Source organism: Myodes glareolus, chromosome 2 (assembly GCF_982192425.1).
Source record: "Myodes glareolus chromosome 2, mMyoGla1.1, whole genome shotgun sequence".
Taxonomy (NCBI): Eukaryota; Metazoa; Chordata; class Mammalia; order Rodentia; family Cricetidae; genus Myodes; species Myodes glareolus.
Genome location: NC_142027.1, coordinates 78,495,333 through 78,639,511, shown reverse-complemented (window position 1 = coordinate 78,639,511; position 144,179 = coordinate 78,495,333). Strand labels below are relative to the sequence as shown.

General features: G+C 45.9%; 2 protein-coding genes across 9 annotated transcripts in view; both read right to left on the bottom strand.

Moving 5' to 3' along the window:
• Positions 1 to 42,428: 42,428 nt before the first annotated feature.
• On the bottom strand, positions 42,429 to 107,236 carry Etv5 (ETS variant transcription factor 5). 3 transcript variants are annotated; one of them, XM_085685351.2, is made up of 14 exons: positions 107,114 to 107,236; positions 104,209 to 104,340; positions 103,990 to 104,077; positions 103,807 to 103,854; positions 103,665 to 103,715; positions 89,002 to 89,055; positions 77,701 to 77,830; positions 76,521 to 76,808; positions 64,535 to 64,794; positions 62,364 to 62,423; positions 55,269 to 55,337; positions 54,990 to 55,159; positions 48,754 to 48,855; positions 42,429 to 44,845 (listed from the first exon to the last, which is right to left on the bottom strand). In XM_085685351.2, exons 2-14 carry the CDS (start codon positions 104,251 to 104,253, stop codon positions 44,624 to 44,626), a joined length of 1,587 nt encoding a protein of 528 aa, XP_085541477.2. In that variant the 5' UTR covers positions 104,254 to 104,340; positions 107,114 to 107,236; the 3' UTR covers positions 42,429 to 44,623. The 3 variants fall into 3 exon arrangements, with proteins under 3 accessions (XP_085541477.2, XP_048309799.3, XP_085541479.2); XM_048453842.3 differs by lacking the exon at positions 107,114 to 107,236 and adding an exon at positions 106,958 to 107,083; XM_085685353.2 differs by lacking the exon at positions 89,002 to 89,055.
• A 29,811-nt stretch (positions 107,237 to 137,047) lies between these two features.
• Positions 137,048 to 144,179, bottom strand: part of Dgkg (diacylglycerol kinase gamma) — a 199,304-nt gene continuing 192,172 nt past the window's right edge. For all 6 annotated transcript variants that reach the window (XM_087902007.1, XM_087902013.1, XM_087902010.1 and 3 more), the window contains one exon: positions 137,048 to 139,931. In XM_087902007.1, the coding sequence (XP_087758133.1) occupies positions 139,833 to 139,931 (99 nt within the window). In that variant the 3' untranslated portion in view covers positions 137,048 to 139,832. The remainder of the gene's footprint in view (positions 139,932 to 144,179) is intronic.

Below are 144,179 nucleotides of genomic sequence, written 5' to 3'. Positions count from 1 at the left end.
CGGGATTCCTGGATGGGGGCGTTTCTAGGAACACCGGTCTGTGGTACACTTACCTTGTTTCATTGGTTGGTTTACTTAAGTGAGTCAGGGGGGCTTGATCACCATTCAAGTCTCACCTTGGCAGTCAGGATATCAGTGAAGTCAGTTACACAGGGAGATCGGGAGAGGTCTTGGGAATTTAACCTTTATTTGAGCTTTATTCAATATGGAAGTTCTATCCAAAATGGCTTCAATTTGTTTCCTTCTTACAATATTAAACCTAGATCTCCACTCAATGGGCCCATATCGATAAACTCAGACTGATCCAGTTTTATGTCCCTTCTGCCATTATCCTACATCCTTAAAATACATTCCCACACATGTTCCCCAGACTTCAGTTAGAATGAATTAGCAAGTTCATTAAGCTCTTTAGCAGGGTAGCGCACCTCCTCATGGACTACACTTTGTATAGGCCTCTAGGAGCCTGCTTAGTCTTATAGTCTACATGCAACTGTTCTTGGGCCCTGAGGGACATCAGTAATGTCTTGTCTAGCATCTCCTTCAGGGAAAGTCATTGTCTGCTGGTTTAGCAGACAATGAAGGATTGATTTCTTCTGTTAAAGGTGGAAAGGCAGTATTTCAGGGGGGTAGAACTATATCTTCTGCTGAGGATAAAGAGACTACTTTTTCAATGAGATAAACTCTTGAGGATCTGAGGGGTCAACATTCTCGGCTTCAGCAGGGTGCTCCCACACAACTCCATTCCAAGTTATAGGATCCCATTCTTTATCAATTAATGCTCTTACTTTAGTCATTGATACCCTCTGAGGCTGGGACTAGAATTTTAGCAGTAATCCAGGCAACCTTATAATGAGGGCTTCTGTTTGATTTTACACAACTTGATCTTTGTGGCTGCTAGAGAGAAGATTCTCTTCCAAGGTGCACCTAGAAACCTGTAGAGTCTGAAGTTTAGACTGTTTATGGGCATCTGGAGATAGTCAAGTTTATCACTGAGTTCCCTGTTGTCCTTCACTGTATTCTGAGATGCTAGAAGTTGATTAATGCTATAACAGAACTTAGTCTTTTCCTAGCAACCAGAGATGCTAGGACCAACTAACCAGCATCATTATTTTCCTTGTTGTTCCCCAATTTGTCAAAAGTTATATATACAGAGTCAACAAATTCCTTTCCTCTCACAACTGGTGAATCAGGGTAATCGAATTCATTTGTCTTAATAAATTTGTGAAATAGTTTATACCACGGGCTTTCAGGACTCTCCAAGTTTATAGGAGAGGCTTTAGTAACTGTAGATGTCAGCAGGCTGGAAAGCCTATTCCAGAAACTTGGACTCATCCTTAGACTTCTGTTGTTCTAGCCCCACTCCCAGTACCAAAATCTGTGCTAGTCAGAGTTTTCTAGAGGAACAGAACTGATAAATAGATGGACAGATGGATAGATATAGATAGACACATAGATAGATACATGATAGGTAGAAGTAAATAAACTATCTAGATATATCAAGAGGATTTATGAGAGTGGCTTACAGTGGCTGTCTACCAATGGAAGATCCAAACATCCAGTATTTGTTCAGTCCACAAGGCTGGATGTCTTAGCTGGTCTTCAACTGGAATCCTAAGGAAGTATTCTCTAATGCCAGTAAAGGAATGGGCTTAGCAGTGAGAGCGAGCAGGCAAAAGCATATGCTCCCTTCTTCCATGTCTTTATATAGGCCGCCATCAGAAAGTGTGGCCCTGATCAAAGGTGGATCTTCCCACCTCAAAAGACTCAGACTGGAGCTGGAGAGATGGTTCAGAGGTTAAGAGCACTGGCTGCTTTCTCAGAGGTCCTGAATTCAATTCCCAGCAACCACATGGTGGCTCACAACCATCTATAATGAGATCTGGTTCCTTCTTCTGGCATGCAGACAGAACACTGTATAAATAATAAATAAATATTTTTTTTAAAAAATATCCAGATTAAAGATGGGTCTTTCCATTTCAAATTATTTAATTAAGAAAATAATCCCCCACAGTTGAACCCAGCCCTTGGGTTTTAGTTAATTCCAGATGTAGTCAAGTTGACAACCAAGTATAACCATCACAGGCTTGAATCCTGGGGAGCCAGGGACTCAACTATTCTGAGTTTGTCAGTATTTCCCCCCCAAATGCACATTCTTTCTGGGACCTCGGAATGTGATCTTACTGGGAGGGGGGAGGTAAAGTTGGTTAAGGCATGTACGAGGTATGGCAGGCCCTTAGTCCAGTGTAACTGGTCTTGTAAGAAAAGGAGAAACAAAAACACAGCGGGTGCCAGTGAACTGAGCATGGATCAAAGTGCTGTATCTGTGAACTGAGGGATACCAAGAAATTGCTGACAATCCCCAAAGCCAAGACAGCAGCACCCAGGTTCCCTGGTCCACAAGCACCTTGGCTGTAAGCTTCCGACCTCTGCTGTGAGACAGTACATTTTTGTTGTTTTACGCCGTGTAGACTACATGGCTGCTCTAAGAACATTCATAAGTGCTACTGGATTGAAATATTATATACATTAAGATGCACACATACAAGAAAAAAGACATTGAAATACATAGATAAAAGGCCAACATTAAAAAATCTTTAAAAGTATTTAAGTTTTACTTTTTACTCTTGTGTGTGTGTAAGTGTGCTCAGGTACATGGGGGAGCTTGAGGAGGCAGGGAGAGAGCATCAGATCCCTTGAAGCTGGAATTACAGGGAATTGTGAGCTGTCTGATGTCTTTGCAAGAGCAGTATATACTCTTAACTGCTAAGCCATCTCTCCAGTCCCTAAATAAATTAGTCTTATCTTGCTTACTTCTAATATACACAAAGTCTTGAGAAGTATAATGCTGTGAGACTTGTTTGTTTTTGAGTCAGGGTTTGGCTCTGTGGTTCAGGCTGGCCTGGTATTCACTATGTGGTCCACACTAGTCTGGAATTCAGGGTGATCCTCCTGCTTCAGCCTCTTAAGTACCAGGATCGTGTGTGTGTGTGTGTGTGTGTGTGTGTGTGTGTGTGTGTGCCAGCATTATGTGCCGTTCTAAAATAAACTTCTCATTCTGGAATAAGGTCACATTTATAGAAAAGCTGCAAAGATAGCACAGCGAGTTCCCCCTGTTGTGTGGGGCAGATGGTGCCTCCTGGGCCCACAGGCAGCTGGGATCCTGAGGAGAGAGCCCTGGCTCATTCTCCACACAGACCCCAGAACATCTGACTGGTGATCGGCTACCGCCATCTTTCCACCTCCGTTTCTCATTTGGGAGCGGGAACACAATCACTGGGAAGGTGGAGTAAGTCCTTGCCCTATGCCAGGCCAGCTAAGAGGCCCCGAGAGGACACTCAGCTCTTTGAGCACAGGCTCCTCCTACTCAGTGAAGAGAAGAGAGCAAAGCCTTCCCTCCAGGTGGGAGTGGAAGGGGAGCTGTTCAGCGGTCGGCTGGCTTCTGCGTTCCTCTGCTTCTCCTTTCTTTACCCCTAAGCCGTGCCTTCCAAGCTTTTCCTTATTTGTGGGGTGAAAATGGTCGGTCAGACATCTGCATGATACATGCTGACACTCCAATTGATCCTGTTCTGAATGCTTACAGCTCCCGAGAGAGAGAGAGAGAGAGAGAGAGAGAGAGAGAGAGAGAGAGAGAGAGAGAGTTGGGGGGAGTAGGTGAGAGAGTAGAGGAAGAGAGAAAAAGAGAAGAAAAGAGAGGGAGGCAGGAGCAGAGAAAGAGGTTATTTTGGTGACCCTTAAGGACCTTACAACCTTGAGGTTCTTCACATCAAGAGAAGCAGAATGTAGGCTGAATACTTCTCTGCTAGTAGTGCCTAGCTCTGTCTGGAAATTTCCAGGAGGCGGCTTCTTCAGTACATATGTCTGAGAAGAGCTGATTTGTTCTAAAACGAGCAAGTGCGTGGGTTGCTGCGCACCGCTGTTCCTCCTCATCACCCTCCCCTCGCCCCCACTTCTCCCAGCACCAGCTCGGCTTCAGTTTAGGAACTCTGCCGCCACCACTCCCTTTTCTGGGCTTCCTGGGCCCTTTTCTTCTGTTCCATGATGGCAGAGACCATGGGTCACCCATTTTAGTGTGGGGTGTCTCAGCCTTATCTATATTTTACTTTCAAACCTCTTGGGGGGAGATTCTGAAACCCATGGAGATTCTGATAGTTTTGAGACAGGCTATGGCTGTGTACCCCAGGCTGTCCTTGCACTCACCCCAATCCTGCTTCTTCAGCCTTCGTGTGCTGGGATTACAGGCACACACTACCATGCCCAGCGGGCAGTTCTGATTTAACTGGACAGGAAGAGGCTGAAGGTTTTTGTTTGTTGTTTGCTTGTGTGTTTGTTTTTTCAAAAGCACCTTCCTGGTGATTCAAAAGTTCAACCAAGATTGAGAACTACTGCTTTCAGCCACAGGCTCCAAGATCTCCTCAGCCAGAAGGCAGAGACATAGCAAGTCTCTCCCGAGCGTGTTTGTTGGACGGGTGAGCAGACTTGCTCAGCAGAGCCCTAGAGAGGTCTTTGGAAACCATGGAAGGATGGAGATGGTATCATTTTTGGACTCTAGACCCCATCTTTAGTTCTGCTGGAGCAGCTCCTGTTTCCCTGCTATTATATTTTTTAACTGCTTCCCAGTAAGTTATGTGCTGTACTCTGGATCAAACGCCTCCCATCGATCCATGTGTTAAACACATGGTCCCAGGTGCTGTAACTGGGAAGTGCTGGTGCCTTAGAGAGGTAGGGCCTGATGGTGGTGGGGTCTTTCTTTCTTTAGCCACTGGGGTCGAGTACGATTGAAGCGGGTTGTGTGGCCCTGTCATTTCCTCTTTGTCTTTGGCCTTACCTGGAGGCAAGGTAAGGTTGTCATGCCACGACCTCCTATCATTGTGGCTTGGCACCCTTCCAGAGGCCTGAATGCAGGGGCTGCTTGACTGTGGATTAGAACCTCCAAAACTAGGGATCAAAACAACACTTTTAGTTATGCTGCCTGTTCTAGCGGTGGGACGCTGCCCAGCGCCGTGTAGAAGCTGCTGACTGAGACACAACTCAGAGTTCCATGTAAGGGGGCAAGGAAGGGTTCTCTTGATACGCTAAAATAGACCACAGAAGTGGGCTGGAGATGGTTCTAGGAGAGAAATCCAACATATACTAATTAACAAGTTAATCTGGGATTTGTTGTTGTTGTTGTTGTTGCTGTTGTTTGAGAAACAGGTTTGATGTGTAGCCCCAGGTGGCCTGGAACTCAGTTTGTAGATCAGGTTGGCCTTGAACTCACAGGCTGACCTTTGCCTCCTGGGTGCTGGGGTTAAAGGTGTTTGCCACTATGCCTGGTCCACAAGTTGAGTTTTGTAATTCAAGAATAATTTAGGGAGTTGGAGAGATGGTTCTGGTTAAGAGCATTTACTCTTCTTCCCAGAGGACCCGGGTTTGATTCCCAGAACCCACAGGGCTGTTCCCTGACATCTGAGGAACCCAGCACTCTTTTCTGTCCTGTAAGCGCACGGTGCACACATGCAAGTAAAACACTCATAGGTATAAAATACACCCTAAAAGAAAAATACTGACAAGTAGTGGTGGTGCACACCTTTAATCCCAGCACACTGGAGGCAGAGGCAGGTGAATCTCTGAGTTCCAGGCCAGCCTGGTGATCTACAGAGCCAGTTCCAGGGCAGCCAGGGCTACACAGAGAATCCCTGTCTCTAAACTTGGGGAGTTAAGGCCAAAGGACTGCTGTGAGTCCAAGGCCAACCTGGGCTACATAGTGAGTGCCAGCTAGCCCAGGCTTCAGAGTGAGATCCTGTCTCAAAAGCACCAACTAAAAGAGAAGATATATATATATCTATATATATCATATATATAGATATATATATATATATCATAATATATATATTATGAACTCAGGGTAACCTGACAGCCATTTCTTCTAGCAGACTTTAGTTTTGGAAGTCTTAGTGTACACACAAATTGCCTCTGATGTTCTCCAACCAGACAGACCATGTTGGTAACAACCACATGTCAGAACAAATGAGCTAATACAGACTCACTAAAGGTTCTACTCTTAGCGTGTTTCAAGTCCTTTTCTAGAACTGTGTTTAGTTATCATGTATCCATAGGCTCTTCTTGATTGTGAAAGGGTTTCCCCCTCTTTTTCTCTTTCCCTTCCCACCTTCTCCCTTCCCCTCCCCATCTCTGTGACCAAGTTTGGCTCTGTTAGTCTAGGTTGGCCTTGAATTTGAGATCTTCTTTCCTCAACCTCCCCAGTGCTGGAACTGCCACCCTGTGGAGCTATGCCTGGCTGCCCTTCCCCTCCTCCCCTGCTCCTTTTCACCCCCCTCACCTCTCTTGAGTCACAGGTTTATTTATGTGTGGTCCTCGGATGGTTTTCCTTAATTTTGTTGTCTTTGTTGTTTTCGGCATTGGCCACTGGGCAAGCTGGTGGAGCTCCCGGTCTGTGAACGATTGCCACCCCCACTTCCTTGCTTTCTGGCACTGGGAGCTGCCACAGATTCATCTCATGTATTTTCTGCTACAGATAAAACCGTTTAGAAAGACATTTGAATTTCTTATATACTTCTTGAGTTTAGATTAATGTATTTTTTTTTCTCAGAATAATTGAAGATTTAAAAAGATATGACTGGAGAGGTGTGTGAGGCTGCTGGGGCCTACAGTAACGGGTGAGCTTAAAAGCTCGGAAGTTTTTGTCATTCTCTTTCTTGGTTGAAATAAATACTATTTTATAGTCAACCTGGTATTCACGACTTTATTTTCTTTAACAGAGTCTGTCCACCTGTAAAAGTGTTAGACCTTAGCTTTTCCCCTGGTGAGTCCCCAGGGTCTTCCGGCTGCCTACGTGAGCTGGAACATGAAGTCTAGGTCTTGACTCGTCGTGAAGTGGGACAAAGACAAAGGTACAGAAAAACAGAACTCAGGCCATCAAGATGACCCAATGGATAAAGGCCCCTGCTGTCAAGTATAATGACCCGAGTTAGACTCGCAAGCCCCGAAGACTGGAAGGACTCCTAATCCCAGAGAGTACTTCTCTACACCCTCCCCCTGCCCCACATGGTCACACGCAGACATGCATGCACACACACACCAAAGAAGGAAAGGAAGGAAGGAGCAATCATAAATAATATTTATAACTGAGGTAGGTAAACATCTACCTCAGTTTGTGATCTAGGACTTCCCAACTTTCCCTTCATATAACAGCTGAATATGACACTTTGTACACAGGCCTTCTTTGCCAACAGTGTAGCATTGGTTGTTTCATTCATTTTTAAAGATTAAAACATGCATGTAGCCAGCCAGCGGTGGTGTACACCTTTCATCCACTCTCCGGAGGTAGAGGCGGGTGGATCTATTGGGGAATACTATTGTCAGGTGTGTTGCTTTTATTTCCGCTGCATTTGACTAACTGTGAAGCTGGGTTACCATGCCTGTCTAAAACGCCTAATGGTCCTAATAAAGAGATGAATGGTCAACAGCGAGGCAGGAGCAAGGATCGGTGGGGCTGGCAGGCTGAAAGTATAAATGGAAGGAGAACCGAGAACAAAAAAAGAGGAACAGCAAGAGGAGGAGAGGCAGATATCAGGGGCCAGTCACCCAGCCAGTCGTCGAATAAGAAGTAAAGAAAGGTGTGCAGAAATAGAGAAAGCTAAAAGCCCAGAGGCAAAAGGTAGTCAGGTTAGTTTAGGTTAAGGAAATCAGGCAAGAAACAAGCCAAGCTAGGCTGGGCAATCATAACTAAGAATAAGCCTTTGTGTGTGATTTATTTGGGAGCTTGGGAGCGGACCTCTCAAAAAGCCAAAAGAATAAAACATCACACAACGTGAATCCCTGAGTTTAAGTCCTGTCTGGAACAGAGAGTTCCAGGACAGTCAAGGCTACACAGAGAAACCCTGTCTCAAAAAACAAAAACAAAACAAAAATTACATGTATGAGTGTTTGCCTGCATATATGCCTATGTACCATGGGAGTGCCTTGTGTCTTCGGAATACAACAGAGGGCATCAGATCCCCTGGAACTGAAGGTACAGTAGTCAGTTGTAAGACACCATGTGGATGCTGGGAACCAAAGCCAGTCCTTGGCAAGAGCAGCCAGTGCTCCTAATGGTTGAGCCGTCTCTCCGGCCTCTCTAGTTTTCTTATTTGGTATTTCACTAAGCACAGTTGTTGGCAGTTCAGCTAGGGCATGCTCAGTAAGAGCAGTCTACGTTATATTCATCTTCTTGAGTATAACTGGAAATAAAGCAAAACAATGTCGCTAACTCCAAGAAGCCAATAGTGGGGAGGGCCTAAGGTAGGGCGGCATGTGGGTAATTACAGACGAACCATGACGGGATGCTGGGTCACACTCCAGGAGTAGCTGACAGGGCATCAGGAAGCCACCGCAGAGCAGAGGCTCTTTGCACTAGATTCTGACAGACGAGTCAATGTTTATAATGTAGAGAAAGAGTCACCCTGTTGTAGACTTCCTCACTGGGACAGCCAGTCTACAAATCATGACATGGAGGCTTACTATTAATTATAAAAGCTCAGCCTTAGCTTAGGCTTGTCCCCAACTTAAATCAACTCGTATTTTTAAATCTGTGTTTGTTGTGGGCTATTTTGCTTGCACTCAGATGACTACTAACCAACCTACATTTCTTAATTATCTTAAACAGTTCGCAATAACAGCCTTTACTCATGTTCTTCCACATGGCTCATTACCTCATCCCAGAACTGCCCATCCTGCTTCTTCCGAGTCTGGCTGGTGACTCCGTCTTTCTTCTTCCCAGAGTTCTCTCTCTGCCTGGAAGTCCCACCTATTCTCTCCTGCCTAGCTATTGGCCATTTAGTTTTTTATTAAACCAATCAGAAGGTGCCCTAGGTAGAGACACATCGTGACTGTGTAAATAAATACTCCACAGCATTTTGGGCTGCAGAATGGAACGGAGCTGGATGAGGAAGGCTTAGGGTTGTAAAATACGTCTTGCCAGGCGTATGCTGAACCCTAGGGTTTGACTGAGCTCAAAACAAAACCAGGTTTGTTTCAATGTCCTTTCCTAGATTAAGGTTTCCTGTGTCAGATTCCCGTCTGCACCCCTAACCTCTGTTCAGTTCATAGCAAGTGGTAGGTGAAGGAGACCCCCACATAGCAGGGGTTCTCTCCCAGATCCAGGATTAGGCACAAACCACACCCAAACACCTATTTTCACAGAGATATCCTTTATTAAGTGGGGAAGAAAAGTTAAAGTGGCTGCTTTCTGACTCAGTAAGAAAAACAGCAGCAAATACCTTGCAGGTGTCATTTTTAAGAAGAAAGGGGAGGCCTGTGTTAGAAGGGGCTAGGATGCGGTAGCATGTTAATTAGGTGAACCAGAAGGGGCTTTTGATTGCTGGACTTTAATACTTTGATGGCTAGACCTTGGTAGTCAGTCTCAGGAGGTGAAAGTGGCCAAATAAGGAATAGACTTTGGTGACTAGGTTGTGATCTAATGGTTTTTAGTAAGGCAGAGGGAGTAGAGAGAAGGGCAAGGCCTACCGGAGCCACATAGCCATGTGGCCATGTGGCCATGCTCGCCACTCCCGCCATGCTCCATGCTGGTCACGCCCACTGAGCTCGAGCCGGCCGGAATCCCTTCGGTAGGCGCTTAAGAGCATTTGTTGAGTGGATGAAAGAAGACAAACAATCCTGTTCTAAACTGACTTCTTTAAGTTATAGGAATTTTTAAAGATGCAATTTTATTTATGTGTTTGTGAGTGTGTCTCTGTGTGTGGATGCCATCTGTGTGCACACTGTGTGCAGGTGCCATTGAATGCCAGAAGAGGGTGTCAGGTCCCTGGAGCTAGACAGAAGTAGAGGCAGTCGCAAGCTCCCTGACGTGGATGCTGAGATCTGAGCTGAGGTTCTTTGGAAGCACTCCTGTCCACGAAGCCCTCTCCCAAGCTCTGAGCCCTACGAATATTTGGACATGGAAATGACCTCATTAAATTGAATATGACACCAAAATTCTCCAGAGAAATTAAGTATCCAGCAGAGGTAGAATGGCTAGAAAAAGCACTGTATGTTACTACTAAAGCCAGATCCTATGTACTATTAATAATGATAAAGATTATTGTTATGAATTTAGAAAGGTTGCTTATATTGTGGTATGATAGGAGGAAATTACAAGAATAATTATGTAAAATATGAACCATTTATAAATTGCACATATACACACATGTACATATGAAATATCTGGAGGGAGTTTTGCAAATAGGTTATGGATTAATCCAATTTCATCCATTATGATTATTTACTTTTCCTAAATTCCCCATCTATGTGAAATGTACAATAGAAATGTTCTCAGAAAACAAAAGTTTTGTGTAAAAGTGTTTACTGAAAAACGAAGTATAGAGTTCCCTATCAGAACACAAGCACCGTGTGTGTGTGTGTGTGTGTGTGTGTGTGTGTGTACGTACAGCCATGAGCATATGATATAATCATATGGATATTTTAGTACTTCACTGTCTGACATCAATTGATTGTTCCCTAATCATCTCATTGAATTTCCATGATAGCCCTGGAACATAGAGTGAGTGAGAAGCACCTAAGTACTGGGGTTTGTGGCTCAACACCCAAGTTCGCATGGCCGGTACCTGGCTGACCCTGAAGCCATCCAAGGCCTCTGCACTTCAAGGATCACAGTCTTTTTCTTTCCTATCCCAGTGATTATCCTGAGGGAGGCCTAGAGCCATAGTAATATTTCAGGGCTTTTTTCCTGTCATCACAGCCTTTGCAAATGATAGCATAAATGTCCACACAAATCCTTAAGGTAAAAAAATATATATATACATTACAGAAGTCTCATCTGATGTCAGTAAAAATTCACTGCATAAACACATGAAAAATGCATCCATTGGGATGCAGTGCCAAGTGCATAGAGCCATTCTCTGCTGTAAAGTGTAAAATAGGATTTGTGTTTGTTAGAGTACACAGCGAAGCGGAGACAACAGGAGGGTGCTACCTCGAAACAACACAGAAGCAGGGTGTTGAATTCCGAGAGTGGTCCCCTAACCACTGTGGCATGAGCGTGTTTGCACACACACGCGCGCATGCAAACACACACACACACAAAATAGGTTTTTATTTTTTAAAAGAGAATAAATCTGGGGCTGGGGATGGCTCAGTGTTGAAGGGAACTTGCTGCCCTTGCAGAGAACTTTGGCTCTGCTCTCAGCACCGGTGCTGGGTGGCTCACAATCATCTGTAACTCTCGCACTCCAGGAGATCGGACGCCAGAGCCCCTTCTGACACCTGCATTCTCGTGCACATATCCATGTGTAGGGACGGAAAGATACATGTAATTTAAACTAATAAAATCTGAATGTGGTTGTGCATGCCTTTAATCTCAGCAGGCAAGAGGCAGAGGCAGGTGAATCTGTGTGTTCAAGACCACCCTTGTCAACAGCTAGGACTATACAGTGAGACCATGTCTCAAAACAAACAACAAAAATAATAAAAATAAATCGATTATTATTATTATTATTATTATTATTATTATTATTATTATTATTATATTTGAGACAGGGCCTCAATGTAGCCCTGGCTGTCCTGGAACTCACTCTGCAGAACAGGTTGGCTTCGAACTCATAGAGATCTGCCTGCCTCTGCCTTCTAAGTTCTGGAAGTAAAGGCATATGCCACCAGGCCTGGCTAAAAAAAAAAAAAATTATAAAAAGATTTTGTGTTTATGCTTTTATTTGTATAAGGAAATATTAGGGAGGTAGAAATAAAAAAATTCACTTTTCAAAAAGCATTCTTTTTATCTTGAACCATTCAAAAAACTCAAATTAAGCCAGGCACCCCTGCAATCTGATTGCTTAAGAGGCTGAGGCGGAGAGCTGAGTTGAAAGCTAGCCAGGTGTTCTGGAATGAAACTGTGTCAAACAAACAAATATCTGATTGGTTTTAACCCTAAAATTAAAACACTTTAAAATGCAATAAATACAACAAAATGCTCCTTTGTTCGTAGTAGAGAATCAGGAATACTTATTCCCTTCTCGGCACATCTGTATTTTCTCAGGGCTTCACACGTGTGAGAAAGGAGTTATTTTGAAACAACTTTCAAACTTATTAAAGTCTTTCTACTTATATTTGGAGACAGGCGTTAAGATTTCTGAAGGGTTCCATGACATCTTGCAGGCTCCTGTAAAAGGAAGCCCGATTTTCACCTGAGATTGTTTGCTGCTGCTGCTGCTGCTGCTGCTTGTCGGCTGCAAAGAAGCATTCTGGATCTGGCATTCCCTCTGGAATTACAGTCCCAACACCGCTCCACTCAAAGGTCTTCCATTTCAAAGGGCCATTCCTCCTCTGCCCCAGACAGATCCAGATAATGCTTAAAAAACAACCCAGAACGCCCACCTTAAAGGAAATCGAAGGATTTCCAAGCTAAAGTCCAGAGATATTTTCTGGGCCTTTCGCTCTTGAGTGACTGTGAATTTAAAGTATTTTTAACTCCATTCAAGCGCTTTTCCCTCGGGAGATGCATCCCCGGTTTCTCGGCCGAGTTGCCTTGCGTTGTATCCGTGAAATTTGGCTGGGTGTTTGTTGACACATTTTTCTGGGCAAGGCTATTTGAGAAACGCTGACATTTGCCTAACTTCCTCTCCAGGCACAAGCTGGTTTGTCTCCCGGGCCCTGCTGGGGCTCCAGTCTCTGTCTTGGAAGCGAAGAATCTGCTTTCGTCTTTACAAGCACGTTCCGATTCCTAGTCTCCTTCCTTTATTTTCCTCTCCTGATTTGACCCAGCCTGGACGCTTCCATCCACGCTGTCTTCTGCTCTCCCATGTGAAAAGGACCAGCAGGGATCTTTTCAGTTTCGAATCAGGAATCACCTTTGCCACGTGATCACCCAACAGCTTCTTCTCCAATTTTTCCCTGAATGTAAGTTTTCCATTCATTAAAGAAAAAAATCCATTTTGCATACTAAATGAGCGGCCAGGCATTTGATATTGCAGGACACACAACAACTTCCACATTTTCAAAGCTGACTGATATTTTGATTTCATGATGAACAACACCACCCAACACTGGAGTCTACACCTTGTCTAGTCTTTGTGTGGGGCCCACTTCGAGGCCCTATTGTTTACCGTTTAGTTAGTTTCATCTAAGGAAGAAGAATTAAGGAGGATAAGGAAGCGAGTAGGCTAGGTGGACAGAGTAGCACTAACACAGGCATTTGCCCCAGGGGCAGTAGACAGTCTTTAGAAGGTGAAGATTTGCCCTAGCTCTCTGCATCACTTACCAGCCAGGTGGTCTGGGCCCGCCTGTTTGTAAAGGTGGAGCTGCTGTAACTGCTCCCTGGGCAAATGGGAAGACAGAAGGAAGTGGTGGAGGGGAAACCTCTCTGTAACCAGGTTTCCTCAAAAGAACCTAATTATTATCCGGATCAAGGTTCAGAGCACCCATGAGGCTGCCAAGCCCCGGGAACTACAAAGTGGCCAGCTTAGAAGTCCCTGTCCCTGTGTCAATGTGTTTGTGGTCACTGCTAACCTCAGAGGTACCAACAGCTGGGAGAGGACAGGAAGCTGTGGTCTGGTGTAGAACAATGGTTTTGGAACTCGGCTGTCACTCAACCAAGGATGGACTAGACTTTGATCCTAGCTCCTGTTTCTACAGGGTTGCTGTTTGTATTTTGTACAGTGCTATCTTCTATGGGTAGGGCAGCCTGCATTCCCATCAGGCAAATTTAGCATCTTTGGTCTCATTCACGAAATAACAGCACCCCCCTTGTCTCAAACCTACTAAAAAGACTCCCGAATCTCCCATTGCGTCTAGGGTAGCACCTCCCTGTGAATCACTGAAAATGCCAGCTGAAGCCCTGTTAAGTGGAAAGAGCCCCAGATTTATAGCCAGAAAATAGTTCTCTTTAACTAGTTCCATTGTGGTGTGGGAAGTCTTTCTGTATATGTGCTGCTTTTATTGGTTAATGAATAAAGCTGGTTTTGGTCAATGGCTTAGCAGATTAAAGCCAGGCAGGAAATCCAAAAAGAGATGGAGAGAGAGAGAGAGAGAGAGAGAGAGAGAGAGAGAGAGAGAGAGAGAGAGAGAGAGAGAGGTGTTCAGGGAGAAACCATGTAGCTGCTGCAGGAGACAGATGCCTACGCTGGAATCCGCTGAAATTTTGCCGATAGGCTACGACCTTGAGGTGATGCACAGATTAATGGAGATGGGTTAGTTTAGGATATAAGAGCTAGCTAGAAATACGCTTAAGCTATTGGCCAAACAGTATTGCAAATAATATAGTTTCTGTATGATTATTTTGGGTCTGAGCAGCCAGGAAACGAACCAACAGCCTCCATCAACGCCATTGTACATAGAAAATCATTTCATGTGTCTGAGACTCAGTGTCCCCTTTTATGAAATGAGAAGCCCATCCTGAAGATGTCTTCCCTGTCTGCAGTCCTATCTTGGGCCTGCCCATCCCAAATGCCTCTCCTCAGTGAGTCTCTCATTCCATTCTGACTGGCTGTGTATTTTGCATTCTTTTATAGGAAGTTCTGCATATTCTGCATTGAACATATCCCAACCTCCAATAATCACAGCTTCCCCCTTTTCTATCTATCTATCTATCTATCTATCTATCTATCTGTCTGTCTGTCTGTCTGTCTATCTATCTATCTATCTATCTATCTATCTATCTATCTATCTATCTATCTATCATCTATGGAGATGGGATCTTAAAACAAAACAAAACCCAAAGAAACCTAAAACTCCCTGAACAGACAAGGATGACCTTGGATGCTGAGATTACAGGCATAGGCCACCACACCAAGTATATCTGCTGCTACAGATTGAAACCAAAGTCTCAAACATGCTACTGAAACATTCTGCCAAGGGCAGTACTATATCCCTGGCCAGCTGGCCTAGTTTCTCTATTCTGTCAGTCTTAGTCTGCTGACTTAAATTCTTTCCTCAGCCTCTTCTCCATGTGCATTTACCCATACTGGCATTTCTCCCATTAAAAAAAAACAAAAAAAAACCACGAAAAACAAAAAACAAAAACAACAACAATAACAAAAACTAAAACCTGACCAAAACCTTCTCTTAGCTTTTTTTGTTTGGTTGTTTTTTTGGTTTTTTGGTTAGCAATGGGTTTCACATAACTGGAAGTTTCTCTCCTGCTTGCCAGTTCCTGAATATCCACTGTGAGGCTTAATATTAATTGTAAACTGTATGGCCTATTGGCTCAGGCTTATTATTGACTAGCTCCTACAACTTAAATTTACTCATCTCTATTATTCTATATTTTACAATGAGGCTTGTGGTTTGTTATCTCACATCTTGCTTCTCCAGCAGCTGCTAGCACCTCCCTGACTCTGCCTTCTTTTTTTCTGTCTCTCTGCTTGGATTTCCCACCTGGCTATATTCTGCCCTGCCATAGACCAAAGCAGTTTCTTTATTAACCAATAGTAATTGTTGTAGCCAACAAGTGACTCAGTTTCCATCTGGAGTCCATTCTGGCTTAAAAGTCATTTGAGTTCAAGTTTGCCTGCTCTGCTTGCTCCAAATATCCTTGAGGGTTGTGAGGTTCTGATTAAGCCCATGGGAAAGAGCCTTTTTGCCCATGAGAAAAGACACATTATCTACTAAGACACAGGCTGTTGAATGCCAGTCGAGAGCATATCCAGACAGAAGAAGAAACTGCTTGCTCAAGGACAGGAATAGTCTTGTGGTTAGATACTGACTGACTGTCTATGGTGTGCCTTCTTCTGCTTTTGTGTATAAGCAGACTCTGAAATAAACTTACGGATGTGCAGAGTAAGATGGCAGTCCTCTAATCTATCCTGTGCTTTCTGTCTCAATTTCTTTCAATCTAACATTTCTTTAGCCTCAGTGCACCCTTCCAGGTAGAACAGACTCCAACAAGTCATAAAACATATTCATAGCATACAAAAGGTATCCCACATCAGTCTCATTGTGATATTGTGATTTTATTTCCTATATCTATCACCCAGTTTTCTTCTTACTTGCCCCATACTGCACTTGCCCCAATACTTGCTGACCCCCTCTCCCTCACATAGCCCCCCCATCTGCTTTCATGACACATATATTCCATTACCCTCTCCTGTGTCCCCCAAACAAAAATCCTTTGATCAACTTATTTCTCACTTCTTTATTACAATAAAAGTGTTCTGTGGAACAATTTTTTTGTACAATATTAATATATATGCTACCCTCATTGGTTAATAAAAAGCTGATGTGCTGATAGCTAGGGAGGATTTGGGAGGCAGAGGAATGCTGGGAAGAAGAAGAGAGGAGTCAGAGGAGTTGCCAGAGAGACATGGAGAGGAAACAGGAGGTGCAGGGTGAGAGAGGGGTGATGCCATGTGGCAGAATGTAGGTTAAGAAAAACTAAGTTAATTTAAGTTGTAAGAGCTAGTTAGCAATAAGCCTGAGCTATTGGCCAGTGTTTATAAATAATATTAAGTCTCTGGTTGGTTATTTGGGAACTGGTGTGCAGGAAAGAAAAGTCTGCCTACAAAAATGATTTTTAAATTGCATACCAATTTTTTTGTGTCTTTAACTTTTTCATAATTTCACACTTACAGACATTTGTAAGAATAGTAGAGTGTCAGGGTCCAATGCTAGCCTGAACTCTCAATTATTTCTCTACCAGATCCCAACACAAACTATCTCTCTCTGAATCAGGGTGGAAGAGATGGGAATAAAGACACGACTCACATGGTTTCATCAGGAGGGAGATTCTCAGCGATCCCTCAGATATCCTGAGTTCACATCCTGAAGAATTTCCTCCGTTTATTCTCCAAAACAGCTTTTATACCAAAACTTAACTCAGGAGGGAAATACATTAGCATTCTGTCTCCTAGGTAACCAGGTGAATGGCTTTTTGTTACCTCCACATTTACCTGTCTGCTCTGTGTGCTAGCTGTCACGTAGGCTTGAATCAGCATTTCTAACAGGCATCCTCCAAATTACAAAGAAAGGAGCAACAACATCCTGACCCTTTGTTAGGGCGAGCCTGCCTGGCAGGATACGTGACCCATCTCAGGTGTGGCCTGTGGCTTGTTGACTTGGCTGCCATGCCATATAGAAATATGGGCCTACAGTAGAGTTCTTGATTATTTTTAACTCAGATTTACCAAATATTTACATTTTACTTCAAATTGCCCCCTTTCTAAATAGAAACGTGTGTGTGCGTTTATTTCTGACCTGTTATACATAGTATTCTTCTTTAACCTTAAATACTTCAGGGTATTTCTCTAAGATTTTAAAAATTACCCATGTATGTGTTTGTGGGTGCATATGTGTACAACGTGAGTTCAAAGAAGGTGTAATTCTCCCATGGAGGCAGAATTACAGATGGATGTGAATCGCTGCCCTTTGTGGGTGCTGGGAACAGAGCTGGGGTTCTCTGCAAGAGCAACAGGTACTCTTAACCACTGAGCTATCTCTTCAGCCCCACCCCAATCAGAACCAGGAAGTTCATGTCAATGCCATATTATCTGCACACAGAGGACTATTAATGGTTAATGCATTTCCCAATAACACCTTTTACAAAGGAACATTCTGGATCGTGTTTGTGTTTGGCTATCATGTTTTGGCTTTTCATCTGAAACAGTCCCTGACTTTACTTTGTATTTCTTAACACTGACTTTGTTAAGGAATAGAAACCATGTTGGCTTTGAACTCAGGATTCTTCTGCATCAGCTTCTATGAGGTCCAGGATTTCCTTTCCTTTCCTTTCCTTTCCTTTCCTTTCCTTTCCTTTCCTTTCCTTTCCTTTCCTTTCCTTTCCTTTCCTTTCCTTTCCTTTCCTTTCCTTTCCTTTCCTTTCCTTTCCTTTTCTCTCCCTCTGTCCCTCCCTCCATCCTTCCCTCAGTTTGAACATGGCGTCTTTTCAGGAGAATCAGGGAACTACACTGCTTTCCTCAGTGTTTTGTGTCAGGAAGCATGAGTCATTCATTTGTCCTGTTTACTGTTAGGGTTAAGGATTGAATATTGTTCCCCCCCCCCTTTCATGTTGACATCTTAACCATCTGTCGTAGTTTGAATGTTATTGGCCCACATAAGCACTATTGGGAGGTCTGGTCTTGTTGGAATAGGTATGACCTTGTTGGAGGAAGTATGCCACTGGGGATGGGCATTGAAGTTTCAAAGTTCAAGCCACACCCAGTGTCTTTCTCTCTTCCTACGACTTGACTATCCAGATGTAGAATTCTCAGCCACTCCTCAACGCCCTATCTACCTATACGCGATCATGCTTCCTACCATGGTGACAATGGACTAAACCTCTGAGCTGTCAGCCCTGGTTAAATATTTTCCTTTAAAGAGTTGTCATGGTCATGGTGTTTCTTCATAGCAATAAAAACCCAAAGTAAGACAGGACTTGGTACCAGGAGTGGGGAATTACTGTGATAGGCCACACTTTTGTTTGAAGGCATGTGGACTTTGAGATTAGAAAAGCAGTTGAATATGTTAAAAGGGGCTTACTGGGCCTTATTTTGTGGGAACATGGAAGAGAGGGGTGCTGAGAGTGATGTGAACTCTGGGGGCCTGGCTCAGGAGTTTTCAGAGAAGAATATTAGTATGTAGCCTGAAGATTATTCTTATGATATGTTGGTAAAGAATGTGGCTGATTTTGCCCGTCTGAAAAGTCTGCCTTAGGCGAAATTGAAGAGTTTTTGATAAACTGTGTATTCAGAAGAGATTTCAAAACAGCTTAGTGTTGACTATGTCATGTGGTTATTAGGGGCCAGTCTTAGGCAGATTTATAATTAAAAGGGGGCAAACTGAATAAGGAAAAACACAAAATGGAGAAAAGGGGTACCAGGAAGTACAAACAGGTTAAAGAAAATCCCGTTGCTGAGTGGGATAAAGGGAATGGTGACCTCGGAGCAAGACCCAACCAGGTGAGCGTCCACCTTGTGACAAGAAATTAAAGGAAAAGTGTAGAACCAGGCTTGTTGGGAACATTTGTAACCAGGCGTGGTGCGAACATATAAAAGGCAGAGGTCGGGGGGGGGGGGGGGGGATCTCTAAGCTCAAGGTCAGCTTGGTGTACAGAGCAAGTTCCGGGACAGTGAAGCTTAAGCAATGAAGGAAACCATAGACAACAGGAAGCTGGTCAAAATGTTTTGAACAAAGGGACCCTGAACTAGCCCTGGCAAGCAGCAAAAGTTAGCAGCTTCAGCTATGCAGTTCTGACTTTAGAGTAAAAGCTACAAGAAGGGGTTGTGGGGTCTCCCACTGTAACTAAGGAGAGCTGCTGAGGCTGGGCATGTGTGTGGGGTGTCCCTGTACAGAGGCCCAAAGAAGCCATTGTGTGAAGCTGTGAAGGTGAAGCCTGGATCGCCTTGCAGACCCCAAGATGTTGGAGATGCCAGAACCGTGGGATCCCTTCTAAGGAGAGCTACTAACAGGGAGTGGAACCAGCCCAAGAGAGAGGTGTATGTTGGATCAACAAAGCTGAAAGGAGTTGGAGATCTGAAGAACATTTTGACATCAGACCTAGAGATGCCACGTTTGGAGTTTGCCCAGCTGGTTTTAGGTCTTGCTTTGATCCAGTATTTCTTCACTATGCTTCCTTTCCTCATTATTCGAATGGTAATATATATTCCATGACATTGTATGGTGGAAATATGTGAACTGCTTTTTCATTTTGATTTTACAGGCAGTAAAAGTTAAGAGATTGCCGTGAGTCTCAGGAGAGACTTTGAACTTTTAGTGTTGAGACTGTGATAGATTATGGGGACTTTTGAAGTTAGACTGAATGCATTTTGCATTATGATGTGGCTACAAGCCTGTGGGGGTCAGGGAGGGGAATGTCGTGATTTGAATAAGAATGGCCCCGTAAGCTCACAGGGCGTGGCACTATTAGGTAGCACCGGCCTTGTTGGAGTAGGTATGACCTTGTTGGAGGAAGGGTGTCACTAGGAGTGGGCTTTGAAGTTTTAACTGCTCCAGCCAGGCCAGCTGTCTCCCTCTCTTCCTGTTCCCTGTCCATGTAGATGCAGAGCTCTCAGCACCACGTCTGTCTGCTCACGGCCTTGCTTCCTGCCATGACAACCATGGACTAAACCTCCGAACTGTCAGCCCCAATTAAATGTTCTCCTTCATAAGAGTTGCCATGGTAGCTGGGTGGTGGCGGTGCATGCCTTTAATCCTAGCAGGAGGATATCCCAGCCGGGTCTACAAAAGCTAGTTTCCAGGACAGGCTGCAAAGCTACAGGGAAACTCTGTCTCAAACAAAACAAAACAAAACAACAAACAAACAAACAAATAAACAAACAAAAAAGGTGCCATGGTCACGGTGTCTCTTCCCAGCACTTGAAACCTTAACTAAGCCACCCTCTGTGGTGTTACAAGGTAGGGTTTTGGGAGACGATTAGGTCATAAAGATGGATCCCTTCTGATGAGGACTAATGTCCTGGGACAGGAGACTTCAAAGTTCAAAGTTTTTTTTACCCTTTGTCTGCTTCAGGACAGCACAGGGAGAGGTCAGCAGAACCCCACTATGCTGTACCCTGATCTCATTCTTTCAGATTCTAGAATTAAACAAATGTCTGCTGTCCATCAGCTACCCAGGCTGTAGTATGTTGCTGAAGCGGCAGCCTGAGCTAAAGCAACCAGCGATCTTCTATTGAGTACTTGTGACTGATTTTCCCACTGTATGGACACCACTGCGTCCATCAGAGTCGATGATTATGTTTGGGGACTTATTCTGAGACTTTAAAATTGCCTTGTCGGCCCTGTAACTTTTCACTCAGGGCTACTGATGACTCTTAGTTTGGGTTAATCCTATTGTAATAGTGACTTCAAATCCTTCCCTGGTCTATGTTTATTGGTGATTTATTTATTTATTGGTTTTTCAAGAGTGGGTTTCTCCGTATATCCTTGGCTGTCCTGGAATTCACTCTGTAAACTTGGCTGGCTTCAGAGTTGGAGATCCAGCTGCCTCTGCCTCCTCAGTGCTGGGATTTGGGATTAAAGGTGTGTGTCACCACTGCCTCGGTTACTAGTGATTTATTTACAACGTTTCGGAATCTTTATTTTATTGGTATAAGTGTTTTGCCTATATGTATATTTGTACGTATGTATGTATGTATGTATGCTTGCCTAGTGCCTGGAGAGGTCAGAAGAAGATGTCTGTCTTCTAAAACTGTAGTACAAACAATCGCAAGTCACCATGAGGGTGCTGGGAGCAGAACCTGGGTCTTTGGGAGGAGCAGCTATTTCTCTTAACTGCTGAGCATCGGTGACTTGAATGTTTGTTCCCTAAATTTTATTAAATGATTTCTTAGCGTCTATAAAGAGGACGATATGATGTTCCCATTGATGTATTTAGTCACTGTAGGTTTGCATACACAGTAGGTTCCATCTCGGCATCTCACGCACTCAGGCCTTTCGTTATTCTTCATTCCCATGTCTTCTCCTCCCACCCCATCCTCTTCCTGTTCCAGTGACTCCCTTTCTTGTTCCTGTTTAGTCCTCCCTCTCTGTTTTCCTAGTATATGTACTTTATTGCCCTCTCCCACCCCTCTTAAGATCTCTTCCTTTCCTCTCAGGATCACCTTTCTAGTTTAGTGACCTACAAACACCTATGTATACATATAATTTGAAATTTAGGTATTCCATATGAGAAAAAAATGGTATTTGTCTTTCTGAGACTGGCTTACTTCACTGAACACAATGATTTTGAGCTCTGCCCATTTTCCTGCCACTGTCATGGTTTTGACTTTCTTTAAGACTACATAACTTGTTTTTTTTCTTTCTATTTTCAATATGTAAATTAAGATATTGAAGACTGTATGGATGTCTGGCTTCACTTCCTATTCCACAATCTTAATCTTGTAAATGGTTTAAAAGATGTTTAAGCATCTTAATGAAATAATGCATTGTTGTAGACATCTGTTGGTTTTTGTTTCTTGCCCCCTCCCGCTCCATTCTCCATTTTAGTTCAAGCTGTCGTTGCCTAGATCTTCCAGAATCAGCCTCTTAAACGCTGAGATTATAGGCGTATACTGCAATTGTTTTGTTGGTTTTTTGTTCATTTGTTTGTTTTTACTCTTTGGGAGCTCATCACCCAGCTCCTAAATAAATACACAGAGACTTACTCTTACTTATGAATGACCAGTCCTGCCTTGGCTTGTTTCTAGCCAGATTTTCTAACTTCAGTTATCCCATTTCTTTTTATTTATTACTATGTTTTGTTTCTGGGCTTTTTACCTTTCTTTATTGTACATATTTTCTCTTTTTTTTTCCTCTGTGGCTGTCTGTGTGACTGTGGCATCCTCCTCTCCTCCTTTGCTTGCCCCTCACTCTCTTTCTTAGATCTCTTCCTGTTTGTTCTCCGCCCACCAGCCTGGCCTATTTCATTCTCCTGCCTAGCTATTGGCTATTCAGCTCTTTATTAGACCAATCAGCTGTTTTAGGTAGGCAAAGGAACACAGCTTTACAGAGTTTAACAAATGCATCATAAAAGAATGAAAAACATCTTTGCATCACTAAACATACATTCTACAACATAAATGAATGTAACACATCTTAAACTAATATTCCATGACAGTGTACCCCCACACCCAGCTTGTCTCTTTCATTAGGGGACCACTTCTTTTCCCTTGGGGATCACTACTCGGCCACAGAGTTCCTTTGGAACCCATCCTACTTTTCTTTCAAATCAGGCATAGAAATCAACTCTCACCTCATTTCCCTAACCACAGGGACAGGTTTAGGGGTGGGCTCTAAGTCAAGTTAAGCCAATCCGAGTCAAGGAGACTGAGCTCTAACTCCTTCGTTGTCTTCTTTCAGAAGTCTTTTTTTCTGTAGGATTTGGAGCTGTGAAAGTGTGATCCCAGGCTTTCTGGACCCATCCTATGGACAGCTCAGGCAGAAAGCAGGGCAGAGAGAAGCAGAGATACAAAATCCTGGTTCTGCTTGCATGTATGTCTGCAGGCCAGAAGAGGGCACCAGATCTCATTACAGATGGTTGTGAGCCACCATGTGGTTGCTGGGAATTGAACTCAGGACCTCTGGAACAGCAGCCAGTGCTTTTAACCTCTGAGCCATCTCTCCAGCCCGTGACATCTGACTCTCTATCTTGGGTTATTTCAGGTAATGCTGTGTTGGGAAAAACTAAGACAGAATTGAAAATTTAATGTTTTAAATGGCTGCCGCTGGCAAGATGACTTAAAGGGTGAAGACGATGGCTACCAAGCTTGATGACCAGGGTTTGATGCCTCGGACCCACGTGATGGAGATGACCAACTCTCACAAGTTGTTCCCTGACCGCCACACACACATGGCCCCCACATACACTCTTACAGACACACACAAGAAATAAATAAAACGTTCTTGAAAACTTGGCTAGATACTATTCCATTGTGCATCTTACCACATTTTTAAAAACCTGCTGATCTATAGCTGGACACATTAAAAAACAAAACCTGTTGATCTATAGATGGACACCTCAGCTGAATTCACAGGATCAGGCACTTATGGAACCCGAACAAAGTCGTCAATACCAGCTGCCAGAGTAATGTGATGGGAAGCACGCAGTGACACTCCAGGTGCATCCCTGGCAGAAACCCTGGACCAGAATCCCAGCATGAGAGGGTATGAGACACACTCAGCTTACAAGACAGTCCCCTCAACAGTGTGTCTGGGGAAATGGCCTGGCATCCAGGAGCTGAAATTCATTAAAGAAGCGAGCAGATGGGCACTCACAAGAATTAAAGTCAAGTGCTGATTAGTGCTCACGATGCTGTTTCTTTCTGCTTTTCATGGGTTTGAAGTTGCTATAAGTCCGAACTGATGAAACGAAAAACATGCTCACAAAGTACATGCCGTACGGCATCTCAGATGATCGCGTACATACATACCGTGCCTTCAGTCACAGTCCTTTCTATCAGCTCCTACTAGGAAATGTTTGTTATAATTATAGTTGATACTCATTTCAGATGATAATAAGATTCTGCACCTTCTATTAACAAAAAATAAGATTATCTGCTAGCTGCTTGGCTAGTTAGTTTCAGCTGTATATACCTTTCTTTTTCATTAAATACATGGGAAATTTAATCACAATGTCTGATGAAATTAAAGAGGCTATTTTGGCTTTTTAAATGAATAACTTAATTGCATTATTCCCAAAAGCTCATCACCAGAATTCACAACCCGCGGGAACACCCATTTGTCAAAGGGGTACCTTCCTTTTGGCATCACTGGTCACATTAATAATAACCCATAGCATAAAGAACTGGAGAGATGGCTCAGTGGTTAAGTGCTCTGGCTGCTCTTCCGGGAGACAAGGGTTCGATTCCTAGTACTCACATATGGCTCACCACTGTATGTAACTCCAGTTCCATGGGATCTAACATCTTTTCCTGACCACTGTAGGCAAAACACCCATACACTTTCATAATATGAATGAAAAGTAAATAAAAAATAACAGCCCCCAGCTTGGGTCAGTTCTACAGTCTGGGATTGTAATGAAGTCCCTATTGTCACCCTGTGTTGGTAATTTGAGAGATGAATTATATTCCTTCTGAATCAGGTTTATCCGCTTTAGTAGTCTTTTTTATTTATAAGGTCTCATTGTCTGAACTCATTCGTGATCCTCCTGCCTCATCAGCCTCCGAATGCTGGTGTTCCATGCGTGCACAATGGTGCCCTGCTCCTCCATAGTATTTCATATGACAGGAGGTACAAACGACACCGGTCCACATGACGACTCTTCTTGGCATCTCCTCATCCTGTTCTTTCTTCTGCCCGGCGGGATTCTCTCTAATCTGTCTTCCTGCTAGCCTGGAAACTCTTTCTCACACACTTTTTCAGGAACTTCAGGAGTTTAGGAAACTACTGAAACAATGTTACTTTCAGTGCCTCAGAGAACATTCTTCCAGTTCGTGAGGTGGCCAGTGGCGTCCTGCACACCATCTGGGTAAGCATCCCCTTCACCATGTCTGACCCACTCTAAAACATAAACGTTGTGGGCCCAGTCTGCCACCAGTGGATTTAACGCCCGGTCCCCTATCCAGCTTGAACCTCTGGACACTCTCTTCTCTTGGATCCCAGAAAAGTAGCCTTTTGCTGTCTAACAGCGATCCCAGGGTTGTTACATTGCTTCATCTCTATGCACTGCCTCTCCTTTTGCTTAAACTGAAACCACACACTGTCCAAGGCCATTACCAGGAACTCTGGGGGATCACAGAGTTTTAACACTGGAACTCTCAAATAGACTGGACATTAAGAATGTAATTCTTACCTGATGATTGCTCTTATTCTATGTAGTTTTACTGGGTTAGAGTTAAAACATTTCCTTCTCCTTTAGACTAAAAGGAGGAAATAATGTGGAATAATCTTTTCGTACACTGTGAAGATGTTAATAAAAAGCTGAATGGCCAATAGCTGGGCAGGATTTCCAGACTCAGAGGATGCCGGGAAGAAGAGAGGTGGAGTCATCAGCCAGATGTGGAGGAAGAAGCATGTAGATCAGAAGACATGGCTTAATTAAGTAATAAAAGGCAGTTGGAAACAAGCTTAAACTATTGGCCCAGCTTTTATAATTAATAATAAATCTCCATGTCATTTTTTTCATGAGCTGGTAGCCCAAAGAGACTACATGCTCAGACTCTTCATATTGCACGCATGCACACACACACACACACACACACACACACTTTGTAAAAAATCCAAGTGGCAATAAAGCCTGCTGAAGACCACCAGCAGACAGAAATATAATAGTTTAAAAATGTGAGCCTGCCATCCCATGCTGTCATAAATGTAATTTAAGTTCAGTGTTTTCCAAAAGATGATAAATTTGCTGTGCCCTTCTTATTATCTGTCTCATTAAGGAGGGGATAGAGTTTAAAAGGGCAGGAAGAAGGGAAGGGAGATGGAAAACGGGCAAAGATGCATCTTCAGTAAGAAAGATTGGAAGGAAAAAGGCAGTATGTTTTGGATAAGAAAGGATTTTGTGGGTGGGTTTGGTAGTGCATGCCTTCAGTCCTGGTGCTCATGAGGCAGAGGCAGTGGGCAGGCAAGGCTATAGTGAGATCCTGTGAAGAAAAAATGAGAGAGAGAGAGAGAGAGAGAGAGAGAGAGAGAGAGAGAGAGAGAGAGAGGAAAGGAAGGAAGGAAGGAAGGAGGGAAGGAAACCCATGTCGTAAAATAGATTTGGGTCCTAAGGCGAAACTGACTGGATTTTTTCCAGTGGGAAAGTAAAGTTGACACACTGGAAGTCCTAGTGCATCACAGAGGGTCCTAGTAAGTCACAGTTCTGTGAAGAGTAAAACTTAGGCCTTAGTGAAGGTGAATAAAATTCAGTACAAGGTTATAAACCTAAAATCTAATTCTCTGGTTAAGCTATAAGGTTTTCTCATAGCTTGTTCTTGGTAACATGTATAAGAGCTGGCTTTAAAATATTGTTTGTGCCAGGCAGTGGTGGCACACACCTTTAATCCCAGCACTTAGAAAGCAGAGGCAGGCAGATCTCTGTGAGTTTAAGGCCAGCCCGGTTTACAAGAGCTAGTTCCAGGATAGCTAGGACTGTTACACAGAGACCCTGTCTCGAAAAGAAAAAATGTTTGTATTTATCGAGATAATTGTTTATATTTCTAATAACCTTGTCAGGCTTAACTAATGGGGACATTGAGTCTTAGTGAAATTAGTATTTAATTAAAATTTTCTTTGTTTTTGTCTCAGCTTTACCTAACTGTTAACACAAAAGTTAAATCTAAAATCCATTTTCTTCTCAATGCTAGTAAAACTATCCTGGCTATCGAACAATCTAAGCTTGAGGGTCTATGTCAAAAACAGTCAAGATTTTGGCCTTTGACCTCCAAAGTCAGCCAGGACCCTGGGATGATGAATCTCTAACAGGGCTCTGCAGCTCCAGGAAGTCACTGTTGCCTTTTGACTTAGAGAGCCATGGAGACTCCCGAGGTGGGACTCTAACCAGTGTGCACCCATCCAGAGAGGAGAGTCCCCTGTGCCTCTATGGAAGTCACATCTTCAGCAAGACTGGCCCATCCCAAGGGATGTCACAACTCACACAGAAAACTAAGGAGCCTAAGAATTCCTCACAAGTCCCTAAGAGTAACCCTGAGGGGTCTTGGCTGACTTTAATAGTTAAGGGAAATGGTTACGTTCTGGTCATTTACACGGTATTAAACATGCAGTAGGAACATATGATGAAAGAATAAAATAATTGGTATTATTAATAACAGAATTCCAGGGGCTGGAGAGACAGTTCAGCTGTTAAAAGCACTTGCTGCTCTTGCAGAGGACCCAAGTTTCAGGACCTGACACTCTTGCTAAGGGGCTCACAATTCTAACTCCAGACCCAAGGACTCTGATGCCTGATTGCATTTACATGCACATATGCATGTGTGGACACACACCTACACATGATTCAAAACAAAAAATAAACACACATTTCTCTTTAATTACATGCGTATTATGTTTCCCCACATGTATGTATGTTCACCAGGTGCACACAGTACCCTCAGACATCAGAAGATGGAATCAGATCTTCTGTAACTAGGGTTACAGGCTGCTTCCTACTGGAGTTATAGATCCCCTGTAACTAAGGTTACAGACTGTTGTGAGCCTCTGTCCCTCCAGGGCTGGGATTAAAAGCCTGTACCACCACTCCCAGCTTGTGGGGGACATTTCACAGTCAAATCTCAGCTCCCATAAAAATCTTTTAAAGATATTCTATTCTTCTGCCATAATTAATTGTCTGGATCGGAGTAAAGAAAAAGCCAGTTCTCTGTTTAATGTCTCCTCTCTGACTGAGGAGAAAATCTCTATCGTACCAGGGCTTGTCATTCATCCCCGGGCTAGGCACGCCGGCCTGTGCAGCCCCAGACTTCAAGACAGATCCTTAACTCCACCTGTGAATCTCAGACTTCAGAGGACCCCTGAAACATCACTGGACAATTGGCACATACTAACTGGACATTTTAAAGCCCGTCTTCTATTTTGCTTCTGCCTCACAGGGACTTTAAATATAGACATTGACACAGAGAAGCGCACACACACACACACACACACACACACACACACACACGTTGGGGAATATTATTTTAAGGTGTGTGACTTTATGCTTCATTTAACTCTGTGAAGCTGTCATTCTTTGCCTGTCCAAAACACCTGATGGTCTAATAAAGAGCTGAATGGCCAATAGCGAGGCAGGAGCAAGGATAGGTGGAGCTGTCAGGCAGAGTATAAATAGAAGGTGAACTCTGGAAGAGAAGGAACGAACAAGAGAGAACCAGGAGAGGAGGATGTCAGGAGTCAGCCAGGCAGCCACCCAGCCAGCCATGGAATAAGAGGAAAAGTAAGATACACAGAAGTAAGAAAAGGGAAAAGCTCAGAGACAAAAGGCAAATGGGATAATTTAAATTAAGAAAATCTGGCTACAATCAATCCAAGCTAAGGCCAGGCATTCATAACTAAGAATAAGCCTCCATGTGTGATTTATTTGGGAACTGGGAACTCTAAAGCCAAAAGAGTAAAATATCTGTCCTTTCTGACACCGTGACTGTAACCTTTGGAGACTGCAGAGTGGAGGGCTTGGCCAAACTGTGTGGAAATCCACAGAAATGAGAAGAAAATAATATATGATTATATATAATATATGAATAATATGTGATTTTAAGTTTTGGCTGGTTTCTCTCTCTCTGTCTCTCTCTCTCTCTCTCTGTCTCTCTGTCTCTCTCTGTCTCTCTCTCTCTCTTTCTCTCTCTGTGTGTGTGTGTGTGTGTAAGCCAGAAGTTGACATGGGTATCTTCCTCAATTGTTTGCTACCTCAGTTTTTGAGACAAGGTCTCTTCTCTACCCTGGAGCTCTGCCTCTCCATTGCTGGGATTATAGGCTGCTGCTCTAGTGCTTGACATTTTATGTAGGTGTTGGTATTTGAACTCAGGTCCTCAGACTTGCACAGCAAACCCTTCATGTTTCCTTTGAAGCACTCTCCTAGCCCTTGAGCTGGTATTTTTTTTTACATTTTTCTTTATTGATTTTATTGAGCTCCACATTTTTCTCTACTCCCCTCCTTTCCTCTCCCTTCTCCTTCAACCTCTATGATCCCCATGCTACCAATTTGCTCAGGAGATCTTGTCTTTTTCTACTTCCCATGTAGGATTAGATCCATGTATATCTCTCGTGGGGTCCTCATTGTTGTCTATGTTCTCTGGGACTGTGAATTGTAGGCTGATTTTCTTTGCTTTACGTATAAAAGTCACTTACGAGTGAGTACATGTGATATTTGTCTTGGGTCTGGATTACCTCACTCAATATGATGTTTTCTAGATCCATTCATTTGCCTGCAAATTTCAAGATGCCACTATTTTTTTTCCTGCTGTTCAGTACTCCATTGTGTAAATGTACTACATTGTCCTTATCCATTCTTCGGTCAAGGGGCATTTAGGTTATTTTCAGGTTCTGGCTATGACAAACAAAGCTGCTATGAACATAGCTGAGCACATGTCCTTGTGGCACAATTGAGCATCCTTTGGATATATACCCAAAAGTGGTGTTGCTGGGTCTTGAGGAAGGTTGTTTCCTAATTTTCTGAGAAATCACCACACTGATATCCAAAGGGGCTGTACCAGTTTGCACTCCCACCAGCAATGCAGAAGTGTTCCCATTTCCCCACAACCTCTCCAACATAAGTTGTCGTCATTTTTGATCTTGGCCATTATTACAAGCCTAAGATGGAATCTCAGAATTGTTTTGATTTGCATTTCTCTGATGGCTAAGGATGTTTTAGATTCTTCTGTTGGGAGTTCTCTGTTTAAGTCTGTACTCCATTTTTTAAATTGGATTATTTGTTCTTTTGATGACCAATTTCTTGTGTTTTTTGTATATTTTGGAGATCAGTCCTCTGTCTGATGTGGGGTTGGTGAAGATCTTTTCCCATTCTGCATGCTACCATTTTGCCTTGTTGACTGTGTCCTTTGCTTTACAGAAGCTTCTCAGTTTCAGGAGGTCCCATTTATTAATTGTTTCTCTCAGTATCTGTGCTATACTAGGGTTATATTTAGGAAGCGGTATCCTGTGCCAATGCGTTCAAGTGTACTTCCCACTTTCTCTTCTATGAGGTTCAGTGTGGTTGACTTTTTGTTGAGGTCTTTGATCCATTTGGACTTGAGTTTTGTGCATGGCAATAGATATGGGTCTATTTTCATTCTTCTACATGTTGATATCCAGTTATGCCAGCAGCATTTGTTGAATAGGTTTCTTTTTTCCATTTTATATTTTTTGCTTCTTTGTCAAAAATCAGGTGTTCATAGGTGTGTGGGTTAATATTTGGGTCTTCGATTTGGTTCCATTGGTCCTCCTGTCTGTTTTTATGCCAATACCAGGGTGTTTTCAGTACTGTAGCTCTGTAGTAGAGTTTGAAATCAGGGATTGTGATGCCTCCAGAAGTTCTTTTATTGCACAGGATTGTTTTGGCTATCCTGGGTTTTTTGCTTTTCCAAATGAAGTTGAATTCCGTTCTTTCGAGATCTGTGAAAAATTTTGCTGGGATTTTGATGGGCATTGCATTGAATCTGTGGATTGCTTCTGGTAAGATTGCCATTTTTACTATGTTAATTCTACCAAGAGCATGGGAGATATTTCCATTTTCTGGTGTCTTCTTCAATCTCTTTCTTCAAAGATTTAAAGTTCTTATCATACAAGTCTTCTACTTGTTTGGTTAGAGTTACTCCAAGATATTTTATGCTATTTGTGGCTATTGTGAAAGGTGATGTTTCTCTGATATCTTCCTTAGCTCATTTATCATCTGTGTAAAGAAGGGGCTACTGATTTTTTTTTTAGTTAATCTTGCATCGTGCTACATTACTGAAAGTGTTTATGAGTTGTAGAAGTTCCTTGGTAGGATTTTTGGGGTCGCTTATGTAAATTATCATCTTATCAGCAGAAAGTGAGAATTTAGCTTCTTTTTTTCCAATTTGTATCCCCTTGATCTCCTTTTGTGTCTTATTGCTTTAGCTAGGACCTCAAGAACTACATTGAATAAATATGGAGAGAGTGGACAACCTTGTCTTGTTCCTGATTTCAGTGGAATCACTGTGAGTTTCTCTCCATTTAGTTTGATGCTGGCTGTTGGATTGCCTTTATTATGTTTAGATATGTTCTTTGTATCCCTGCTCTCTCCAAGACCTTTATCATGAAGGGATGTTGTATTTTGTCAAAGGCTTTTCCAGCATCTAATGAGATAATCATGTGGTTTTTATTTTTCAGTTTGCTTATATAGAGGATTACATTGACAAATTTTCATATGTTGAACCATCCCTGCATCTGTAGGATAAAGCCGACTTGATCATGGTAGATGATGTTTCTGATGTGTTCTTGGATTTGATTTACCAATATTTTATTGAGTATTTTTGCATCAATGTTCATAAGTGAGATTGGTCTGTAATTCTCTTTTTATGGATGTAATTCTCTTTTCTTTATGTGGTTTGAGTATCAAGGTAATTATAGCTTCATAAAAAGAGTTTGGTAATGTTCCTTTGTTTCTATTGTGTGGAATAAATTGAGGAGTATTGGTATTCTTCTTTGAAAGTCTTGTAAAATTCTGAGCTGAAACCATCTGGCCCTGGGCTTTTCTTGGTTGGGAGACTTTTGATGACTATTTCTATTTCTTTAGCAGTTATAGGTCTATTTAATTTGCTTATCTGGTCTTGCTTTAATTTTGGTAAGTGATATTTATCCAGAAAGTTGTCCATTTTCTTTAAATTTTCCAATTTTGTGGAATACAGGTTTTCAAAATATGTACTAATGATTCTCTGGATTTTCTCTGTGTCTGTTGTTATGTCCCCCTTTTCATTTCTGATTTTGTTAATTTGGATACTTTTTCTCTGCTTTTTGGTTTGGATAAAGGTTTGTCTATTTTGTTGATTTTCTTGAAGAACCAACTCTTTGTTTCATTGATTCTTTGTATTGTTTTCTTTATTTCTATTTTGTTGTTTTTAGCTCTCAATTCGATTATTTCCTGCGGTATAGTTCTCCTGGGTGAGTTTTCTTCTTTTTGTTCCAGAGTTTTCAAATGTTCTGCTAATTCACTATTGTGGGATTTTACCAGGTTCATTATGTAGGCATTTAGCGTTGAGCTGGTATTTTTATACACCAATAGATTACTACAAACAGCAAAGCTTTTTCGAAATGAGCATCTCGATACTAAAATGATTTTGAAGCTAGCAGATTAAATGGTGTTCTGGCGATGTAATGACAAGCACGACGTGTAGTCATTGTCCTCAGGCTTGAACACACATTCGAATCACCGGCTAAAACGCAGATGGTTGGGCCTCAGTGGGTTTGGGTTTATTATTATTATTTACTTTATATTCATACAAAGGTATTTCTATGTTGCTCAGGCTAGCCTCAAACCTGTAACCGTCAGGCCTCAGCCTCCTAAGTAGTTTGGCCAAGTCCTGCATCTTCCTAGAGTTTCTGATCCCTCATGTCTGGAATTGGAGGGTCTGTCTTCGAACAAGCTGTTTTGGATGTTACTGGGACCTCCCCGGACTCTTCCCTTTGACAATCAAACATGTAGAGTCACTTGGTAGCTAAGTTCTGGTGATGACTCTTTGGTATACTCCCCAGAAGTCCAATTTCTTATTTTAACAAAATTGAGGAAGGACTATGAGAAGAGCTATGAACTGGTAAATCATTAAAAGCAGTTGCTGCGTGACAGGACACTTGTCCAGCACATGGAAAAATCTCTAGTTCCATCCCCAAGACAAAAAAAAAGTTTGTGTTAAAAATTTTGCATTTGAATTTTGGCATACGACTTGAGAAGTCATCCAATCCTGGGTGGCGTTATTGTTAAACATGCACACACATGCTCTTCCAGAAGACCTGGGTACAGTTCCCAGCACCCACATGGTGGTTCACAAACACCTGTAACTCTAGTTCCAGGGGATCTGGCACTCTCTAATGACCTCCGCAGGCACCAGGTGAACAGACACACGTGAAGGCAACACATTTACTGTCTTAGGGTTTCTATTGCTGTGAAGAGACACCATGACCACGGCAACTCTTATAAAGAAAACATTTAACTGGGGAAGCTCACTTGTAGTTTCAGAGGTTCAGTCCATTGTCATCAGGATGGGTAGCATGGCAGTGTGCTTGTAGACACGGTGCTGGAGTTGCTGAGAGTCCTACATCTTGCATGCGACATGAAGTTCCTTAACTCGCTCTTGATGAGCATGTGGTGAGCAAGGAACCCAGGCTTCTCCCATCTCAGGGCTCCACCATGCATGAGGTCCCACCATCTACATCCAAATGCAAAGACACTTTCATCTTAATAGCCCTATACCATAGATAACACATCTTGTTTTATCTTTAATTAGAGAGAAGTGACTAACGTGACCATTGAGTCCAAACTGAAGAAACCACGAAGTAATTTGCATAGGAGACGTTCCAGAGGAGGTCTCGCTGAGCTCCCAGGGAGTTGAGAAGCAGGAGTAGCTGTCCCCGAGCCTAGAGAAAGCAGGGCTCAGAAGAGGAGAGGATGTGGGAAGAGCCCCTACATTGCTTTTCAAGATTCAGACTTCACGGGAGAGGTGTATCTGAGGGTCGGAGGTTACCACTAGGCTTAGCCATCTGTGAGAAGAACTCAAAGAGCCCAGAAGAACAGCAACAGGCTGGGTTGGGACCTGTTGCAGTGAAAAGATACAGACTGAAGTCAGCCTAGGGGACAGCACATAGCAGTGTCTGGGAGACGCAGTACAAGTTTTCACTTGTCCTGTGGAGTCAAACAGCATTTAACTCTTTCAGCAACGATGTGTGGGGATGTTAACAAAGTGCTGCCCATCACAGAAGTCTAATGAGACTTGATCTGTTGGGGTTAATCATGTAGACATGACTGGCTGCCCACACAGCTGGCCTTTGGTTATTTGGTCCCTAGCTCCTCCAGAGACCAATTCACCAGGAATCAGACTGTTAGTAAAGATTCTTTGGTACAGCTCCAAGGTCCAAGTAAGTAAAGCCTGTCTTATCACACAGGATATCCCAGGGCTTAAAGACTATTTTCTGGGAGCCAGGTAGGGGCAAACCTTTGTGGAATGTGCAATGTTTAGACAATGCAGAATAAGTTAATCCTTTACTGACCAGAGGGCATGAGTCCAGTTTACTCAAGACCCAAAGTGCCTTGCTGGTGGAATCTGCTAGAAACCCACCATGTTGGGTATTGGTGGACGCTGATGAGGAACTCTGTTATAAACCTGCCAGGGAAGGAAGTGCTGGGTGCTTCTGAACACTGTGCCTGGCAGGAGCCAGGCACTGAAGGGTCAGTGAGCTCCACAGGAGTCAGGAGCACTCTGCTCCACGGCCACTCAAAACCAGTTACCTTCTGGGCACTTATAGCAGCCAGGTCTTGGGGAAGCTGGACTACCCGTTGCAGGATCGTGCACATGGGAAGAAAATCCTTTTTGTTTAATATTGCTCTGGCATCTTCTCCTGACATAGCCAGTCACTAACGGAAAATGTTTGAAGGTCTAAAGGACTCAAGCAATTTCAGAGATGCAAAAAAAAGGAAAAAAAAATGATGAATTTGAGTTGAGAAGCCGTATCTTAATAATAGGCACAGCTGCATTGCAAAGGATGCTGGGAAGCATAAGGTAGCTGTGCATCTGGCTACAGTCTTACTACTAACGAAGCGGAAGAAAAAAAATCTTCCTTTGGATATTTTCACTACTCCACTCAAAATTGCTAAGTCAGAATAGAACCGACAGGAAGTCCAGTATCATTCTTGCAACAGACTAATGGGGAAACAGTAACTCTCCCATTCGGCTCACTGAAATATTCATTTATAAAATTTTTGTTTAATAATTGTGTGTCAGATTTGGTTATATCTTTGTTTTTGATAAATATGAACTTACAATCACAGACACTCAATCCAACATGATTTTAAAAATATAAGACCTTATTGTCAAATAAATATAATTTAAAAAAATATATAATTAGAAATTTTATTCGTTTGTGTGTGTGTGTAAACCACATGTGTGCAAGTGGCTGATGAACCAGAAGAGGCAGAACCTTGCACACAAAACCCTAACATCTGAGGGAACAATGATGCTCATGTTCCATGTCCACTGAGTTAGCTATTTTGAAAATACATTTTCAAACATTTTATTTATTTATCGTGTGTATGGGTATTTTGCCTGAATTTTCTGTGTGCCACATGTGTACGGGTCAGAAGACCCCCTGGACCTGGTGTCATCGGCAGTTATGAGTTGCCGTGTGGATGCTAGAAGTTGAACCCAAGTCCTCTGGAAGAGCAGTCAGGGTTCTTAACTGCTGAGCCATCTCTCCAACCCCTTAGTTAAGAATTTCTGTTTTAGAGATAACACAGTTAGCCAGACAGATATGTTCTGCTTTCATGGAGGTTATACTCTGCTGGGAAAAACAGTCAGCTAATCTTGCAAATGGGTGAATAATTAAGCAGTGAGAAGCTCTACTTTAAGAAGCGCTAAGCACTGAAAGCAGCAAACAACAAGGGATTAATCAGTGTTTTGCAAGACGGGAGGAGTATCTTCTCCTTGGGTGAGGTGTGGTATTGTGGACTTTATGGTGGTCAGAGGTCAGGGATGGAGGTGTTGTAACATTGTGGGTCCGGGGACTTCGGAATGTCCAGGCTGGAGCAGGAAGGAGACAGCTATAGTTACATTGTTACAGTGCGTGTGTAACAATGTAACAATGATCTAAATCAGACTATGGCCCTGTTTAGCTTTCTGATTTCTATTACTATACTTTAGTTTTGTCTATTTCAGACTTCACGTAAATAGAACAACACACTATTGTTTGCCATTTATATGTTTTTAAGTTACTCTTTTTTTTTAAAGATGACTGAGGTGCACGCTGCGTAGCTCACACTTTGTAGACAGAGGATCATTTGGCCGTGTAGCCACATCTTCTTTGTCCATGAGAATGCCTCGAGCTTTAAATAGAAATCACTCGGTACATATGGAAAAGAGGTTGGGGTGGAGCAAGAATGGAGGAGAGACCTGCTAAGTGCGGCCCACAGCATCCAGGTGGACTGAGTTCTGAGACTGAGGGCGGAGGCAGGTCTAAGAGTTATTCAGGAGGTAAAATCGACAGCAGTTGGTTCCAGGGGTTTCAGCTTGGTTGGTATTGACACTTGGCTTCATTTTGTGATACCTTTATTCCCAGCAAATGGGGCTCTTAGACATGTTCTATGGAATAGCATGCAGTCATTAAAAACGGTGGTGTACAGTAAAAAGTTTTGAAATCTTTACGTGTATGTATATCATATGCATTATGTGTGTGCATGGGGGTACAAGTGTGTCACAGCATATATGTGGAGAACAAAGCATTAACTTGGGTGTTAGTCCAAACCTCTATCTTGCTTGAGACTAAAGTCGCCCACCCCATGCCCTGGTGTTTTGTCAGGCAAACCAGCTGATGGACTTCCAGAGATCTCTTCCTGTCTCTGCCGGGAGTTCTGGGATTACAGATGAATGTGATTCCACATTCGACTTCTCATGACTTCTGGGGACTTGAACTTAAGTCTCAAGATTGTCTGAGAGTTTTACCCACTGAGCTTTATGACAAGAAAGATCGTAAATAGTTTATTTAAGAAGTAAGTTACATGATGGTGTACAATGTAGTAATGGCCAATTTTGTATTTTAAAAAGTTAATTAACGAACTGGGCAGTGGTGGCACACGCCTTTAATCCCAGCAATTGGGAGACAGAGGCAGACAGATCTCGGTGAGTTTGAGGCCAGCCTGGTCTACAGAGTGAGTTCCAGAACAGTCAAAGCTATACAGAGAGAATACAAAAAAACAAAGAAAAAGAACAAAAAACAAAATCAAACCAAGGTAAATGATGAGTTAATTATCAGTGTACATGTCTGTAGGTAAGTATATGCCCACAAGGAGGGGACGGTGGACACTGGGGAGCTGATTCGCTCCTACCAGGTGGGTTCTGGGAATTAAACTCAGGTCATCAGGTTTGGCAGTAAATGCCTTTCCTCCCGAGCCATCTTGCCAGCCCAACCATATATATTTTAAAAACAGTGCCGAGAAAGCAGCGCGCTGGTGTTAAACATGACCTCCAGTTTGAATTTTCAAAACGGTTTTAAATTTTGGCTATAGATTCTTCAAATTTTCCACAAAGAACATACGCTAATTATAAGATATGAAGAAGGTAATTACAAACATTTAGTGTCCCAAAAGTAGGAATGCGCTCTACGAACATAAAACAAGAATAAACAGAACCCCAAGGGGCGGGAAGGTGCTAGCAACAGCAGCCTGCTCCTCCCTCCTCCTTCCTGAAAGGCTTTCTACTCTGTGAACTGATGGGCAGGGATCCTACCACTCATTCAGAAGGTGTGCCTGGAGGCAGCAGGACGTGCAAGAGGCTGAGCTGAGTTCAAGCCAAGAAATCCATGGGGCTTCCCCTGGCCTTCATTCCAACTCTGAATTCCAGCAGTCCTGAGCTATCCTGTCTGCCATCCCAAGGAACGTCCTGTACAAGTCAACCCGGGCTATCCTTGCTGTTCCGGCCCCAGTCCTCTTCCGTCACGTTAGAAGCATGCGGAGAGCAGAGCCTGTCTTTCTCTGGAAGATGCTTCCTGGCTACCCTCCCTTCCCTGCCCCTCATTTCCCAGTCTCCTTTGCTGACTCTTGTTTCTCCCATGTGGTGGTTGTGGCATATCAGAACGTCCAGCTCCTCGATCTATGCTTATTCCTGTAAGGATTCCATCCAGTCTTGGCTCTTCACACTCCCATATGCACTTCTAATTCCTAGCTCCCGCCTGGAGTTCCTCCCTCATCTCCAGACCCAGCAGTCCAGTTGATACCTGCCGCTCCCCGGACCTTTTCCCCACCAATTTATTATTTTATGTGTATGACTGTTTCGCCTATGTGACTGTATGTATGGGCACTGTGTGCATGCCTTGTGCTCTTGAAGACGGTGCCAGAGCCCTGAAACTGGAGTTACAGACTGTTGCTAGGCACCACCACTGGGGATTGAACTCAGGTATTCTGCGAGAGCAGCCAATGCTCTTCACCACTGAGTTCCCCATCTGATTTCTAACAGGTGCATTAGTTAAGTATGTTCTGGGTGGAGGCCTGCCCTTCCTCAACTCCAAATCATTTCTCCTCAAGTTTATGTCTAGGTTTCAGTCCACAGCGACTTCAACCTGCCATGGCCCCAGACCTTGGAGCTGTAATTAAATATCCTTTGTCCCAACAACCGTCTGAAACTTATTGGCTCCAACTTAAACCTGCCTCTGGGTCTGCCTCCTCCTGCCCTGCCATCTGCGTCCGGCTGAAGGTTTGGTTTTCTTGCTTTCTCCCTTGCCTTCTGCAGTCCCTTTCAATTTTAGAAGTCAAAAGATCACTTCTTGAAGTAAACATCCGAAGAGGTCGCTCCTGAGCTCAGGTAATTCCTATTTTCTTTAATTGATTTTTATTGAGCTCTACATTTTTCTCTGCTCCCCTCCCTGCCTCTCTCCTCCCCCCTTCAATCCTCCCCCAAGGTCCCCATGCTCCCAATTTACTCAGGAGAGCTTGCCTTTTTCTACTTCTACTTCCCATGTAGATTAGATTTATGTAAGTCTCTCTTAGTGTCCACAATGTTGTCTAAATTCTCTGGGATTGTGGTTTGTAGGCTGGCTTTCTTTGCTCTATGTTTAAAAACCACCTATGAGTGAGTACATGTGCTAATTGTCTTTCTGTGTTTGGATTACCTCACTCAAAATAATGTTTTCTAGCTCCATCCATTTTCCTGCAAAATTCAAGCTGTCATTTTTTTCTGCTGTGTAGTTCTCCATTGTGTAAATGTACCACATTTTCCTTATCCATTCTTCGATTGAGGGGCATTTAGGTTGTTTCCAGGTTCTGGCTATGACAAACAAAGCTGCTATGAACATAGTTGAGCACATGTCCTTGTGGCACGATGCTCAGGTAATTCCTAACAGCTAAGAACAACGCAAACCCTAGCATCCTGAATGAGCTGCCCACGGAGGTAGAGGCGTTGCTCTTCAGCTCTCCCCATGGACCGCCCATCTCTCATCTGGCAATGCAGTCCTTGCCCAACACCCCCAGCCAGCTCTGCTCCACTTTCAGCATTCTACCCGGTACTGGTTTTTTCAAGTCTTTGCTCAGCCATGCAGCCTTCCTTGACCCCAAGATTTAAAGCTGCAGCCCTGCACCCCACTTTCACCATCTCCCCCAAACCCTTCCCACAGTGGTTCACGTCTTCGGGCAAATGCTAGCATTTGTTTATTCCCTTTGCCCTTTCTGGCTCCTTTGCCACATAAGGTCCCGAGCACCAGATTTGTATTTGCTTTCCCTCAGCTACACACCCTAGAGTGGCCCCTGCCAAGGGATGCTACTGTTTACTGGATGCTGCCAGTCAGTGTGTCATGGGTTCGAGTTTCATCTGGGGAAATGTTCTATCAGTGGTCTGAGAGCTGCGAAAGGCCTGGGTGGGCTCCACTGTGATTCTCCCAGACCCAAGTGTCATTCCCATAATTGGCAACCTGCACATCAATGAGTGATGGAAAGCAGACATTCCCCGTCACTATGGAGACAGGACCATCCAGGACAGGCCTACTCAGTGTTTAAAGGGCAACACGGAAGACGCCCCGGATGCTCTGCGACCTGAGTGAGCTAGCTACACGCGCCAACAGTTCCCAGCACATCAATCCCTGCACTACCTCCCCCCTTGTTCCTGGTAGACAGCACACAAGGTGTTGCTATTCCGGGGTTAACATAAACTAAGCAGGGGTAAAGGTTAGTGGGTAACTGTGCAGCATCGAGTCAAGATGGTCAGAAGAAGATGTTGGAACAGTGTTTGAGTACGAGCTGGGAAGTGGAACATTAACCATTTGAAGGGTCATCTTAAGCATTACCATGCATGCCACAAAGCAACCTTGAATCTGAAACTGCTATTTCTTTTTTTTTTTTTTTGAACTTTTTTTAACTTTATTTCATGTGCATTGGTATAATGATGTCGGATTCTCTTGAACTGGAGCTACAGACAGTTGCAAACTGCCATGTGGGTGCTGGGAATTGAACCCAGGTCCTCTGGAGGAGCAGTCAGTGCTCTTAACCACTGAGCCATCTCACCAGCCCCTGAAACTGCTATTTCTATAGCAGTTAGTAAGTGACTGCATCCAGTAGGTGCTTAAACAATGAATGGCACATGCTTGAATGGAGAACGGCACTATATAAAGGTGGAGTGGTGATATTTTGAACTGTTCCGTTTACCCTTAGCCCCAAGTACATATACACCTTAAATTCCCTGGGAAAGGCCTCCTCCTCCCTTCCTCCTAAGAGTTCTGGGAAGGAACGCCTCACCAGTGCCTTCACTGACCTGGGATGCCCTCCAAGATCTGAGTTGGGGCCAGAACCTAGGCACCCAGCCTCCCAGAGTCTAGTCTGGCGTCTACGGTAGCCACTGTGAACATTCTGAAGAGAATAATTTTGGAGGCTGGGAGCCATATTTTCAGATTCGATTTCAACCAAGTGTTTCCATTTAAGAAGCCCTGCCAAAAAGATAATGGAGACTTTAAAAAAAAAAAAAAAAGAGTGCTCTGTAAACTGTAAAGTGCTACCAAATGGTTAGTTATCTGAGGATCACTGCCAAGGTCAACAAATTGAAGCCTGGGTGTAGAGCCAGCTCTTCAACTGGAAAGGCTACGGAAAGGCTGGACATAGGGCCTGTGTTTGCAGAAACCAGGGCACACCTTCCTGTGTCCCCACCACGGATCTCTTCATCTATATGAAGCACAATGCATTTTCGCCCAAGCGAACCAGTGTTGATTTTACATCTGAACTAGAATCCATTTTCAGAACTCCTACTCCTGCCCGCTTTGCTTACCTTTTGGAAATGTTCCATCTACCTGACGGCGGGGCAAATGGCTCTTCCCAAAGTTCCCAAGTGTCTGAGTGCTCTCCTTCCATACTTCCCCCGCCCCGCATTAGCCCCCCCCCGCTGCGTTACAATTGAGACGAGCTCTGGCTTTCAAACCACATCCTTTCGCCCTCAGACACCTCTTTGTCATCTAACGGCTGAATGGGCCTTGTTCCTCTAACTTGGCTGGTGAGAAGGGACCCCACGAAGAATAAACTTCACATTTTCTGGCTTCCTTATCCCAGCATCCAACACTGGCAGGGCAGCAGTGTTGGGTGACCTCTGGCATTAGGTTAATGATCTGGGTCGGAGCCTGGGCTAGATAATGAGGCTGCACACAATGGGGAGATGCCTGTCAAAGCTTCATCACCAGGAATCTGAGCGGTGACGGAGAGCCCCTTTGTCCTGCACACCCTGCCCCCGGTCCCCGGAGCATCTTTCCTTCATCCGTGGAAGCTAATGGGTTTTATGTGGCATTCATTCACTCTCGACGAGTTCCCATGAAAGCGGCTCCGTCCCACAATCAGTGTCGGCTGTTTCTACACTTAAGGGCTTGGAAAACAGCGAAAGAAAAGATAGTAGATAACTTACAGGAAGCCTTCTGTTCGGGGCCTGAAAAGGCTCTACTTTGCTTCTCCTCTGCGCTAGGAGTCTGGAAGGCCCCAAGTTAAAAGTGCATTAACAAGGATGCAACAGGGATCCTGCGCACAAGCTGCTGCCGAACTCTGCCAGCGACTTCCCTCCACGTTTCTCAAGTGTTCCATGTGTGGCATTACGGGTACCAATCATTCCCCCCTCAATAGTAAGAGGTGGACATGGACACAAGATACCTATTGTTACACAACTGGAAAAAAAAATACAAACTAGTTCTTTTGAGGGACTACCATCAATAAAATACTTTACTCGTCCAAAAGAAAATGAGGCAATGATCTTCGTGCTTACAAGTTTTCAAACTATCAACCAGAGGGGCTGAGCTAGAAAAAAAAATGCTGCGACTCAAAAAGTAAAAAGCCCGGGCAAGCTAATCTTTTCACACAATCCAAGGTTCAAATGAATCATCCTTTAAGGAGAGAAAATTACTGAGTGGTCCTGGGGGCAAATTTTGCTCACCTTTGTGTTGCGGTGGAATTTCTGCCTCCAACCCCTTGGATCAGATTTGTTGTTTTGTTTTTTGCTTTGAGACAGGGTTTCTCTGTATAGTTCTGGCTATCTTGAAATTCACTCTGTAGACCAAGTAGGTCCCATAGATCAGATTGTTTTGTTTTTCCCCTAAGACAGGGTTTCTCTGTGTAACAGCAGTAGCCGTCCTGGAACTACTTCTTGTAGATCTTAGCCTCGATCTCACAGATCCACCTGTCTCTGCCTCCCGAGTGCTGGGATTAAAGGTGTGCGCTACCACCGACCGCCTGGCTGTGGATCAGATTTTAAACCCTTCACTTCTTTCTACTCCATCACCCATTAAGGCTAAATGTTGAAGACAGGGGTAGGCGTAGGCAATTGAGGGGCTCTTGCTTGCTTGAAAATGAGAACACCGAGCAAGGGAAAGAAAGAGGCAGGGGCACGTAAAGGAAAGCGAACTTCTTTATTGTACACAGTACAGAATATAACGCAGCTCAGCAGGATGTACACAGCCCTGCGCAAGGGGGGTATTTCAAATCAACTGGCGGGTTAAAGCCTTTCTGCACTGTAGACTTTCCACACTCTGGAAAAGAAGCGAACGAATGGAACAGCCCCCACACCCTGAAGGAAACATCTATCTGGGGGGGGCACATGAGTCCAGTGGGAATGCAAATGACGCTGCTGTCCTGTGTCCCGTGACAGCACAGGCTGTGCAGTCACAGCAGGGGAGGGGCAGCTCAGGTTACAGAAGGTTCTTTTCATACCCAATAAAACAGCATAAACATGGGGGAAAAAAAACCAACAGAAAAACCCCAAACCAGTAGAAGGGAGGAAAAGAAAACAAACAAACAAACAAAGCAATCTATACAGCATTTACAACAAATAAATCTCGAGCTGGCTGGGTAAAACTCGCATCTATGTATAGGCTATGTGTAGATTAGAAAGCTATAAATATCCTCTAGGAAGAGGCCTTTCATTAGCGCACAATGCTAATTAAGGCCCAAGCTTCAGGCTTGACACCTCCGAGGGTTGACTAGCTTTCAAGAGGAAAACCTTGGTTTCCCATAGCTATAAAAACGCACCCCTCGTCCCTGTGGCTCTTCACAAGGATGAGAGGGCTAGGAGTGCCTCACTGTAGGAGAGCAAAGCCTGTCCCCCACACAGTCAGTTCTGTGTCCTGCACAAGAGGAACACCCTTAATGCATGTGGAGTGTCAAGAACAAGAGGCCCTTGTCAACCGGGCGGCGAGCCACAAGATACTGGCGCTCCCCGGTGACTCTCCCTCCACGCCGGACCCAACTTTCACACATCTTCAGTTTGGTTGTTTAAAACATTCCCGATATAATACAGCAATCAGAATAAAAATGTAAAAACGAGAGTAGCAGGAAGCCAGAATGCGAGCTAGCACGGTCTTACCTGCCCGTGACAGGTAAGTTTCAGATCCAAGGGAACCATTATGCAGGGGTGAAGGACCAAAATGGAAAAAGAAAGCCGAGATGATGCCTATACAGTTCCCACCAGGTGACCAGTTGTTAAATGGACATGACGTGTAGTATATACATCTGCTTCCCAGAGAGGGCAAGTTAGTGAGCAAGGAGAACTATACACAGAGAGTCGAAGCTGTGTTCAGGCTGCCCTGCACACTTCGAGAATGTACAAACCAGGTGTAATGTTTCAAGAGGTTGTCTGGTGCACAGCGCACCAAGCAGGCTTCTACATGGCGAAGGGAAGCCCCAGCAAAGCCCCTCTTAAGCTGCAATGTCTTCGTAAGTGGGCACGGCCCTGCCTAAGGGACATAGTGCAGTTACCAAAAAGTTTTTGTTTTTTGTTTTTTTTGCTTTAAATACCAAAACTACAAAAATCAGTTTATAGAAACTGTTTTCTTTTTTTTTTTTCCAAAACAACCACCAAAACAAAATGATCCCCCTAAATCAAAGCGAAACAAAATACTGTCAAGTGTTAGTCTTTCTTCTAAAATGAAAGCCATCCACACTCAGCCATGTGACTGGGAGGAGAGGGGCTTGATCTACTTGGTGACCACTCTGGCTGAAGGCTCAAGGGGAGCGGCGGTCAGAGAACCATGGAGTGGCTAATAGCCGCCCCGGCCCCCCCCAGTTCTGGGCTAAGGGGAAACATTTCAGACCGAGCTCCAGGAGTTTTGTGAATTTCAAGCCTTAACGATCCAAGCCTCCCCAACCGAGCCTTCGACTTTCCTATGGGTGTGCGATTTCTTCCATAGAATTGTGCAAGTCAAAGCCCTTCTATGTAAAGGCATTAGTAGTCCATGGTCATGGCGGATTGTCATACACTCGGTCCCCTTTCGTGGGCGCTAACCTGAACAAGGGACTGCTCTGCACATGTTGTCCACAATGGCAAGGAGGCTCCACTCTCACCTCTTCTCACGAAATCTCATCAGAATCACCAGTCACGTGGTGGTTTTTCTGTCTCTCCCTGTCCCCACTCCCTAGCCAAGGTTATTTGTCTTTAAGGGTGTCAATCCAGAGACGGCGTGGGTTCTCCAGATAATACTCAGAGGGCAAGCTTTAGGAACAGCCAAGGACACAAACAAAACCACTGCCCTCATTTGCCTGAATGGGGGCTGCTAGCTCTAGGGTCTGGCCACTCAGCCATTTGGAAACTTAGTAAGCGAAGCCTTCAGCATAGGGGAGGCTGCTGCAGCGATCCATGTCCAGGAGGTAAGCAGGGTTGTCTTCGAAGTGAGTCAGTGGCAGGGTGTCCTCGTCGTTGAGGGGACATTCTGACTCTGCCTTCAGGAAGGGACGCTGATTGTCTGGGAACGCCATGGAGAAAAGCGCATCCGGGTCGCAGACAAATTTGTAGACGTACCGTTCCCCGGCCACCTGCACGAGAGCACACAACGCAAGACTCAGCCGGGACAAGGTGGGGGGGGGGCTCGAGCAAAGACATCTTTAAGAGGCCAATTTCTCAGGGAGTCAAGAACGGAGGGGCTAATTAGTAGCTGATTATTCCAATGGCGTCTCAGGGACCTATTACCTGCCAAGGGCTTTGTTGACACCATAGTGCAGTATTATAGAAGAATTTCAAATGCAAGCCTGCTAAGTTCTTTCAGCAGCAAGCCTCACTCTGAATTACAGTGACAGCGTGGGCAGCATGGTTGGGACTAAAAGACACAATGCAGATGACAGACCCACATTTCCAATGACCCCCAAAGCTTACAGTTTTCGCAGGATGGATGTGCTGTTTTGAAGGGTTCGGAGCCCCTTGCTACTTTTCCCTTTTATGTGTGTGTGTGTGCACATCTGTATGTGCAGAGGCCCACGGTTGAGACCAGCAGCCTTCTTGATCACTCTTCCACCTTATTCTTCGAGGCGGGACTCTTCAATCAAACCCACAGCTTGCTGAAATAGCTTTAGAGCAGCGGAATTCTGAGGCTGGAATCACAGGGGAGTCCTAGACCCATGTACTATTTATCTGGGGATCTGAACTCCAGCCCTCTTGCATGGAAAAAAAAAAAGTTAACCACTGAGCACTCTCCCAAGCCTGGGTTAAGAATTTGATTAAGACAGCTTCTGTGGACCTAAGTCTGTTCCAGGCTCCAAACTCTGCTTCTGACACTTGCGCCCATGCACGGGTCTACTGAACTGGAAACTCACTATGCAGCTCAGGTTGGCCTTGGGCTTAAAATTCCCCTGCCTTAGTTTCCACACACATCTGCACTTGATGACAGCACAATCCAAAGGTCTTGGTTACTCCAGGACCTTGTCATGCCGCTAGCCCAGGCTCTTTTGGTTTGACAGTAACAGCGAGAGAAGGAACAGGCTGAACTGTCAGGCACTGCAGGACCACAGCTACGATTCCTGATTACGTAAGCACACCAATACTAAAACACCCCAATGGCTGGGTTAGCCCAGATCTGTCATTCTGCTGAGCTCTCACACCGCAATGTAACAGAAGTTCGGACCCTGCTCCCCAGCCTTGGGCTGAACTCGGCTGCAGCTGCAGGTGCAGCCACAGAGGCAGAAGGGCAACCAGACATCCCAGAGCCCTGACAGCTGATCCTCGGCGGCACTTCTTCCAGTCACCAGCGCACATCTGTGTCAGCATTCCCTGGCACTCTGATACATCAGGGGGCCATGCTTATCAGCACCGAGAATACAAGCACCAAAGCAAGCCCAGGGGCAGCAGATGGATACAATTAATCATCCTGATTATTCGTTTGTTCATTCATTCATTTATGTAGGTATTTTAGTTTTTATTTTTTTATTTTTAAGGTGGAGTCTTCACGACGTAGCCAAAGCTAAACTGAAACTCACTATGTGCTCAGGTTAGCCTTGAATTTAAAATCCTCCTGCCTGAGCACTGGGACAGCAAGTCTGTACTACCAAGGCTCTCTCTATATCCTGCTCTTGGGTGAAAGGCACCACAACAATCCAAGAGCAGCATGGCTTCCATCGCCGGTGTCATCGCTGTCTCAATTCGATTCCACGTAGGAACGGAGGGCACGAACCCCCTTTGTCACCTACAGACCGCCTTGCCTTTAAACCACCTCATTTAGCCACGGCTATAATAAAGCAATGGGAACACATTCTTATCACATAGAGACTTTCAGGTCTATTATCCTGAGGTCGGACCAGAGCCCTGCATTTTCACTCTAAGGGATAGGATATGGCAAAACAGGCCACCACTAAAGAAGATCATGATATGAACCTGCCAAAGCCACACTTCTGGGCTTTCCTATACTCAGAAATCAAGGTCTCTTTGTCCTTAGTTCTAAGTTACTGTGCCTAGAATCACACCCCTTCATATTTGATCTGGAGCTCTGGGACTAACTGAGGAATGACATCACTCGCAGCGGTTTGGACGGGAAACGCACCTATAATCTCAGGCATCTGCACGCTTGGTCCCTAGTTAGAGGCATCATTTGGGGAGGCTTAGGAGGTGTGGCCTTGTGGGGCGAGTGTATAAAACTGGGGAGGGGCTTTGAGGTGAGCTCTTGGCTTCCATTCCTGCCGCACTGCCTGCCATTCCCTGCCATCATGGACTCTTCAACCCACTGGAACCATGAGCCCAAATAAATCCTTCCTCCTATATGCTGTATTAGTCATGCTGATTTTTTTCCTCTTCCCAAGACAGGGCTTCTGTGCATAGCCTTGGTTGCCCTGAAGCTGACTCTGTGGACTGGGCTGGACTTGAACTCACAGACCTGCCTCTGCCTCCGGAGTGCTGGGATTTGTGTCACCACCACGCAGCTTGGTCGTGACGTTTTAATCAGAGCAACAGAAAAGTAACGGCTAAAACACTTTTCCCTGTATTGGAGCTGTGATCTGATATTAAGCGGGTTGGGGGAGATAAAAATCTCCTAAAAATGACTGTAGGACAGTGGTACAGATTAACTGGTAAAGGCTGAAAATACTCCAAGTTCTTTTTAAAATTAAACTTTTAAGTATTAAATGCTTCTTGTTCTATGCATTTCAGAGAAGGATACACAATCTGTGTCATAAAGGCAGACCCACTGTGTAAATGTTAGACTCTGGGGAGACGTACAGCACATATGTGCTACTGAAGAAAGGTATGATCAGTCCTACCTTCCACTGATCAAGGCTATTTTAGGGCTGTGGTCCCTTAACCCTATCCTAATGAGGGCTCTGTAGTGGCTTTTCCAAAATAGGCTTTATTTTCTATTCTCAAAGAAAAAAAACCTCGTGCTAAATGACTGCAGCTGATATTTGACAAATTTTGGGGTCTCTTAAATTACAGGTTTGTACTGGTTTGAAATAGAAACAGATGCTGGGTGGGTAGTGGCTCACGCCTTTAATCTCAGCACTCGGGAGGCAGAGACGGGCAGATCTCTCTGAGTTCGAGGCCAGCCTGGTCTACAGAGTGCTTTCCAGGACAGGTTCCAAAGTTACAAAGCGAAAGCAAAAACCCTGTCTCAAAAAACAAAAACAAAAAACAAAAACACAAACAAAAAAAGGAGAGAGAGATATTTTCTATTTTTCTAACTCATTGAAAGCGTTTCTCACTGTAATGACAACAAAGTAGATCGCGGTGTCCCAAATGTTTAAACAACTAAGGTTTCCAGCTCCATGGAGTAGAAATCTTAGGTCGATTCCTTCATGTGCCCCTTTACATATACAACAGCAGTTGGCACAAGTGTCTGAGTCTTTTGTAACCAGAAGCAGTGTGAGAAGAGTAGAGGAAGCCTATTTCCTCCTGTGTCTGTCACACAAAACTTCTGTCGTACACTCAACATTAAAAGCACTCATAAAAAAAAAAAAGTGTCCATTTTAAAACATGTGGACCCGAATGTATGTTATATGTATCACGTGTACAGTACCGGTGGAGGTCTCCCAGACTGGAGTCACGGAAGGCTGTCAGCTGTCTGACGGGGGGTGCGAGGATTTGAAGTCAGGTCCCTGGAGAGCAGCAAGAGTTCTCAAATGCTGAGCCACCTCTCCAGTCCTAAAACTACTTTAAATATCCTATTTGTCTCTTTTCTATTTTAAGTTTTCGGAGACAGGATCTTATGTAGCCTGGGCTGGCCTAGAAATTGCTCTGTAGGTGAAACTGGCCTTGAATTTCTGATCCTCCTGCCTCTACCTCCCAAGTGCCAACAATGTAGGTATGTGCCACGCCACCTTATAATTCCTGTCTTTTTGTGTTTTCTAGGTCCTCTTCTACCATAGACTCACTTACGAGGCTCACGGTTTCTTCTGGTCACTGTCAATGTCCTCACTGCTGAGGCTAGGGACACTTTCTCGGGGTGTAAGCGTCTGCGATTGCTCACCTTCTGCATGATGCCCTTTTCATAGTAATAGCGTAGGGAGCGGCTCAGTTTGTCGTAGTTCATGGCCGGCCGATTCTTCTGGATGCCCCAACGCCGAGCAACCTGAAACAAGAGAGCAAAGATGCAAACACATTCCCAGGGTGACTGTTCTGTAACTCAACAGTTCCGGCTGATGACGGCTTCTCTCACTTGGAAAGTAAAGTGTTTAATTCTCTCAAGATCAAATAGTAAGCAAAGGTGATGATTCGGCCACGGTTCTTGGGAGGCGAGACCTGGGGGTAGACGACTCCTAACACTGTAAGACTGTAGAAGACTTGGTTAGCATCCCAGAGGAAACCGGCTCTCCACTATTTCTCCATTTATGAATTATTGACCAATACTCACGGACCATTAACATATTGCCATTAAGTGCTATGGTTTCTGTAGCAGTCAATAAGGAATAATTAGAACGGTCATTCCTGAAACATTAGGAACATGTTAGTGAGCTGCTAATGGGCCTGCAGAGCAGAAGTTCAATTCTAATAAGATTGGAAAGGGGCTGGGAGATGTTTACTTATTGCAGCTCATGGACTAAAGGGATTCAGGTCATTTCGGCCTCCTGCCATCCCGCCTTCCCTCCCCGCAGACCTGCAGGACGGGCAGTAAAGCAAGCACACAGCACCATTATCCATTTAATGAAAAATTAACAGGGCTTCTCACACAGCTTTAAAGTGCATTACAGCAACCCGGTCCACTTGAGGTGCAGGGATGGGGAGATGTAATTGGAGCTTTGGGCAAAGGCGCTACAGCAGGGGAATTTCCTGCTGGACTCTACTCAATTATCAGGGCAGCAAGTTCTGATCTCTACCATCTAAACTTTCACAGTCCCACTTAGGAGGGCAGCCGTCAAGGCAGATCGACCGCGGAAACATGAGATGTCTGATGTCTTCATTTCAGTCACCTTTGGAAACTTCAAGAAAGACCACCTAATGACACCCTTTTGATGTTTTTCTAAATTGTGTTATTTGGAGACGGGAATCTCTCTATATAGCCCAGGCTGATTTTGAACTTTCAATCGTCTCACGTCTGCTTCCCAGTTGCTTAGATCATAGGCACGCACCACTAACCCCAACTGGCTCTTCTGAGACAAGAGCAGTTCACATCAGCCATTTGAGGGGCAGGGGTGTGACAGAAACTCCTCCTGACTTCAGGATTCTAAAATGATCTCTAGCCAATACCAGAGACGGTCTGGGAAGAACTCGTCTGTCTTAAATATACCAGAGCAATCCACCACCTATGTTTCTACTTTGCCCTGAAGAAATCCCAAGCAAGTTCAATTTCTGCTTGTTGTTTAGTGTCTCTCAGGCAACCACAAATCTTGGATCTCCCCATTGTTCCATTTTTTTTTTTTTAAAATCAGTTCAAGTCTAATGTAGAAAGGAAGGAAGGAAGGAAGGAAGGAAGGAAGGAAGGAAGGAAGGAAGGAAGGAAGGAAGGAAGGAAGGAAGCCCCAAAGGCAAAACTTAGTGAAAACCGAATCCTGGTTAGCAGCCATTTTTATTTGAGACAGGACCTTATTATGTAGCTGTGGCTAGCCTGGAACTCACTAAGTAGCCCAGGTTGGTCTCAAGTCACCGAGATCCACTTATCTCAGCCTCAGAGGTGTTGGGATTAAAGTTGCGTGCCAATCCATCTGGCAAAGGTAAATATTTCAGATCAATGAAAACACTGGTAAGAAGAGAAATTTGCTAAGCTCATCTCAGTCCTGCAAGTCACACTCTGGAGCTAACTGTCAACCTGCGACAGGGAGTGTCAAGGCAGCTGGGCGGTAGAAAACGACTTTGCCTTGTCTTCCTTCGGCCTGAGCGGTGACCCCTTTGCTGTCGGCGCCTGCGACAGCTTCCTGGAGAGAGGCTTCGTGCACGTGCAGATTCCAAGCTGCCCTGGTAGCTATAGCTACTGACTCATCCTCCAGGCTGGTGCCCTGTGATTCAGTGGCCTCGCCACACTGCTCCCTCTACAGCGATGTGTGATGCAGCTGGAGGCTTGGTGTCCCTATTTGGTGTTAGGAGGAGCAGGCGAGAGCACACTGCCAGCTCGCTTCTTCCTTCTGCTCCCCAAGTAGTAAGTTATAGAATATACATTTCGGGAGCCGAGGCTAATGGCGGGGTGGGGGGAGAAGGGGGACCTCACCTATTCCTCTTCTAAGAGTAAGCGGTCACAAAACAAGGTGTGGTTCTTCCTAGCAGCCCAGCCTCCCATGGTATCGTTTATCTGCCCCATGTTCAACAAACAACCCTGCCCCCCAACAAATATTCATATTAATGCAGATTCACAGTTAAAATGGCTCCAGATTAAAGCCGAGTCAGTCATAATTGAGAGGGTGCTAAGCTGGATGACTATCAAAAGCCATTTGATTAGGGGGCCTGCCAAAACGCAGCTCTACAACCACAATTTCCATGCACAGTGTAATGGATATTATGGATAATTACCCAGAGTGCACTACTCAGCCACACAGCTGCCTACAATTACACCCCCAACAGCTTCCTCCTCGGCTTCACCCTTTAAGCTCCCCCATGACAAGTTCTTACAGCTTTCCCTGGGAGCTGGTGGTATCTTCCTGACATTAGCAAGGACAGGGCCGTCACAGTTACACAAGGCGTGGGGGGGGGGGGAAATCAAGCACTGTGCAGGCCAAGGCTCAGGGCTGCAAAGATGTCAAAGGGCCCTGCATCAGGAAGCATGAGCATGCCAGGGACCCCAAGGCTGGCAGTGAAAAGCAGTTCCTCAAGAAACAAGGCTGGGGTGGCGGGGTGGCTCGGTAGGCGGAGGCATCTGCTCCCCTGGACTGGATCTTAAGGACTCACATGGTAGAGAGAGAGAGTTCACTCCTGTGGGCTATCCCCTGATGCAGCACATACAAGCGTACATGCGCTGCCCCCACAATAAAAATGCATCATTGCAAAACAAAAACAAAACAAGAAACCGCAATAAAGACTGCTGCTCCGTCAACAGAGAGGCTCAGGGCTACCATAGGCTTTACCCAGGAGACTTGGAGCCGCTTGGCATTTATGAGCATTCTGGGTTAATATTGGTTCCTTCATTAAAGTAAGAAAGCAGGGGCCCTCTGCCATCTGTCCATCATTTTCCTGACCGCTGGCAGGAGAGCGGAAGATTCAATAACAGCCTTACTGAGGTTCATAACCAGGTTTACCTGCAGCTGGACAGCCTGTGCTCAGGCCCGAGGCGGTGGCAATAAAGCCATAAAAGCTCCTGTTTGTGAATGAGAGGAATCAATAAGGGCTGCCCACACGGACAGGCTGCCTCCCATTTCCAAAAGCCTCGGTGAGTCAGGGGATCGGCTTATCACCAAACCCTGCGTTAGCCAGACCACCCTATTAGGAAAGCAGGGAGGAAGGGGTAGCCTATATGGGGCAGTGGCCCTCCAGCACGGCTGGCGGCTCAGGCTCCATCTCCACACAGCTGAGCCCAATCAGAGGCTGTTTGTAGTACTCCCCGGTGAGAGCATGTCTGTGAATAAACAGGAGACAGGGAATGCCACAGACGTGTGTGCACACAAGTGTGTACGTGGTGCTGTGCGCACAGGGAGGCCCGAGATCCAAGAAACATGTCTTCCTCAACTGTTCTCTACCTTTTGAAATCAAGTCTCTTTATCCCTGGAACTCATCCATCTGATGAGGCTGGACAGCCAATGAGCTCGGGGGAGCTGCCTGTCTTCTTTACTCAGGGATTACAGATGAGTGGTGCTCTGTCTGGATGCCCCAGGGGTGCTGGGAATTCACACTAGAATTGCCAGTTTGGGTGGCAGGCACTCTGTATATAAAACTCATGTTTTATACTACTTTAAATGAAGCCTGCCTTATCTGACCAATGCAGGATGTCCCAAGTTTCTATTCCATGTTTTCTTCTTCTTTTTCTATCCCAGCCTGCAGACCACGTCCTTCTTGCAAACATACTGTCAGGCTGTTGCCTTCTGCTGCTAACTCTGCAATCCTTAATGGAATGCATCCCAAGAGGGCTGTTCCCATTTCTATTGTACCAACTCAGGGGCAGCGGCTGCCTAATCAGGCACTATTAAAGAAGTGTATGTCAGCCGGTGAGCGTGTGTATGTGTGTGTATCTTTTCCACCTACATTTTTTAAAACCCTAAAGCAAATGGAAAAGAAAATCACTCCCTTTGGCCTGGGATGCACTAATAACCTGGTTTAATTCCCTATGTTGTGTGTTCAGGAAGGGGTCCTCTGGGGGCATTGTACTCACTGAAGACAAAGCAGTGTGTTCAGCCTTAGGTCTTTCTGTTAAAAGTTCTGGGCAAAGTGATGGTAACAATGTTTCCTTTTTGGAGGGAGACTCAATGGAGAAAAAGCTTCCATAAAATTGGGCTGACAGGCAAGTCTGTAATGCAGCAGTTATTAATCTACAGGTTGTGACCCCTTGGAGGAGGGGTGAACGACCCTCTCAGAGTGGTCACCTTAGACGATCTGAATACCAGATATTTACATTATGATTCATAAAAGCAGCAAAATTACAGTTATGAAGTAGCCATGAAAATAATTTTATGGTTGGGGGTCACCACAACACAAGGAACTGTACTAAGGGGTCGCAGCATTAGGAAGGTTGAGAACCACTGCTGGAGAGTACTTTCTTAAGTTAGTGACAGGCATGGGAGGGTCCATTTCACAGCGGGCAGGGACACCCCCAGGCTGATGGTGCTGGTTTCTATCACTGTGGGCAGGGACACCCCCGGGCTGATTGTCCTGGTTCCTATAAGAAAGCAGGCTGAGCAGCGCTCCTCCATGGCCTGTGTCAGCTCCTGCCCCAGGTTCCTGCCTTGACTTCTTTGGATAATGAACAGGGATGTGGAAACATAAGCCAAACAAACAACAAAACCCCACAAAACCAAACCCACCACAACACAACCAAACCCACCACAACAAAACCCATTTCCTCCCCAAGTTGCTTTGGTCATGGTGTTTGATCACAGCTGCACGGCAATAAATACTTTAAAGCCATTTAGAGACATGTGAAGTATGTAGTGGGGACAGTGAGATCCTGGCAACCCGAGTTTGATCCCTGACGCCCACACAGAGGAGGGAACTGATATCCCCTAAATGGTCCTTGGTCTTACACACATGCCACAAGTTTAGTGCAGGTGTTGCATGCAGACAGACCCACATTCAACAAATGCATGTTAAAAGGGAAAGAAATATGTAGTAGGATAAACGCATCACACAGTATGTTCATACAGCCTCAGTTGCAGGCTGCAACAGACCAGGGGTGAGAGCAACAGGTTGTAACACACGGTATGTTCACACAGCCTCAGCTGCAGGCTGTAACACATGGTATGTTCACACAGCCTCAGCTGCAGGCTGTAACACACGGTATGTTCATACAGCCTCAGCTGCAGGCTGTAACACACAGTATGTTCACACAGCCTCAGCTGCAGGCTGTAACACACGGTATGTTCATACAGCCTCAGCTGCAGGCTGTAACACACGGTATGTTCATACAACCTCAGCTGCAGGCTGTAACACACGGTATGTTCATACAGCCTCAGCTGCAGGCTGTAACAGACTAGGGGTGAGAGCAACAGGCTGGAGCAGACTAGGTCTGAGTCTATGCTGCAGAAACAGCATCTCCAAAGCATTAAAAGGAAGAACACAGTCAGTTACCATGCCTTCACCTCTCCCTTTTTTTCTTCCCAGGAGTGTTAAGATATTTTTCATGTTCTACAATGAACCCTGCCTGTTCATTTGGCAACATGCAGAAAACTGACCCACCGATGGGAAGAACACTGCTGCGCCCACCAGCCGGAGAGAGGACGAGAAGGCAGCGCACACTTGAAACACAAAAGCCTCACTCACTCACATCCAGCATCGGCAGCGGTGGTTTAAACGAGAAACTTGCCCCCCGGGTGCTCAGCTGTGGAGCTGTTTGGGGAGATTCCAGAGGCATGGCCTTGCGGAAGGAAGGACATCTTTGGAGATGGGCTCTGAGGTTTCACAGTCCGGAGCCGTTCCTGGTGCTCGCTCTCTTTGCTTCATGTTAATACCTGAGCTGGGAGTGCTGAGCTGCTTTCTCCTGCCACCATGCCCGCAGCCTGCTGCCCTGCCACCCCACCTCAGCAGAGTCTAGCCCTCTCTAAGTGTCTAAACAAACTCTTTTATACGTTTCCTTGGTCATGCCGTTTCATTACGGCAGCAGGAAAAAAAAGAAGGAAAGACGCCCAGACTCACCTCTTCAGGTTCGATCAGCTTAAATTCCATGCCTCGGCCAGTCCAGGCAATGAAGTGGGCATTGGCTGGGTCATCAAGAAGGGTGACCAGGAACTGCCACAGCTGAAGAGAGCCTCGCCTCTGGTAAGGGGGCCCCTCTCGATACAGGGTGGGCTCCTGCTTGACCTTGCCTGCAGGGGACAGGGTCCACATGTTATCATTGGGGTTGGAGCTTCTCAGGGATGTACACAGCAAGCACTGGTTTCCAGGGGCGGCACTGAGCTGGGGATGGCGTCTTACCTTCCAGTCTCTCAGGCACCACGCAGGTGTCATCAAAGTATAGCCGGGGATCCTTTTCATACGTGAATCCTGAAAGTTAAAGGAGAAAGACCACACTGTCGAACATCCTGTGCTGTATGAAAAACTATGGCGTTAAGAACTAAAGCGGCATTCTTTAACATAACCTAGAAACATAATTATTACCATCATCTGTGTGCACGGTGTGTGCGGGGGGGGGGGGGCATGCGGAGGTCAGAGGGTAACTCTCTGGGGTCAGTTCTCTTCTCTGACCTTTTACAAGGAAGGGCTCTGGGACTGAACTCTCTCACTGGCCCACATCCTTTTCTTTTCGGTTCCTAAGTTCTCCTATTGTACCTATGCCAGACTGAATTTTCAGAGACTTCCAAAGGACCCAAGCATTCAAGTTCTGATGTCACTGCCCTGGCCTCAGTGAGGGCTGCATCAGTCCGTGCTACCAGGGCCCAGGCTGCAGGAACTGCTGAGTCACGTAGGTTCTCTCAGATCTTACAAAGTTTGGAGGGGCCAGGGTTGCTATGACCAACTTGTCTATTCCGGTCACTTTGGCTAGCTTTGCTTTATTTGTGTATAGTGTTGCCATTTTCCTTTCAGCTAACAGTAACTCCATCTTCCCAGCAAGCTTGTCCAAGCTATCCATACACTTCACGGGTTACAGCAAAGTAGAGTAGGGAAAGAAGACGGGTAAAGATGCAGGCCTGCAGGAGATCGGAAGAACAGAGTAACTTCAAACAAGTGTGGATCACTGTCCCCAAACGCAGCAGAAGAAATCAAAGCTTTCCTCGTGGTAGAGCTGACAAAGAAATGGAAACTGTGCAGTCTGAAGAAAAATGTCAAGAATGAAACAGCCGAGACACACAGTGAAGGGGCCATGGGAAGGGATGGCCACACATCCTCCACATGCACACGGCTGGCCTCTGCACATGCACACGGCTGGCCTGTGCGCAGTCTGGACTGCCAGGTGGCCTGCCTCCCACGCCGCAACAAAATCTGTGGTTCACACCCACGGCAGCTAACCACTCCTGTTCTCTCTGCCTGAAAGGCATTAGACTTGGTGTACAGTCCCTCAGCTCTCGGTTCATCTCTGGCTTTGTCTCTGATCCCTGGTTGGTTTATCTGACTGCCCTGGTTGATTCACCTGGCTGAAGGTTTGGTCTGTGTGACCTAGATGTGCAGAGGGGACTCTCTAACATGAAAACCCCACAGGTTAAGGAGCCTGGATGTAATCCCTTTCCTGTTATCCTTGGCTTCTTTGGATCACGAGAGGGAACATCTTGGCAAGCCTGGCACCATCTTAAAACACAGGGGCCTAGAAAAACAACTTTATTGTTTTGATGTTTGCGGCATTCATCTTTCTGTCTTTAGCCTCGGGCATGATTTTTCAATGGTTTAGCAGCACCACATAGGGACTGGAGAAATGGCTCAGTGGTTATAAGCACTGGCTACTACACCAGAGGACCCAGATTTGATTCCCAGCATACACATGGTGATTCACAACCAACTGTAGCTCTAGTTCTGGGGAAATCCACTGCCCTCTTCTGGTTTCTTCTTGTATGCCATGCACGTGGTACATAGCCATATATACTCAAAATTTAAAAAAGAAGTGTATTTTATTGGCTTTTTTTTTTTTGTCTGATTGACTCCACTAAAAATTTAAGCCACATACCATGCTGATGTGAGCAGGGACTAAGAACAGTCACGGACCTTATTCTCATTAGTTTATAATGTATATCAGATTAAAGCAGGAAGCAGATAACAGAAGAACAGGAAACAAATGACATAGTATAGCATAGGGATTAAAGAGTGCAGGCTCTAGAATGAGACAGGTTGGCCCCACTTAGTTGTATAACTTCGAGTAAATCAATTCCACTGTGTTCAAGTTTCCTTGCTGGTACCGTTAGGAGGATTTAATGACTTAATGAGTTTTCTGCTCTATCTTCTCAACAGAGTGTAAGCATAGCTTCTGGTCCGCAAGCGTGAAACAAATAACACCTAAGGAGAAACAAACGTAGTGGCAGACTGTGAGAAGCACTGTTGAGAGACTGCATGCTCCTGTGTCAGGTGTGGAAGGCTCATGCCCTCCACCCCAGCGCTCTGAAGGCAGAGGCAGGTGGATCCCTTTGAGTCCCACGCAGCCTAGGCTACAGGATTAGCAACGAGACTGCCTCAGAAACGATCAACCAACCAAGTCACTCTGAATGATAGCATGATAGCTTTAACCTTGACATCCCCTGCCACGGAGTCAAAAACTCTCAAGGATAGGGTCCTATCCTGTGCATTTTAGTGTTCTCACGGCACCTTGCACATAATAAGTGTTCAAGCAATATTCGAGGTACCACAAGAGCTCCTGACAGTTTAAGCAAAGAATGTAGACATGGTCTTGTGTAGCAAGGTCTACCCTGAACACGCCACATAGCTGTGCATGACCTTAGAACCCCCACCTCCCAAGTACCTAACACCTGGCAAACTGACTTTTATGACAAGCTGGTGTACTTCATGCTATCAGCAAGACAATTCCTCATGCGTCATGCCTTTGCCCTCAGCTGCCAGGAGGTGATATATTTCCCACCTTCCATATGTGTTTTGCTACCCTGGTGTTGTTTAAATGGCCTCATTATAAAGCCATCAGCAGTGAACTGCTTTCCGGCTTACACGCCCGTCACACCTGTCACACGTGCCCCGCTGTTCTCAGCCCTGTCCTCTAAGGGAAAGAAAATGCATCCACAACCCCACCAGACACTAAAGTCTTATTGTTATAAGGAACATCATTTGGGAACGTTCTGTGGTTTCTAGTTATTGCCACATGAGGTCCTCTAACACACCTGGAAGAGGTTTCTGGTTTGAGCACTAAAGTTAGCTGAGCCCGCATCTGCAGTTATTTCGGTTGTGGCCAGAACCATCTAATCACCCAAATAAAGGCGCAGGAAGGAAGAGCCTGCTTGAAGGGTGAAGTGGAAATGAAAGACTCGCAATATCACACAAGGATTCCAGGTGAGTACCCGAGGCAGGCCGGCTATCACAGCAATCAGAGATGCCAATCAGAAGCGCTTGTTTTGATTAACTGTTTCCTAGGTATCTGTGGTCAGGACGGCGAAGGAAGGGGAGACAAACTGGGCCAAGATAATTTAGAGTAGTTTAAAACACTGGTTTTTTTCAAATTGACTTTTTTTCTCCCCAATGTGTGCGGTCAACTGGGCAAAGGAATAGGTTGGAGGGTGGAGGGTGGAGGTGGCTTCACAAGATGGTTGTGTGTGTAGTAAGCAACCCAAAATCTTACTAAAAATATTTCCCTTAAGAGCATGCTCTTTGCTAAATGTTGTAATTATACAAAATGTGTGCCTCCCTCTCGTCCCTGCTCTCTCTGCAAGTGCTCGGTGCAGACATCAACAGCCTCAACAGGAACAGGGAGGGATCTGGAAGCAGCCTGCACAGCTGTGTCTACACAGCCAGCGGGCCAGTAGACAGCCTGCCCGCCCAGGTCTGGACACTCGCTGAGACTATCACAAGGCACACAGCAGGGAAGAGGCCCTGGTCTTGCTTAGCCAGGGGGAAGCCCCTGGTCAACTAGTCGCTTGCTTTTGTTAGTTTGTTTGTTTTTGTTTTTTTTTTTTTTTCCATACAGGGTTTCTCTGTGTAGCCCTGGTTGAAATGAACTCACTCTGTAGACCAGGCTGGCCTCGAACTCAGAGAGCTCTGCCTGCCTCCTGCGTGCTGGGGTTAGAGGTGTGCACCACCGCCACCCAGCTTCAACGAGTTACTTGTAAGAAACAACCAATGCTTTCTGAGCATCTAAAATGCCACAGATGGGTGGTCATAGGCTCATGTACATGGGCTCTCACCCTGGAATTTGGGGGTCTCACAACTTCGGATAAAGCCTCATTTCCAAACTTTAATTTAAAAGTCCCCCTCAGGCGAGCCTAAGGTAGAGCTGAGGTTGAGGTTTTCAAAACTGAAAAGAGAGACTTCTGGGCTCCATGTTGGAGCTTTTGATTCAATAGCTACACTACGTGGTTTTGCGTGTCAACTTGACACAAGCTGGAGTCATCAGAGAGGAAGGAGCCTCAGCTGAGGAAATCCCTCCATGAAATCAAGTTGTAAGGCATTTTTTCAATCAGTGATCCACAGAGAAGGGCCCAGGCCATGGTGGGTGGTGCTATGCCCAGGCTGGTGATCCTGAGTTCTGTAAGAAAGCATGCAGAACAAGGCATAGGAAGTAAGCCAGTAAGCAGCTCCCCTCCATGGCCTCTGCATCACCTCCTGCCTCCAGGATCCTGCCCTGTTTGAGTTCCTGTCCCGACTTCCTTCAGTGATGAAGAGCAATGTGGAAGTGTAAGCCAAATAAAATAAACCCTTTCCTCCCCAACTTGCTTTTTGGCCAGTGTGTTTGGCTTACAGCAACAGGAACCCTAACTAAGGCAGGAGCTCTTGGGAATATGTCAATCCAGACTCTAAAAGGGAAGCTGTTGCCACCAGTCTGGGGAGTCAAGAGCTCCAATGTCTTTATGTGGATGGATGTGTCTGACAGAAATGAAACATACTTCAAGAGAGTCACTCTATGGAAGAGTACACTTCCCTATCTCCGCACTTGGAAAGGAGGTCCTGACTCCGCTGCGCTGCCAAGAAGAGCAACTTCTAGCCCAGTGTAGACCTCTCGGCCCCACAGGGCTCCTTCCCATCACATGAACGGCCTGATCTGCCATTGTCAACCATTCATGCAGGAGCTATGCACTCTGCAAATGCTCCTCGCAGCTCTGACAGCTCAATTATCCTCCTCCCACACTGTGACCCCCTCCCCGGATTCCCATCCATTTACTTCTTCAAACAAGTGCTAAGACTTAAAAGTTGGCAACTACACACTGGATACAGACAGCACAATGCTGGCCTTCATGAAACCTGGCAGTAGACACCTCAAAAATGTCTTGGCCCTTTCACCCAGAAGGGTCAGGAATTTAGCTTCAAGAAGTAATCAAGGAAACATGGAAAGACTTAATTAAATGAATATTCATTTATAATTATTTTGCTGAGGTACCTGTGAATATTTAAAATTTAGCAAGAAGGTCATAGCCAAGTGCACCCTCACACAGGACGAACTATGCAGCCACCACGGAAGAAGCTGCTGAGAGACACGCGATCTGGGTGATTATACTGGACAGATATGGACAGAGACGAAGGTTGGGTTCTTGGCCCTGAGGGGCTTGTCTCAAAATGTGGGGTCTACCGCCTTCTAAGCCATATCATTTAGAGCGAATCTTGTGACCTCTTGGAGTTTCAACGGCTAATAACATCCATCCTACAGGACTGCTAGATGATCAAATGTCTCGCATGCAAGTAAACGGCTTAAGAAAGGGCTGGGGACGAGGGAAGCACGCAGTGAATGAAGGACTCCTGCTAAAAGACTCGGTGAAAGAAATCCTGACCGGATTTGTACAGTTCTGTATAGATGTATGCACAGAAAAGCAAGTTCATGAATTTCTTTGGATAGCGAAACCTGAATTTTATATTCTGTACCTTATAGTCTATGCTCTCTAAACCATGCGTCATCCATATTTATTGCTAACAGAAAGAATAAGCTATGAAGGTTTGTACTGTGAACAAAAGTAGCAGACAAGCAAAGGAAGGTTCTCCAGAATGCTCGGATTCCAGCTCCTTTCTGATCATTTCCTTGAGGCTATGTGCTGCAGGATATCTATGCATCTTCTAAAAACTCTACGCATTACGTGAGAGGGCATACTACGTCAGAGGACAAGTTGCCAGAACTACTTCTTCCACCCCGTGGATCCTGAAGAAACTTGTGCCGGGAGGCTTGGCAGCATCTCTGACGCTGAGCTCTGTGTTTGTCAAGGATGACCTTGAACTTCTGGTCCTCCTGCCTCCACCTCTGAGTGCTGAGATTATAGGCGGTGCCTCCATGCCTGGCTATGTGCTGTGCTCACAGCCTTATATAGAGCATTTTGATTGGTAGGTGGACACTCTACCAGCCAGGCTACACCCTTGCCCAGCATCTTGACTGCTTTGTATACTGTTAGTCCAATTAGCTTAGTGTTCTGAAGGATAAGGTCACAGATCCAGCTCTGCTCACCGTTCTTGCCCCTAATTAAAAGTATCTCAGACCAGTCAGTCAGTTCTAAAGGGACTGCGGATTGGAACCTGAACAGACAGCGTCCAACGCTCATTCTTTGTGTATGTGGTTGTTTGAAACCTTACATCTGGAGGTCAGAAGTCAATGTCAGACATCATCTATCACCTTCACCTCATTTTCTGGAGGCAAGGCCTCCAGAAAGCCAGAGCTCACTAACTGGCTAGATCGGCTAAACCTTAATGTGCATTTATTCAATAAAGTTCAAGACATTGATTCACGCTTGTCAGCAAATCACTTCTTTTTCTCCTCCTAGCTATCCTTAGTTTATCCAATGAGAAAACACCTCTGTCGTGCCCTGTAGTGTTTTGTACACAGCAGACCCCTGCAGAGTCTTCGCAACTGTCCAATTTCCACCCCTTCCTGCGAGCAGCCAGCTCGCTCTCCAGCCCTCTCAAGGCCTGAAGAACTGTGACTTCCCTTTCAACAAACATCCATTACATCACCATTACGATGATGCGCTACCCACTCAAACTAAGGGAAAAGCAGAAACGCGCCCTACAATTCTTTCCCAAGATGTCTTTAAACCCATGTAAAACCTCCTGTCCTGAGACCTAAGGGCCCAGTTTAGGCTGACACAGCAGGAAACATAGAAACCAAGTTCCCTTTTCTTCCTGTTGTCCCAGGGACTCTTTGCACAGGGAGGGCCACTGCCATTCACAAGGACGACAGCCTCAGCGCTTAGGCGGCTGGCTCACAGTAACTGCCGATTCCTATCACTCAGCTCTCAGACGCAGGAGCTACGGAAGGCCTAACCACTGACCTCAGAGCTCAGTTTGGAAACAGAGTGATTCTAAGTTAAGCATATGCATTACCAAAAAAAACTAAAAGAGAAAAAAGAAGAGGAGGAAGAGGAAATCCTCCAACTTCCCCGTGTGTGGCGGCACATACGGACCCTGCCCCCAAACAAATTAACTGTGAAAGGGCAAAAGCGAGCTCCTTACCTTCATGGTTGCTGGAGAAATACCCCCCTCTCATGTAGGACGACTGGCAGTTAGGCACTTCTGAAAGGGAAGCACAGACACATCCATAACTGTTCCTACAGAACAGCAGACAGTATGTCGGGCAGCAAAGCCCTTAAACCCCATGCTTCAGGGCCATGCTGTTTATCTCTTGTCAACTTAACCCAAATCAGAGGTACTTGGGAAGAGGGACTGAGCATCTAACTGTCTCTGTCAGACTGGCCTGTGGGGCATTTTATTGATTAACGATTGGGATGGGAGGGCCTGACCCACTGTGGGAAGTGCATATCCGAGGCAGATCATCCTGGAAGTGTGTAAGAAAGCAAGCTAAGCAAGCCATGAAGAAAAAATTCAAGCCAGTAAGCAGCGTTCCTGTGACCTCTAGTGCAGTTCTGGCTTTGGCATCCCTCAATGGTGATGGACAGTGTAATCCCTAAGCCAAACATACCTAACCCTCAACCCCACTCCCTGCACCACCAAGCTGCTTTTCATGAGTGTTTTATTACAGCAACTAAGAACAACCAACCTCCAACAAAGAGCAAGTCTTTGGGGCCTTGTTCTGTGGAAGGGTACCATGCTAACAAACAATATGGTAAACACTAGGACCCAACACCTGCAAGCAAGACCGCATCAGCCGTTGCAGGAGAAAGAAGAGAGAAGCTCTGTCCTCATCTCGCTCATTTCAGAAGCCAGTGAAGGACTCCTCTGGCGAGAAAGCTAACAGTAACAGGAGAAGTCGGCTTTCAAAGGGGCTTTTGGATGGATGGGGTGGGGAAGACGATCGCTTTAGACCTCTCCCTGTCTGCTCCTTTGGCCAATTCTGCTGCCGGAGATGAGGGTATTTAAGGCCGAAGGGATTAGTGGAACTAAAGCGTTTGAAGCCAGGATGAGAACTGGCAGGGTGGGTACTGTAGTTTGGCAAGCATGTTTTCTCCATGTTGGATCTGCTATGCTGAAACTAAACCACACTCGAGCGATCTCGTCTTCAAGTCCCATGAGAAGAGAGTGACCTGGGAGCACACTGGAAAAGGCTTCCGATGTGAAGTTTGCTTTTCTTCAAGGCAATGAAATGAGACCAAAAATGGTTGAAACAGATAAAAATGTCAATGCGGAGGGGGGCAGCGCTGAAGAGATGGCTCAATGGTTAGGAGCACATACTGCTCTTCCAGAGGACCTGAGCTTCAACTCCCAGCACCCACATCAGGCTCACAGTCACCTACAACTCTAGCTCCAAAGGATCTGACACTTGTGGTCTTTGGAGGCACTCACATACACTGACAGAAGCACAGAAAAAAAAAAAAGATATATATATATATATAAAAACATTTATTTTTTAATAAGTATTATAAAATAAATGAATAATTATATGTGTGTGTGTCAATGCTAGCCCCAAAGGGTAAATTTACCATCATGACTTTCACCAGCAGCTATTTTTCCATCACAATGTGGTAAGTTTCTCCCTTAGCCCACCTTCTCAATTTCACCCCAATGAGTTTCTACCCAAATGGTGCAATCTATGTGTTCTCTCAGAGACCAAGACCGATTCTATACCCCACTCTACCCACACGAGCCATTCAGCTCCAACCTTCCAAAGGGGCTTAAGGAAAGTCCACAGTGAAAGGCAGAACGCCTAACAGCCAGGAAAGACGGGGAGCGCTTCAGCGAAGGGGGGAAACGTGTCCTTATACCTCCAGCCTGCAAAGTTCCAGGGTCTTTCCTCTCAGGGTCCCAATGGGTCTGGCCCACAAGACAGAGGAAGAGAGGCCAGACAGCCTCTTCATACGCTGAAGCTTCTAGGCAAGCAGCAGCGACCCTCACAGGACACCTCTACCTGGGTCTGCTGTACTGACAACAAAGCCACAACATATGAAAACGCAAACTGTGTTCCATGTGTCCAGTGCAATTAAGTGTGAGCCCAGCAATCCTCGGCCTTGACTCAGAGGTATATTTTATACACTTCAGTTTTTTGTTTGTTTGTTTTTGGTGGTACTGGGCATGGAATCCAGGATATTGTATTCTATATACTGAGCTGCACACCAACACCTGAAGGTAATTCTTAACGATTACCTAAAGCATTGCAGACAATGGACTCAATACTGATCAGACAGATGAATTTGAGAATATAGAAGCCAATACAATGAGTTTATGCTAACCTGAGTCGGTGCAGTAATCTCGGGGTTCCTGCTTGATTCCCATTGGTGACTGGAACCCATGTGCTGGAGGACCAGGCATCCCAGGGACCCCATGTTCATAGAGTGGGTCATGGTATTCCTGCTTGAATCCCTGAAGGGGTGGGGGAGCAGCGGGGACAATAGGCTCTGACATCTGTCGGTGGTAGCTGGGGCGATTATCTCCAGGAACTCCTGACTGAGGAGGGAAGGGGTGGCAGGGTTCAGACAGCTGTCGCTGAAATCTGGAAGAAGGAAAAAATTGTATTGTTTAATACAAAATGAATACTTACTATGATTCAGCATTGGAGATTGGCCACACATCTGGTTTAAAGAGATGAATTTCTAAGTTAGGAAAGTATGTTGTTCGTTATTAATGTGTGTATGTATATGGACACGGGTGGGTGGGTACATGTGCCATGGCACACATATGAACATCAAGGATCATTCTGTGGAGTCATTCTCTCTTTCTGCATTTACATAGGTTCTGAAGACTGAACTCAGAGCATGCTGAGCTTATATAACATGTACCTTTAATGGCTGAGTCATCTCACTGGCTCCCGAATTAATTTTGAAAAGAACTAATGACTTACTTGGCATGGGTGCATACCATAAAACTACCATAATTACAATATAAGATATGAAAAGTCAACTGATAGATCAAAGAAACCAAATTTTTAAAAAAATTAAGAACTGTCAAGAATATTGCAAAATAGACTTTTACCTGTTAAATTAAGCATTTCAAATGTGCAAGGAAGGTTAGATTCCATTTTATACTACATTCTAAAGTATCGTAAGGCTAAAAGATTTCATACTATAAATATATATGAGGACTTACACAATTCAGGGGTGAGAGAAAAGTTATACTAACATCAGAAGCCATCAAGATAAACACAGATATGAAATCAAAAGTAAAACACAAAAGTGGGAAGTGAAAAAAAAGTCACCTGTGATAGCCAGAAAATGCCAGAAACAAAATCAAGAGTAAAACTGGGAACATAGCAATGTTGACAAGGCTCTTACTTTTATCTGTTTGAGAGTCTCAGGATGACTCCAGATCCTCCTGCCCCAGCCTTCTGAATGCTGGGATTACAGGTGAGTATCACCATTATCTTTCAAAAGCTAACTGAAGATCAGTGTCTCAGTGTGGTGGTTTGAATGAGAATGACCCCCATAGGCTCATTTATTTGAATGCTTAGTAGGGAGTAGCACTACTTGAAGGCTTGCAAGGATCAGGAGGTGAGGCCTTGCTGGAGGAAGTATATATCACTGGGGGTGGGCTCTGAGGTCTCCAAAACCCGGCTAAGCCCAGAGTCTCTCTCCCATAGATCAAGATGGAGCTCTTGCCTCCTCTGCCAGCACCATGCTTGCCTGCCGCCATGCGCCCAGCCACGATGATAATGAACTGACACTGTAAACAAGCCCCCAATTCAACACCTCAACTTGTTAAGAGTTGCCTTGGTCATGGTGCCTCTTTACAGCAGAAGAGTGGGTAAGTCACTGAGTGCATGAGGCAGACGGGAAAATCAGTCATGGCCATAAATAAAAAGTTTATTAGTGATCATAAAAGGGGGCCAGAGAGAGGGCTTGGAGCACTTGCTACTATTCCAGAGGACTCCAATCAGTTTCTGAACCCTACTGGGCAATCCCAGAAGATTGGATACCCTCTTCTGGCTTCTATCCTGTACACAGAGGAAAGAGAAGAGCAGGGGAGGGGAGGGAGGGAGAGGAGAGGGGAGGGGAGAGGAGGGGAGGGGAGGGGAAGAAGAGAAAAAAGACCAAGTAGGCTAGTGAGATGTTTCAATGGGAAAGGCACTTGTCACAAGGATTTGGTCCCTGAGACCCACATGGTACAGGAAGCGAACTGATTCCTATAAACTGTCCTCTGACCACACACATGCTGTGTGGTGTACACACTCACACAGCAATAAATAAATATAATAAATATTTTTTTGACTAAAAAGGAAAATTACCTTGGGATCAGACTAACCAAGCAAGTAAAAGACCTATACTATGAAAAATTTAAAATATGTTAGAAAGAAACTGAAGAAGCCACCAGAAGATGGAGAGACCTCCCAGGCACATGGATTGGTAGGGTTAATATTGTGAAAATGGCCATCCTAGCAAAAGCAATCTAAAGATTCAAAGCGATCCCTATCAAAATTCCAACTCAAAAATTTTCAGATATTGAAAAAAAAATCTTAAAATTCACAGGGAAACAATAAAAACCCAAACGGCCCAAACAATCCTAAACAATGCAAACACTGTGGGAACTATTATCACTGCTGATTTCGGTGCTGGTCAAACTAGGCAGCTACACAGCGAATGAAGCTTCATCCTTGCCGCTCACCCTGCACACTGTCAACTCCAAATGGACCCAAGATCTCAACGTCACAGCCAAAACTCTGAAACTTCTAGAAGAAAAAAGTACACTTCAGGATACAGCCTTAGATAGGGACTTCCTAAATAGGAGCCAAATCATGCAGGAAATAAAACCATCAATCAAACGGGACTCCATGAAATTCAAATTTCTGTATTGCAGGAAGCTGTTGATGACGGAAGAGGCCATCAAATGGGGGGGGGGGTCATCTTTGCTAGGTCACAGCTAACAAAGATTAGTATCTAGAAAACACAAAGAACCAAACACTAAAGCTAAATAAACAACAAGAAAACAAATGATCCCATTAAAACATGGGCTAGAAACACGTGTGGCTAGGAAAGACTTTTAAAAATGTTGGCCATCCTTAGCCATCAGGGAAATGCAAGCTAAAATATTTTAAGATTCCATCTTACCCCAGTCAGAATTGCTAAGATTAAGAAAACAAAAGGCATGGCTCTTGTTAATAGATCTAATCAAACAACTGGACTTAGATTTGAATCAATCTGTGTCAACAGGTGGCTAACAGATTTCTAGAGCATCAAGACTTAAACCCTTAACCTTAGAGATCTGGGCACAGATAAAGCCCTGAGATCAGCGCACAGCACAGACGGCTCTTGGGTGAGTTCCTACTACCCCCGCCGGCAAGCAGCACCATAAAAACCACCACATTAGAATGTGATCCCTGAGCAACTTACAGACAGACAGAAAACCCACACTCTCAACACCCCACCACTGTGGGTTCAGGGGGTGCAGGTGGACTACTTCAGCAGAAACCGTAGTTCTAAAGTTCCTGTCATTTAAGGGTCTCCAAGCAAGCACACATTTTGCATGCAACTCAGGCTTGGGCTTGACATTTCAAATACAGCATCAGTCAGCAGCTCAAAACCTGAACAGGGGTCTTTCAAAACGGCACAAAGATATTGCAGAGGCTTTATTCTTTTTTCATGTCATTTATTTTACTTTTATTATCATTTGCACTGGTATTTGGCCTACATGTACGTTGGTATGAAGGCAGCCAACAACTGTCTCTGCCCCCAAGATCTGACACCCTCACACTGAGGCTTTATTCTTATTAGCTGCCCAAACCCTTTGTCACTTGTAAGAACAGCGGCAGGAACAGCCCCTCCCGGGTTCTCTTCTCCTGCCCCTCCGCTACCATGTTTGCGCCTTCAGAGGTGACCCCCACAAGTCAGTTTGTTTGATGGCTCCAAGATGGCCCACACCACTCAGGTCTGTAACCAGAGCCTCGGCAGCTGGCGGGACCAACGGTCCTGCTTCCGCTTATCCTCACCTTCTCGCCTTCCAGAATGTAACTCTAGAGCTGGCCTGGAATGGCCTCCTTAGGAAAGGATGCTTCCACGGGCCCTATTCAGCAACTGTTCCCTCCCCCAGCTGAGTTCTAGGATTTACGAAGCCAAGGCCTGGACAGATCTCAAAGACAGGGCAGTCTTTCACCAGCATTGCTCCGCACTTCGTGTTTCCAGAAGGGGGGTGGAAAAGGATGCCTGGGGCAGGTCACAAGACCAACATATCTGAAGAAAGATTGGCTCAGAGCTTGCACCTCTAACTGCTATTCTCAGAGATTAATAAAGTCATTCAGTACTCATCCTCAAAACACATCCTGTGAACTTTATTCATTGGCCTTCATCTGAACCTCATCCCCCCCCACCCCGCCCCAGCAATCTTCTTGAAGCATCTAAGAACTTGTGGTCTGCATAAAGCAGTCCCGACCAAGATGTTGCTGGGATCATCCCCAAAGGAGCCCAATCACACCAGCCTCTCCTCCTCCCACCCCACCCGTGACCCTAGTGCGGCTCACGGGGGACACACTGGGTGAGTGAAGGGAGACAAGACTCCCGCGCAAGGCTTCCGAGTGCCAGTTTATTTAAAGGCCAAATTATTTATTTATTTGTCAGATTTATATAGCGCCTTCCCTCTCAAGAGCACGCCCACACCACCAACATTTGGTTTACGTTATGAAAACTGTGAGGTTCTCTTTCTGCATTTCCTTTTCGGTCTCAGCTGCCAGCACAGAGTAAACACAATGGCAAGAGAAGTCAGAGGAAAAGTACAGCTTCAATGCAGGGCGCCGGGTGTCTATGAGCGGCAGGTGAAACGGGGGTAGTTCAGAGGTCACCCCAGAGATGGGTAAGATTCAACAAGAACCGCGCCACACGCTTAAATCTCACTGGTAATGGCTAAGAGAACATGATGGAAAACAGAGAAGCAGCAGAGGCAAGCGAGAGCCTGGCGGTGAGGTCAGAACAAGCTGAGCTAAAAGCCAGTCTCTACCACTGGCTCCCCGCGGGACTTTAGGCAAGTTACGTAACGGCTCTGAGCCTTCTTTTTTTTTCCTTCACTTTTTTTTTTTCTCACCAGCGGAATAAGGATGACCAGGACACCTGCCCCAAAGGTCTGTTGTAAAGATCACATAAGATTATGCATGTTATTGGGCAGAGCACACTAAGTTCTCAATACACGTGAGCACACTAAGTTCTCAATACACGTGACCTGCAGACTCCCAGCTAAAATCTACGCATTCCAAGCTAAGCAAATACCAAGGCCTCATAGGGTCAGGGGACGGCCACATGCACTGATCAAAGTAAGGCCCATGAATTGTCCACGATATCCCCTTTTGAGGGACAGAATGTTGGGTTTTAATTTTGAGTGACTCATTTATGTCCATCTGAGAAGAAAAGTGAGGCAGATTTGGCGAGCTGCAGGGGGAACAGTTCCCACATACAGGCATAACTCCAATAGTCAAAGGGCAGGGGGAAAAACTTCGCAATGCAAAAGCTGTAAAAATACAGCAACTGAAGTCTCTATGTTTGTGGTATCCATATTGTAGGAAAGGATCCTTTTGTAAAAGTGTATTTATAGTAATGTCATATTTAAAAAAATTATTTGTTATTACGTGGGTGTGTGTGATGGGGTAGGGTCATGGCAGCAGAGGTCAGAGGTCAAATATCAGGACCTACTTCTCTCCTCCCATCTTTCTTTCACCCAGGTTCCAGGGACCCAGGTTCAGGTTGTCAACCTGTGTAGCACACATTTACCTGTTGTGACACCTTATGGGCCCCAAGGCGACATTAAAAAGTTTAAAAGCCAGCGAGATGGTTATCTCAGCAATAAAGACATTTCCCAAGCCTGACCACCTGAGTTTGTTCCCCAGGACCCACGTGGTGGAAGGAGAGGTCTGACTCTATGGGCTTCGGGGCTCCACAACCACTCCCCACACCCACAAAGTAAATCTGAAAAGGGGGGGGGGGAAGCAAGTAAAATCAGCCAGGCACCAGAACAGAGCCTGTGGGATCACAGCACAGGGGAAACACTGCTGGAATCACCCAAGTAGCAGAATCGGGGTTCAACTCCAGGCCTCTCAGTCTACATAACTCCAGAGCTATAGACCTACAAGTTTTTGTTGCTGTTGTTTCCCCCCCTCCCCGCCTGAGACAGGGTTTCTCTATAGTTTTGGAGTCTATCGTGTAACTACCTCTTGTAGACCAGGCTGGCCTCGAACTCACAGAGATCCTCCTGCCTCTGCCTCCTGAGTGCTGGGATTAAAGGCGTGCACCACCACTACCCAGCTTCAGTTTTTGTTTTTTAAAGATGTGTTTTAATATTTTTATGTGTGTGTATGTGCCCTTGAAGGCCATAGGAGTGCATCAGATCCCCTGGAGCTACAGTTGCAGGCAATTCTAAGCTGCCTGATGTGAGAGCTGGGACCTGAACTCTGGTCCTCGGCAAGAGCAGCAGGCACTCTGAACATAATTCTCTCTCCTGCCTCACCTAAGCAGTTCCTGCAACCGCTTTCAACACTCTATTAGTGACATCTAAATACAAACCACACTAGCCAATGCACCAGAAATGCAGCTTTAGAAACTAAGAATAAAATTACACAAAGGTTTACAGTTAAAAGCTATGACAGCAAACCCTTAAAACGACAAAACTCCACAACTCAGGCAATGTATCTAAAGGAGGGTCAGTGTAAAGAATTAGGACTGAGACAGCCAACTGAGCAACTGGGGACATATTTACAGAAGACAGAACAGACATCAGAAAGAGAGAAACTAAGACAAACAGACGGCACCGGACTAGACATTTCTGCTGAGAAGTCAGCAGGGTCTGTCAAGGCTTCAAAAATTCTAAATCAAAAAGACAGATAATCCGGTTTTAAAAAGATATTATGGACAACTCTGTGCTAATTAGTTTTAAAACACATAAATGGGCAAATATCTTAAAATTTGTATTAGATTATGTTTAGTTGGGGGCTTCACCCCAGCCCCCTGGCATCCATTTTGGAATGTGGGGTGGAAAGTTCCATGACAAAGCCCCCTCCCACAGGCTATTTTAACACCCCCGCCTCCCAGAGAATGAACACATGGTCTTCCCATTTCCCTCTCTAGTGGTCTGGTTGTTCCGGTTGTGTCCCCCCCCCCCCCCCCGTGTTGGCATCCATTAAACCTGGGCATCTTTTAGTTTAGTTTGATTTGGTCCGAATGGGATTATTGCATTGGCGGAGAGGTTTGTCGGTCAGAAAACACTTAACAAGTTAAACTAAATAGAAATTAAAAGCAAAGCTCTAAAAGATAAAAATAATTAATTAATTAAATAAATATTAAGTGTTAGCCACAACAAGAATGTCAAGAATAAGTTTACCAGTAAATTCTTGAAACAACTTCAAATAATAATTCAGATTTTACATGAAATAGTCCAAATATAAAGACATCTTCTCACTCATTTGATGAGCACAGCTTTAGTGCTAAGCCTAACAAAGTCCCTGCGAGAATGAAAAGCCACCTTATTCTCAATCACAAGTGAGATGCCGAGGCCCTAAACACACGAGAAGCCAAGTTCAGATGACTGACAACAGAGCAGGGGCGGCTCAGCCAGCAAGGAGCTTGTACCAAGCCCAACAACTTGAGTTATCCCTTAAAACCCACAGTGGAAGGAGTCAACGGACTTTTGCAAGATGACATCTGACCTCCATACACATGCCGCACCACACAAGCTCAGAAACACAAACCTAAGTTTAAAAAAAAAAGAAACATAAACTGGGTTGCCACATAATGCAAGGGTGGTTTCACATAAATCAGTGCAATGTACACTATTAAAGGCATTGACAAAAAAAAAAATAAAGGCATTGACAAATTTCAACACAGATTCCATTAACTTTTCATGAGGGGTGAAGGACACTTCCTTTAGCTTGACAAAGGTAACAACAAAAAAAGAAAAGCACAGTGAAATGCTGGAAACTGGAGTCAGAACACCCTCTCCTTCAGCTGCCAGGAGAACGGCATTCAGTTGGTCAATGAAAGCTTCACTGACAATTCAGGAAACACAAGAGAACAAATGCCTGGTGGTGGCGGGTGGCGGTGGCGGTGGCGCAGGCCTTTGCCTTTAGTCCCAGCACTCCGGAGGCAGAGGCAGGCGAATCTCTGTGAGTTTCAGGACAGCCAGGGCTACAGACACAGAGAAACCCTGCCTCAAAAACAAAACAAAACAAAAGAATCCAAGAAACTTGGTTTCAGTCCCTGAAGTGAGCCCATACTGCCACACACACCGTGCTGTTAGGCAGCCGTGTGGTGAGGATACTGTGGTCTACACCCCAGGCCGGGTCACACACGTGACTCTAGACAACCTCTCCTGTAACTACACAAGATCTGAAGGGCAATGGTGAAGGGCGGGCCACAGGGATGGACTCCAAGAGGAAGTCAGGTTTGAGAAAACAGCTCAAGCCAGGCTTTAGGCCTGGATTACACAGCTCCCACAGCAGGACACTGCTCTCAGCAGGTTGGGATGGTCCTCTTCTAAAAGGTACTGACCAACGTGGCTGTACTGACCAACATGGCTGTACTGAATGAATCAACATGGCTGTGCTGAACAAACATGGCTGTACTGACCAATACAGCTGTACTGATCAACATGGCTGTACTGACCAATACAGCTGTACTGATCAACATGGCTGTACTGACTAACATGGCTGTACTGAACCAACACGGCTGCACTGACCAACATGGCTGCACTGACCCACATGGCTGTGCTGACCAACATGGCTGACCTGGAGCCTAGGCACTACAGACAGTGACTGAGCACCCTAGCCCCACAGCACGGATGGGTGCTCTTTCATGCTACTCAAAAGCACTTTTGTTTTTTCTCCCCCCCCCCCATAGGAACATTTTCTTAAGTTTTTGTCTTATCTCAATTTCTGCTTTTCCTGATGATGTCAAATGTGGGAGACCACATGGCATTTCAAAATTCTTAGAGGGAGCAATGCTTTCAGTAAAGCCTCTGCAGTTAAATTGTGAGGCTTTCTTCAAGTGGAGCTACAATGAGATAGGATACACGGACAGAAAGACAGAAAACACACGCAGCCACGCTGTGGGTAGACTACAGCGGCTACGCTCTCAGCACTTCCGGACCATCAAGACTGGTCTGGCTGAAGGACAGACACAGCTTCAAGGAGCAGAAGATGGAAATCTGCTGGAGCTCACCAAATACATAAAGATTCCCTCCCACGCCATGTGGGAGGAACCACCAATATAAATCACAGCTTGCAAATACGGTATTTATCTTCTAAAAATAAACTGCATTGTGAAGAACTATATAGGCAGATTATACGGAACATTAAGAATATAATTTGACTATATTGTGTTTTAGCTGTGCAAAGCACGACCACAGCAAATGACCAGCCCTCTCAGCAAACACACTGGGGGCAATTAGGAGGCAGTTTATGGAAGAGGACATAGACTCATCACCTAGATAGACCAGGCGCATCACGAACAAAACAAACACATCTTGTCCTATGGACTGAGACTAGATAGCGCAGGGATTCCAAAGACACCACCACTTATGAGAGGAACAAAGTTCAGGGATAAAAACGGTCTCACTGAAGTCACCCAGCTTGCAACTCAAAAACAACCAGAAAAGCAGGGCAAATGGCATTTCATGCTTTGCTGTCCCAATGTGAAATTAAAACAGCAGCAGCAGCAACAACAGAGTTGTGTTCACTTTAGCATACAGAAAGATTACACTTAATAAAGGCACGCCCAGCTGGGGTGAGGTAGGAGAGAGAGGAGAGAGCGTTCTTCGTGTTATATCAAAGTGTTGTGGTGACAACAAAGTCATGGCCAAGATCTGCCAACGCAGTCCCAGGGGTGGAAGAACAAGGAATCTGTTTCTGTGCGTGCCTGGGCACAGGCACAGACAAGGTGTGTGTGTGTGGGGGGGGATGGGCACAGAAAGTCAACTTCAGGGTCATCCCTCAGGTTCTGTTCCCGCCCCTCCCCCATCCCCAGCAGGGTATCTGACTGGACCTGGACCTCACCGAACAGGCTACACAGGATGGCTAGCATGCCCCAGGGATCTGCTTGTCCCCAGCAGGAGGATTACAAGTAGGGACCACCATCCCCGGCTTTTTCACATGAGGTCTGACAATCCAACTCCGGTGGTGGTGTTTTGCCTCAGCAAGCACTTTTAGACTGAGCGACCCTCCCTGAAAAAAATCCACATTTTCCCTCCACCTCCTCATTCCTAGAACCTCCAGTGTGCACTCAGCCTGAGACTGCACCGCTCTGGGGGAGGCCAGAGCACCGAAGAGCACGTCTCTCATTTTGTTGCTGTAGAAGCTTCCATACTACTTCACCTTTCACCCCAGTTTCCTCGTGTCTCCATCACCTCCATGTGGTTGTCTTGTTTTAGGACCATCATCACTACAGGCCAAGGGTAAACAGCAGGAAGTTCAAGACAGATAGGCCACTTCACACAAGAGTCATCGTGAAAAAGAAACACCTCTGTGCTTTCTCCCTGGACCTGAGGGCAGGCAGTCACAAGTCCCAGGGAGTTAAACCTTGTTTCTGGAGGGTGGGCAGCCAGGAGACTAGTCTACTCTACAGCTGATACCTGGGCTTCTCAGTCAGCCATTGTGACAACAGACTCTAGAGAGATAGCTCTCCCTCAGCTCTGCGATCAATTCATACAGGCTTTCACATGGCTCAGGGTAAGAAACAAGGGCTGAGAGGAAAGTAAGAGCCAAACAAATTTAACAAGGCAATTTCCCTTTGCCCACATTTGCTAGGTATTTCCAACACCGGACAGAATCACTACAACCCCACCCCCACCCCCGGCCCCGCCCCGCTGCGGCCGCCCCAATAGTAACTCCTGCATTGGAAATCAGTGAGATGCCGTTTAAAAACACAACACCTAAACCAGTAAAATAAAAATGGAAACATCCAACTACTTTTGACCCAAAAATCCATTTTCCATAAACACACCAACTCTCTTGAAAAAGAACGAGGTTATGAATATATGACAACTGCTGAGGCCTGGTGGCGGCTGCTCTCTCTCAAGATGGGCTTCTGCGGCAGGGGAAGTTCAGGAAGCAGCATGTCCGCCCTATGGCAGGTCTCACCCTATCCCCGCCTGTGATCACCCTGGGGGGGGGCGGGGCGGGGGGGGGCTATACAGCACAAATGCTCATGGGGCTCTTGGCTTGACCATGGGAACGACCATCAACCAGTTCTAACACGCAGGTCAGAGTAAGTGGGGGCGGGGCCGTAACCAAGTGAGTAGCCTCCGAACAGACACTGGGCGGAACCACTCATATCCTTCTTTCTCCGGGTCCCTAACCCAACCCACACATAGTGTGACAGACACGAACACGGTGTGACAGACATGAACAGTGCTCTCCATCTCGCAGTCCTTGGTAATGCCACCCATTTATCATGATCAAGTTATCTCATTATCCAACACAGACGAAAAATGTCTGACACGCAGTTAGTCTACAACCAGCCAAATTTCTAGATCCCACAGAGCAGCAGGTCACAACCCCTTGGGGGAGGTCAAATGACCCTTTCACGGGGGTTGCACATAGATATTTACATTACGATTCACAACAATAACACAATTACAGTTATGAAGTAGCAACAAAAATCTTATGTTTGGGGGTCACCACGACACGAGGAACTGTATTAAAGGGTCATAGCGTTAGGAAGGCCAAGAACCACTGCCACGGACAATGAACTCAGAAAGCCAGATTCCCCTCTCTACCTTTATTTTTGATGGATGAGGGACTTTAGAGACAATTGCATTTCCTCCAATGCAAACATAAAACTACCTAGGAGGAAACCAGGAAATTTGTACCCTAAAAGCAGATAGTATCACTAACAGTTTATTGCAGAAATAATCTAAAGTCTGAGGAATAATAAATAGTGCCTCCTAGAACTCACAATTTCCCCAGGATGCAAACAGAATGATACCGCAGTTAGGAGTAGCGTGAACTGAAGTTCAGTTCCTTCAGAAACTCGGGGGTAGCGGTCAAGTGACTATGCATCCTGGGCAAGTCCTCCTTTGTGGCTGGATGGAGCTTCCAAAGGACGCTGCTGGGATCCTATAAACCATCCTGAGTACCCCTGGACCACGGTGGTCCATAACCAGCCCACACCCACCTTGGACCAGCAGTCTTACTTCACTGCGGCCTCAGTGGAGTGGTCACTGTACAGGTAACTGGCCACCACGACTAACTGCTTCTCTCCTGATGGGAAAAGGAACTCCCGGGAGAAGGAACCAAGGACAGTCCAGAGCAGTACCCACCTCTGTTCTGATGGATACTGGCTTTCAGGCATCATCTTTGGCATTTGCAGGGGCTGATGTGGTGGCCGGGGAACCACGAACGTTTGCTGCTGTGACCCAGGTTCTGGAAGTGAGTGAGGGGTGGGGGCGGGACCCACCCCTTGAACTGGGCCAGCTCCAGGGGCAAGAGCTGAGGTGGGCAGGGTTGCCTGAGGTGGGGGAAATAGGGAACTCTGCTGGGTGGGTGACAGAGGAGTGGTAGGTGGGGTTAATGGCTTGAACCCAGAGGGAGGCTTCCTGTCGTAGGCACTATAAAAGAAAGAGAGAAGGATCCATTAAGCTGCAGTGAAGCATTTGCATGGTAACCAGGTCCAGCAGAATACCAGTTTGCAGCCCATTGTTGCCAGGAAATGACATCATTAACATAGTTAAATCGCTCCAGCCCTGGGGGAATATTTGTACCTCTGAAATGTGACAAGCGCACTGCGTCAAAGGACGCGTTTAACACTTCTAGTGATTTTTCTCAAAGATAATTTTAGCCTCTGCTTCCGGTTTCCTTTTTTCCCTCCTTCTAAAAGAATTCTCTGTGTCTGCGTGTGCAGGGGTGGATGGGTGAGGCTGGGAACTTATGGGTCTTCTCCAGTCCCCTCTCCAAAATATTCCAGGGTTCCTAGGAATTACAAAATCTTTGTGGAAGGGGACAGCACTTGAATTAAACAAGCCTTCTCGGGTTCCAGGCAGATCTGTGTTTACCCTCTGAGTGCAAAGAACGATTAAAATTAAAGCCTCATTCCTAGGGCCTGGATATTCTTAAGTAAAGGGCACAAGCGTGGGGGCTTTTTTGTTTATTCTGATTTGAAGATTATTTCCTTGGTGCTTAAAGTTCACATTAACATATGATAGACAGGAAAAAGTGTAGATTACCTGCCTCACAGATCAAATGGCCCAGGATCCCAGGCTCTTTCCCTAGTTGGTTTTGGTTCCCTGTGGAGCCACAGCGTTTTAAAGAAAAGTTTTGCCTTTCTTGGAGAGCACATAATGTGGACCGGCTACACCTAGATTACACTGCAAGGGAGGCGTGCTCTGCCCCAAGGCGTGCTAGACAATACCTGGAACTCTGCTCAGAGAGCCTCTCAGAGCGGCTCTCCCCGCCCCGCCCAGCCCCGCCCAGCCCCACCCGACCTTCCCTGCCTCCACTCACCAATAGTTGTAGAGGCACTTTTCTCCATAGTTAGCACCAAGAGCCTGCTCGTGGCTACAGGATGACAACTCAGAGGAGGGGCTATGCAGCTCCCGCTTGATCTTGGTGGGAGGTGGAGCGTGAAGCACCACTGAAAGCAGAAGAGGAGCCAGGGAGGGAGGGAGAGAGAGAACAGCAGTCAATAAAGGACCCTTTCAGCAACAGCCAGCACTTGGAACTCGAGGTCAAGGACAACTGCCACACCTGGGTGCAACCTTTTGTCTGAGAACAAAGTAAGTACCAGAGCGCCAGTCGTCCAGCATTTAGGCTAGCCTGGGGTAGTAGTGAGACTTCTTCAAAGAAACTGTGGCCTGATGGTTTAAATGTTCATTCCTGCTTCTTTAGCCCTGGGTCTTGTTTCCCAGTTTCTAACGTCTTTAAAAACTCTAGAGGTGATGATGAAGAAAATACAGGTGGCAACAGAACAACCAAAAAGTGTGGACACCAAGAGTTCTATCTCCAAAAGGAGAAAACGGACGAAACTGTGGTCGCAGCCATTCCACATTCGCTTCTCAAGGGCTTCAAATGGCTGCGGCATCACATTTCTTCCTTCCTTTCTCTGAGACAGAGAGCTGCCTGTCTCTGCTTCAGATTGCTCGGATTTAAAGTATATGCCGCCGCCACCACCACCTGGCTACAGTATATTTCTTATTCAGAAGCATCTCTTCAAATTAAATATGATTTTTTGAAGTCTTTTTCAAGTAACTCTAAATATTAGAAGCATATAGGAAGCATTCAGGTTTAGGGGAATTAGAAACCCTTAAAGGAATACAGTAACAAAGCAGTCCTCCGGGAAAAGAGTAACAACCTGAGTCTGTGGAGGACTCCGCTCACTATACCTGCCTGCTCCCAGCAACCAATCAGGAAGGGCCGGTCTCCATAACAGTGCCTCAATACGTGGTACCCAGTGATGGTCTGAACTTGTTTTGTCTCCCCCCTGAAACTCAGACTGTAATCTGTCTCCCCTTGTAACAGTGATGAATGGCGGGGCGGGGTCTGGATCGGGAGAGCTCCACGTGTTAGGAGGAATGAATGAAGAATGTTCTCCAGAGGTTGAATGAGCAACCACAAGGTTACCCTTCAGTGCACCTAGCTAGCTTCTTCTCTTCCCATCTACTTCCCTTTCTCTCGGCTTAGCTGAAAGGCTTCACCAAATACTTCTCAATTTCCAAAACCAATTACCAAAATAACTTTATAAACTAGAGATACACATATAGTTACACATATATAGTTATGTATTCTTAATAAATTACGCAGTCTGGGTTATTCTGTTAACAGCAACAGAAAATGGACTAAGAAAGCAAATGGCTTCTCCTGAATTCACGCAGTAAGTACAAGTGGCTGGGCTGGGTTTGGAAGCCCACCACAGACTCCACATGGATTCTGAGAGGGCAAAGAAATAAGACTTTTCAAATTGAAGGTGAATTACGCACCGTGGCTGCACACTCCTGAGTACAGAGAGCTAAGTTTGCCCTTTCTGTCTTACCTAGATGCTAAACTGCTTCAGAGTGCCCCCCCCCAGTAGGACGAACCCTAACAAAAATACTGTACCACAAGGGCTGTTCCTTCCAGCAAGGATTTACATGGACTACCGTCCACCTAGCTACCTGTTGCTGGGTGTGTGAGGTCATGTTTCTCAGAGGAATACCCACCTCATCAGAAGGCTAACCTCAGTAAGCATTCTGGTAACCCACCAAAATCTTCCTTGACTCCTAAAATACTTTCAGGAGTCTGGCTAAGTTCTAGTGATTAAACTAGACAGAATTAGCTACGGAATTATCCTTTTCTTTCTACTGAGACCAAGACAATCGGTTTCTCTCATAACGTCAAATCCGACAACCTGAATCTGACCCCCAGAACACATGGAGGACAGAGAGATGTATCTTCTGACATTTGTCTTCTGATCTCCACAAATGCCACTGAATATGCACAGGCACACACACGCATTAGCACCCACACCCACACATGTGTGCACTCCCACTGACCCCCATACATGTGTGTACATCCCCCCCCACATCCCACACACATATAAAGACAAGAAAAGGCTGTCTTGCCAACAACAGACTGGAGAAGACGGATTTTCATAATTCCTTTCTTACATAATACCAACTGTGTTTTCCTGAATCCATGAAATAAGTTGAGAACTAGCAGATTATATTTAGACATCTAATATTAGAGTCTCTCTCATGGGTTTCTGGTGGTGACATCATGGCAGTCGAGAGTCAATTGTTATCAAATGTTTTCAGACCCCAATACAAAAAGCAGGTAAGCTTCTCTGTGTTTTGTTAATAAATGAGAAACTTTGGCAGCCACAGGATGGCCCCTTGGTCACAGCCTCTTTTTTTTCTTATTACTTTCCTGCTGTTAAAATCTCTGGTTAAAAAAATAATAATTGAAACAGTATCAACACTCCGATTTAAAGAAAAAGCATGCGTAGCCTTCAAAGTCTGATTTTGTCTAAAACTGTCATTTATAATCAGTCTTATCTAAATTTAGAAAGTAAATGATTATGGCAATGTTAAATATCCTCATTTCAAGTTTTAGAAATATCTTCAATTTTACAATATTTTTAAATTTTTAAAATTTTTATTTTACTCCTGAGTAAATTGGGAGCATGGGGACCTTGGGGGAGGATCATAGGAGGGAGGGGAGAGGCAGGGAAGGGAGTAGAGAAAAATTTAGAGCTCAATAAATATCAATAAAAATATTTTAAAAAAGTAAAAAATAAAATACAAAATTATTTTATTAAATAAAATATTCTATTAAAATAGTTAAAAATTTTAAATATTTTTAAATTACCACTTTTCCTGACAAGGCAAACTCTAGACTGCAAACCAAAGCTTCCCAGAGAGAAAACGTCATTATAATGTCAGAAAATGCATAATCCATTTCAAAAGGCAATCTAATGCCGCTTGCTGGCTCCACCTCAGTCAGTGTCTCCACTCTCACAGAGTGGAATCTCACGTTTTCTACACAGGAAGAGAGCAATTAAGAAATTCGGAATTGCTGTGAGCATGGTGGTATGCTCCTAAAATCCCAGTACTCAGGAGAAGGAACAGCATCCGAAGGTTGTGGCCAGGCTGGGATACATGGTAAAACCTTTCCAAACAAACAAACAAACAATCCCAAACCATCCCACCATCACGATTATTTATAAATGGACTCTATCACCACCCACTTTTAATGCTGAAGGCAGGGTCCACATTTACTCGTTAATTCTAGGTACGATTTGGCCATAACTACGCCCTCCTCTCATATCAATCTTCTTGAGAGAAAAGGCATGGCAGAAAAACAAGGCATGTTTCACAAACCCATGTTGACAGCAGAGCTGGGGAGGACTGTGGGCGGAGCCTACTTGTGGCACCTGCCAGTCAGAGGTGGGGGGCGGGGCACTGAAGTCAGGAGTTCCAAAGAGGAGGAACGGTCTGTGCTTCGTGTTTCCTCATCTGAATACTGCTGTGGAACAACTTTTCTGTATACTGAGAAGACGTGTCGCTTGGACTGGTTTAATAAAAAGCTAACCGGCCAGTAGCTAGGTAGGATTTCTTGGGCAGAGAGGACACTGGGAAGAAGAGGGGCGGAGTCTCCAGGAGACACCATGAGATGCCTAGCAAGCAGTATGAACACTACGGAGACAAGGTAATAGAGCCACGAGGTAGAAAGTAAGTTAATAGGAATGGGTTAAGTTATAAGAGTTAGTTAGAAACAAGCCTAAGCTTTAGGACAAGCTGTTTTGTTTTTTGTTTTCTTTGAGACAGGGTTTCTCTGTAGCTTTGGAGCCTGTCCTGGAACTAGCTCTTGTAGACCAGGCTGGCCTCGAACTCACAGAGATCCACCTGCATCTGCTTCCCGAGTGCTGGGATTAAAGGTGTGCGCCACCACCGCCCAGCCTAAACTTTTATAATTAATACTAAGTGTGGTTATTTGGGAGCTGGCTAGCAGGACTGAAACTTCTGCCTATGCATCCGATGCTACTTTGAGAGTGAAGGAAATGACACAGAACTCTGATGGAGCCATGATACCGCACCATTTTATTCAGCACTCGCCTCTTCATAGTGGACTTACTAACGGATGTCTAGCTGTAAAGGATGGAACTGGATTAGATTGGGGAAGGGTCATGAACTCCCGAGAAGTCTGCAATGTTCAAAGTGTAGGCTATTTGAGCTGATAAACATCTCTAATTAGAAACCTTTGTGCTCAATGGGAGATGGACCCACAAAGTGAGCTGCCTCCACAATGGCATTGCCGTCACTCTCGGAAGATTTCACTCCAGTGCTGACCACGTGAGTGAAACAGCAAGGCCTCATGGCGCGCACGCACGCGCACGCACGCACACACGCGCACACACACACACACACACACACACACACACACACACACACACGAGACTGGATGTTTTAGGTTCTGCTCACAGAGCAGTTGAGAGATTGCCTGAGGCCTTGGCCTACTTCCTTCGATCCCCTACACACAGGACCCCTGAGACCCACAGGACTTGAAGGAATTGTCCCTCTTAGCTCTGCTGTGTAAAGGACACCAAGACTCCCTGCTGTCAACCTAGGCGTGCTCAGAAACGGGAGAGACTCCCATCACCTACTCTGTCCATTAGAGAGGACATAAACTTCCCCCTCCCACCTAAAACAATAAAAGTATCACATTATACCTGGCTGAAAGTATGTGTGTGTGTGTGTGTGTGTGTGTGTGTGTGGGTGGGTGGGTGGGTGGGTGCATGTGGAGACTGGAGGAAGGGCATTAGGTATCCTGCTCAGTCTTATTTCTCTGACGTTCTGAGACAGGATCGCCAGAGTGGCTAGAACTAGGCTATCAGCCAGTAAGCCCCAGCAATTCTCCTGTCTCTAACCTCCACCCTGCCCCACTGCACAGTACACAACACTGGGGTTCCAGGCATGCACAGTACACACAGCACCGGGGTTCCAGGCACGCATGGTCAACACTAGGGTTCCAAGCACACACAGTACACAACACTGGGGGTTCCAGGCACGCACAGTACACAACACTGGGGTTCCAGGCACGCACAGTACACAACACTGGGGTTCCAGGCACGCACAGTACATGACACTGGGGTTCCAGGCACGCACAGTACACGACACTGGGGTTCCAGGCACGCATGGTCAACACTAGGGTTCCAAGCACACACAGTACACAACACTGGGGGTTCCAGGCACACACAGTACACGACACTGGGGGTTCCAGGCACGCACAGTACACAACACTGGGGTTCCAGGCACGCACAGTACACGACACTGGGGTTCCAGGCACGTACAGTACACGACACTGGGGTTCCAGGCACGCACAGTACACAACACTGGGGTTCCAGGCACGCACAGTACACAACACTGGGGTTCCAGGCACGCACAGTACACGACACTGGGGTTCCAGGCACGCACAGTACACGACACTGGGGTTCCAGGCACGCACAGTACACGACACTGGGGTTCCAGGCACGCACAGTACACGACACTGGGGTTCCAGGCACGCACAGTACACGACACTGGGGTTCCAGGCACGCACAGTACACGACACTGGGGTTCCAGGCACGCACAGTACACGACACTGGGGTTCCAGGCACGCACAGTACACGACACTGGGGGTTCCAGGCACGCACAGTACACGACACTGGGGTTCCAGGCACGCATGGTCAACACTAGGGTTCCAAGCACACACAGTACACAACACTGGGGGTTCCAGGCACACACAGTACACGACACTGGGGGTTCCAGGCACACACAGTACACGACACTGGGGTTCCAGGCACGCACAGTACACGACACTGGGGGTTCCAGGCACGCACAGTACACGACACTGGGGTTCCAGGCACACACAGTACACGACACTGGGGTTCCAGGCACGCACAGTACACGACACTGGGGTTCCAGCCACGCACAGTACACGACACTGGGGTTCCAGGCACACACACAGTCACACCTGGCTTTCACTCTCCTGTTCCCATTCCCTCAGCATTTGAGGTTATAGGCACATGCAGTCACACCTGTTTTTTGACTTGGGTGCTGGAAGTTTGAACTTGGGATCCTCATGCTTGGTCAGCAAATGCTTTTAGCTGCTGAGTTACCTCCCCACCCCCAAAAGTTCTCCCAAACAAAGGAAAATGGACAAGAACCAATAATTCTGGAAAAGGACAAAGGAGACAGATTGCAAAAGAGGCAACCAGGCAGACCCCCCCCCCTTCGCACTCCCTACGTGCCAGATGCCATGGTTTACTTTATCCCATAAAGTCTTTCCAACCTAATGGAAACATTATTTGCACTTTTGCCATTTACAGATATGGGGGAAAAAGGAGCTGGCTACGGTCTCTCAACTAGTACACTGCCAGGATTTCTGCCCAAGCAGTTCTTAGGTATCTTATTATAGTCTCCCAGAGGTAATCAGAGAAAAAAAGTCTAGTTAGAAAAGTAGATGGAGCTGAGCATAGTGGCTCATGTGTGTAAAATACCAGAACCTGGGAGGTAGAAGCAGGAAGAGCAGGAGTTCAAAGCCATCCTCAGTCACATAGCAGCTTTGAAACCAGTCAGGGCCACATGAAACCACGTCTCAGAAACAAAACAAAACACTACAAAGATGGTAAAGAAAGCCAGCCATGATTGCAGGCATGGTGGGATGTGGCTAAAGTCCCTGCACTCAGAGGCAAGAAGATAAGTTCAAGGTTACTATGGGCTGCAAAGCAAGATCCTATTTCCGGGAAGCAGTTTAAAAAAAATAGCTTAAGAGAGGTAAAAGAAAGTCCAATCAGATAACACATGAAAATTCTTTTGGCCAAATCAGAAGGTGGTGGCCTCATGTTTACTATGCATTTTCCAGACGGGGCACACCTGGCACCCACTCCACCCAGGACTAGACACCTTGCCCTCCTCTGCCACACAGATGTCCGGGATCCTCCTTCACTCCTACTGGCTGCTAATCTTCCCCACGCCTACAGTCTTCATGCTTTGCAATCCATGCCTTCTGTTCCACCTACAAGGTCTTATTCTCCCTTCTACAGTCCAGTTGGCCAAAGCCGCCTGCTCGCTCAGACAACTGCCAACACGCCAGACCTGTATCCTGCCCCGTCCTCTCTTAAACCACCTCTGCGGCAAGAACATTGAGTCCTCTCCAGGTTCCTATTTGACCACAACTCCATAGGCCCAAATACAGATTTTTTAAAAAAAATAAGACAATAACATTTAATTAAGCCCACATCTAGGCATAAATTACCAAGTACAGCACTGTCTCAGAGCCCACCATAATACCATTTTAAATTTAGATACTGTGTTTATCTATCCAACTTAACCCCATAGCTTTTTATCATATCAGACTAGGAAACTCCTCACACCTCACACTGGGCACGGGAGCAATCCACAAACCAGCTGGTCCTCAACGGTGGAGGAAGGGAAAACAACCAAAACCATACACACAGAGGGGTCAGAGAGAAAAACAACTGAACTGTTATTCTTCAGATGGGCTGGATGGGTACAAGGAAAACATAAATACACTCACAAAAAATAAAAATTAATAGGCTCATCTGGCATTGTCATGTTACAAAGTCAATATACAAAAAGAACTCTTATCTACAGCTGGTAACTAAGGCAATATGAAATAAGATAATATATTTACGGGGCTGGAGAGGAAGAGAGGCCATTCTGTTGTTAAGAGCACATAGCCCTCTTGTAGAGGACTGGGGTCCGATTTCCAGTACCCACATGGTGGTTCACAAACCTGTAGCGCCAGTTTCGGGATCTAATACCCCCTTCTGACCTCCAAGGACACCAATGCATGGCACTCATACATACATGCAGTCAAAACATGCAGGAATAGTCTTTCTGTACACTGTGAAGATGTGTTGCTATCATTGGTTTAATAAAGAGCTAAATGGCCAATCCCTAGGCAGGTTAGGTGGGTACTATAGACAGGGAGTGAGTGTAGAAACGAAGAAGGGTGGAATCTCGAGGAGAAGCAAGAGGAGCACCCCATACTGAGGAAAAATACTGAGCCATGTGGTTCTTAAAGGGGCCATATACATAAGAAATATGAGTTATTTTAAGATGTAAGAGCTCGTTAGTAATAAGCCTAAGCTACTGGCCAAGCATTTTTACTAATAGTAAGTCTCTGTGTGGTTATTTGGGAGCTGACTCCGGCGGGACAGAAAATCCCACCTACAAAAACATACATAAAAATGAATTTAATAAAAATCAAATACATTTAGGGCCAGTGAAAAGGATCAGTGGGCACCTACCAAAAAGCTCAAAAACCTGAATTTGATCCAAGAGCCATATGATAGGAGAGACCCAGTTTTCAAAAGTTGCCATCTGATGGCAAAATGTATGTTATGGCATGTGCCACCTGTAGTGTTTATGCACAAGAGGGATTTTGGCAGGAAGGAGCCAAGAGGCCCCACGGAGGGCAAGAGACAAATACGCCATGCAGACAGAGCTTAAGTGGGGAGTTTATTGGAGAAAGGGAAGGGAAGGAGGAGACTGGGGGGGTGTACAGGACAGGACAGGACAGAGACAGAGACGGAGCACTGAACAGGACAGAGACACCTGCCTGCCTCTTCAGAAGAGCAGCAGGAAAGAGAGGGAATGAACTGAGCTTGTCTCTTAAAGGGGTCTTTTGTGCGTACAGAGTAATGCAGCAGGCCTATAGGACCAGGGTACTGCCTGAGTGCATCCTGCCAGGTGACAGGCCAGCGTAATGTCTGAATCCTAACATCCCCTCCGACAATTAAAACGCAATGAAAATTTTAATAGCAACAGAAATAACAATGACCTAAAACAACCTAATAAAAGATTCCCATAAAGCACTAGCAAAAATTAAAGACAATAAATGGAAGGATGCATCATGGACCGAAAAGCTTTGTAAAGACATCAGTTCTCTTCAGACTTATTTATAGGTTCAGTGTAACACCGAACAAAACCTCAGCACCGTGCAGATGTTAGAACTGAGTAAATCATTTATTCAGAGATGGACCTCACAGACATGCTAAACAAAACAAGCAAGGCACTGATACAGGGAGTCACCCTGTATCAATCTACATACAAAACCTTTTAAGAGACCAACCTAATCTGCGAAAGGTCACACAGGTCACACAGCTAACAATCATAAAGAGTTAGGAGGTGGCTTGCTCCTCAGCAGTATTACCAGAAAGGGCAGAGATCCTTCTCCATTTAGGAATAAGAAGACTGGAAATTTATCTCAGGCATTTTACACACAGACACACACACACACACACACACTTTCTGACAATTTCATACATACATACAATACATCTTGATCATACCCAATGTTAATTGCCCCCACCCCCTCCCACTACCCCAGACCACCCCCATAACACGTGCCTCTTTTATACCCTCATGTTCTGTTTTTATAATAACCCACTGAATCCATTTGTGCTTCTGGTGTGAGGGTTTGTAACCTACCAGTAGGTATCCCACCTCCCCCTCACCTACAGCCACCACTGCCCACCAGCCGGCAGTGAGGATTTGTGAGCCAGAATTACTGATTGGCTAGATCTCATGCAGATCTTAGGCGGATATCCAAAGCTGCTGTGGTGTCCTGAGTGCAGCAGCCAACCGTGACGTCACTGTCATCACCTCTACACACTCTGTGTTGGCTACAGCAGCACCAGGGAATGGTGGAGACGCAGGCAACACCTTGCCACCCTGAGCTGGAAGAGGAGCTAAGGAGACAGACTATCATTGAAGGGGATATTTCGAAAAGCAGATATCTAAGATTTCCCAAGCCCAGTAAGAGCCATGTTCAGATGTGCAGCGGGGCTGAGAGGCCCTCTGTCTGATAGCTGTCTCAAAAATTAAAAGCCAGGAACATAATCAACTATAATTAGGGGGCACAAGTTCCAACAGTAGAAATGAAAGAAATACAGGGAATCGCACCATGTTCATATCTAATTCAGCTAAGTTCTGTAAGAACTCTCAAATTTAATATAGTGAGACCAATTCTTTGATGAGCTGTGCTAAAGTTTTTAAAAATGTGTTTGATTTATTACGTATGTGTGGTCCCTCTGTATGTGTACACTCAGCATCACCCGTGGGGAAGCTAGAGATGGATACCGGGGATTCTGCTCTGTGATTCTCTGCCTTAATCCTTCGAGATGGGCTCTCTCATTGAATCTGGAGCCAGGCTGGCAGTGGACAAGCCCCAGTTGTCCCGTCTCCATCCCCTCAGCACTGGGGTTACAGGAACGCACAGTCACACCCGGCTTCACTTGGGTGCTAGAGATTTGAACTCAGGTCCCATGCTTACACAGCAAACTGAGCAACGGCCTCAGCCTTGGGCTAAAATCCGCAATGAGTTTCCTCAAAGACCTCTTGAGCACGCACAAGCTCTTTCTGATAAAAGGCTTCCCAACATCAGATGCTATTCTTTTAAGCTCAACACGATAATGTTGAGTGCAAAGCGAAAGGATCAACAGGGTAAGAGCTTTCCAAGCCCAAGACCAGCATTTTCACAAGCTGTTTTCACTTCTACACATTCTTTTTAAATAGACCCTTAAAGTGGGTCAGCAGCTATAAAGCAACTGAAAACCCTCTGAGGTGGCCCACACCCGCAACCCTAGAGCTAGGGAGACAGCAGGATCATGAACTTGAAGCCAGCCTGGGGTACATAGCAAGACCCTGTTTCTAAAAAAATGTGGGTATTACCAGGGAAACTATGGGCGAAGTAGGGAGGACCAGACTGGAATGCTGAGACCCCGGGCCCCAAAACAAAATAAATAAATAAATAAACAAATCAGGGAGTATGTGACAGATTAAATAGTCATATGAAACATACACACAAATGACTCTTAATTCTAAATCAGAAGCAATGTCAATATTAACTATAAGAAAAATCCTTGGGGACAACTGGAGAGTTCAGAATAGGACATTACTTTCCTTGGACTATAGGGAAGAACTGCCCCAACTTTTGGAAATGTACACTAAAGTATTTGGAGGTGAATTGTCAGTTTTTACAGCCTGCTTCTAGATGATTCAATGAGAAAAGAGAGAGAAGAACATGCAATGAAACAAATATATAAATGTAGTGATCTGTTTTTTAAAGTCAAGAATCTTCTTTTTTTCAAAGAAGGGAACAGAATGGATCTTTTATCTGTGGTTGCCTAACAGGTGAAGAGTTAAGAACGTTGAACCTGGAGACAGGGAGATGGCTCATTAAGTAAAATGCTTGCTGTACCAGTGAGGTCCTGAGTTCAGATCCCCAGCACCCACTCAGAAAGCCAGGCGTGGCAGTACCCACCTGCAGTCCCAGCTCTAGCCAGCTGATGAGGTCCAGCTTCCTCAGTGAGAGACCCTGTCTCAAGAAAAATAAATAAATAAGGTGGCAAGCCAGAAGGGAGGACAGCTCACGCTGAACACTTTCTCACCAATGTATGTGTGGGCCCGCACACCTGCACACACACACACACACATTCACACCTGAACCCACACGGGGTGGGAGTGGGGGTGGGGAAGACACAAAATCCCTTGAAGCCCATGCATTTACAGATGAAGAAAGCCAACCTTGGCCTGTTACCAAACCAGAAGCAGAAGATAACCTTGGGAATCTAAGAACAAATGCTGAGTGCACCCTAATGCTTAAGACTGCTTCTCAAATCTTTGGTTGGCTCTGACCCACTTAGCAAAACTAAGAAAAAACCTCCTCGAGAGGGCAAGAAGCAAACCGCCACTGTCACCGCTACTCTCTGCTGCCCTGCTGCAGAGTATAGCATGACTGAAATAAAACCTATCCGTAATTTCATACACATATGGAACCACAGAGAGCAGGAACTAAAGCATATGTCCCACTCAGAACCTCAAGCCCTCTTGAGGAGATTTTCCTTTCCTTTTGAATATATATATATACACACACACACATGCGTGTGCATGCGCACGCGCGCGCGCACACACACACACACACACACATATACACACACAATAAAAAACAGACTTTCGCCATCACCAGACCAGCTGGCCAACTCATTCTCAAGGGAGCACGAAGCAGTCATCAACAGCCTGTGACAATTAAAAAGACTTTGCAAATTTAAAATCTCCCCCTTGAAGGTCTCCTATTCAATCTCTTTCCAAGTAGCTGCCTTGGCTCCCCAACTCTGCTCATAAAGTCTGAACAGGGCCAGGACCAGAGAAGAGCAAAGAGGAGGAGCTTAAGCATTTCTGAGGATTCTGGTTAGCCCACCCTAATGCAACAGGCTGCGGGAATCAGAAAAAGATATAAAGCCAAAGATCTAAACTGTATTTAAAAACGATGGATAGCCAGATGGTGGTGGCACAGGCCTTTAATCCCAGCAATCAAGAGGCAGAGGCAGGTGGACCTCTGCACATCTACAAAGCAAGTTCCAGGACAGCTAGGGTTGTTCCACAGAGAAACCTTGTCTCAAAAAACCAAATAAATAAAGCAAAATGGAAACAGAAGTATGCTGAGCTGAGCATGGGTGGTTTGGACCTGTAACTCCAGCTCGAGGGAGGCCGAGGCAAGAAAGTTAAAGTGCAATTGGGGACAGCCTGGGCTATACAGTGAGTTCCCGGCCAGACAGTTTTACAATGTTAGAGTCTGTCCCACACACCTTCAAAGCAAAAAATATGCATGCCATCTTAGGAAATAGTTACAACACAGGAAATAAGGATGGCAGTAGAATCCCGGCACAGCATCAAAGCCCGCCATACAATAGGAGACAGGACGAGCTCCGGGCATAGTCAACACCGAGGTGGGCATATGTCACATAGGGGCTGAAGTTTCAGGGATGTTCAGTCTCCAGTCTTAAACTACAAGGAAAGACAGATTTGTCCGAGGCAAAAGTCTTAACATGAAGCATAGCTTCTGCTCTGGGATAGAACTGGAGATCTGTGTGTGCTGGGGAAGGCTGCCTCAGGACTAGCAGCATTATTCAGGAACTTAGACTGGTGATCAACCGCGGTGGTATGAGGGGGTTTAGCATTGCTTATTACTGAATATCCATATTCTCTGTATGCTTCTCTCCCTCTCCATTTTCCTCTCCTTCCCACTATGTAGTCTTGGTTGGCCTTTAATTCTTTATACAGACAAGGCTGGCCTCAAATTTTCTGGGATCCTCCTGCATCTGCCCCCTCAATGCTGAGATGACGGGTGTCTGCCACCATGGCTAGATGGGTTATTTGTCTTGTATGTCACTTCAGTGAGGATCACAGGACTGTCACCCTGGTTCTAGGGTTTAGGGAAAAGCAGAATTCATCAATGAACAACTACAGAAGACCTTGTCATACAGCCAGCACCGCCCTCTGTACAATAAACAACGGCTAAAGGAGCAACCAATAAAGCTGGCTCCCGGAACATTTGACTTCGGGAGTCAGGTCTCTCTGCTGCGGTCAGCACAATCAGCTTCAGCAATTAGTATATGGAGAAAAAAAAAAATCAAAAACGTTGGGATTCAGACTTAGAAACCAGGTAATAGAATCTTCTAAAGAAAGGCTTTGACAGAGAAGTGAATCTGGGGGAGGAAGGAGGAGGGGGAAGGGACTGGTATAAGAGGAGCGAGGAGATGGCTGTTGGAATGTAATAGATGAGAGGAAAAAAATAATTTAAGAAAATCAGCAGGACTTTAAATGTAAAACCACAACATGGACTATGGGAAAAGGGAACAAACAGGGCCTAGGCTATGCAGGCACAGGACCCACTGAAGACTGAGGGTCACAGTTTTGAAAATCCAGCTACCTGGGGGTCAAGCGGTGGGCAATAACCAAACGCAGCAGAGGCGGATTTTGCTACAGCAGGAACTAACTGACCAGAGCGTTTGGGGGCACTACTTTTGGGGTATAAGCCCAGGGATCTTGTTAGTGAACTACCTAAAAATGCTTGAAAGACTTGCGGGGATGTGGGGACGGGGGGGGGGTAGTTACTCTGATCCTAAGTAGGATGGCAGAGATAGGCAAGTTGTCAGGACAGTGGAAGACTGGCTTAGAGTTCTGAAAATGGACACACCCAGGGTCTCCACATGCAAGACTTAGAATTCTGAAGAAGGAAACTGAGCTGATCAAAGAACTGAACTCTGAAATTTTGACAGTTCCATGAAGCTGCCTGGGGTAGGGTCTCTCTCCCAAGACACAGGAATTAACAGTTCATTGGCCTCACTCCACTCTGCTAATAGCCAACTGATACCACAGATAGGGTAAGACAAAGACCCCACGCTGTGTAAGCCTTCCTCTAGTCAGTTGTTAATCTCTGATAAGCTTAGATTTAGGGAGTGGACTCCAGGCACCAACACAGCGGTGCTAAGCTGTAGCATGCACACTGTTGGGCTTTGCAGGGCATGCTTCCTCTGGGGACATGCTAGAGGGTATGGAGTCAATCTTCCCTGACAAGAGTGCAGCCGGGCTGGGGACAGCATCTCTAACTTCAGCTTGTGTGGAGGTCATGCTATGCTACTATGGTCTCATGCTCCCAGTAGCATGGACAATAACAAGAGGCACGAGACAGATTCAACAGAGAACTCTTGTCTAGTTTTGAAGGTGCCTTGGCACATGGGGTGATGCCAGCCTTGGGGGTCCTGGGTTAGAGTGCCATTTAGCTTCCAGAACAACCATCTGGCTATGACCAAAGTAGGGTAAGATGAAAATGGGGGCTTTATAGTCCCAAGGCAATTTCAATTTCTTTATGGGCAGGGACACTGACATGACAGGGGCTTTAGATGTGTGCTGGTACATTCTAGGAACTATAATGTTTATTTTAGCTCTTAGCTAGATATAAACGGGGAGGAGCGGACAGTTTAGAGGTTTGTTCCTGGTAGGTTCAGCTCACTGATGCTGGCTGGAGCACTTGACATCCGTAATTAAATCATCCAACCCAGAAGGTAAAAAAATTAAAGCTGCCCACGAAAGTCAATTTAGGAGACTACTGTGTGATGTGCAATCCATCAGAAGGGAAGGGACAGTACGACAGACCAGGGAGACTGTGGTGACTCCAGGTGAGGCTTCCTAGCAAGGCCAAGGACACAATAACATTTGAAGAACACACAGAGAGGAAAAGCCTGGCTGGGAAGAACAACAATGACCTCAAAGCTGCACTGCCTCATCTGCTACATGAGCCTGGCAGCTGCCACCAAAGGATGAGAGGGCTCCATGGAGGAACTGGAGTTAGTGGGTTGTGTCTACAGACACACTGACTGGCCTATTTCAGACCTTTACTCAAGCTCTTCAAAGGCAGGGGCATGGTGGCTTGTACCCGTCGTCCAACTATAATGGACGTTGGGACAGGAGGATTGCTTGAGTTTATTACTTCCAGAGCAGCCTGGAGACTCCATTTGAGAAAAAACAAAAATCTCAGATTGGGGTTAAGCTACAACTCTGGGATTCAGGACTTGTCTGGCATGTGTGAGACCCTGGGTTCAATGGGTGCAGCAGAAAAACTGGCCAGTCTTGTCTGTGGTCATCTATTAGAGGTTGCCATGGATCTGGAAACACTGGCTTTATCCTTTCTTTGACTCCATCAATACTAACAACAATGATGGTGGCTTTCAAAGAAAGCCTCGTTCAAATGGAAAGATTAACCAAAGTCCCCTGTTGTGAAATCATCTGTTGTCCACTGTGCAGATGTGCTGCCCTCATTGGCTTAATAAAGGGCTAAGTGGCCAATGGCTCGGCAGGAGGAGGTTAGGCAGGACTTGCGGACAGAGAGAGAGCTTGGGGATAAAAGAAGGGTTACTATAGGAGACTAGGGAAGGAGCAAGATGAGCCTGCCTTACTGAGGAAAGGTACCGAGCACGTGGTAGAACAGAATGCAGATGAGAAATGTGGGTTAATTTAAGTTGTAAGAGTTAGTTTAACAAGTTCCAAGCCTCTGTGTTATTTGCTTATTTGGGAGTTGGCAGGTGGGACAGAAAATTCTACCTCTTCCCAAAATTTCCCAAAGTTGGTCTCGGAAGTGAGAGGAGCCCACTGTACGCATAGGTACCAGATCAGACACCTCTTGACTCAGACCTCGAGCTACGGATTGTCTCCCAGTCTAACTCTGAACAGCTAGCTGCCTCTGGCTCTATATCAAATTGCATCATTTATAATTACAAACAGAAAACCGGTTATCAAATAAGGAAGGAAACTGGGTGACAAGGACTACAGCTGCCAAGGCCAATGATAGCACTTTTTTTTTCTTTTGAACCCAGGTGTATTAGTTGCAGATTCTTCCCTTCATCACCACACTTCAGCATCGCTCTCAAAGCAGCCCAGAGCTGTGCGGTACCTACCCTTCAAAGAATATGTCTGTGTATGCCAACAATGCAAGTCCCTCTAAGAGAGGGACTCCGGGGACCAAGTCCAAAGGTTAGAACCGAAGGGAGGAAACGAAGCAGAACACAGACCCAGACTGAGGGGATCACACTATAGGTCTCTTACTCTGGGGAGAGAAGGCTCAGAGGCTGAGTGCTTGCTGCTCTTCCAAATAATCTAAACGTGCTTCCCAGCACCTAAGGCAGGCAGCTCACGGCTTCTTGTCCCTTTAGCTTTAGGGAATTCCATGCATCCTTTGGTCTCTATGTACACACACACACACACACACACCAGAGGGCTTTAACTGTCAAGGAAAGGGCTTGTCCACTTGCCCACCTGCACAGAGCCAACTCCAAGGAAAGCCAAGGCAAGTTTCTGGACCAAAAACAGCCCAGTCACCCAGTTAGAGTGTTTGCAGAGTAACAATGTAACTGATTGGTTTGATCTTAGTGTCCTGCAGGCTGTTTTACTCCTTCCCTTCAGCGACCACGCCCAGGACATTAATATTCAACCTCACCTCTACCAGTATGAGGTACAACAGAAAAAGAGGCCTGAAGAGTGTCTTGCGCTCTGCGCTCCAGTGTGGCCGGGTGGGGACAGCAGCATGGCTGCACTGACCATGGCAGGCCTGGCTGTGAAGTTAGTCACAGAGTATTACGTGAGGGAGTGGGGGAGGGGGAGGAGGGGTTCAAAATGAACCTTTAGCTTGAACCTTAAGTATCGCTGTCTCGTTAACTTTCTCTCTACATAGTTCTCATCTAAACTGACATAAAGGAAACTTTAGGAATATTAAAATCAGGCTATAAAGAGAGACCCTGTCTCAATAAAACAAACAAACAAAAGGAACATTAGAAGCGTTTGAAATGCATTAAGTCCTGTGCAAACTCCTCAGCTTTGTATTTAAAATTTGCCTTTCTAGTCTGACAGGAGAAAGTCCAACCTTTAGCAAAGTGGCCTCTCCCTAGAGCTATTTCTTTGTGTCACCTGCCACCTTTCCCTGCAGGCAGGGCATCTGGGCACCTATGTGGTGCCTGCTTCTCCAACATGTTCTGGAGGGACAGAAGCAGCTGTTCAACCTAGGCCACCAACGATCACGTCACTACACGCATCCAAAAGAGAAAACAGAAAAAAAGAAACAGCCCGAATTCACTTTTTTCCCCCCTAAGGTCATCATTGGAACATGGGCTTTGGGATCCCTTGTAGAGTTACTTTCTACTGTTTGGAGACCAGCACTGGGGGGTGGGGAGAGAACAGAAGGTGCCCTGATCTTGTGCTGAGTACATGACCAGGTTCCTCTGACCAAAGCATGCATGGGTCCATACCTGAGGAACGTATCAAAAACATTACAGGACTTTTCCACGGTTGGAAGTACTCGGAGACTAAAGGACTTCTCAATGACAACAGAAATGGAAACTGGGAAGCAGGGATTAAGATTAATATTCATAAAAATAAAGACGCTCAGCATCTTCACAGAAGTAAAATTCTATGGCTGCTGAGGTAGGAAAGGGATGACAAAGGACCCAAGGACAATGGGAAATCTGGGCAGGCTCCAGGATCTGGCCTTCACTATGGGTGGCTGTGTACAAGAGACACCCATGTTGTAGAGTATTTGTTTACACTGTGAAGATGTGTCTTTGCCAAGGCAACTTCTGGTTCATCTGATAAAGAGCTGAGTGGCCAAAAGCTAGGCAGGAAGAGGTGAGGTGGGACTTCCAGAAAGAGAGGACTCTGGGAAGAAGAAAGGAGAAGTCGCCCGCCACAGGAAGAGGAAATGAGAGGAACAAGATGGAAACGGAGTAACGCCACATGACAGAACACAGATTAACATAAATGGGTTAACTTCATTTTAGGAGCTAGCTAGGAACAATCCATGCCATTATTTGGGAGCTGGCTGGCGGGACAGAAAGACTCATTACCCATCTACCCCCTCTTTGGTATATACACATGACTCTTCGGAATTGCTCTTCAGACCATTTCCAGGCCTGCAGTTGAAATGCTGATGTCCTCAGTCTGGAGGGGGCAGTGCATGTATGGGCAGGGTGGGAGTGGGGGGTATCAGCAACCTCCTGACAGCAGACACCTAGAGCCACCTCTTGACAGGTTAACTCTGGCAAAGGACAATCTACCGAGGTCTATTCTCCTAGGAAAAGGGGTGGGTGGGGCTAGGGGGAGGGTACCCTTGTAAGGTCAACTGTCAAGAGAAATATTCGGGATAAAAAGCCCTTATGACAAAACATAAGCAACTTTTATTTTGGTTGTGAGGACGAAAGACAAATTTTAAAATCCTGCGAAAACCACATCCACCATTACTAGCTAAGCTTCACCCTTTAACTGTGTCGTTCAGTGCTGACCTAGCCTAGTTTGCTGGAGGATATTGAAGGGTGTATCCTACTGAGCTGGGTACCCCTAAATCCGAGTACTTCCTGCATGAGGAGGTTCCTCTGGCTCTGGAGCTGTTTCAAGGCGGAGCTCTTTTTGGTACTCCCCGGGAATTTAATTGGAGAGGCCAACCCTTTCATTGGTGTCTGGGAACTGGCAAAGCCACAGTGAGGGTGGCTGGTAACTAAATCCTGAAGTTTGGGAAACATCATTTTAAAGTGACGCTTTCTGAGCCTAGACAAAAATTAAACAAAAGAGAGGCCAAGGGGTAGAGAGAATACAGTTTTATTGGCCACTATGAAAGCCTAAAAACAAGAAACGTCTGCCGTGGCCTTGCAAACATTTATCTATCCTCTAGACCTGGGAAAAGGGCAGAGGCTGGAAGAGGGGCAGCCATCTTCGGGAGAGAAGTAATGCCATAACCACAGAGGAAGGACTGATATCCTCAGACCAGGTCTCTCTGGAGAAACTAGCCTGCCCTGGCCTCCACCACTACTTTAGACGACTGCCCTAGAAAACATTAGGCAGAGCAAGGAGGGAGGACTGAGCGCTTCTAAGATCCTCTGTAACTAGCCCTCTCAGCCCAGAACATCGGCCCGGTAGCGAGAGAGTTAAAAGACAGCCCTTAAAAGAAAACTCATACCCCATTAAGATCAGACTTGGAGAGCAGGGAGCAGTTAGCAGGCCAAAGGAAACTAATTCTGGAGGCTCTCCAAGCTGCCAATCACAGGCATATTTCTAACAGTCGCAGCGTTGTTGGAGTTGGTTGTTTTTCCACAGGCTGCACAATGGGGTCTGGTTATTCATTGAAAAAGTCTGCCAGTGGGCCCCGCCCTCCATTCACAACCAATTTGGAATGCTCCATTCATGCAAGAGGGGGAGTTTGCAGCTAGCTGGGACAGACCTACTACTAGTGCCCAGGGCTCAGCTGTCGCCACAGAGAAGCTTGCTCGCCCAGTGCGACGTGTTTATATAAGAAATTCAGCCACAGTAGGGGGCGCTGGCTGGGTCTGCACCCTCCCTAGGACCCAAATGGCTAGGATTATTGCTGAAATCTGCAAGGCTGAGCAAAGAGGTGAGGTACGGAAGTCCTGCTATCCCAGGCAACGGGGTAAAAGAATAGCAGGACTTAGGATCGCTGTAGCTTCCAGGGGAGAGTACCGGTTTCTACTGCCCTGGTTTATATTAAAGGGCAGTGCTGCGTCTCTCCCCCCACCCATCCCTCTCAGAGAGCTTGCTCTGCCAGACATCTTTTTCCCTGGTAGCTAACGCGAGATGCCCCATCGTTTCCTCCCCAGGGCAGAGGGACTTGGGAGACATTAGGAATTTCAACAATTTCTTGGCTTCTGAGGGCCCCTGAAGGGTTTAGCACACCCTCCTGGATGTCCAGGCAGCAAAACAGAAGACTGAACAGATCTGGAATGGGAGGATAAAAATCTCTCAAGACTTCAGAGGGTACAAGGCTAAAAACTGGTTTGGTGTCTTTAGGGGACTTTTTTTTTTTTTTTACTCCTTCCCTTTTGATTCCTCTAAACACTCAGCAATTACCCTGAGGGGAAATGGAGGGAGCCTGTCTGTCAACCCAACTTGATTTCAAGGAGAAGCAGACTTCTTCAGGAAAATGATGGAAGGAGATCATTCTGAACTCACAGGCCGCTTTCTTCATACCAGACTTATGTTCAAGTGTCTCACGCTCATTGCTTCTCACTGCCTGTCCCCACTTCTGAGACCTTTTTCAGTATCAAATTCCCACACATCGCCTTGCTGTTTGGGAGGTGAGTCTGGGACTCCTGGCCCAGATCTCCGCCTGCTTTGAGAGCCTCTACCCCCTGCTGCAATCCTCTAACCTCCCAGGGAGCCTCAGTTGTTTGGTGGGCAGGGTCTTTTTCTTGGGGGGGGGCTATTCTCCCAGGAAGGCCTGAGCACGAGTCCACTGTCACCTCATGTACCTGACCCCCAAATGGACTTACACCCACACACACTCACGCGCCATGCCCACACCAGGAGTCTACCATCTTGCCGTTCTTTTAAAAGAAGCCTAGAGAGGGGACAATGGCGGGAACTGACGACCAGAGCCCCCCCTGTTAACCGAGCTTGATGAGTTCACAAAACGAATTTTCTAAAAACCAACCTAATCCGGTAGTGGCATCAGCACACCTGGCATACATCCAAAAGCTGGGAGCCGCAACATGACGAGACTCTGAGCTCCCAGGATTCCAAATGGAGAAGCACTGAGTGCCAGGGGACAGATGGGGCCCAAGCTGCTCAAGGGCAGCGAGCGCCCAAGAGGGGGAAGTCAGTGAAGCTGCTTCTCCACCACCATGAAAACCCAAGAAACGCAGCAGTCGCCCGTCTCACACACCCCAACCTGCCGCACCCCCAGGAATATTCTTTTCTGGGGCTGGTAACACAATAATGACACGATCAGACAGAAGAAACGGCAGAGAGACTCTCGGCTTTTCAGTTCCAGTATCTTCGTCTCGTAAGACCGAAGGATGCTGGAGAGCAGGGGCTAAATGGTGAGTTCCTGATGGACGCCAGGATTTTGTTCCTTCTGGCACCTACACAACTGATCTGCCTGGCAGACAGATTAATTTCCCTGCTCAAGGCTTTTTCACCAAATACAAAGGGCTGGAGAGGCTTCCAGGTTCTCCTGGGGAAGAGTAAAAGAGAACCACCACTGTTTTAAACATGTCTAACTTGACCATATGGCTTTTGTTTAGGCCAATGGTCTTAGGTCACTAACAATTCTCATGACGCTGGAGGCTACGAGACCAGGAATGGACACTAATCATTGAGGGTCCTGTCTGCTACAAGCTAGCAAGGCCTCTGAAAGTCACGTGTAAAGTCCGGGGCCGAATCATCTCTCCTCCACGTTGTTCCTCTGCTTTCTTTTCTGTTTTCTCCCTTCTTTCAGTACTAACACCCCCAACAGCCTTGAACAGCCAAGCCTCCACTTCCTCAGCCACCTATAGCTCTCTTTCTTCCAACAACAACCAATCTAGGATCCTTTTACTAAGGTGGTCTCGTTCCACAGAGCAAGGGCTGCTGCTGGCGCCCCCTCCCCACAACCCATGGTTACAACTGTGTTCTCAGAAGGGCCCCAGTGTCACTACTGTGCCTGGTGTTTGTGGCTTCAGGGTTAACACAACCATTAACCCTGTGTCCCACTGAACTTCGGAAAGGCTGATTTTAACAGTGAATTAGCTGGTCCTTGGGAAAAATTACTTGTACTTCCTGCAGTCATTCCTTTTATTATTATTTTTGAAATACAGATCTTAAAAAAGAATTTCAAGGGGAAGATGGGGGTCATTCAGATTTTAAGCCAATTTTGTAAATTGTATGTGGTACAGAGCTACGACTCTACGGAGAGATTTATCATTCCCCCTCTGCATTAACTATTTCCATTACTCAAGATACTGGTAATTACTCACAATGCCACCCCTGAAACAAATGAGACGTTTAAAATAAATCAGAATTGAAACCTGCATTTAAAAAACACTCATTAGTACCCAGGAAGTCGGCTCAGAGAAATGAACCTATACAGCTTACTCATTTCCACATCAAAGTCCCAAAGTACTCTGGAGTCCCAATCTTAACTGTGGCTCTGACTTAACTCTGTGAAAAGACGTGGGAAACGGGTAGAGAGACCCTAAAGCCCATGGTTTGTCTAACATGTGGTCTGTGACACACTTATTCTCTCTCTGTCACACACACACAATCACACAATATGCAGGGCATGCATGCAGTTTTAGACCTTTCTTTATACTGATGCATCTTTAAGGAACTACGCCAGTTGTAACAATGTTTTCGCTTTATATCTCTTCCAAGTCCTAAATGGGAAATGTCTATGCCCTAACTTGCGTAACCGCATTCTCCAAGGTGCTGACAGGATGGCCAGTTATCGCCCTAGCGCTGTCTGAAAATCACGAGTCTGATCCACCCAGGCAGGCTGGCAACAGGACTGCAGCTTTTCTTGAGGATTAAAAACTGGTACTGTTTATTTCACTGAATTCTTCCTGATTACACCCAAACTACATGTTTGTTTTCTCAAACTTTCTTTACAAGAGATTTCCAGCTCAAATAACCTTGGATCTTCAACTCACTTCTTAAAACCAAGGGATTATTGGGCGCGGGGGGGGGGGGGGGCCACACTGGCAGAGCCCCTAGGCTCTAGAGCAGTAGTTCTCAACCTGTGGGTCTCCATGGGCGGGGGTACTGTCACATATGCTATCCTGCATACTACATATTTATCATTATAATTCATAACCATGGCAAAATTAGAGTCATGAGGCAGCAATGAGACTAATTTTATGGTTGGGGTCCCCACATCATAAGGAGCTGTATTAAAGAGTCACAGCGCTAGGAAGGTTCAGAGCCTCTGCTATGGAGGATGCACTTTCTGCTCTCTTGATTTTAATTTTTAAAATTGCCAATCAGGAGCTAGCAAGATGGCTGAGAGGATAAAAGCGATTATCACCAAGCCTGATTATACACACACACAGGGTGGAGAGAGAACCAACCCGACACTGTTATCCTCTAACCACCGTAAGTCCGAGCGCAGGAGTGTGTATCCCTGAGACAGAGACAAAATCTCCACCACTGGAATACGCTGTTAAACTCACAATGGGTTCATTTCTTTAAATCACAGTCACAGGCAGATGTCTACAAGCAAGATACCCAAATCTGGAAGACTGACATAATCTCTTTAAAAACTGGGCCTCAACTGTTCTTAAAATAAGTAAGGAACGACAACAACAACGAACATGCTTTCACGTGATCCTTTCAAAAGACAGTTGTGGGAGCTGGTCTTTCACACAAGGCTGTGGCAAGTGCTCACGGAGAAGCAAGTTTGATAGAAGGGCTCCACCAGCTCCCCCAAGGATCCCTTGCCAGTCTGAGCCTGAACTGTGACCAAACATAGCAACCTGAATGAAGGAAGGGTTCCAGGCTCCCAAAGCTATCTATACTGGGGCTCTTGCCTCAATACTCCGGGCAGGTCAGTTTATTTGATTCCACCTTTCCCCAAGCTCTACCTCAGAAAGAGTCAGGACGAGATTATTACAAGGCTTATTTAGGCTACTTGACCAGCTATGTTATCCTTAAAATACAGACAAGCTCAACTGTAAGCAGCTATGACCAAAAGCAAACAGACCAAAGTCACAACAACAAATAACCATTATATTTGGTAGGCAGGAGCAACTCCCAAAGTACCTGCACTTCAGGTATGGTATTTTAATTAAAGAACCCAGCACATTCCATCTGCCGAGCAGGAATCATTTCTAGAGCACCAAGACACATTTATTGATTTCTTTGCTCAGGACTACTCCCACAGATAAGAATCTCTGCAGGAGGAACTCTGCTCTGCTGACATCCCCCCACACCCCACCCCAGGAACAGGCGCAAAGCGTGCAATCAATCTGAGGTCAGCTGTCTCACCTCCCTCTTAACTCTCTGGGGTTACAGAGAAACAAACTGTAACGTTCAAAGAACCTCTGCCGGGAGAGCCACCTCCCAAGCCGACTGCAGCCTACCCTGCTCTGGGTAGGAACTTGCAAAGGCTGGCCCAAACTGTCAAGTCAGAAACAAGTTTGAGTAGATCCTATCTCACCGTTCGAAAACACTCCCCCTCACCACACACCACACACCGCCCCCTCCGGTTATCTCCACTTAGCCTTTCAATGGCAAGTTCCCCAAACGCTTGAAGGCAATCAAAGGGCAATAATAAGCATTTCCTTTCGTACAGCCGATCTCCACAGCAAGCCGTGGCAAAGCTAAGGTAGCTGCTAGCTATTCATCCACGGGCCGCAGCCTATCCCCTCTTCAAGGTTCATGGCATTCTGCCTTGAACACGAGGCCTATTATTACAGAATGCTTAGCTGGTACCTCTGCGCGCTTTTATCTTAGAACACCCCACTTTTAGGCAGTCCCAGATACTCTCTCTCCAGGTGGCATTTTTACACACACACATGCACACATACACCCCAGAGGTAAAACAAAAGCGGAGAAGAATCTGCTGGTGCAAAATGAGAACTCAAATCCCAGTCTGGCTCAGGTGCTTGCCATTATAAAGCATGACTAAGAGACATGAATTTCTCGATGATGCAACTCTCAAGAGAGGCAGCGTTCTCCAGCCCGCTCTTAAACCTGCTCATTCGCCAGTGACTAATGCTCTCTAGAGCAGCCCGGTGCTGCTCCAATTTCATCAGCCAGCTTTGTCCTTGGTAGCTATGCCTGGACCATAAAGCCCCCACATGCGTTGAGGGCAGCCCAGAAAGAGTTGATCAAAGCTAACTATGCGTTACCAGCATCAGGAGCCACTGTGGAGCTCTGTATTGACTATTTTAAGGAACAAACACTCAGAGACCATGAAGAAAAAGGGTTTTACTCTTCTCAACAGTGAGGTCATAACAACCACGTGACAAGTGCCAATCAAAGCCTTCTGTGACCACCCTTCTTCCTTGGCTTAGAAGAAGCAAAACTGCCATGTTAGGTGAACCCGCAATCAACAGGAATTTTCCATTAAACATGTGCTGTACTTTTCAAAGGAAGAAAAGCGTCAGATTTATCACTGCCTTCGCCTTAAGTATAGCTCTTTTTTTGCAATGCTAGTCACTGGGCTTGGAACCCTGTACATGCTAGGCATACCAGTGAGCTATACATCCTCATCCCAAAAAACTAAATTTATAAAACAGACACAAAAAAAAGATTAAAAAACAAAACAAAACATATGATCAATAGACACTCGGAGCTGGAGAGATGGCTCAGCAGTTGAGAGCACTTGCTGCTCTTCCAGAAGACCTGAGTTGGTTCTTAGCACCCATAAACGGTAACTCTAAACCACCTGTAACTCTAGTTCTTGGGGATCTGACACCCTCTTCTGGGCCTGCAAGGACTAACACACACTCTCGGCCCCAGATAAATCTTGAAAACAAAAAGATGTTTGACACACGATCATATATGGTAAAACTCTCATTACAGCCACCATGTATGTGGTAGCTGGAAATTGAACTCAGGACCTAAGGAAGGGCAGGCAGTGCTCTTAACTGCTGAGCCACACAGATGGAAAACTAGTTTAAAATTCTGGAGTTCAAGTTTTTAAGGTAAAAAAGCAGTTTTATTAAAATTATCTTGAGTAAATCTTATCTCCAAGAGAACCCGAAATGATTAAAATACAGGTATACCACTGCCCAAAATCCTCTGGCTATCGCTGAAGAACACATTCTACAGGGAAAGATCCGAGACCACATAATTTCAGAACAAATGTGTCGGCAACAGAAAAGAACTTACAGTTATCAGACTGGAAATCTGGGACAAATTGTTCATCATCAGGAACTTGAGCTGGAAAAGAGACCTCTGTTTTAGATCTTTGCACTGCACGGAAAGACACAGTAGAATGTTTCACATAAGGGACAGCAGTCAAGAAACTTGCCTTCAGCCAACCAAGCCTCTTGAAGTTGACTAAGATCCTGAAACAGCTCTGCAATTAAAAAAAAAGGAAAAAAAAAGATTCAGAATGAGGTTATTTCTTGTGCTTAAGAGGAGCATGGGAGGCTGCGCACTGGTGATCTGAGCAGTCTGGGGAAGCCGCGGCACACAGGGAAATCTCCACTACCTTCAGAATCGTGAGCCAGATCCGTATCCAAAAACTTCCTCTTTCTGTCCGTCACAGGTCGCCCTCGACAGTCCTCTGAGCGAGATTTCTGAAAGAGGCCGACAAATGAAGACTCAAGTGCAGGAAAAGGGGTGCAGAGGGGGTTCCACCCACTCCTCCAGGAAGGAAAGGACTCACACCAAAGAGCTCAAGAGCAAAACAGCAGAGATGCCAACTCACCCCTGGGACCATAAAAGGGACTTGTTGATCACAAAACCCATCCATGGTGCTTCCAAAGTCTCTGGTACCACGGTGAAAGGCTTCAGCATTGAGTAGTTTCTGGGGTGTGTGGGGGGGAGTATAGAGATCCTCCTGTAACATGAATTTGGGAGATTGAAAGTGTCGTGGGGGTGGGGTGTATTCTTTCCTTTTTGCCTGTGCAGTCAGTCACCTCCCATCTCTGTGTCCCCAAAGCCTACTCAAGGTGTAAACTTTCAGGATAAGTTTTCAAAGCTTACTAGGCACTCGGGGACAAATCCATTTACTTGATCATTAGGGGGATGTTGTCCAGCAGCATGCGCAAGGTCCTAGGTTCAATCCCCAGTAATGACGGAAAAAAAAAAAAGAAAACTGCCTGTCTACCACATAAACCAAAACCAACCAACCAACTAAACACCTCAACTTATTAACTTATTTTTTTAAGATAATTAAGTTTTTGAGAGTGCAGTAACAAGAACCAGAGAAATTGGGTTAAGTATTCCAAATTATTGGCAATTAATAAACTAAGATACATGTGGTTTATCAAAGTATTTTGTAGGTCTACGGTAAAAACACTAGGTACGGTTCCAGGAACAAACTGATCAAAAGTGTACTTTCTTCACACACAATTCTTTATTTAAAACCTAAACCTTCTGTCCAAACAGGTGTGTATACCTGAAATGACATAAACATCTCCATGGCAACTTACAAAAATTATCTGCCATCGACTGAACTTGTGAAAGAATGAAACATCTTTAAGAATAGGAGATAAAGGAAACTCAATTTCTCTTTATATATTTATGCATCTCTACTAAAGCACCCCCCCCAAAAAAATTTTCAAAGTAAAAAGATCCATGGAAAGAAAATGCCCTTTACTGAGCAGTGAAAGTCAAATTTCCTAACAAAAACAGTAAAACACTGGGATGAACTGGGCAACAAAAGAAGACACTTTTCTAATGTGGGAGGGGCTAATCAGCAAATTTAAGAAGGGATCACTTTCTTAAACACCTAATTTTCCAACTAAAAACTCGGGTCAAAGCAATGGGGGTGGCATGATAATCCATTCACCCCCAGTTCTAAATAACAAAAAGGCCTAAAGAGCAATTTCTTTTAACTTGTACACAAACTAGGAAACTTTTTTCCCAGTAGCCCTTTTCATCTGACTTGTTTTTCATGCTGTGAACACCATATCAAATTTTCATAAGCGAGCAGGATGCAAGAAAACCCTTCGCAGCCAGCTCTTGGCCCAAGTAATCAGATATTTTCAAAGTCAAAGGAAAGAGAGTTCACAACTTCCTAGAAAAACAGCCTGCCAGCTCGCCCTCCACACAGTGCAAACATCGTTCAGAACGAGGCCTCTCTAGTACCCAAATCTGAAAAACCTTAGTAGAGTCGAGAAGCATGAAAGAATTCTGTGTTGTATTTAAAAAACCTATCTGATTAAATTGTGGCCTCAGAAATTCTTAAATGTCTTTTGTGGGAAAGAGGAAAACGTGTAGGAAACTGGAGGGTAAAATATTTTTAGAATCTCATGATGCACAAAAATATCTTTTGAAAAAAATTAGTAAAAGAAACTGCCCTAAGAGAATCCAAAAGCAGCATCGTGGATCTTCTAAGGAGCCCTTAGAGTTCAAGGGCTGGAAACATTGTGTTCAAAGTATCTTTTAAAAAGCCTGCAGGGAAGGCGCTCCAGTTCATCCTGGAGTTTTAAACCACTTCCTTTGTGTCGTCGTCGCTCCCCCCCCCCAAAAAAAAATCCGGGCGCCACCAGGAAAACTTTAACTCAGCGCAGCGACCCGATCGAGGCCCCTCCCCGTGGCGCGCAGCGGGCCTGGTTTTATGAATGGGAGAACAAGCCGCGGCCGCCACCGCAGGTAGAGGCTGTAACTGGATCCCTCGCGCCGGGCCCCATTCACAAAACAAGACACACTTCCACCCAATTCCCAGCCTTCCCATTCATGAAAACTCCTTCAGCTGCGCCCCCGCCCCCACTCCCAACGCACGCCTAGCCTCCGACGCAGGCCCCTCACCCCAGCGTCCTAGGAAAAAAAAAAGCTCACTGCTTCATTCACAAAAAAAGGGAGAGAGAGAGAGAAAAAAAAAAGCTTCAGGGAGCTCAGAGTCCACGAAAGAAACCTGCTTCATTCATAAAAGTCATCCACATTTAGAAAACGAGGTGCGGCGTTGGGCGATACCAGTCGCCTCTAATTTACTCCCGACCCCACACTCCTTTCGTCGCCCCCTACTCAACCCCCACTCCGCTGAACCCCCCCCCCCCCGCACCACCCCAATGCAAGCCAGTCCCCGAATCCTGCACGAGGCTCCAGCATCTCTCGGCCGACGCGGCATCGCTTCTCTCCCCTCCAGGCCGCAGCTCAGGCGGCCCCAGGCACCCTCGGCCGCAGAGGAGGGAGTGGGGGGCTGGGGGTCCACTGCCCATTCTCTAACTTGCCAGGTCCGCAGAAGTTCGGGCAAATCCTGCATCCGCAGGCTGCACACGTCGGTGTCATTTAACTCTCGGGGTTCTGGAGCTACACCCCTCAAACTGCTGCCCGCCCCCCTCCCACCTAAGAGTCGCGGAGCGTTTCTTCTCGCGAGCCTCCCAGGGCCCTCGGGGGCCCACAACTCGGCGCCCCGCACCCCATTCTTGCACCCGGTTCCCGCAGCCTGCGCCCCGCACCCCGCTCCCTGCACCCGCTCCAGCATCCCGGGTGCCTCCTCCGCGACGTACGGAAACCGGCTCTCCGCTCGCTCCGGAACCGCTAGCCGCCCCCGCCCGATGCCTCCCAGGAACCGAACCGAACCGGGCCTCGGAGGGGGGAGGGAGCGGCTAGCTCCGGGAGTCACCCCAGGCACACCCGACGGAGGACTCGGAACCAGCCCGCACCTGAGCGGCCACTCCGCGCGCCCGGCTGCGCGCCTCGGTGGCGGGCTGGGCCGCAGCGACCAGGATTGAGGACCGCTCCGCGCGCCGGCCTCCGGACTCTGCGCCGCCCTGCAACCGGCTGCAGCACTGGCCCGGCCCCCGCCGGCTCCGCCCGCCGCCATTGGCCCGTGGCCCAGAGCACACACGTCCTCATTGGTCCCCGTTCGTCCCCCCGGCTGCCCATCACCTCTTGTTTACCCTGTCTTCAGGCAAATCCAGCTGGGCCGCCCCACCAACTGCGGCGCCCATTGGCTAACGGTCGGCCTCTCTCACCGCCCTCAGAGGTCTGTTTTACATAATTTATGCGCTGAGCGCCATTGACCAATCAGCACCGGCTTGTTTATATAATGAATGTAAGGACGTTTTTCATTCATAAAAAACGCGACCTGAGGGGGAGCTGAGCTGAGTCAGTGAAGCTCTTAAAGGGGCCACTCGCGAAGTTCCCCCCCCTGGCCTCCGCCTGCGCCTCTCCTCCCGCCACCCCCGCGCGGGGCCGCTTGGCGCCAGGCGTTCGCAGCTGCAGCAGCGAGCTAAGTTATCATTTTAGAACTCAGGCGAGAGGAATTCGTCATTCCACACACCGAAACTCGCTGACCCGCCTGGGCATTCGGCCCATAGAAACACAGAAAACGGAAACCGAGCCCTCTAATCTTAGCTACCTTGAAAAGGAGAGGCTTTAATTTCTTTTAACCAGGTTTCCAGTGAAAAGAATAAGCAGTTATCTTCCTTTAAAAACCCGAGCTCTTCCAGTTTTTAGTGGATGTTTCTTGTTTCTTATTGACAAAGCCCGGCCTGATCGCGCCTCCTTGAACTAATTGACTCTGAGCTCTGCAACTTAGAGGCTCCAAGCAGAAATCCGGTTCTTGGGCCGCACGGGACCAGTAGAGGGCCTTGGAAGCACAAATCCCTCTGAAACGTGTGTGCAGAGTTAGACCGTTTGCTTCCCTCCCGGGCTGCTTGTTTTCCGTTTAATGCAAGATGGTGTATTTGCGAATTAGATCCCGTGCAGCTGGGAACTGGGAGAAGCAGCGTTGCTTGCCAAAGGATCGGGCACTGACTGCAATCGCTGAGATTCTTAACAGGGTGTTCCAGGAAACAAATAAACAATCCTCTACCCTCCACCTACTCGCCCCACTCCTGCGACCGACATCGGCCAGTTCTCTTCTCTTCCCAAGGATGCTAGGCCGCCTGTAAGGGAGTTCAGTTCACTGCCAGCCAGAGAGCGGGATGTCAAACTTCGAACTTCAGCAAAGGGTTTCTAAATTGTTAAACTATCGGTGCCGGAACCCCCACAATGGAAGATGCGGTGTGGATTTCTAGGGTCCGCGGTCTTTCCCCTCTCTGCTTGTCTATCAGAGCTGGCACTTGATGTGTTGATCACAGTCTTTGATCAGATTGAACGCTGTGGTGAAACCTGATCCCAGGCCCAGAGGGCTGAGTTATCCGTTTTGCCAGAGACTGGGAAGGGCACCAGTTGATGTGTGGGAAGGAGCTTTGAACTTTTAATGAGCAGTTCCTTGATATTTAATTTCCTGCTTGAGGACTGTGCTTCGCTTAGCACCACTTCTACTGGATGACTGGAGAGTCTGCCCTTTTCTGTTGGTGCTTCCAGCTTGTTTCTGACGTCCCTGAAGGCTTTGGATCCAGCTCCTTGCAGGGCCCACACTAGCTCCAGATCCTCCCTTGCTACGGGTCCATTTGCCACCAACCATCCTGCCCTGTTCTCATTCCAGGCCAGCCTCCTTGGTTGACTTTCCCCAAGAGTTTCCTAGGCCCCCTCACAATGACCCCTTCATATTCCTCTCTTCGTGCCTGGAGTGTGGCGCTGATGACCTTTGCCTCAGACCAAAGTTCTCTGTTCCTCTTTGGGAAGAGGATGAGAAATGTATAGGTTGAGTAGCAACAAGCAGAGGCTAATTGGGACGAGGGGAAGTGTTGTGTGTCATACGAGATTTATTTCTTTGTTGCTTTTTGACACATGGCCTTGATATATATAGCTAGATTGGTCCAGAACTCACTGTGTAGCCAAAATCAACTTAATTTCTCTATTCTTCTCTTCCCCATAAATATCAGTATTGCAATCATTTGTCAACACTCCTGGGCAGTGACCATAATTTGGGAAGATAGAACTTGCCTAGAAGGTACAAGGTCCTGTCTTATAGCCCTGGTATGTAGCATGAGGTCCCATGAGGGAACCGGGCAGCCAGGATGAGAAGCAGGCCCACTCCCCCTACTACACTGGTACCACAGAAAAGAGGAACGTTGATAGAGTATCATATGTGGGGAATTATGCTGCATTAAAGCTATTGGTAATTAATAACTTTGCCATTCAGCAAACATTTAATGTGTACCAAATATTCAGTCAGACCCTGTGCTAGGCAATTTTTAAAAAAAAAAAAATTCAAAGGTAAATGAGATCCAGTGGTTGCATTGGAAGGCCCATTATCACACAGCTCTCCACGGATTATCTGATTTCTCACAGCGACTGAGGCAGTAAGAACTATTAATATCTTCATTCTAAAAATGAGACGCTAAGGCACAGCACTTTGTCCATCCATTGCTGAAGGTAAACGAGAGCAGAGGTCACACTCCACAGCCCCCCCCCCCCCGGGAGTCCCACCGGCCTCTGGGCTAAGCAAGCCACCCAGCGACAACATCTGGACAGAGTCCAGAGGCCAAACTGGGTTCCCCTCCTCTCCGGCTTTCCCAATCCATTCCCACTCCAATCTCTTTCTCTTGTTATCTTTGCCGATACTCGAGTTAAGGTTGGCGTGGAGAAGTTCCTTGTCTCGGGCAGTGGGTCTCTCCTCCTAAGAACATATTGACATAGGGGGATTTGTAGAGCAAGCGCTCTAATGACCATTCCTTCTCCTCCAGGAGAGAAACAGAATTGGAAAAGAAAACAAAAAGAGACCTGCCCCCTGGGACATTCATCTTGTGTCAATCTAGCCTTTGTCCTTGGGCAGTGGCAAAAAACGCGGTCACAGTGAGAAACTAGACCCTTGTTCTTCACACTCGGTTTGTAGCATCAGTGGAAGAGAAACAATGAAAGTGATGGGGGAAAGAGAGGAGGGGGGCTGCCTTGACCGGGTCCCCCGAAAATGCCAAAACCAGCTGGAGTATGAGGCAAGCAACCTGGCCTTAAGCTGGAAGCCAAGCTGATGCAAATGGCCATGTTGTCCCCTTGCGTTAGCTGCTGGTCTCCTGTCCCAGTCAGAAGTGCTGTGGTGAGTGTGGTCCTGGGGGCTGGCACATACCCCCAGGTTTCTCTCTTCTTTTATAGTGTGGAAGAGAGAATTTGAAGACAAGGGCTAAATGGAACAGAGCTATTTCCTTGTAAGGAAAGATCAAGAATTCAGTATCTCTTTCTAAAATTTAGAAATAAGTGCCCTGAGACCTGAGGGAAGAAAGGAAAATGTTACATGCTCGATGTTTCTTTAAACAAATAGGGATCCTGCTGCCTGCAGGGCTCCTCAGGTCCAGGGAATAGTGAGCCCAGATAGTTACTAAGACTTTTTTTTATCAGGCAGCCTCTGTTTGATGTCACTTAAGTACCAGTATTTCAGCCTACATCATCTCTAAGTGGGGTGCACTATTATGGTCACCCCCACTTTCTGTAACTGAGGAAGCCTTGGCACAGAAAAGATCACAGGGGCACAGAAAAGATCACAGGGCCAACACCGAGCATAACAGCATTGCAATTTAAGTGGCTCGTGTCTTGAACAAGTGGTCTCCAGCTAGTGGTACCAGCTGAGGGTGTTCTGGAGGGGACGGGCTTTTAAAGGTTACAGACTAGGTCCTGGCTTCAGCCACTCTCACTGTTTTCTTGGTACGTGCTCCACTTCAACCACAGCAGAGCTGCCCTTCCTGCTCTGCCAGACTAGAACTCACTAAAACTGGAGGCCAAAATAAGCCTTCAAATTTTTCAGTCGTTGCAGTGAGGCATTTTGGTCATAGCGTCTCAAGAGTAACTTCTACGGAGAGCGTTATCACACGTGTTTCCCCAGAGCCTGCTGTTAGTCACCAGACTGTGCAGTCTGGCCCCCGAGAAGCTGTGTGCTTAAAGACAGTGGCCAGCACAGGAAGAGTCAGGCTCTGTGTCAAGGCTTTGCCTAAATTAACTCGCTTGGTCTTCCTATCAACCCTATGGCATGTATGTATACCTTCCTCCTCCCAGTTTCTACACGGGGAGGGGAAGCACAAAGGTTGGGAGATGTTTTCCAGGGCATGTAGCTAGCTGGAGTCAGGAGCTGAATGCAGATCCCGAGCAGAGTCCGTGTTCTCAGGGACTTTACTGTGTTGCTCAGTCTCTCTGGGTACCGTCCTGCCCCATCATGCTCTGGGGTTCTGGCTCTTCATCTGCCACTCTAATGAGAGTAGTTTTCTGGGAACCTGCTGCAGACACTCCACCTAGACTTCTGAACTATCCTGAGCCAGCAGGATACACCTTCATGAAACCCACATCAGGAGGGGAAATTGTCCTTATGGAGCCTCCTCCATGTGCCGGGCATTTAATGTCCCCAAACCCTCTCACACGCGGTGCTCGTGCACAGTTTGCTGCTGAGAGTCAGTATTGGGGCACTGTGGTGCAAGCTTGTACTCCTGGTCCTGGGGAGGTGAGACAGGGATCCATGGGGCTGTCCAGCCAATCAGTTTAGCCTACTTGCTGAGTTCTAGGCCAGAGACCATGTCTTAAAAAAAAAAAAAAGTGTATATTGTGCCTCAGGAATGGCACTGAAGAATGTCCTCTGGTCTACACACACACACACACACACACACACACACACACACATACACAGAGGCACTCATGTTGGGGGCTGTGAACCCAGACCCTGAGTTCCCAATGGCAGGGAAGTGGTTCTGGTGGGTTTGACTGGGATCAGTTAAGGATCCATATATAAGCGGCTCTGGTACACAATAAAGTGGGCATTCTTGTTTCAAGGATGACCCGTGTCTCTGTCTGTGTGTCTTTCTGTGTTTAAATCTCCAGGCCCTTCCCCGACTCGTGAATGGTCCTGTAGTGCAAGCTCCGCACTACAGGCGTAGTACATGTAGTAGTACGGACGGTACACGTGATGTCTGAGACTTCTCATGAAGCAGAAAGTCAGGCTGAATGCGTGTTTCTGACCCTCTGACTAGGGTGCTGGGAGGAGGAATCTCCTGGCTTATTTCCGAAGACATTCTTCCTCCTGCCTCGTGCTAACACTCCACTCTTAAAACTTCTGACAAATCAGCTGTCAAGGAACTGGGGAGGAACATGAGCAATTCAGACTTCGGATAGAGGAAAGATGCCCTCCTCAAGCCCCAAACCTTGAAAACAAACAAACAAATGGCTTCAAGTTGCACTTAGAACCAGGGCCCACCCTGAAACAGGAGCTGCACCACAGCATCCTCCTCCCCAACACCCCCCCCCCCCGCCCCCGCGACCAGCATCCACACCCCCCCCCCCCGCCGTGACCCTGCAGTTTCTCCCGAGCCCCTCCCCCCACCTCTAGTTACAGACCTGCCTACTTGTGGAGCCAGTCATATGCCAAGCTTCCTGCACCATCTCTGAGGGTCACAAGAACTGCCTGTCCCACATGAGGGACCCTCAGGCTACTGGGTTTGGGGGTAACCTGCATCTGTTCTTCAGAGTTTTCCTGCTCATCTCCTTCTTAGTTGGCAACCAGACCTTACAGTGGGTTAAAAACATGGATTCGTCGTTCATTCAGCCACTCTGGTCCACCTTAGCTTTCTGCCCCTCATTTGCCAGCTTAGAAACCCCAAGCCAAGTCAGGCGTGGTAGTTCATGTCTGCAAGCCCCATCCCTTTAGAAACCTTCAAATGAAATGCATTTGAGGTGGGCGTGGAAAAGGAGTCCCTAGGTTCTGAGTGAGGTCTGATGTGCCGACTCCAGTAATTCTGTAGAGGAACTTGATGTGTGGACTTGGCAAAATCTATTTTGACCGACCCAGAGTTCTCTTTTTGCTTCCTTTTATGCCCTTGGTGGTGAGCTTCAGAGGAGCAGAGGCCAGGCCTTGCCGTGACCTTTTCAGACTTCAGTCCCAAAGCAAGAGCAGTGTAGCTCACAGCTTGTCTGCCTGGAGCTATGAAAGGCCTTGCTTTGCCAGCTCCCAACTGCCCTACTGAAGACCTCCGCTAAGAGGTGGGAGGAGCTGGCCTGCTTCCCTGTGGCAACTGGAGGGCAGGTGGCCAGGCAGGCTGTTCTTCGGCTTTTGGCTCGGCCTGTAAGCACCCACCTGCCCTGAGGTTCTGCTGGATTTGTTGAGTGGGTCGTATGTATTTTGAGTTAGACAAAGGGGAAATTAGCCATGGCCGACTGGTAGTGGACCTCCAGCTGAAACACTCCCTCAATGGATTTGATTACTTGACATGGGACATCCAGCCTGCCCTTTTAGCTGGGGAGGCTCCCTATCTCTTGCCCCTTGAGACCAAGCCACCATAGTAAGTGTTTAGAAACAAGCGTGTATCTTACTCCCTCATCATCCTTCTTTCTGTCTGGGTGTGCCTTAGCTCTGGGAGAAGAGAGCGCTGGCTCAAACCATCTGAAAACCTCTCCTTATCTCTTACTCCAGTCCCTCCTGTGCACTCCATTCCCAGCAAGAAGCCAAACCACACCTAGTGTGGTGGCACATACCTTTAATCCAAGCACTCGGCAAGCGAGTCTGAGGCCAGCCCAGGCCTAAAGATGCAAAACACTTGAGAAGTCCGCCCTGGGCCAGCGCTGGTACCTAGAATTGTAGCCGTGCTTGGGTCACTGTGCCTCCTTGCCTGTTCTCTGATTTAGCTCAGGGAAGGAGCCAGGATCCAAGAATCCCAGTCACCTCGGTCACCGTGGCATGCCGCTGCTGGATGTCTAGGAGGATGAAAGGCTGGCATCTGACTCTCAAGTGGGATCTTCAGCCTCTTGGAAGAGAAGGCTTGGGTGTCTCAGAGTTGGCCTTTTTATTATGTATTGCGTCTACAGGAAAGTGTGTGGATTGTTAACTGTGGACTGAGTAAGTTTAGTTTGCGTTGTCCAGACATGGTTGTTAGGTTCCTACCGCTGTGATAGAACACCGTGATCAAAATCAATACAGGGAGGAAAGACTTACAAATCCTGAGTTACAGTCCGCTGAGGCCAAGGTAGGAACTCGAGGCAGGAATGGAAGCAGAGATAAAGAGGAACCTGGTTTATTAGCTTGTTCCTCTGGCTTGCTCAGCCTGCTTTCTTATACCACTCAGGACCACTGCCCAGGGATGGCATGGAGGCGAATTCTTCTGTCCTGCCTAGCCATCTCCCAAATAACCACACAGAGACTTATTATTAATTATAAATGCTCAGCTGATAGCTTAGGCTTGTTACTGACTAACTGTTACATCTTAAATTGACCGATATTTCTTATTTATGTTCTACCATGTGACTCGGTACCTTTCCTCAGCACCGCATGTTCACCTTGCTTCTCCTCTTGTCTCCTTGCAACCCCGCTGTTCTTCATCCCAGCACTTTCTCCCTGTCTGCGAGTCCTGCCTAACCTCTTCCAGCCTGGCTATGGGCCGTTTATTTCTCTATTAAACCAATGACAGCAACCCATCCTCACGGTGTACAGAAAGATTATTCCTCAGCAAGGGCACCACCTTCAGCGAGCTAATCCCTCTCACACCTACAATTAATCAAGAAAATGCCCTACCGACTTGCCTGCAGGCAATAAGATGGATACATTTTCCCAGTGGAGGTTCCTCTTCTCAGATGACTCTAGATTGTGTCAAGTTAACAAAAAACTAACCAGGACAGCAGACTGGGAAACCAGACTTCATTAGCTTACCTCCTGGCCCCACCAGAAGGCCTCCCCGCCACCAGGCAGCAAACCCTCTTCCTGACTGCTCCCTCAGTAGCTACCTTCTTAGCTTGTAAAATTTTATAGACCAGTTTTATCTACTTTTACACTTCATATAAACAGAAGCACACAGCACATATTTTTATGCCTGGCTTCTTCTCATGGTGTCTAGGAGAGTCACCAATTTGTGTTTTGTTCATTTTTTTTGTAATGCAATATTCCATTGTGCAGTTTGTAGTTGGTCTAATTGTTACTAGACAAATAGGTAGTTACTATGCATGTTCCAGTGAGACTTTAGTATGTATAGGTTAACGTCAATCTAATTTTAATTGGTTCACTTAGAGTCTATTTACAGGGTTCATTCTCTTTTCTTATCTCTTTGAAATGACAGGGACTCCTGGCAAAAACTTCTTTCATAAAAAAGATATAGAATGGACATAAAGGCCCCCATGTTACCTCCTTGCCTGTATCCAGTTTCCCCAAATCACCCACTACTAACAGTTTATTCCATTGTGAATATTTTCTGTTGTACAGACAACCACCCTTAAAATTAACCCATGTAACTGTCACAAACCTACAGGTTAGATTTTACTGTGCCGTCTCCCTCCCGTACTGACTAGAGAGCTCGGGCAGTAAGTGGCCAAGGCAGGTGGATGGTACCTCCTCTGTCAGAGGAGGCCGTCACCGCAACAGGCCCTTCCTAAGGTTAAGGCATGGGAGTTTATAGAGCAGTAAATTCCATTTGCAGTCACATTAACAGCTGTTGGGCTGGCATCCTCAGCCTGGGGGCTTGCCTGAGAAGAGCTAACAGTCTGCTAGTAGGTGGGAGAAAGGCACTGGGGCAAATGGTTACTGTGTGCTGGCTACCGGTATCATGAGAGGCACGGAGGTGGGTGCTGGCATGCCCACACGGGTGCTTCCTGTCAGGGTCACGGAGACCTCTGGCATGTGGGCCAGTCCTGGAACTGATTGATGGCTACAGCTTGCTGTCCAGATCAAGGCAATAGCACACACAAGCACACATGCTTGGCAATAGTCGTATGTCCCAAGGCTCCCAACTGATTGCTCCTACATGTCTAACTACTAGGATATCAGATATTAGAGCTATTTATATCAGAGCTAGGAGGAGCCATGGCTGAGACAAGGCTAGAATGGGAAGTTGGATGGCAGGACATCAGATGTCTTGTACGGTCACTGACCGTCATTTCACATTCTGAAATTATGGGCTACATCTCCTAGGTTAAATAATCATCAGAAACCGGAAATGGCTCCGAATACATCCTTTGTCATGCTTCTGATTAAAGTATAGACATCTCGTGGGTAAAGCCATGGTGCTCACAGTGCAAGCTCCTCCAATAAGGACCCTCTTAAAGGTTTATCTGAACCTCGCAACTCCACCACACAGTTCTTTGCAGGAGGTCATCAAAGATTGAATGACTTGATGAATAAATGTTGTGGGATATTTGTACGCGGTGTGAAAATGTATGGCTGTGACCAGTGTGATCAAAAGCTAACCGGCCAATAGTGAGGCAGGAGGTACAGGCAGGGCTTCTGGGGAAAGAAAGGAAGAGGAGGAGGAGGAACCCAGAAGCACAGGAACCGCCAAGGAGACATAAAGGGAATGGACATACAGAATGAAAGAAACGTAAAAACTCACATGGTAAAATGTAGATTAATAAAAGCAGGTTAATTTAAGTTATAAAAGCTAGTGGGACAAGCCTAAGCCAGAGTTTTCATGATTAATAAGTCTCATTAATGTGTCATTATTTGTGAACTGGTTCTTTCACCCCACACACACAAAAAAATCCGATTACAAATAAACAGGTGATTTATGCTGCAACAAAACATCACGCCTGAGAAAGGGGCAGCTGGCCATTCTTTGGGGATTCACGTTTAACATTTGCCTTGGGCAGGTGTTCCATTCTGCCTGCCCATCGAGTAACATCCTGGTTGGGAGAATTCGACTGAAATCCCCTCTGGCTCCACCCCCACTTTCTGGGCTCCTTCCATAGCCCAATTCTTTTATAGATTTATCTGAGTTTCATCTGGACTTTTCCTCTTAGGAATGTTTACTTTGCATGTGGAGGCTGACCTCAGGGCCTGCTCTGGCAGAGTCCGCCGGTATCATGATGGGATATAGAAGCTAAATATGGTCTTCCTCTTCCTCCCTGCATGCTAAGCCGCTTTTAATGACAAGATGTAGTTTTTCATTACAGGATCCGTGCTGTACCTGTCCTGGCCTACGCATTCCTGACTAGCATGTGGGTAGCATTCACTTACACTTATGTGTACACCTCGTAAATGTGAATGGTAACTAGGTAATCCATATGGCAATATGGTAATAGCTCCACAGACTCATGTCTGAAAGAAGGCACTCCCATACCTTCCTTCTCAGCGTGACACTTCCCGTAGAAAGTATCATCTCACTGTTGGGTTTCCTCTGATGCTGTCTGTGAGCCTTCTTCATCTTCACTGACTGCCAAAGAGGTGCAAAGGGGCAGACACTTCAAGGGGCATGGGATTCTGTAGATGCTGGAGTGTTCTTTGGCAAGAGAGGGACCTGGAGATATGGGCAGAATGTATGGTAAAGGGCGCAGACTTGCAAATTGGCATATGATATGCTGGGGGAGAGGGTTGGGGTGTCTGCCTCAGTTCTCAGCAGTGCTTTGGCTCCCAGCAATCATGTCTTTCTAGGAAGATCAGCATGATTTTTTTTTTTAATTATCACTGAGGGCTGGAAAGATAACTCAGGACACTTAACCTGAGTTCTTCCAGAGGATCGGTGTTCAGTTTCCAGCACCCATAGCAGGCAGCTCACAGCCACCAGTAGCTCCACTCCCCCTGGATCTGACACCCTCTTCTGGCCTCTGCAGGCGGGCACCCGAGCATACATGCCGTACACTCACACAGACACACACATATGCAAGTGAGATCAAATCTTCTAAAAAGAAAAGAATACTATCATGAAAGTAGGGGGAAGATATTACACAAACCAAGAACAAGTGAACTAATAGACAATGGGAACGGCCGTGAGCATGTCTGTGAGCCGCACAAGCTGCGGAAAGGCGTGTCGGCTGTCCCTGGGGCTTTCCGTGACTGTTCACTTGGTACCTGTCCATTCAATTCGCCATCTGCGAGTTCTCACAGGAGATAGGCAAAGCTGCAGGTGCCAAAGGTTTAACAAAAATTGATGGGGAAAACTTAATGTTGAGATGATCGGATCTTTGGGCACAAATTGGACAAGACCATTATTCTATTTTAGCAAAGGAACATGTATTTCCGGGCCATGGAACTTGTGAGGACCATGGAAGAGCTGTCTGCTGGACCAGGAGGCAGGGCTGGATTACTAGGGCAGGCTGTGGAAGGCGTGCTGGACAGGCACCATGTGTTGAAGAGCCAGAAGACTTGGATCTCTCTTTGAGGAAGAGAGAGTCTCAATAAGTTCTGGGGGGGTGAGGGACAAGAAGAGAGGGGACTCTGGCGCACTGGGAGCAGACAAGTTTACTGCCCATAAAGGGCGTTAAGTACATCAGAGCCGAGTGTGAGGGAGCAGTCAGAGAATTTGACCTTCATAGAGAAACCATTCTCCTGACTTGGAATCAGTTCTGTAGCCCTGGCTGTCCTGGAACTTACTATGTAGACCAGGCTGGCGTCAAACTCAGAGGTCCACCTGCCTCTGCCTCCTGAGTGCTGGGATTAAAGGCATGCGCCACCAGATCCAGCAATAATCTCACTTTTTAAGGTGGGAGGTTAACTCCAAAATTATTTATTTTTAGGTTTATTTATTTTGTTGCAATAATGAATCTTGGACAAAGGGCCTTGGTGGTAGGCAAGCCTGCTGTACAGCTACATCCCCAGGCCTTGCTATTTTCTTTATTCAATCTTTGTAGCCCGGACAGGACATTTGTCTTTGAAAAGCTTTAAAACAGGTCATATTAACAAGCACAATATAATATGCAAATTATAATACAATGCTAATTGCAAAATATGTATGTATTATGTACAATTAGGAAGACTTTTCAAAAGGTTAAAAATAAGCCAGCAAGCATCCATCATCTGAGAAATGAATACAGTTAACATTTGAACATATTTCCTCCTTTTTCACTGCTGCTTTACATAATGGAGATTTTTTAATATATAATATCACATTTTTGCTTCACATTTTATCGGGAATATCTCCAGCATATTAAGTATTTTTTATAAACTTCATTTGAAAGGCTTACCTAATATGTCTTGTATTGGTTATACTTTCTTAATTGTTTTCCTAGTATGGAGGATTCGTTTTGTTCCTCTGAACATCTCTTTCTCTCTTCTTTTTCTTTGCATGTCCATGTATGTTGGTATAAGCATGGCTGTGGTTGATCTGGCCAGACCCTGTTGCCCATTTTAGATGAAGGTAAGATTGTCCTCTGGCCTTGTGAATGGATGCTGTCAGTCAAAGGGAAGACCGCCCCAGACACTTGGAGTGTGGTTTCTGGGAGCAGAAACAGCACTGGCTGTAATCTAGGAGACCCTCTTTTTCAAAGAAACAGACCTTCCAAACCATTTATTTATTGATTGCATATCTAATTATTTATAATGAGAGAGAGAGAGAGAGGAAGAGAGAGAGAGAGAGAGAGAGAGGAGAGAGAGAGAGAGAGAGAGAGGGAGAGAGAGAGAGAGAGAGGGAGAGAGGGAGGGAGAGAGAGAGAGAGAGGGAGAGAGAGAGAGAGAGAGAGAGGGGGGAGGGAGAGAGAGAGAGAGAGAGAGCATAAGTGCAAATGTGGAGGTCAAAGGACATCTTTCAGGAGTCGAGTCTCTCCCCCCAGCTTTATGCAGGATGTAAGGCTAGCACTTCGGTCACCAGCTTTGGCATCAAGTATCCCTTCCTGATGTCGCTTCCATCTGACTGACCCTCAAAAGCTTTTCAAACAAGCCCGATTAGTATCGTGTAGTTTCAAAATTAAATTACACAAGAGAAGCAAAAATAATGTGTTGAATGAAAGTAGGGAACGGCAGTTATAGTTAAGCTGAATGACAAACTCTTGGAAACGCTGTCTGTAAAGTTCTCGGCAGGTTGACATCCTTGGTAGGATGGTTCCCCAGGGAAGCAGAAGGAGGAATCAGCAAGGAATCTAACTGGACTACCTTGGGCAAGACGTTTGGTCTCTCTGAGCCTTCAATGCTCCCTTAGGCTAGTATTTCTCTTATTGAGTGGATTCAAACAGAATAAGGGTCATGACAGCACCTGAATCAGCCTACAGGATGAATGAGACTTGTTCTTAAGTCAAGTTCTAAATGCTGTCCCTATCTTGGGACCCAGGTGACCGAAGTGTCTGGAATAGAGATTGAAGGGCGCTCTGGGCTACATTTTCAAAAGTCACTGCAGGGATCCTAAGGCTTCCCACCATTGGCCACTGAATAAACGATTTAATTTGTACTCTGGCTTCCCTTAACAGACAGCTAGCATAGTCTTTGTCCCAGGCTGGGAGAAGGGCCAGCGATGGAATAAGGGAACACTGAGACCTTCTATTCCTCCCTTAGACGTTTGGAAACCCTGCTATCAAACCCAAGACCTGATTCAGAAACAAGTGTGTCCAACAGCAGTTTATTACCGAAGGTTCTGAACTTCTAAGAATTCCCTAGTAAGAAACAAACAAAATTTAGCAAAGAGCTCCCCAATTGCCCGTGACTAGGAATGGTTTCTTCTTCCTGACTTTTTCAGGCATTGTGCATGCTTGTTAACGAGCAGGTACACAGGATTTGGAGCACATGACAGACACCCCAGTGGGAACGTGCTTCTGGTCAACAGTGACAAGTAGGGTTCAATGCACGTGTCTGGTAGCTGGAATTCTTCCTCTGTAAAATGAAATCAAGGTCTGTGTATATGTGTGCGTGCGTGCGTGTGTGTGTGTGTTCTCAAATACTAGCTTTGGCACTTCTGAATATGTAGAATGACGGGAAAGGGGAGCCTGTGGTGCCCAGGATCCCAGCAGGCGTTCTTTACAATTGGCCAACGGGATGCCTATCATCCAGTCTCCGTTTGCCCTTCTCTCTGAGAAGGGAAAAGGCACATTTTCCCTACCCCACTGTGAACTTTCTGTTTCCACAGTTCTTTGAAGTGCTCTTGAGATCTGAGCGTCAGGCTGAAAGCAGCACTGTGTATCTTTGCAACAGATTAGAACATATTCACGTTTTATTTGCTCAGAGAACAAATATTTCCTTTGGAATGAGGCCGAGGCAGCAGAACAGGACCAGACAAGGCCAGCCATCCAGGATGGCCTCATGGCCCCCAAGGCCACATGGAGCTGTTCTTCCCCATCACTTCATTGAGTCCTGCACACATATATGGGTCGATAAATTGAGGAATTTATTCACTTGGAAATATATATTGCGCTCTGACTACATACAGAACACTATGAAGGCCAGAAAGAAGAAACTAAGTAGCCTGTTCTGAAGAGGCTTACGGTCAAGTAGGGAGAGAAGCATGCTTGTATTAATAACTCTAATCAAGGCAACCAAGTTCTCAAAACTCAGGAGGAAAGGGTGTTCCGAGGTAGATGGGATAATCTTGTTTGTGTTTCATGGGCACGTATGAGGAAAGTATGGGATGTAACGTGGGGTGACTTGCCTCTGTGTGAGGAATACGTGCACGTGGGTGTGTGTGGTAGCGTGTGTCTGAAAACAGTAGGTGTTGACGAGGAGTGAGGGTGTGGTGGTAGTTGGTGAGTGTGCGTGTGTGTGTGTGTGTGTATGTGTGCTTGTGTATACATGTCTGTAGGAGCAGGACAGTTAGAAAGGAGGTAGGAAACTCTGACTGACAGTGAAGCTGGGTAAGGATGAACTGGTGAGTTTGCTGTGTGGTGGGGTACGTGCGTGCATGCGTGTGTATGTGTGCTCGTGCTTGCGCGCGTGTGTGAGCATGTGTCTATGTACTTGTATATGTTTGTGTGCGAACAGCAATATGAAGTGCGGGAATGAGGTATGAAACCCTTCCTGTTTATGACGGGGAGGTAGAGAGCTGGCAGGGCCGGGGTGGAGGGACCCGGCAGGAAGAGGAGCCACGGCACCTGTGGCAACAAAGGAAAACTCTGGCCGGAATGTGCAACAGAAGGGGTGAAGAGAGAAGGGACTTTACACTTTTGTAGGTGCTTTCTGATGAGGGCAGTGGTCGCCATCTACTCTTGTTCTTTCTTACTTCTTTCTTTCCCTCCCTCCCTCCCTCCCTCCCTCCCTCCCTCCCTCCCTCCCTCCCTTCTTTCTTTCCTTCTTTCTTTCTTTCTTTCTTTCTTTCTTTCTTTCTTTCTTTCTTTCTTTCTTCAATCTCTCAGAATCAAAGCCCAGTGTGGAGTGGACTGGGGTCTGTCCCATGTATGTGAATGTTTGAACATATACTAGGCCTTTCTTGACCTAGGCTTCTATACCTGGCTTGGTTTTGAGAGCTTCCAGCCCCTACAACTCTCAGAAGAACAAAGACAGGTTCTCTGAGATGTGGGGCAGGATTTCAGAGGCAGAGGTTGGAGTCAGCTGCAGGAGACACCCCTCTAGGCAAGCAAGGTCATCTTTGGACTATGTGCAATGCATGGCTGCCCCGGTTCCACCAGCATGCTGTGGAATGCAGCATGCCAGGGAGGCAGCTGGCAGGGGTGCTTTCCCATTTTGGTTTGCTTTATATGACTACACAGGTTCAAGGCTGCCTCATAATCAAGCCTTGCTCAGATAAGAACTATGTATTTGTTTCGTTAAACAGAGAGAAGAAAGCAACTGATGTGGGATTCCCCTCTGTGTGCTGTAAATACCAATGGTTAGTAAACAAACTGTCTTGGACTGTGGTCGGGCAAAAGATTAGAGCTAGGCTGGGAAAACTAAACTGAATGCTGGGAAATGGAAGGCAAAGTTTTGAGAAGCCATGCAGCCCTGCTGGAGACAGACGCCCAAACTTTACCCAGTAAGCCACAGACTCATGGCGATAACACAGATTAATGGAGATGGGTTAAATTAATATGTAAGAGCTAGTTATAAAGAAGCTAGAGCTAATAGGCCAAGCAGTGATTTAATTAACAGTTTCTGTGTGGTTATTTTAGGGCTGAGCAGCCAGGAACAAACAAGCGGCCTCCTTCTACATCCAACATTTATAGATAGTATGTTTGCAAGATACTGACCTGATCAGATCATTTCACGTCCATATTTGAAGTTTCCTTTTTGGAAATGTATCCTTTTAATTTTACAAATGCAGAGATTAAGGCTAAGAGAATGCAGGCAAATCTCTCTAATAACAGTAGCAGTGAATTCAATTATTGGTCACTCACTGAAATATGACCCCGAGTCTATTTGCCCTAAAGATTGTGTCCTTTCCTTATGACTGTGGAAAGTACAGGAGGCCACCTGGGACAGGAAAAGGAGAATGGATTTTATCATCAGCCAGGCTGAAGTTCAGACCCAAGCTCTGGCTTGTGCTGGCTAAGGATGCCACTGGCTAAGAATGTACCTATTGCCTCCATGTCAAGCTCTGTGTGGAGAACCTGAAACCCAATAGCTCACCACATTGTCCGTGCATTCCATGGCCAGTGTGATGGACCCTGCAGACCAGGAAGCTGTACAGTGCACAGCTCCCCACATAATCTGTGCCTTCCACGGCCAGAGTGATGGACCCCACAGATCAGAAAACTGTACAGTGCAGGGCACACACAGCTCCCCACATAGTCTGCGCCTTCCATGGCCAGAGTGATGGACCCCACAGGTCAGGAAGCTGCACAGTGCAGTATGAAGTGCTGTGATGAGTGAGCCCCCATGCCAAGACATCCTCTCCAAGGCATCTCAGTGGGCCAGCATGGCAAGCATCAGTTCACGCTAGTTTTAAAGGCCAACAACAAAAACAACAATGACACACCTCCACAATATTCTATATTGAGTGAGTACATATTGAAATGATAGTATTTAAGGTAAGTATTTAAGATGTTGCCTCATAAGAATTAATTTCATCTGTTCCTGTTTACTTCTTGCATGTAGTTATCAGACATTTTAAATGGATGCATTGACCCACGTTATGTTTCCATTCGACAGCGCCGTTCTGGAGCAAGGGAAGCATGGTATGCTGTCTCTGCGGTGCACTGATCAAAGAACCTTGAGCCCATGGCCTCTACGGGAAAGCACACAAGAAATGCTTAACGCGCAGGAGTTTCATTTGCTCCACACATTTATATGGCTGCTGTTGAGACGTTTGAGGGACTTCCGCTTTGATACTGTGGAGAAGGGGTCATGTGCCATAGTTGTAGCGTAGCGCTCCTTGTGCAGGCTACTGAAGGGTCCTTGCTCCCCGGGCCGTACCTTACGTTAGGGGATTTTGTCCTCAGTGTAGGTAGTGGTGAGAGGCTGGGGTCCAGTGGGCGGGGCTTAGATCCTTGTGGTTGCTGCCTATCACATTCGCAGGCACCTCTATGGAAGGGTCTCCTCCTTCCTGTTTATTACTTATATTACCTTGGGAAGGGGCTTTCAGAGCCTTGTCAGTTTTGTGAGTTTCCCTAGCCTCCTGAATTGTAGGAGCTTTTTGTGCTTTGGTTGCTTCCGGCTTCCCTCTAGAAAGGAATGCTTCAGCGTAGAGGACGTCACTATACTATATTGCCCGAGAAGAAATTAAGGAACAGCTGGGGCTGGTTGGTTTCTGAATAAGAGAGTTGCTATAATACATCCCGGAGTCTTTCTCTGAAGTCTGTATCACCAGGTGATGTCCTCCAGACCTACTTCCACCGTTGTGATGTCACTGTCTATGTGATCCTAAGAGAAGCTGGTGACACTGTTGAGTGTCCAGAGCTATTTGACAGCAAAGACAATGAGCTGTTTTTCCTTTTTTCTCTTCTCCTCTCCTCTCCTCTCCTCCTCTCCTCTCCTCTCCTCTCCTCTCCTCTCCTCTCCTCTCCTCTCCTCTCCTCTCCTTCCCTCCCCTCCCCTCCTCTCTTTTCTCTTCTCTTCTCTTTTCTCTTCTTTCTTCCCTTCTCTTCTCTCTTTTCTCCTTTTTCTCTCTCCCCCTTTCTTTTCATGTTTTGAGACAGGGTTTCTCTGTGTAGCCCTGGCTGTCTGGAGCTCTCTCTGTAGTGAGGCTGGCCTTGAACTCTCAGAGATCTGCCTGCCTCTGCCTCCTGGGATTCAAGGTGTACACTACCACCCAGGAACGATGTGTTGTCTTTATAAGCAGTCAGTTTAAAAAGCTTTGTCACAGCAATCGGTGTTACAACACTGATTATGACACCACTGGCAGTTATTACCATTCATAAGCAGCTAAGAGATTTTGTTACAGTGAGATCAAGATAAATTATGTCACGTGGTTGCTACAAAAAAAAAAATTAAAGCAGTAATCCAAGCAAAGGAGGCAACTCTGTGATTGCTCGCATGTTTCTAGGGCACCAGTACTATCTTCAGTTCTGAAAAAGTTTCAAGGACTTTGACAAACTTGCTGTTTCAGAAAGAGCTGGAAGAATAATATGGGCTGAGTCTCACAACATATAAGCCGTGATTTAAGAATCTGGAGGATGTTCCATATGCAACCCACACGCATGCAGATGTCTACACATGCACACACAGTTAGCTGTGGTGGGTAGTGATTCCCAAACATCTGAAAGCTGCCCTTCATAAGGGCCGGAAGACTTATTCTGTGTTCCATTGGTGAGGGCTCCTGGGATCTTTGGGGTGCACCTGGACCCTACCTAAGGCTCAGAGAGCAGCTTTCATGTGGATGCTCCGAGAAGGCAGTGAGCTGTCCATTCACAGGCATCTCCAAGCAGAGCCGGCCACCTATGCGTATTTAAGAAAGACTCCCTTTGGGCGAGCAGTTGGGTCAAACACTCTCTGTGATGCCTTCACTTCTGAGGTCACAAAGGGTTCCCTCTGATCTTTCTGATCTACTTCTCTCACAGTTACCGGTGCCTTTGCTGACTTTCTGTTCCTTCTACAAATGACTGTAGGGTTTTTAGATTCAGAACAATTTCCGTAATAATTGATAGTTTGACTTAATGGCAAGTAGGAGGGAGGGGCATCTGAAAACAAAGGCTGTTTTGTTGCTTGGAAGGGCGCACAGTAACCTGTCCAGAGGGGGAGGGACAGGAACACGACTGTCGGTGTTAGACCCATAAATGCTCCAGCAAGTGGACAGGGACCATTTGTTTTCGGCTCTGGTTTAAAACCCAAGCACAACAGCTACCAAGCCTTTGTTCTTCAGTGGACTGTTGCTCTCCTTGTTTGCACAGGTTTTGGGTAGCTACACAGACTCAAGAAAATTCCCACTTTTTTTTTTTTGTTTAAATCAAGAACAACTTTTCAGATTCATAATTGAAATGATTTGCTGAGCTGTTTTCCTAGGTTCTTGAATTCAGAAAGCCATCATCGGCAGGCAAACAGTTATCATGCATCCTTAGTGTTGCCGCTGGAGAAGACGGTAGTTGAGCCTCTGTGGGAGTGGGCTGCCTAGTTATTTCTAGTGTTCTATTTCTGCCCTTGAGTAGTAATTGTGTAGCTCCCTTACAGTGAGCCACCTCAGACATCCCAACCATCATTTCAGAAACCCACACCTAGGCTCTGAGAACAAAATAGAAATGGGCAGATCCAGGAGGAAGACAGGAATGGGTGTCACAGAATTCCGTCTTAGTCAGTTTCCTGAGCTCGGTATCCTTGCCCTGACTTAGAATGACAGAAGGGACACGGGATAGACTGAGGATTCAGGGCACGACTTCTGGGCGTATAGATCTTTGCTGGTCAATTGTGGCATTGAGAAATCGAGAGACAACTGTAATGGCTCTGGACTCTAGGACTAGATCTCTAGGACTGGCTAGTTAGGCCACACTGGACAGAGAGGTGGGTGGCAGCTATGGACATCCACGGCCACCCCCATACTTGCTCCCCCATTAAACTGTCACCCCACTGTGGGGCAGTTCCTAAGTCTATACCTTCTGTGTAGCCCTATGCAGGTGTGAACTTGAACCTTGGGCTCAGGACAACCTCAGTCTAGAGATGGACGTAGATTTGTTCCCAGGTCTGGATTCAGGGGACAGGAATCAGGCAGCTCTGAAGTGAAGCCAGCAGCCTTGCCTCTTCTCTTCCATCTCAGACCTGCCTCCTTACCAGCTCCTCTCTATCCCAGCATGCCCATCTGGGGGGAGCTGTTCTGAAGCCCTGAGGGTTTCCAGTCTGCCAAGTGGTCCTGCCCTCCAGGATGCGTCCATGCAGTAGGTCTCCCAACATCCAGGAGCATGGGAGCCTATCTGCAGCTGCAGCTTGAAAATATCAAATTTCAGAGCTGAGCTCTTGGAGAGCATAATTAAGGAAGTCCATGTGGGGCCCAGGAACCTGGAGTCTAGGCGTTCTGGATGTAAATGGTGCATGGGCCACACTTGAGAAAAATACCAGTTTCAAGAAAAGAACATGAATTGGGAGAATGAGAGAGAGAGAGAGAGAGAGAGAGAGAGAGAGAGAGAGAGAGAGAAGAAACTGGATAACTCACTGTGATACTTGTTGATTGATCAGTATATTCTGAGCCCTTCTGTTTAATACTCTATAAAATGCTTACCACTTCACGGAAGTTTTTAGAGTCAAGTCAGTAATGTATATAACACGTTTGCCTGGGTGTCATGAATAGGGTTTTTGGATTTCCCTTCTTCTCCTTCAACACCAGAATTTCAATTCCTCCCAGCCTAGGATATCAGAAGTACGTTCTTGGCAGCAGGCAACTTCCAAAAGGTTACAGAAGATTCTAAGGGAGAATATGCATCCCCAATGCGACATGGCTGGTCAGACTGCCCATCTTCTCCAGTAATGACATCTTAAAAAACTCCCAGAAAGTTGGAGCTTAGCCACCTGCTGCCGTTCTTACTCGCAATGAACTACAAAGTCAAGACACATGCAGAAACAGTGCATTATAGAACAAGTCTCCAGCATTCCACCCAAGTGCGCAGAGTCGCAGCCTGCCATTGGAACTTGCAACAAACGCCAAGACCGCTTGTATAAGATCCAGTGATCTCATGTCAGGGCCTGGGTGAGGCTGGAGGGGGGAGCTTTTCAGAGAGGGCGGTCCCAGAGGAAGATATGTGCCAACATTAAGAATGATGAGAGCAGATTTCATTTGTGTGCATCGGTAGTGGTGCTCAAATGAATCAACGGTGTGCTCTTGTGCATTGCGGGTACAGACGGGAAATCTTTCCTCGGGATGTGTGAGCTGCAACACGGGTGCTTAGTTAGGTCCGTTCTGCATAGGCCGGGAATTTGTCCTCCATCTCCAAGGGTCGTCACTAACTAGGCTAAGCTCAAATGGAAACTCATTGCACTTACTGACTGCGGCAGACTGCATTTTCTGAATCCTGCGCTCGCTCAATCCACCTGTTTGCTTTCTGTGTCGCTCAGATCAGGAGACCAGACCTTTGAGGGCAAACCAGAATAAGCATCCTACCCACCACATACAGTGCCTGTGGTCAGTCTCTGCCCCGCCCCCAATCAAGTAGAAAGCAAGTGGGAAGATGGCTGCTTTTCTTCCATTTTAATCATCGAAAAACAATCTCTTACCCCCACGGACTTGAGGCCGCGCTTTTCAATCAGCCTTCCCAGACGTTCTCTCAGGGGCTGACACATTTCCAGGTTAGTTGTGTCTCAGTGGAGGGGGAGGGGCTGTCTGTACGTTTCCACAGCCTGCCCTCTCCCCAAATCTGGTCTCTTATTCTTCATAAGGTGGGGCAATGACTGTGTTTTTATATGGATGCATAAATCTTCAAACATGGATGCCCTATTATTTTTATCTCTTCAAAATAATAACATTCCCAACCTCCGTATAATCGACACTTTGAACATTTTTTGTTTGTTTCAAAAATAAGAACATGATTTTCTTTCAAACAGATCTCTAATTCTTTTCAGGGTTTTGCATCTTTCTCTTGGTATCATTGGTGCATTTAGCACCCCTAATTTAAGCCGGAGGCAGAGACAGGCAGATCTCTGTGAGTTTGAAGCCAGCCTGGTCTACGAGAGCTAGTTCCAGGACAGACAGCAAGGCTACAGCGAAACCCTGTCTCAAAAAACCAAAAAAAAAAAAAAAAAACAAAAAAAAACCCAACAAACAACAACAACCACAAAACCCCCCAAACCCCCCCAAAAACAAAAAACAAAACCCATCCCCAATTTAATGTCCTCTGAGAATGCTGTTTGCTTTCTTCTTTCCAGATGGACCAAAAATGTTTTGAATACAGCAAAGACCTTTGGCTTCAGTCCAAACTTCCTCCCTGTGGGAGATAACAGTGATGTCCTCATTCATTTTTATCTGGAGAGTAACCACATTTATTCATCTTATAAACAATGAATCTCATTTGTATGTACAATGTCTCCAACCTTCCTCTGGTGGTGTGAGTGACGCCTGCAATCTGGAGTTCCCAAGAAAGACCCCTGATGCTTAAGTGTTCGGTTTTAAGATGTCAGTTCGATGACACTAAGGGATTTCAGGCCCTGCATTTGACTGTGACAGAATGCTAACTTTATTAAGCCTAGATCATAGGTCCACACTTATATGCTACACTCAGGGCTACAGTATGTGTGAACGTTTTCATAGAACATGAAATGATTCCCTGATGTTTTAATTCCTAGAGATGTGGTTAAACGCTGAGGCCTTTAGAAGGCAGAGAGGGGCCGGTGGGGGTGATTGCCTAAGCCCCACATCCCTCAGAGATCCGCCTGCCTCTGCCTCCCAAGTGCAGATTAAAGGTGTGCGCCACCACTGCCTGGCTTGTGCCTAAGCCTCTTACATTTGCCATCTTCATTACCTTGTACCGGGTGCCAACAGGGCTGTACAAACCCCAGACCGCAGGCCCACAACAGACATCATCTCTGTTGGCACCCCCTGAATTGAGATCTAGTGTTCCATCCCTTTACCTCAGGGTTGTTGAGGAGAGAGGAAGTATCCATCAGGAAATCTGTTTTTATTTTGTTTTCTTGAGACAAAACCTCACCATGCAACACAAGGTGGTCTTGAACTTGTGTTCCTCCCACTCAGCCTGCTGAGACAAGATGATGGGTGTGTGCCATCAAACCCAACTGGTACTCTTCCTTTTCTCAAGATTGGGCGGCTTTATGTCTTCCAATTGCTACTTCTATCTGTCTGTCTATCTAGCTATCTATGTATTAATGTATCTATGTGTCTATGTATGTATCTGTCTATCCATCCATTCACGTGTCTATGTATATACCTATTATCTATCTGTCTATATATCTATGTATCTGTCTACATATGTATCAATGTATATAAGTATGATTGTCTGTATCTATATATGTATATATGCATCTATCCATCAATCCATGTGTCTATGTGTCTACCTATTATCTATCTATGTATCTGTCTATCTACATATTATTAATGTGTATATGTATGTATCTCTATATATGTATGTATGTATCTATCCATCCATCCATGTGTCTATATATCTACCTATTATATATGTATCTATCTGTCTATATACACATGTATCAATGTATGTATGTATGTATGTATGTATGTATCTATCTATCTATCTATCTATCTATCTATCTTCTTTCCTGCCTGTCTATGTCTCTATGTATCTATTTATCTATTATCTATCTATCTATCTATCAACCATCTATATTATTTTCTTTCAAAAGGGGAAGAAAAAAGAAAAAAGCAAGTTCAATACTTATTTGAAAGTGTGGCTGTTTAATTGTGTGACAGACAACATGAATTTTCTGAACTTTTATCAACTGCTACTTCTGTGGTGGTATTGTAAAATCCCCTTTGCTTCTGCCATCAAAGTAAAAAGAACTTCCATTTTGATCATCCCTCACTTGTAATCTTCCTAAGATTCCATTTTCAAAATAATTTTATGTTATAGAAAGGGAAATGTTCAGTTTCTTCTACCATTCTTGAGGCAATATTCATCTAAATTATGATTTACCAATAGAATTTTAAAATGACACTTTGATTCTCCACTCTTTCAATTATTGAGCTCCAGTACTTAGTTTCATTTCTCCTGTCTTTGTCTTGACTGCAGTCTCTATTTTTGTTGTTGTTGTTGTTGTTGTTTTGGTTTGGTTTTTGAGACAGGGTTTCTCTGTGTAACAGTTCTGGCTGTCCTGGAACTCGCTTGGTAGAGCAGGCTGCCTCAAACTCAGAGATCCACCTGCCTCTGCCTCCCAAGTGCTGGGATTAAAGGTGTGCACCACCACTGCCCGGCCTCTATGTATCTTTAAAAATGACCTTTAGTATGGTGTGAGGACTCTGATCTTGTTGGGTTCTGCACCATTCTTGGCTGTTTTTATATCCCCTCTTGGATTAGAGTCTTAGGACAAAGACCAATTGGTATCTTGGAGTAAGGACCCAAGAGGGTGGTGGAGGAGGATAAAGGAGGCCAAGGTGCATGCTGGCTTTCTGTTGCCCAGACTCTATCTTGTCCCACACATGGTCTACAGAAGAGGGAGGAGGGGGATTATGTGTTCATTTTGGAAAACAAGGACACCATGCACATGGCTGGTTTGGGGGGCAGTAAGTCACAGTCACTGTGTCTCAATCTCTGAGAGCTCTCAGTGGCTCTGTCAGTGGGGAAATGTCTTTGAAGGCAACTTCTGAGGACATCTGAATCCTGGATTTCGTACTGTGAGATTTACTGTTTTTTAGTTTCCTCATTGTCAAAAGGTGGCCTAACTTTGTAACGCCTGTGTTAACTTCAAAAGGAACTAAATGATAAAAGGTGATTGTTATTTAGTAACAATTCCCTTAATTCCTAGATACTTCTGTGAGCCGGCCCTCTCTCCATCCCTCCCTCCCTGGCTTCAGGACTCCTAAATCCTTTCCTTCAGTCTTGGAGACAATGTTCATGTTCACAACCCTTGACCCGGACAATTGTATCAAACAGTCTAGTTCTCTCTCTCCATCTCACAAATCTGTTTTATTCCAGGGTCCCTTCCTGCGTTGTAAATCTACCTTCGTGCTGCCTTTTGCCCTCTGTCACTTCTGACTTGAGCTTTGAGAAGTCGATTGCAAGTATTCCTGCCCTCTGCACAAGCTGAATTTCATATTTTCTGAATCATGAAGCTGCCCTCCATGTGACCCAGAAAGCCCTTTGATGATCCATATTTAGCTGTATCCATCACTCAACAGATGTCTGGGTAAAGGCCCCATGAGCTCTCGCTACATCCTGTGGTTTCAAGTTCCTGAGCTGTTGGTTAGAGAGCTTTCATCCCCCTGCCCCCTACCCACTCTAGAACAGAAGGACAAACATCCACGCTAGCTGTTCACTTATTCATTAAAGGATATCCACTCGTTACCCACTACAAGCTTGGTGCTGGGTTGGCTAATGCTTTCCTTGCTTCCAGATTTCTCCACTTGATTCACTCATGCGCTCCATACAGCCTGATCATTCTTCTTGAATTACAGCTCTCACTTAATTAATACCTCCCAGCTACAGTCTTTTTTGACTCCTGTGAGACTTGGGGTCTTACTGACGAGCAAATGCCTTGATACAGCACACCTGCTTTTGTGCCTTTGTATTTCAGGGTGAGACAGGTTCATCGTGGCTCTGTCCAAGGGTTTAGGCCAGCAGACAAGCCTGCAGGGCTCTGTCATCTTGTACCACACATGAAGAATGAGGTGGTAGCAATAGTAGAAGGCCCAGTAGATTATGAAGGTAATTTCCCAAACTCCTTGGCCTTCTGCATCCGTGCCTCCTATAGAGATGCCCACAAGGAAAGATGTTTCTCGGCTTCCTGAGCACTTTGGATCTTCCCATTAGATCTCTTGGCATCTGAAAGGCAGCCTGCCATTCTGTTCCCGTGGAACACAGATGGCTCAGCCCACACCTATCACTAATGAGGATCACACGCAGAGCCTCTTTTGGGGAGAATCTCCTAACAACCCGGCACTCGCTCCCCGTGCTGGCTGGTCACTGTTGACTGTGACATTTAAGCCTGCAAAGACTGTTGGCTGCTCTCTACTCACAGACAGAAGGAAAGCAGATTAGGTGGGTTCTGGGTCCCACTCCGGCAGAACCTGAAGACGTTGAGGATTAAGGGATGAATGCCAGTTGGATAGCAAGGATGAGGTTTGGGGATCTAGCTGTCCTTGTGCTGATAGGTTTAAAGGTGAGATTATATATGATTAGATTATAATGATTATATAATATGATTAGAAGGCTATTCAAAGGTCTAAAAGATTGGCTATCAGTCTTTCAATGCTGTGTCACTTCATCCAGAATATTGGTTGAGTTGAAAACACTTCTGTAAGAATGCTAGGGACAATTTTCCTGTGGGAAAGCATGGGTTTTGATGACAATAGACTAGTTCTTGCTCTCCTGATATCTGTGGGGAAAGAGTTTTTGCTTCTTAGACACTAAATCTCTTTTTTTTTTTTTTTGATTTTTGAGACAGGGTTTCTCTGTAGTTTTTGGTGCCTGTCCTGGAACTAGCTCTTGTAGACCAGGCTGGCCTCGAACTCACAGAGATCCACCTGCCTCTGCCTCCCAAGTGCTGGGATTAAAGGTGTGCGCCACCACCGCCCGGCTTAAATCTCTTTTCTGTGAAGCAAGTCTGATGTCCGTGTTCTAGATGACTTTGAGGTGCATAGGGATAATAGTGAAAAGACCGGAATGTAGTAACAGGCAGTGAGTGAGGTAATGGATAGGAACTTCCTTTTCTACAAAAGTGCCATTTATTTTTTTTCCCCTCCGAACAGAGTGTGGGAATATGTACTCCAATATGATGGGACAGCAAGTAAAGTTTAAAAACAATGGCTCCATGGGATTCTGCTCTCTGGTTTAAAACTTGATTATGGGGCCAGCAAGGTGGCTCAATGGGTAGAAGTCTTTGCTTGCAAGCTTCGCACAATGAGTTTGACTTCTAGATCTCAAGATGGAGGGAGAAAACTGACTCCTGAGTTCTGTCTTCTGAGTTCCGCATGCTCCCCCGTCCCTACGAGACACACACACACACACACACACACACACACACACACACACACACACAGACAGTAGGATAGCGACCTTTTCTTGTCGTTACAATCTGGCACAGGTCTGGCTCGGAGACTTTCAAACTACTAATTTAGGTCCCAGTGAGATCGTGCTGTGAAGTCTCCATTAATCTGTCCGTCCGTCCTTTTTTCCTTTGGTTTGTTGTTTGTTTATTGAGACAGGGTCTCACTGTATAGCCTTGGCTGGCCTTGAACTCACAGAGATCTGCTGCCTCTGTCTGAAACCACTACACTGGGTAGTCTCCTTTGGTCTTGATGGTATATTCCACCCCTAATGGACTACTGGGCACAATCACATCAGCTTACCGTTGATTAAGCCGATGTGTTAGACCAGTCCTGTCACATACAAAGTCTGGTCTGATTGGTTAGTGCCCATTGATCTAGAAATAACTCTTGGATTAATTTTTCATTTTTTTTTTTAAGAAAAGAAGGGATTCCAAGAAATGTTTATCAAAAGCCTTAATGAATCTACTGACTTTTTTTTTTTCCTTCCCTTTACGCTCCCTTCTCTACCCTCCCTAGATCTGAGTTAACACTGACGCCCACCAAATAGTTTAAGCAACTTTTTATCTTTTTCTTTTTTTAGGGGGTGGGGAAGGTAAAGGGAATATAGCTCACTTCTCACCCAAGCAAGGTCAGGGTTCCTTCTCTAAGAGCAGGAATAGGTTCAGTCCTTATCAAGGCAGCCCTTTCTGGAGTAGCCATTAAACCGGAAGTTTCCCATCTCTACAGCTATAGTCTTTAGAGGTGACTTTGTTCTTTGAGGCTACCCAGGTGATGGCAGCTGTCACGTTTCCTCTTGACTTGTTCCCCTCTTTAAAACCCTTTTCTAGTCCTTTCCACACCCGAGAGGCTAAGAGTCCAGATCCTCGATTCTCGCTTAAAGATGTATATAGAATTACAGTAGAAACGGGCACTCTCACAGAAGAAACAAAGAGCTTCGCATCTGGTACCCTGCGCTCCTAATTACTCAGGAGGCTGAGTCGGGAACGTCACGTGAGCCGGCTTTAAAGCAAGTCTTGGCAACACCGTAAGAATCACCCTAGGCCCCATGTCAAAAAATCAAAAACCGTTAAACAAAAACGAAACCATTTTAATGACAGAGTTTCCTGTTGGGGCCTATGAGTTCAGAATGACTACTTCCATCTTCATTTGAGAACAACGAAAGCTGGTTTTCTTAGGGGACAGAAAACTCCATGTCTGTCTGTCTGCTGTCTGTTTGTCTGTCTGTCTTCCTTCCTTTCCTAATATACACGAGTGTTATGGTGAGTTGAGCAGAATGGCCCCCAGCAGCTTATTATATGCTTGAATGCTCAGTCCCCAGTTGGTAGAACTGTTTGAACAGGACTAGGAGGGTGTAACCTTGTTGAAGAACGTGTGACTCTAATGGAGGAGGTATTGCCTTGTTGAAGCAATTGTGTCACTGGGGGGTGGGCTTTGATGTTTCAAAAGCGCACACCAAGCCCAGCCAGTCTGTCTGTCTGTCTCTCTGCCCCCAACTTGCAGATCGGATGTACGCTCTCTGCTCCAGCACCTTGTCTGCCTCCTGCCGTGTTCCACCACTGGGTTATGGGCTCACTTCCTGAAACATAAGGAAAACCTCAATGGCGTGCTCTCTTTTGTAAGTTGCCTTTGTCATGGTGTCTCGTCCTAGGACTAGAGAAGTAAGCCAAGCGTGTTGCCTGTGTGTGTACCATATTCATGCTTCGTGCTCCCAGGGTTAGCAGAGGGACGGATCCTCTAGTCCTGGAGTTATGGACGGTTGTGAGCTGCTGGGAACTGAACCTAGGTCCTTTGCAAGGGTAGCAAGTGTTCTTAACTGCTGAGTCATCTCTCCAGCCCTCCATGTTTATCCCCGCCCCCATTTATCTCCAAGCGTCTCTATATTTCTTAGGAGGCACCTAGGACTTGAACAGAAAACTCTATTTCCCCCAATGGGACATCAAAATAATTATTACCATTGTGTATATTCATGTGACCTGCCTGTGTGTGTGTTCACGTGGGTGTCGGAGAACAACTCATGGAGTCATTTTTCTCCTTTACCTTTACGTGGGTTCTAGGGATCGAACTCAGGGAGCAGGCTTACACAGAGAATGGTTTCTTTTTTCTTTCTTTTTTTTTTCCCATTGAGCAATCTCCTCAGCCCTTTCATGAAACATCTTAGGAATACTAGTGTTTTGGGAATCATATTCTAGAAAGTTATGGTTTCAGATTGGGTGTAAAGTCTTAGACTAGATGTGAGAGGTGATTTTAATTTTAACTAAACATTTGAAGTTATGTTCTCACTGATTCCTATAGGACCCTCGAGCTGGTAACTGAACACGACGATGTGGTTTTCTTTCCCAGAGAGCTGGTAGACTCTTCCTTCCTTTCCTCCCTATCCCCTCTTCCTTCCTTTGATGTTGACATCAGACACCCACCCACCCACCTGCTTGAGTAAGCTGAGGTAGAGGCCTCTGACACAGGTAACCTGGGAGTCTAAACCCTGCTTATCCCCAGGATGCTATACTTTTGTAGATCCTGGTTGTGGTAGTATTTCACGGAAGGTACAGCCTAGCTTGGACAGAAGGTAACTGAGAGTTTTGGCTAAGAGAAGAGGGGGCTAGAGATGGGAAAAGTTGATGCAATTATTTTTGGCAGGAGTTGGAACCAAAGCAGCAGGAGAGAGTAAGTTTTCAGGCTCTCTGGCAAAGAAACTTCCTAATCTGTCACTGAGTATGTGTAAAAAAGTGATTAGTAGGTCTCTATATTTATCGTGATTACTCACAAATACATAATTTACATAATATATACAGCACATTAAGTACTATGTCACCTTATATAATGTGCATATGTATAATATATATATGCATGTTATATAACACCAGTCTGGAGGCTCTTACAGGTTCTGCCAAGTATTTCCTAATTTATTTGGCAATTTTCACGTATTTTTTTTTTCCCCATCTGTAGAATGAACTCTCTGGAGCTGGTCTGTGACCTGAATATAATCGTCCTACAAAGTGTGTCTCCGCTCCCAACTCACTGGGGAAACCCCATGAAAACCACACCACACTGAGCCACAATCCCTCGCCCATCAGCCCAGCGACAAGAAGGCACACCGAAAGCTTCTTGCTTCATTGTTTTTATTGCTAGTAGGGTGGAAGCGTGAAGGCAGGTGAGAACATGTCTGCAACATGGAAAGAATCCAAGCAGGAGAACACAGAAGGGACCAGGCTCTCCCCTGACGGTGTAACTTTAAGAAGCCACTGAACACCAGAAAGCCCCATTCTCAGCAGGGTGGAGATGATAATACTTTGCTGGCTAGAACCTGGAGCCAGGGTTACTAAGATAATGCACTATACAATAAGAAACCCCAGTCGGGGTGTTTAAAAGATGACTCGGCAGATAAGATTAAGCAGCAACACAAGACTTATTAAGATTAGCAAATCAGAATTGCAATGCCATGGCGTTTTGTACTCTGTGCCTCTGAGAGGACCGGGCTGTGTCTCTCAGGTAACATTCAATTTCTACAGGGCCCCTTCACAAGACTTATGAGTCTCTGGGAATCCATTTCACCTATCGATGGTGCTGCCTCAACCCGTAATCCTGGGGGATCAGTGCTGAAACACAAACACTTCTGTAAATGTCTTAGAATCGGTGACCCAGAAGCTGAGCCTGTGTCAGTTTCAGAATCCAGTGCCTTCCAAAAGAGTACCTGCTGTCGTTTGGGAGCTTGGGGGCTGCATCGCCAAGCGTCCCGTCAGTATGTGCTTTAGGTGGCCTGGGTTCTCCCTTGCTCAGCAGAAGCATGTTCGGTTAAGCAGGATGATCCCTAGTCTCAGCCCTCCATTTTAGATGATTACTTCCTTCAGAGGTTCCATTTGTACCCACTCCTCACATTCCCTTCCTTGTCTACTGCAAGGAGGCAGCTCAGTGGAGCGATGCCATTTGGGCCAGCTTTTCTCTTGAGAAATCTGAAACAGAGATGAAGGCCCGGGTGAGCCAGGGGGTTGAGGCAAAGGTTACTTTCTACCAATGGTGCTCTGTGTAGAGTTACCCTTCACAGAGGAGGGGATGCTGGCACCAGCTGAAGGAAGCCCACCAAGCATGGCTGAGACTGTTTTGTCTTCATTGTCAACATCCTACATCTTCACTGAAGTCACATCGGTAGTCAGGAATGTTTCCAAGGCAAGAAGATCGATGAGGTGATGTGGGAACGCAATCAGATCATCTATGTGGGGCCTTCAACTTGAGGACAACTTCTCTCCATGTAGGACAAACTGTAGAGAACTTGGGAAGTAGCTTAAGTCCCCATGTCCCATTTTCTTGTGTGGGCTTGTTCCATCCGTGCATAGGCTAACTGATGGTTCTTCCCTGACAACCTGGATCCAAGTGCAACCACTTCTTGGTGACCAAAAATGACCCTATTCCCAGTTGAGGGTTTTTTTGTCTATTAACGATCTTCTTAGTAACCTTTACAGTCCAAATCTCATTAGCCAGGATACTGTGGAGAAGTCTTTTAACTTTTCCACAACTCAGTTTCCTTATCAGCCAATGTGGGAATAAGCCTCGAACAGAATGTGTTTCGTGGTTGTTCCAAGGGTCTAGCTCATTCCCGTAACGCTTGTAACCAGCCAGGGAAATGTGTCTCTATCATCAAATGATGGTCGGAGAGGAGGGAACTCCTTTTTCCTTTCCCATTTTCTGTTCCCAGACTATCTAGGTTTATTTCTAAAGAGGAAAAGTCCAGCAGTAAATAAATATTTATATATTATATATAAATATATATGCTACATATGTACATATATAAGACCCCTCAGAAGGTCCTTCTGTCACACTGTGAGAGCAGGAATTGCAAAGAAAACAGGCAATCTCCTGATGGGCTGTCTCCTAGGTCTCCCCCTAAAGCCTCCTCTCCCTGCCATCTCTGCCACCAGGGTTTGGGATTCAAACAGGAGATTCACTTTGGCATGTGTGGTAGTGATGGCTGGGGAGTACCAGGAATGGTTCTTCTTTTCTTTTCTTCTTACACAGTATTATGACATTGATTTCAAAAATAAAGTCCACTTTCTCAGTTTTCCCTCCCAGCTGTCCACAGAAACTAGGAAAATAAATACCACATCTGAAGTAGACTGCCCAGGCAGGCTTGTTTGTTCTCTGAGCAAACAGCCACCAAGAGATGCTTCAGGAAGCGAACAAGTGCCCATGGACAGCAGAGAACCAAGAATGGACACAGCTTTCCCGGGCTTCTTGGCTTTTCCTCAGCAAGCGAGGGGAGGAGCTGCCACTTGCAGGACAAGGAAGAAGCCATCGTGTGCTTGCTGAGCTCCGCCAAGGGTTTGGCTTGGAGAGCTGGAGGCTGTTTTGTTTCTGTACAGAGGACTTTTGTGCAAAATTTCTGGGTTGGAGCTCTTTCTCCTGACCACATCCGATCTCATGTAGGCAGGGAACGTACAGCCTGAAACCGTACAGGAGTTGGTGAAGGGAAAAAAAGGGGATTTCTCCTTCAGGCTCAAAGGCTACCCCTGGCCTGTGGGAATGTGGAAGTGGCTGTGGGAGCCAACCCATCCTGGTGGGCCCTGAGTCCGTTCAAAATATTTCACGGGTATTGGTTCTGTTAAGAGTGGATCCGTTTTCAAAATAGGTAGACTGTATGGCAGGACGACACTTTCCTCTGGGAGGGTGGCTTGGCTTCCTCTGGCTACAGATGTGTGTGTGTGTCTGTGTGACTGTATGGTGTGTGTGTGTCTGTGTGGTGTGTGTCTGTGTGGTGTGTGTCTCTGTGTGTGACTGTATGGTGTGTGTGTCTGTCTGTCTGTGTGGTGTGTATGTGTCTGTGTGGTGTGTGTGTGTGTGTCTGTGCACGTGTGTATAGATTCTTGGTAGAGCTGGTGTTTGTTTGGCGCACTCTTTAGTCTTTTGAACGGCTTTTCCTCCGCAACGAAAAGAAGCTGCTCTTCTGGGGAGGCCCCATCATCATAGGTGCCTGGTTTTTGTGAGTGATTTTAATCTGAAATAAAGCAACAGAGACCAATTAGTGGTAATGCAAAAATTCAGCAACTCAGGCGAGAGGGGACTGTGGGAAAGAAAGGAGACCAGCTTTGGGCTCAAAGGAGTCCGTGCAGAAGGACAACTGTCCTTGAACAGTTTCAAAATTGGCAACTTGACCCTGACTGGGCCTGGAGTTTGGCACTGCTGGAAGCGAGGGGCGGAAACACGGGGGAGAGACAGGTGTGAGCTTCCCACGTGGCCCTCGGCTCGCACCTGTCTTCTGTCCTTGCTATTCATAGATTGTCAGAATGTCACAGCCAGAGGAGACCTCAGGAACATTCCCGTTCACCCCTCTGTAGGATGGGTAAGGAAGAGGAGGCCAGCGCTCTGGCGGGTTCCTAGCTTAGCCTGAGGTCACATGGTGGGATGGCGGGTGGTGGGCAGGAGAGCCACAGCATCAGCCTCCATGCCCCCAGTGCCGACTCAGCCCAGGCAGCAGACATATGTCAGCCAGTTGATCTGAAGGCTTCGGTCTTACCTCTGGCCAAGCAACCTCAGTTGGACAGTTCCCAAATTAGTCCCTTGAGTATATCCCCTTTTCTTAGACTCTCAGACAACCCTATTTTCTTGGGTAAGCTTTTTATTTTTTTAATTTTAAGGTTTATCATTTTATTCTATAAAACATTCCGTTAATTATAGACATGTCTCCAAAGCGCTTAATTTCTATTTGAATGTGGCCTGGTGACACTCCCACACTAATACTCGGTGTTATCACTCCATCGGCATTTATCAAGTGTGATAGATGTTCAGAGTGGGTGGTTGATACGGGAACAGGAGGTACTTAGGATTCAAAGACTTGGGTGTGGGGCCATGTACTTCTATTTCCTTGCTGCAGAACTTTGGACAAATAATTTATCATTCAGAGAACAGTGCTTGCCAAACTTCAAAGTAAGGGCAACATTGATACTATTTCCTTACACAAAGATCATATGTCAGACTGTCAATGAAAGCCCATTGTAAACGGTAAAATGGAAGGGAATGGCTAGGTGTTATACGGGAGAAAGAGAGAATAGGTGCCAAAGGAAACAGGACCTGGAAGCTCAGAACTCTATGGACCTAATCTTGCCGTTTTTCCCATACTACTGCAAGTCACAGTGTGACCGCAGAGAAAAAAAGTAGACAAATTATTGAAGAGCAGCCCATCATCAATTTTAAATGAATGTAGCATTAGCTAGGGGGTCTTACAAAAGAAGGAAGAATCAGGAAACGTCTGATGAGAGCAGGGAGGCTTCTGATAATTTGAAGGTAAGGAAAAGGAGAACGGAGGCGGGGGGGGGGGGAGGGGGGAGTAAAGGAACCGTGTATAAATAGGCTGAACTGAGCTCTAAGGATGAGGTCTATGGGAGACCCGGCAGTTGGTTGATAGGACTGTACAAGGGAATGGCAAGACTGGGTTCCTGTGAGGTAATCAGAAACGACAAAACACGGCTGAATAGAAGGTGACAGAAAGGACTGGACAATTATTTAACAGCTGTCACCAGAGAGAGCTAGAGAGAGATGTCCGGCAATGAGGACGGCGCTGTAAGTCAGGTTCACAGTTAGAAGGCTCCCAGACCCGGAAAGAAAAGGATGGATGTGAGAGACGCCGGGCAATCAGCAGAACCTGACGATAGCCCTGAAATGACTGTCCTGTTGTTTTTCGCCAGCCTGGAGATTTTCTGGCAGACGATTGGATCAAGACTCCATCAATCGCCATTTTGTGTTCTACGCCATATTGTAGCCGTTATGTTTGCTGCAGCTCTGGAAGTGAGGCAGAGATGGGGACTCTCGCGGCACCTCGCCAGAGCCTGCGCTCGCGCAGGCTCCTCGTAGAGATTCGTGACACAGGCTCTGGGATAAACCTTTTCTCACTGCTGAGCTCAGATGTTCATTTGAGGAAGACTTCTGTCTCCTCACTTTGATATCCCTGAACCAAGCGGATGTTTGCTGGGAGACTGTGCTAGGGAAGAGGAACCAGGCCAGAGAAAAGAGCATTTTCCTGGCATTCAAGATGGCCATGCTTTAGGAAAGCGGATGGCAGCTGTGCACGTTAGGAGAGAAGGCCCTTGCTTCTTTCTCTGCCTCTAACTGAACTAAGACTTGCCTGTTAGCACCTCCAAGGCTAAGGGAGGAAGTAAAACACAAATCTGTTTTTGCACCTTTTTTTTTGTGGCCGGCCTAGAATTCTCTTACGTAGCCCAGGTGGACCTCAAATTCACGGGGATCCTCCTTCATCTCCACTATGAGAGCTGGGATTATAAGTGGGCTCTGTCACGTTCAGGCTTCTGTGCTGTGCCAGCAGGGTAGGTGGGTAGGTGTTTGGAACGTCTCTTTAACATGATAATGTGATCATTGTTGGCATCCAGGAATCTTTATTGGCCTGTCCTTGGGATCCTGACAGGATACACTCTCAGCTACAATCACTAAGAGCATCCTCCTGTGCTACATTCCTTTTTAAAAGGTGGGCCTGCCTACCTCTTATCTTTTTCTTTTCTTTTCCTCTCTTCCCTCTCCCTGTTCCTCTCCTCCTTCTCCCTCCATCTCTCTCTCTTCTGCAACTCTTGTACCCAGGGACTGGTCTCTGCCCCCTTCTTTCTTAATCACAGAAGAGAGGGGGCCTTCTAATACACACACACACACACACACACACACACACACACACACACACATTGTTTTCTAATAAAAGATATTATCATCTTTTAAATCAGATATTTCTGCTGGGAGTGGTGGCACGCACCTTTAATCCCAGTGGAAGGCAGAGGGAGATAGATCTCTGTGATCTCTGAAGCCAGCCTGGTCTACAAGAGTGAGTTCCAGGATAGACAGGGAAACATTGTTTCAAAAAAAACAACCAACCAAATAACGTTAGGTCTTGCTGGGTTCTCCAAGATCTTGGAATCCTCTTTCAGGAGTGTTTTCTAGCACCTGAGGCCTTCGTGACAGTGACAGTCAATGATGAACTTGGCAGAATTTATAGACTCACTGTATCCCGATTATGTTTAATTAAAGAGGTGAGACCCGCATATATGTGGGCACCACAGCCTGGCTCGGGCCCTGGACTGTGTCCGTGGAGCAAGGGAGCAGAGCTGAAGGGCGCCTTCATCTCCCCCTCTTTCCCCCCAACAGTGGATGTCACGTGATCAGTTGTTTCCTGTTCCTGTTGCCTTGACTGTACCCTTGAACTGTGAACCAGAAGCTGATTTTGTTCAAGTATTTCATAGCAACAGAAAAACAAACTAAGACAGGTTTCAAATGTAGTCGGGACAGCCAGGCTACACAGGAGTAAGGCTGACTGCCGAGTGGGAAGGTTTAGCTGCCTCAGAGGTTTGCACGCGTTGGTCCCCGAACCTACAGCATCAGCGCCTCCCTGGAACACGGTCGAAAGCCCAATTCTTGGGTCTCCAGACCTCCTCGATTAGAACTCTGAGAAGTGTTCCAGTCACGCGAATTTTATCCTCCACTCCAGTCCCACAGCTCACCAGACTGAACAACCATGGTCATTTCCAACTTAATGATTTAACTACTATCCAACTTTAGAAGGAGATTCCTTTTAAATTTTACTATTTGAGACAGAGTCTCAAGTACCCAGGCTGGCCTTCAACTCATTATGTAGCTGATTACCTCCAACTTGTGATTCTCCTGCCTCTCTCTACCTCCGGGGTACTGAGATTACAGTGTGAGCAACGATGGTGGAGCATGGGATACTATTTTATAGCACTGTGTAAGGCAAACATTCTTAATAAATAGATATGTCGCATATATAGATATGTTTCTCTAAATAAACAGATATCTGTTCATTTTTAAGAAGTTATAAACCAATTTAAAAGTTTAAAAACCCTCCAAACAACAACTTGCTCTCTTGGTATATACCGCTTTAATTTATTCCTATCCTTTCAGGACTAAAACTGAAATCAGCATCTGGAACTGCTGCATTTTATTTGATATTAGCTTGTCGGTGCTTTAATGTCTGTGGTATTTAATTTTAAAATAAGTTTATCTTTAATTAATTTACCTTACTCTGTTTTGGAGAGTGAGTCCAGGGCCTCGGATATGTGAGGAAAGCATTGACCCATGCACTGCACCTCCAGTTCTGAAAATATTATTAAAATTGTACTTTCAATGTCTAAAATTTATTTCATTTGATTAATAGAATGTAGTTTATTTAAAATTCTTCAGGGATGGTGAGGTGGTTCAGTGGTTATGACCAACGGCTGCTCTTGCAGAGGAC

Bases quoted from the DNA above. Each gene is read 5' to 3' on its own strand.
- Etv5 (XM_085685351.2), bottom strand. From the start codon at position 104,253: ATGGATGGGTTTTGTGATCAACAAGTCCCTTTTATGGTCCCAGGG. The intron at 103,716-103,806 runs GCAAGTTTCTTG...TCTCTTTTCCAG, and splicing joins AGAGGCTTGGTTGGCTGAAG to CTCAAGTTCCTGATGATGAA. The intron at 55,160-55,268 runs GTAAGACGCCAT...TGTCCCCTGCAG, and splicing joins GGTGCCTGAGAGACTGGAAG to GCAAGGTCAAGCAGGAGCCC.